This window comes from Oryza sativa, chromosome 1 (genome assembly GCF_034140825.1).
Source record: "Oryza sativa Japonica Group chromosome 1, ASM3414082v1".
Lineage (NCBI taxonomy): Eukaryota > Viridiplantae > Streptophyta > Magnoliopsida > Poales > Poaceae > Oryza > Oryza sativa.
In genome coordinates, this window is record NC_089035.1 from 38,711,174 (window position 1) to 38,848,443 (window position 137,270).

Consider the following 137,270-nt stretch of genomic DNA (forward strand, 5'->3'; position numbering starts at 1 on the left):
TATATTATAGGACGGAGGGAGTATATTATATTATACTAAAGAGTAGTATAGTAGTGAGAAAAAAAAAAGAGTAGTATTGGCTTGGGGTGTTGCCACGTCATCACCTGGTGGCCCAACATAGCATTATCTAACCGGATCTACTACTGTACTGGTGGAATAGTTCAAACCGAGGGGAGGGGCATTCCGGGAATTTCGGCGACACGAGGACACGCCGATTTCCCCGCGGACCCTCTCCTCCGAAAACCAGGGGCCTGAAATGACCATCGTACCCCCAAGCCTTTATTCCCTCCCATTTCTCCCGCTCACTTTCCGGAAAGTACCCCCTCGGCCCGTCGAACCCAACCCAACCCAACCACCCACCCAACAACGCTTAACCCTGGTTAGCGCTCTGCCACGACCCTGACGAGCCCATCCCGCCGCGAGCCACCTACACCCGTTCCACCATACGCCGGAGGCTGACCGGTGGGCCCGGAATTCATTGCAGAGCGCTGGTGTTCAAGGACCCGGCGTACGGGGCCAGGCTTCCCCTCGAAGGAATCGACCCCATCACCTTCCTCCTCTTTATCTCGTAGCCGCCGCCGCCGCAAACCCTAACCCGAGTTCCGATCTGGTTCGACGACGACGACGGCGGCGGCGAGGGAGGAAGGCAGATCTGAGGAGATCCGACGGCGGGGGAGAAGGGGGAGATGGTGGTGAACAGCCGGCCGCTGAAGAGGGCGAGGACGCGGGTGGAGGCCAGGGACTTCGCTGGGTTCCCGCCGGCGGGGGACGGCGGGGCTGCCGGGACGTTCCGGGAGGCGGTGAGGGGGTTCCTCGCGAGGTACGCGCGGCTGCTGCCTCTCCCCTCTATCTTCTCGCCGGCGGCCGCCGCGGCACCGCCGCATCTGTTGACGTGGAGGGTGTCGCTGCGGGTCGGCGAGGAGGGGGACGAGGAGGGCGGCGGCGGCGCCGTGGAGCTCAACGTCGTTGAGGAGGATGTGCTCCGATCGCGATCTGTGTATTGTGACCAGTGCAGAGTCGTGGGTGAGTAGCTTTCCTCTCCTTTTATTTTTCTTTGTCTTTTCTTTTTGGGTTTTCTTGGAAAAACATTTCCCCCGATGGAAAATATTATTTTATTATTTTGCCTTTATTTTTTTGTGTGATGATTGCTGGATAATGTCTTTCTTATAGAGTATTACTTTAGTTTTTTTTAGCGAGTTCGGAATGCAACTTTTCTTCGAAAAATGTTACAGAATAAATGTTGTGAATTTTTTTTTGGGAAATAACGGGGTGAAAGGGGCAAATGACGCCGTGTCTGTTTCCAACAGCAATTTCTCTTGAATCTTCTCGCCCCCTTCTGTGACTGTTAGCCTATGCAAGTATTGTTGGCCTGTTGCTTTTGATGTACAATTTCCACATTTGATTGCTGTCACAATCCTTTTGCAAAAGAGAAGAAAAAAATTCAATCCTACAGAAGCAGTGATGTAATCTTGCGCGATGCCATTTGTTTGGTTGCAGGATGGAGTGGTCACCCGGTCTGTGGGAAGCGGTACCATTTCATCATCGAGAACGACAACAACCAGGTGTGCGGCAAGCGCCACAGCTGCTGCCTCCGCTGCGGGACTCCCACAGTCGCTGGAGAATCAAGGTGGGAAGAACAAGCACCGTTAGTTTCAGAGAAGATAAATATAGTCAACTGTAACACCACGATTGGTTTCGGGCGGAAGGATGATAATGTGCCTAGTTTATTTCATATCGTGGTGTAGTTGTCGAGTTGTTCTTATCGTGCCTAGATGCAAAGATTAAACTTGTGAGAGATTTGGTGATCGAATGATGCTGCCCTATGCTAATTGTGGTTCGTGCTAACTTTGGATGCAATGTTTTCCAGATGCCTCCTATGCAACTTTGATATGGATGGCGAGGAGCTGGAGGAGTGCGGGTACATGCATCTGGACGACAACACCCACCTGCTGCACGCTGTGGTGCATGCAAATGGTTATGGCCACCTTCTGAGGGTAAATGGCCGTGAAGGTGGCTCAAGATGTCTCACGGGCCGTGACATAATGAGTTTCTGGGATCGCTTGTGCAAGGTGCTACATGTGAGGTATAAATTGATCGATATGTTTTGGTTCATGTGTCGTTCCTACAAAAAGAGGGTTATTCAGCATGCCATAACCCTGAAAATTTCACTAACCTCACTGCAGGAAAGTAACTGTCATGGACATATCCAAGAAGCATGGAATGGAATACAGGCTTCTGCATGCCATCACAAGTGGCCATCCTTGGTATGGTGAATGGGGATACAAGTTTGGCGCTGGTAGCTTTGCACTAACCTCAGATACTTACCAAGAGGCAGTGGATACGCTTTCCGGTATACAACTCGCGTTGTACTTCTCACATCGCCAGCCCATTCGGACCCCTCTGCAGAACACGATTGCTCTGTACTGGGCACTCTCTGATCGCCAGCTTGTGACTGTTCGGGACCTCTTCCGGTTCATAATGCACCTGCTTCATCAAGCACGCAAGAAGAACGAGACATCAAAACCCACAACTGATGAACACAAAGAAGTTGCATCTAATGTGCTCTGCAAGTGGACAAAGGAAGATATTGATCGGGCAGAAACTGCAATGCTCAAGGTCCTACGGGTTGTTCAGCCTGGACAGTGGGTATCATGGCGTGCACTTCGGGGAGCTGCATCGAAGGCTGTTGATTCACAGGAGCTACTTGACTATTCTCTTCGAGGACTGGGTGGAAAACTGATGGACGATGGCCATTTCATAGCTGTCCGCTGCAATGCTGAGACGAGTGCAATTGAATACAGGTGAGCCCTATGTTCAGAATGTTGCTCCTATTTGGCTAACTTTGTTATAAACTATCATGACCCTCCTCCTATATCTGCTGACAAGCAGGCTGGAAGATAACTCCAACCAGTCAGTTGATGCGGCTGCGTTTGGGCCTTCTGTTGATCATCTTCTGCACGATCTGAAGTTCCTCTATAACGCTTTGCTGAACCCAGAAACCATGTTGGCTTCACAGCCAGAGGTTATAGGTGCATCATCACACAGTGCAGCAGCAAAGATTCTCGACTGCAAGCAGTTCATCAAACATTACGATCAGCACACCCCACGGGCTCCTTTGAACCCATTCCTACTTTCTGTGAGGTGTTCCATTGAACTTCTTGATCACCCAAAAGACTACACTGCACCACCGGTGGAACTAGTGCTTTTACCAGCAAGTGCTACCCTTGCTGAACTGAAAATACAGGCTACAAGGGCCTTTCAAGAAACATACCTCATGTTCCAAAGCTACCAGGTTGAACAGCTCCCTGACTTCCCAAATTTTAGTGACACAACCCTCGTGAAGCATGTGCTTGGCTCAAGCCAGCTCGTGAGGGTAAGAGGAAGGTGCACTGGGGATAACCGAAGAATTGTGCAATTCAGGATGGAAAGGGGGTTGGAGAACTGGACGGTCGACTGCACCTGTGGAGCCAAGGACGATGATGGCGAGAGGATGCTTGCATGTGATGTTTGTGGAGTTTGGCAACACACCAGGTGTTCAGGGATTAGTGATTTTGATGATGTCCCTGAGAAGTTCATCTGCAGGAAGTGTGCTAGTCCACGCAGAGGAAAGGGTCGTGGTGGTGGAGGTGGCAATGGTGGTAGCAGAATGGATGTGAGCGCTGCAGGGAGGTGCAAGGATGAGATAGGATCATCTGTTGGCGGTGCAGGCAAATTTGGGCGCATGGCAACTGTTGGATGACTGTACATAATGTGTGAAATGTAAATACTGAGGGGAGAGTGGGGAGTAGCACCTGAGGCCTGTGTGAACCTTCATGGAATCTTGTCTTTCTGACCAGTGATATGATGTTAATCTATCCTCCTTGGAAGCAATCCTTTCTCAGAATTGTTCAGCACGCTCAATTCTGCATGCACAATCAAGTATTTTTGCCAAGCTTTTAAGTTAGAAATATAACACAAGTCAACAAAACGTACGTAATGATGGATCAATATGAGAATATATGTCAGTGACAAAACTAGGCTTCTGGGCGTTACATTTCCTCTAGAATATTGCTATCAGGATATATGCAAATGCAGAAATGGCTAACAGTAAGCAGATGAACAAGCAGCATCGCAAAAAAGGGATAGGAATGATCTATTATCACTTGAAGATTATACTAAACGAGTAGAGCTTCCGAACGCACCTGCAATACAAAAATGAGGAAGGCTTAGTAGCACATGTTTGTTAGGGTAGTTTGCTAAAGACTTACTGCAAAATTTTCATAACATGATTGTTAGGCAGTTAACTGGTCAAAACTGGCTTGCAAATTTTCTTTACCCATTCAAGTGCAGCATAAAGAGGGTGGGATGAAAGATGACAATCTTGAAATGAATAATAAGATATCTAACGAACACTCATTAAATTCTTCCAGGCTTCCATGTCGTGGCTTTACACTATGAAAGGCAGCCATATAGTAGAAAGTGGTGTCCTGCAATTTTAACACAGAAGTTCCGTTGATCAGATCAACTAGATGCAGCATAAGGGAGGGCAGGATACATCGAGCATGAAACATTTAATAAGAGTCATGAAAGGTGAACCCTTTTCCAGGTAACAATTGGGATGTTAAATTCGAGAAAACTACTTATGGTGAACAAGAGCAACCTTTAGTAGTTCGAAATTCAACAGAGCCAGTGATGTTAGTCCTAGTTCAAGGCATCCGATGTACACATTTTTTTTGTGTTAGAAATATGGATTCGCAGCACCAGTCTGCAATGTTTGCAAACCTAATGCTGGTTTGTATAACTTATTCCAGTAAGCTGGTAAGTGATGGACATATCTAAAACATATTTCAGTTAGCACTACCGTAATTACCCATGCACCCATGCGTTCGATACTAAAGAATTGCTGAGCTAGTTAGTGGCACGAAAAACAAAGCATGTGATTAGCACATAATTAATCAAGTCTTAACTATCATAACTTGAAAAATAAATTTATCTTGTTTTTTCAAAAATTATATATATATATATATATATATATATATATATATATATATATATATATATATATATATAATTTTTTGCACGAAACAGATAATTTGGCACTTCAGGTAGTGTGCCCATGATAACTGATGAAGTAGCCTAGCCTGTATGCTAGAAAGAACGCAACCTAAAATGTCTAAAAGCATAGGATGTTACAATTCTGCAAGAGTAAGGTGACTTTGTGATTCATTCTTTCTCAGTGTTAGGTCCTTACTGCATAAAACAGTGATATTATGCATATACTACAGCACTTTGCACACTCCTAGTCCTATATCTTAAACATAAAGAAAAGTAGAGCTAACGAGTGTAGGGAGCAGTGTACATAAGAATAGGCCAAAAGGCATTCAGGCCTAAACCCTATTGAACCAAGAATGTGTAATCAATCACACTCAGAATTGTCACCAGCTATTTATCTAAAATTATCACCCAAACATGATAGAATATGTTCACATTGAGTTACGGATAGATCATTGACCGCTAATTTCACCAGTTATCCATTAGGTTGAGCAAGGTAACAGAATAATGGCACAGATGCATAATATGATGTTACAAGGAGTATATGACATTTTATACATGGAACTTTCAAAAGCGACTATCACTTATTTGCAGTTTATGAGGCTTAATAAAAGCAAGGATCTTTGATAACCAGTTAGGATTATAAACTAAGTTGATTAACCTGTATTGGGAATTTGGCATGCCAATTTTCACTTCAGCATTGTCCATCAAATTCCTAGGAAGGATTTATGAACTCTACTTAGCACAACTAGCATTTTAGTTAAACAGAGAGTCAATGGGTTAAATACAGAAGTTTTTCAGTGTTAGGTCTTTATCCCTAGGTATGATCTATGACTCCACTTGTTTACTACCAGACACTTCTATAATTATCATGATCACACAATTGCTCTTCACCCGTTGAGCCATGAATGAAAAACCTTAGACAAGGTTAGATTGCCAAATAAGACCATATTAACTACATCAAGCATTGAGAGATTTTTAAACCAATGAATACCAAACTCAAACCCTGTGAATTAACACTTGATCAAACTACTACCACATTATTCAATAAGATGTGGTCTGACATAGCAATACAAGGATCTCAAAACTACCAAAACAAGCAGGTTCACCAAAAAATGAATACAGATTACCTGAACAGAGCTGCTGCCTGCTGGCCTTACACCTAACAAGTAACGAGAATATGAGGCATCACCTTTCCAGCACCTATCTTAGCACATAAGACACGAAAGTAGAAAGGTTTAGATCCTAAGAAAATATGAACCATGTAAAATAAATGTAATCACGATTTAAGTATACAGACTAGTATAAGAACTTCTAATCCAGCCAAAGTATAAACTGTATAATCATCAATCAAGTATGCAATACCGATCCAACAAGCATCAAATCCCATAGTTTGATCAGAAAAACAAAATTTTGAACTCTAGGCCAAAATGTGCTGCTAAATAACGCTCATTTGATTAATTGAAGCACCATAAATTCAATACGCAGAAATCAGAGGGAACCCAGAGGTAGACTGCCAAACTGAGTGCAGTATAAACAAATTCAGCTCTGACGACTAATCGCAAAATGGACCGAGGTACCAAGCAAAAAATCTAGCCACAACGAAGCACCAGTAACGTAAAAATCACGTAAGCATCAGAGAATTTGAAAGATCAGACGTTCTAGCCACGCCGCCAATCGGAATCCCAGCGAACGGAGCCAGCCAAATGCATGATATCAGCACAAACCAAAACAGAAACAATCGCGCATTGGATCCGAACAAATCATGGAACCCTCGACTTACTTACTATGCCCTAGCCACAGGACGCAAATAGAGAGGGGAAAACATGGGTTACGCTTAAACCAGTTCATGAGGTCAATACATAAGTCGTAGCGCAAATCCAAACCGCGAACAAACCCTAACACGGATCGAAACGAAGCATTAAGCGCGAATAAGATGAATTCCCAATCCGCAGCGCAAAGTCCAATCGCAGCGAACACAGGGGAGACACCCAAATTTCCACAAGCGCACAACCCTATAACAACTAAAAAAAAGCGACAAATCGAAGTCAAATCAAACGCGAATTCGCAACCCCATCACCGAAAAATGCTAGAGGGGGAGGGCGGCTACGCTCAAGCATAGCACGACTCAAATGATCGAACAAACGAAGCGCGCCGAGCAAACCCAAAATTCCGACCCCAATCGAGCATCCCAGCCCAAAAATCCCAAACCCTAAGCAGCACCATCTCCACCGCATCAACAACCAGAAACGCGAAAGCACAGAACCCCTAACCCACCAATCAGAGCACATAATCACCAAACGAACCAAAAACCTAACCACCGACCTGGCCGCAATGTTGCGAGCTCGAAGCAGGCAGCTGAACAAACCAAAAAAAATCCCCCCCACCGCCACGGGCTCCGCATCGCGCGCCCCCCAGCAGCTTCATCGGATCGAGCGAGGCGTGGGAGGCACGCCCCCTCCGCGAGGCGGAAAGCACCCGGGAGGATGGCGTCGCTCATCCGCCTCTCCTCGCGGTGGAGATACCAGCAGCTCGAGGAGGGGGGAAGGAGCGGTGCGAAGAGAGAGGAGAGAAGAGAGGGGGAGAAGGGGGCGAAGGAAAGGGGGTCGCGCGGTCGCGGCGAACCGAACCGCGGTTTGGCGACTCGGATGCAAGCCGCGGGCACGCACACCGGTAGGTATTGTGGTTAGGGTTCTCGCGTGGCGGCCGTGTGGCTGCGCCGTGGGGCCCGCAGGTATCTCTCTCTTCTTCTCTTTTTTTTTTTGCCCTTTTACCGCGCCCTTTTCGGTGCCCTGGACTGGTCAGCGCCGACTCGCGTCAGAGTCCGTCCCGGGTTGCGCAACGCAAAAAGGCCAGGCTTTGTGTGACTCGTCAACGCGAGCGGCTACGATTTCACATTTCGCTAGCTGAAACACGGGGCGTTATCTTCCCACATTTGGGTGGTCGTTACGCATCGTTGTAAAGGAATGGAGTTTTGCCTCTTCCGTAGCCTGCACAGTGCATGTACGCATGGCAAACGCAATGCGTAGTTGCTATAACTTGGTAGCGTGTTTTATTCGTGCATGCATGCGAAGAACGGAACAAGTCAATAATAATGGCTTTCCACCCGGCCGGGGGCAAAGAACTGAATAACCATCTGGTTCGATTCATCGTGTGTACTGTACTGCATCCAAGCGTCAGGAGAGTTCTTCAGCCTTACCGTGAAGTGTAGTAACTCATCTCAATTCTCAACAGCATTACTACTGTACTAGTATCTCTCCACAGATGAGTCCATCTTATCCTGAACTTCTGCAATCTTGGGCTCTTCTGTTCTGCTCTTTGCAAACGACGATTTTTTGCCATGGGGAAGAAGGGAGCGGCCAAGGAGCCGCGCGCACGGGCGTGCTGTTTTCAGGGACCATGGCGCGAGAATGAGGACATGTGCCGGTGGGGAATTCTCCTCACTCTGCAATCTGCATCCACCCTTGCTGAAAAGTGGAAAAAAAAAAGGCATCACCTTTTTGCCGCTTATATATCTCATCAGTGCCCGGTGAATCACAAGCTTGTCATAGAAAATTAGAAATATAGTACAAATTTGCAATTCGTGCTCTCTAGGTCTCGTTAAGCTTGTATAGCACCTAGATCGAGTAACTGAGTAGTAGGTTCTCCAGGTACAGGGAAAGATGGCAAATTGCCTGCTTCGTGATGGTCGCTCTCGACCACGGCGTTCTTTCTCTCTGGTCTCATTTGCAATCTTGTCTACCCAACAAATAGCTTAGATGTGATGTTTACTTTTGCTTTAACTTTTGGAAATGCTGAGTGCATGTATAGTAGCTAGTGCAGTACTTATGATAATGGTGTCTGTTTTGACATGTCGCCACTGTTATTGCTTTCAGAAGCAGTGTCGTTTTCATCACGTGTCAGGTTCAAGAGCGGAGCCCCCACCCACTGGAATCAATTGTGAGCTGATAATTTTCCTTCAGCGACTGTCCTTTGTAGGAGTAAGATCAGAGAACAGCCACCAGCTACTGCAGGGCCTGGGTCACGTTCAAAAGCGCTAGGTGCCAACTAGCTAGCTTAGAACAGGTGACGCGGTGAAGAATCAAAAGTGATGAAGCGGAAACATCACTATAAGCAAGTCAGATCCAAAATTGCTCGGTGCTCACTCATGCAGTATTGCTGTCAATACGATGTTTCTTTGTTTCTTCCTCCTCCTTTCTCTCCTTTCCCTTGCTATGAACACAAGCAATACGTTTTATCTTGAGTTCACCTGCGTTCCAATTTGCACCCCCACACTTGTCTTTCTTGCCTATGCTAACGTGTTGGAATCGTAATGTCATATCTTGCGGAATTATAATACTTCTGTAGAACAAGTGTTGATGAGGCATGGCCTTTAACTGAGTGCATATACATGGTTAGCAAACAGGTCTGATTATTTCATGTTTCGATCTTAATTGTTCAACACAGATGTACTACCTCTGTCCCAAAATAAGTACAGCCATAGATATCCGTGTTTAACGTTTTAACCGTCCATCTTATTTGAAATTTTTATGATTTTTTTTTTAAAAATAGTCACACGTAAAGTAATACTCATGTTTTATCATGGAATAACAATAAAAATACTAATCATAATTTTTTTTAAATAAGACGAACGGTCAAACGTTAGATATGAACCGTGCTAAAACTGTATTTATTTTGGGACTGGTGGAGTACTAAATCACCGTGCCAATCGCGAAACTACCTTTGTTTGTCTGCAAAAGGACATGATATGGGCTTACACGAGTTTACATGCTGTAATTATTTTCCTGTCGAACTGGCGAATTGCAATTTAATAACGAGCATTTAACAGGTCTGGAACCACTGCACATCTCATCAAGAGAGAGCAGAGTGTATATATATATACATGGAACGCAAACCGTCAGTGCCAGCTCTTGCTCTCCTCGTCCTCTTCTCCTTCGCTAGGGGCCTAGGGCTGATCTTGACGCCGACTTGCTGAGCGGCCGACTCCGGCGAGGCAACCCTGCCAAGGTCACCGACACTCGTCCGAGCTTTCATTTCATTTGCCGGTAGGTGACAACCATCACTCTGTTCGGGCCAGAGAGCCTCGCGTTCGACGGCGGCCGCAGTGGGCCCGTACACCCAGCGTCTCCGACGAGTCGTATTATCCTCAAGTGGGGCGGCGTCGTCGCCGGCTGGACCACCTCCGCTTACAGCGGCAACTACCGGTGTACGTGCTTCCGCTCCAATACGTGCGTACGAACAGACAGGTCACAACTCATAAGAGCGTGTCGCCGTGAACTCCGTGCTGGTCCTCCAAGAACCCAGTATGCAACTTGTAACGGAGAGCATGTGCAGGAGGCCTCTGGCCCTTCGGTCCCATTTGAAATCCGGCGACCTCTACATCGCCGATTCGTATGCCGTTCATGCTCGTCAATGGCGTCGTCGACGGTCGACATCGACCAGGTCACTACCGCGATGTCTACTTCACAAACAGCAGCAGCACACGGAGTATCTAATTTGATTTGATTCGTAGGGTTGTATGTCAGTTAGTCGTCGAAAGTAACGCGTACGTGCATTGAACACGAGCGATCACGACGGGGCGGCTACTGAAGTTTCGAATGGGACTTGGAGGCTGTACAGAGCAACGGAGACACGGAGTATGTCTCTTGTTAATTTTATCACTGTAAAATGTGTGGCATGACTAAGGGTGAGTTTGAGGAGGAGGAGATTGAGAAGATACGCAAAACGAGGTGAGCCATTAGCGCATGATTAATTGAGTATTAACTATTTTAAATTTGAAAAATAGATTAATATGAATTTTTAAAGCAACATTCCTATAGAAAATTTTTGCAAAAAATACATCGTTTAGTAGTTTAGGAAGCGTACGCGCGGAAATCGAAACAAACTCACTCACTTTCTTTAGCTGCCGAACGCAGCCTAAATGTTTACATAAGAAAACCTCTCACGCTTGACCTGAGGAATGAAAATGATCATATCATTCCTCGCACCATTTTACTGTGCAGTTAATTCAAGAGTGGAAAACCATGGAAGAGTTAGGCCAATGTTGGCTACTCCAGTTTGAAATTAGTTGACGTTTTAGCTCTTGAAGCATTGTGTGATATTTCTTGACGTTTTAGCTTTTTTGTTGCATCTTGGACCTGCTTGCCCATGCATGCATGCAGCCGGCCATTACTACTCCCATTATTTCCAACGTCATGCATGCTTTGCCTTCTCGTTTCCTGTTCAACCATTGCTCTCCCACGCGCTGAGTAATTTCCTTCTTCTATGCCTGCTTGTTGGCTCTTTGCCTTCTACTCGCCTCCTTGTACTACATTCGCCATTTTCGCCATGGAGCAGGTCATGGCTTCATGTTCAAGTTCATGTTAAACAGATGGAGTATGTAGGGAGTTGGAGCGTCAAACTAGCTAGTATTGCACAGCATAAATAGATGGAGATGGCAAAGGGGATTCTGCTGCAAACCAGCGCCAAAATTTGAGTTATTGGCGGCAAACGCACTTGGCAAAATTTTTGTTAGCAGCGCGCGAGTGAAAAATCTTTCCCGGCGACTGCGCGCATGAACGCCTGAAAAAAAGTGCATGCATGCCAACAGTCACGCGTCCACAGTGCCATGCAAAAAAATGTGGCCACCAAGAATCGAACTCAGGACTGGTAGCTTCACTTTTGCATGAGATGGCCACTCAAACCAAGAGCAGGTTATGATTTGGTATGCCTCAAAACCATATTTATTAGGAGTAAAACAGGAAGTAGGCATACTAATTAATCACTCATTGGTATGTGTAATCCTGTCTAAAACGTCAACAAGTATGGGCTAAATAAGCTTTAGTCACTCCTATCCTTACAAGTGAGGCCTTCTTTGTTTGCCAAGGCCCATCCTAACGGGACAGGAAATTTGGGCTAAAATTGACCCATTTGTAAAGATGGGCCAGGATTTCTGCCTTCAGAAAAAGGAATAAGGTTACCGGAGGTCCCTCAACTTAACAACGAGATTTTTTGAGATCCCTTAACTACAAAATCATAAATGTGTACCCCTAAACTTTCTCAAACCGTTCACCGGAGGTCCCTCGGCAGTATTTTTGCCCGGTTTTGCTGACGTGGCATCCTAGTCAGCAAAAAAAAATTAAAAAATTGCGTGGGGCCCACATGTCAGCTGCACATCTTTTTTTTTTCTCTTTTGTTCTTCTCCTCTTCTCTCTTCTCTCTTCAGCGAGTGCGGCAGTCACAGGCGGAGCGGCGTGATGGGGTTCTCCTCCGTGGAGGTGACGAGCACGGCCGCGGCTGTGACGGCAGGTTCCCAGACCCGGAGCCAGCGCGTTCAGCCGGAGCAGCGGCTGCTACACCGACGCCGCATTCTCCGCCGCGCGCTCCTCGCCACCGCCCAGATGCTGCTGCTGCGCCTGCGTCGTTGTTGGGCTCACCGTCAGCTTCTCCTTGATCGCTCCCGTCAATAAAAATGTGGACATCATTATTGATTGCTAGGAGCACTACGTGCTTGCAGACGGCGAACGACACGACGGCGCCGGCGAAGCCCGCCGGGGCCGGGCCGCAGCTGAAGCTGCTGGTGGACAAGCGCTCGCGTCGCGTGCTTTACGCGAAGGCGCGCAAGGACGCGGTGGACTTTCTCATCGGCCTCCTCCGCGTTCGTCTCGTTCGTCGAGGCCGACGCCGACATCTCGCTGGAGGAGTTCGGTGACTCGCTGTGCCCGCCGATCCCTTGCACCGGCGAACTCTTGACCCTGCCGGATAGCAACTTCGCCGTCGTCACCGACCGGCCACTACTCTACGTGCAGGTACGTACGTCGTCATAAAACTTGAATAAACTTTGCAAATTTTGCACCATTTGTATTGTACGTGATTTACGTGTTCATGATGCCATGCATGTAGGTGACGAGGCTGAGGTGTGGCGGCTTCGTGTTCAGCACCCAGATCTGCCACAACCTCGTCGACGCGGCGGGGATCACGCAATTCTTGCAGGCCGTCGGTGAGCTCGTGGAAGGCGCGGAGCGTCCGGCCGGTGTGAGTGAGGGAGCCCCTCGACACGCGCCACCCACCGTGTCCGGCGTACGACCACCCCGAGTACGAGCCGGTGTCCGATGAGGCCAGCGACAAGCTCCGTCCAGGCGATGAGCTCGTGCACCGCAGGTTCCTCTCCGGCCCCGACGACGTCGCCGCGTTGCGCGACCAGCTCCCCACGCGCCTCAGCCCCGGTGCTCGCGTTTCCTTCTCCTCGAGTCCCTGGGCCCAGACCGCCGCCTACAGCCGCCGACGCCGCCCTTCCGCTTGCTCCGGCCGCGGGCCGCCGCCCGCTGCCGCTCGCCTGCCGCTTGCCACCGCTGCAGTCGCGCTCTCCCACTGACCGCCGCCCCTCCACCTGCTCCAGCCGCGCTCGCCCGCTACTTGCCGCGTCGGCGTCGGCAACCGCTGGCTCCGGGTCTGGGAACCTTCTGTCGCCACTGCGGCCGTGCTCGTCGCCTCCACGGAGGAGAACCCCGTCACGCCGCTCCGTCTGTGGCTGCCACGCTTGCTGAAGAGAGAATCAGAGAAGAGAGTACAGAAGGAGAAGAAAAGAAAAGGGAAAAAAAGTGCAGCTGACATGTGGGCCCCACGTAATTTTTTATTTTTTTTCTGACTAGGATGCCACGTCAGCAAAACCAAGCAAAAATACTGCCAAGAGACCTTCGGTGAATGGTTTGAGAGAGTTTAGGGGGTACACATTTCTGGTTTTCTAGTTAAGGGACCTTAGAAAATCTCGCTGTTCAGTTGAGGGACCTCCGGTGACCCTATTCCTCAGAAAAATGCTTAATTTTGGGGAAACATGTTTTGATCAAGGTTTAGCATCTTAAATAGCCTACCTAAATTAGGCTCTCCAAACATCTCCACCTCTTCGATCTCTGCTATTATAAAAACTAGCATGGTGGCCCGCGCAGATTGCGCGGCTAGCATAATTATATTTTCTCTCATATAATAGCATATATGTTTTCTCATTATATTATTAAAATATATTACAATGACAACATAATTTTAAATTTTGCAATAACTTTACGAAACTACTAATGTGTAATATTCATATTGTATTTTATATACGTGTTAGTTATTAATTATTTTTAATATCAAATTTTAGTTATTTATAAATTATATATATTCCTATATGGACTCTAGACTCGTCTTTTAATATTTCTTTTTTTAATTCTGAACTTTTATTATTTCTAATTGTATTTCTATGTGGACTCTAAACTCATCTTTCAATATTCTTTAATTTTTAATTTCAAATTTCAGTTACTTCTAAATTGTATTCCTATATTGACTTTAAACTCTTCTTTCTTCTTCCTATGTTTTTCTTAATTTCGAATTTTAGTTATTTGTAAATTGTATTTTTATACGGACTCTAAACTCTACTTTTAATTTTATCACGTTTATTCTGAATTTTAGTTAGTTTCAAATTCCTATATGGACTCTATAATCTACTTCTAATATTCATTATTTTTTAATTTCAAATTTCTATTTTTTTCGTAATTGTATTTCTATATGGACTCTACTTCTAATATTTCTTATTTTTAATTCTGAATTTCAACTATTTCTAAATTGTATTTCTATATGGAGTCTAGTCTCATCTTCTAATGTTTCTTATATTTTAATTCCGAATTTCAGCTATTGCTAAATTGTATTTCTATATGTACTCTGCTTTTTTCTTTTTCTCCAATTAATGTGAGAATTTCTTGATCATGAGAGCGAACGCGGAGGCTCCTTTTTATTCCAAATTTTAGTTAGTTTTTAAATTCCTATATGGACTCTATACTCTACTTCTAATATTCCTTATTTTTTTAATTCCGAATTTCTATTTTTTTCTTAATTGTATTTCTATATGGACTCTATACTCTACTTCTAATATTCCCTGTTTTTAATTCCGAATTTCTATTATTTCCTAATTGTATTTCTACATGTACTCTATACTCTACTTCTAATATTCCTTATTTTTAATTCCGAATTTCAGTTATTTCCTAATTGTATTTCTATATGGACTCTAGTCTCCTCTTCTAATATTCCTTATTTTTTAATTGCGAATTCCAGCTATTTCATAATTGTATTTCTATATGGACTCTAGTCTCCTCTTCTAATATTCCTTATTTTTTAATTCCGAATTTCAGATATTTCCTAATTGTATTTCTATATGGACTCTATACTCTACTTCTAATATTCCTTATTTTTAATTACAACTTTAAGTTATTTCCTAATTGTATTTCTATATGGACTCTAGTCTCCTCTTCTAAATTCTTTATTTTTTAATTCCGAATTTTAACTATTTCTAAATTGTATTTCTATATGGACTCTAGTCTCCTCTTCTAATATTCATTATTTTTTAATTCTGAATTTCAGCTATTTCTAAATGTATTTCTATATGGACTCTGCTTTTTCTTTTTCTCCGATTAATGTGAGAATTTCTAGGCCATGAGAGCGAACGTGGAGGCTCCTTTTTCTATTCCTTTAATAATATAATAATAGATTGAAGATGTTTCCGCTAATACTTTGGTATGTTGTTCGTATTTGAGTCTGTTTTTAAGTCCGTTTACTATTGGAAATATATAAAGAGTCGTATACGAAATTATTTTAGAAACTTGCATATTAACTTGGGACGAGAGATGGACTCCTAATTGCTTCAAAATCCATGCCAGACCATAAGAAAACAACGTACAGGGTATGGCCATCATCCCCATAAAAGTTCCAAATTAGATATTGTCGAGGGAAGATCCTCGATAGCGGGGAATCATGAGACCCCCTATCGTGAGTTCGGCCGGGGGCAGAGGCTCGCTTCTTGGAAATCACTCGCTCGTCCCTAAGATTACCGGCAAGCTCGCACGCCGTCGGATTATACAGGTTCGGGCCGTTATGGAGCGTAACACCCTACTCCTGTGTTTGGGATTATGGATGAGTTTTACAGAGGTTTCTTCACTCCAGAGAGCGCACTCGCTTTCTTTCTTCTGGAGTTCAGGTTTTCTGGGAGTCGTCCCCTTATCTCAGTGGGCAGGGTCCTCCTTTTATAGCTCAAGGGGATACCACATGCGCCGCCTCTACCTACCCTCCATAGGAGGGGGATCCCACTCCACTTTTTTCTGGGCTTCAAACTGTGCCTTCTCCCGGAAGCTAAGCAACAACCGGTTCTCGAGTGGAACCCGGTGCCGCCCCCCGCCTGACACGGGGGACAGCCCTGTCATTCCCTCATAAATGAGTGATGACTTGCGACAGCCCTTCCTCGAGTGACGCTCGGATGTGACGGGTCATACCAACCCCCACTTCGCCGGGTACAGGGGCGACGTGAGGACATGATTGCCCTATCCATCGGATGTGACGGTAACAGGCCGGTCACACACTGGTCACATCCGATGGACAGGAGTCAGCTAGGCGCGCTGCACGTCTGCCCTAACCGCATTAAATGCGGTGAGGGACAGTTGGGGCGTCGCACATTTATGGCTGTTCAGCCTGTGCTCCCCTCTCGCTCTCTCCCTCCGCCGCGTGGCAGCCGGGTGAGGGTCTCAGGGCGAAGCCGCGGGAGAGCCCGAGGGGGTGACGCCATGCCCCGTGGCGCCCCCCCCCCCCCCCCCCGCCGCTTTCATGACTCGCGTGACGCGTGAGTGGGGCCAACTTGCAGAGTCACGTGGCCGGAGGGAAGGTAATTCCCCTCTACTTCACATACCCCCGGGCCCATATCTCCGACAGATATCAATACTATCAAAAATAAAATTCCCATATACTTGTTAGACAAAAAATCTAACAATAATATGATTAAAATAGCATTCACCTGTTGCAACGTACAGGTATTTTTTCTAGTTAATATAAAAAGTCACACTGATTGCTTACTCCGACAACCTCTCTATTTAACCTTCTTTAAAATAACAACGGGACCCGTATGTCAGCCCCTGCTCCTCCTCTTATTTCTCTCTTCCTTCCTCTCTGTTGCCCAACAAACGAACATCATGAGGAGCCGATGCGGAGGCAGCACGGGGAGGGGCCGAAGGCGGGACGGCGGTGGAAATAGGCGATGGGAGTCCTCTTGCACAGACTGCAGCACGACAAGCCACTCAATGTCGTGGATGACGTCATTGGGGCGCACTATCGTAGTCGATGAAGGCGGGTGGCACTGGAGAGTGCAAGATAGACGGACAGCACCACAGGTGAAGCGGGAGGCACTGGGGAGGGGCCGATGGGGAAAGTGGATGGGTGGCAGGATCCGCTTAGTTAGCAATGATGGCTCGGGAGGTGGTGTTAGCAACGACGGTGGTGCTAGGTAGAGGCGACAACCGCAGGAGCAGCGGGACAAGGTGTTATAGTGTCATGGTGACGAAAAACAAGCAACGATGATCTTGTCTTTGGATAGTGGCGACACTTACCTCGGACAGACAACAATGCATCGACGGATGGTGGCCTTCCAGACGACGCAGAAATGGTGATGGTGCACAACCATGGGCACCGACGCTTGTGGGGAGTGCATGGATGGGAGAGAGATGGGGGAAACCGGCGCAAGCCCATTTTCGGCAAGCCAACTTGACTGTCAAGTTTGGCGAGCAGACTAGTTTGGTTAGCTGGATGGCTTGGCAAGTCAGTTGGATAGGTTGTTGGATCACAATTTTTTCGCTAGAATTGTGAAATTTTAGCTTGAAGAGTTATTTGGAGTGGCTCTTTGAGTATCTCTAATAGTCCTAATTTTGACTCTTAATAATGTTTGATTGGAGCCATAAAAATTATTAAGCCACATGCATGTTGTAAAGTCCAATGGAACCCATCAAAGATCTAGCTAGCTCACGTGAGGCAAATACACAGGCAACACCGTCCCATGTTCTTGTCAACGAAATCAAGTCTTATTTACTCCAAACGATGAACATGACAAAACAGAAAGACCAAAAAGGGGAAGCAAGAACTACAAGTACAACTTTGATCTCAACGTGTCAATCAGAACCCAAGAAGCTTCTTGCACGCCTTGAAGATCCGCCCTTTCTTCTTCGTGATCTTCTCCTTCTTTCCCGTCGCATGATCCTGCTCTTCCCTCCGTTTTTGCTCCCCATCCTGGAACGCCGCCTGCTCCTGATGCTCGCCAGCCGCGTCGTCGCCGTCCATGTCGTCGTGGATCCTCCAGTACCCATCCGCGAAGCTGGACGGCTGCCTCCTCATGGAGAACGCCCTCCGCACCACGGCCTGCAGGCCACCGCCGTTGCCACCGGCCGTCGACCTGCTCCTCTCCACGGGCCTGAACCTCTGGGAGGCTGACGAGAAGTTCCTCACCAGCGTCGCCGCCCCGACGGCCACGCCTTCCCATTTGGTCTCGGCCTCCACGGCGCCGCTGGCCACCGGAGGCGACGAGGTGAGGTTGCAGTATCCATTCACCATCTCTCCACCCTCCTGTGTACACCAACTCACCAAGTGATGTGTTGCTGTGCGCTAGCTAGCTAGCTAGCTGCTGATATGGGAGGATTTGGGCGTGGTTCGTGGAGTTGTTCGCCGCGGGGGCCGGGGGTGTCACGTTTGGATTTTGCAAGCGTGCTGCGTGTGAGAAGTGGAGTTGATGAGGCTGGATGCGATCGAGATGGTGCGTGCGCGCGCGGTGGCGTCGGGAGCGGCAGTAGTGGAAGACCTGACGCAGGGGAGCGTGGTGAGGCGAGGGAGTAGGAATCAAGCCGATCGATCACCGACTGTTTCTGTCTGCGAGTGGCGGAAAACGGTGGCCGTGACGAGATCACGCGATCAAACCACGGAACGCGAAATCATGAGCCGTTGAGTGGTGGGTGGGTGGGACAGTGGGACAGTGGAATTGAAGCGTCCAGTTTTGACTGCCACGCCGCACGGCAAGCACGGTTTGGCTCCAGGAAAATGTGGGTTGTGGAAATGGATTTGTAGTCACGAGAGAACGGGACGAAATTCCGTGCAGGAAATTATCGGCCCAACACAAATCGCATGGAATGTTTGCATCGGTCCATTTGTCCATGCATATATGTTGGGGAAGCAGCGAAGCCTTCTAGGCCCGTGTACCTGTGGTTGTTCCAAGTACATGTCAAGTTATGTAGCACTACTAACTGGTATAGTATTCGTACTTCTGGCTAATGGCATGTATGTTTAAATCTTGCCCATATTTTATTTCGGAGTTACTAAAAATATGGCGCCACATGCTATAGTCGATTTTTTTAGCCACTTACACAGTAGTTACACCTCATTTACACCCCACTTACATATGTAATTAGTATATAATTTTCGAATTTACATATGTAATTTTAGTACTTACATATGTAATTTTGAGACTTACATTGTAAATACACTAAAATTACATATATAATTTAGGGACTTACAATGTAAATACATGCCGACTATTTTTTGATGAAAAATATAGCGCCATAAATATAGCTATACCCTTTTATTTTGGATTTTCCAGGACTAATCCGGCAATGCTACGTATCAGGCCACAGATGCGCTGAGTAATTCATGTTTCAGTCCATGTATTCAGATGTTTTATTAGTTGAATCGAAATATTGCAATGAATTTTTGGTGGTGTTTCGTTTATTTTCTTCAATGTATTTGGATCTGTTGATGTTTCAATACATTTTGAAACCGATGTTTCATATGTTGTAGTAAAATGTTTCAAGAGTGTTTCGGTTCTGTTTCACCATTTCAATAGTTGAAAACATTCTTTTATTAGGTACTGAAACATTTTGGTAAAACAACACCCTATATGTTAGAAAAATATCATACTCCGATTTGTAGTCGCATAAGGATTAATCCCGTGCTTTGTTTAGAATGTGGGAGTTACCCCTATTGTTTTGGAAATTTAATTATTATTTTCGTAAATTCACTGTTCTTTTAAACAGAAGTGAGCTTTGCTGCTTAACTTTATTCAATTATACTAGCCATACCATTAAAAAAATTTTGGAGCACACATTGTGAATCTCAAGCCTCTTGGACCATGCATCCAGCTTTGATTGACTACAACTCAGTGTTGACATGGGAGGTGACACCGGGCGCAAATTTCTCATCTGAATTCCAGCCATGTCCGACGGGCAGGGCACACCGAACCGTTCTTCCTCCTCTTTGCCGCTGCCAACCGGTAGACAGTTATGGCTTCATCGCTCTCAACCTCAAGTCCTCAACCCCAAGCGGACGAGTCACATGGCGTGCTTGTGATGCAGCGTCTTTCCTTTTCATGGCGGCAGCTTTCGCATGCAGAGAGCGGCAAACTCGAAGGAGGCAGTTGGGCCGTCCCCTCAAAGATCCACTTGATTGTGTACTGCACGAATTCACCGGTGATGAGACCATTGCCTGCTATGGCGATCGAAAAACTACACGATCTCGACACACCTGCGAGTGCCATGCATTGCAAGCATACGACGCGTACGAGCAAGAACCACGGGCATGCAAGGCGAGCTACTACCAGCGACAAACGAGGACAAGACAAGACGCCCATATCTATATCCAACAACTCTTGTCACTCTCCCCTGCGTTTATTATTTACAGCGTCTCCGCTATACAGCAATTCAATCAGCAACAGGATTCGATCCATCGATCGATCGGTCGGTTGGTTGGTTTGACAGCGTGTGTCTCTAACATGTTGTTCCACTGCAACATTGTACGCGAGATCTCGATCATGGCGGCATGTAGGAGTGGTGGACGTCGTGGTCGTGCGGCGGCCAGTGCACCCCTTCCCTCGGGCACGGCGCCGGCGGAAGCGGCGCCGGCTGCGCCAGGTACGTCGGGTACCGTTGCCCCGGCATCAACACCGACAGGTCCGCCGCCTGCAGCACCGTCTCCACCTGCAACAATTTCAGAGCAGCAAACACCTCAACATTGGATCATTTCGCTCTGTGTAAGTGGTTGGCGACGTACTACGTACCATGGGAGGGCTCCGGAGCTTGCCGGCGGGAGAGACGCCGTGGCGGCGGCGCGCGGGGCGGAGCGCCGCGCTGGCGAGGGGCGGGAAGACGTGGGGCTTGATGAGGTGCTCGAAGATGGCCATGAGGAGGAACATGGAGACGAGGATGGCGGTGGCCGCGAACCCGAACGAGATGGCGTCCATCGACGTGCCGAAGTCCCTGAGCGACGTCGACGCCTCGCCGCCCGCGTCCGCCGCTGCGGCGACGACCGGCGGCTGCGGAGGCGCCGGCGACGGGTCCCCTGGCCACGGCCTCGACCTCCCGCTCATTGCTGCCTGCCTCGGCCGCTTCTTGGCCTCTTGCAGGTTGCAACCAGCACGTCTCCTCCCTGCACGCCATGTATATATGCATGTGTTCGTCGTCAAGAAACTGTGTCGAATTCAAGGGCTACAATTCAACGTTGACTTCTTTTGAACTGTAATCTATCTACTTCATGCATGACAGATGGATGACTCATGAGGAATCAAGAATCACATGAGAACAGGTTGGTGAGCTGTGTACTACACTTGCACACCGGTACACACACAGCAACTTTATTTCAGCATCTTCACTAGTAGGAAAGCTGAAAAGCAAATGCAAAAGGGAGGAGAAACAACAGGAGAGGAGGAACAGAAGAAAAACAGTTCCAAAACAGCTCATTTAGAGGCATCGAACATGCACATTGCAGGCAAAAGAGGATACACAACACACCTTCAGAGTTCAGATTAGCACCGGCACCCTGCAAATTGTCCTCCCTGAATTGAATGCAGAAACTAGCAACCGTCTTGATGTGCCTCTCCTGATGGAATCATGGCTTCATGGGACCTATTGCCGAATGCCAAGAACGGGAGAACACACAGGAGGATATCTCAGCTTGGCTGCCTCTACTTAAAGACAGTCCCCGAATCAAAAGTGAGATCTCAGCTGATTTGGTGGTGGCAATGTGGAGAGAGGAGAAGAAAACTACAGGAAAAAGCTTGGAGTAACAAAAAGGAGTGCTGCAAGAAAGGCTGCCACACTTGGCACTCCTATAGAAATAAACTAGGAGATGGATGATGATAGGGGAGTCTTCAACAGTTGATGGGAATGGAAGGCTGCAAGATTGGTACAAAAAATAATCTTGGAATCATGTTTGGGCACATCAAAAGAGTGGCTCCCCACTCCCATGCAAGCACACTCACACAGTAATAGCAGCCCACATGATCCTCCAAAGAGCGTTTAGTGCAGTGCTGTGAAGTGTAGGGAATGATTCAAAGAGGCTATGTTAGCCAAGGCCAAGCCAAAGGGAAAAGCAAAAGAAATGGGCAAATGCAAGGAGGGAAAAAGCAGCGCTCGTGGAAAGGAGGGAAGTTTTGTGTGGCCTTTGTGCAGGGACCAATCAACCTCTGATGGGCATCATGCTGCAATGTCAGTTAACTGGCTGCTCACAAGAAGTTTACTCTTTTCTAGTACAACACCCTCACATGCGATGTGATGTAGTATGTGTGCTTGCTCTCGATTATCAGGATTAGCAATGCAAGCTTAATTACGCTGTTAAGCATGTGTATAAAAGAAAAAGACTGAAACTGCAACTCTCTTTTGCTTGCAAGGGAGTATTCTTCTGTTTGTTGTGACGGGGAAGAAGAAAGATGCTTATGTCATGGCTAAGCGAGTGACTGTAGAGGATGCGAGACCCCTACTGCCGGACGGCTGTGGATCATCTGTGCCCACACGATGTAAGATATTTGTACGAACACGACATGCCGTTGCCTGTCCATATATGCTCGTCTGTCTAAAATATATGTGCTGATCGACAGTGTGGTGATAAAGAGATATAGCGTGAGACAAGCCATTTTGTTCCCTTTTGTACGCTTCATTGTGTACAGATAACTGATTGAGAAATGGTTTGTTTGTTTCAGAAAAAAAAAGGGTGAGCTTCTCTTCACACACTAAAGAAGAAAAAAAAATCATGATTTACAGTCAATTGTAATAATACCCTAGTACTATGGCACAAAGTCATCCTGAAAGTGTTTGTCACGTCGATTCAGTATAAATTCAGTAGCATCGGCTTGTCACAAGTGGCAGAAAAGATTGAGAATCCAATCCAGCAACATGCTAATAACAATGTCTGTGGAGGAAATGAGGAATGATTAACCTACAAAAAATTGTATAGCAGCTGTAGAAAGTACTACTACACTACTACTAGCCATTAAGTTACAGTTCCCATGGTGAACACTAGGACAGTAGGAGTAAGAAATGTAAGATACTGATCCCCAGTTCACATTCCAATGGATTGATTATGCGTGCAGTAAAATCCTTCTTAGGTGCTACTAAGATCCACTTAGGAAACTACAGAGTTAACTAATCTTCCAAAAGTTGCGTGTCAGCGTCAGTATACTGTCTAGTTTTAGCTCTTTTCTTCTTTCTGTTACTGATAGTCTGGAACAGCAAAACTGCATGTGCATTCTTGTTTCTGAATTTCTGACCAGATGATGTTCAGACTTCAGAGACAGAGGACTTAATTTTTTTACTTCGTTAATACTAACATAGTTACTACTAGCAGTAAAAATCAGTTAACTGTTAACTGATGATTACACTAATGAATATATTAACTCCTTTCTCAGGTAGTCCTCAACGCGTCATGTATGGAATATGAATTATCTTTGTCCCTGACTCCATCCCCAAATCATCTTGTCTCCTTGCCTTGAGCAAGCATCAATCTAAGCTAAAGAGAAGGCTATTAAAATCACTAATGCTTGCTTCCAAAGTAAGTGCTTGGTACCTGTGAGTTGGGAGCCAACTAATAAAGTGTCAGGTCCATTACTTAATTCTGAGCATCATCGCAGTGGCTGGCAAGGAGGAGAGCATCAACAAGGGCCATGGATAGTTATTAGCTGCACTTTTTTTTTCATCTCCAGAACATATAATTCTGTGCATTTGACAAACTATAATTCACTTCCATTCTTGGCATGCATAGAACCCACATGAGTGTTAGAGAGGCAAAGACATATTTAGGAATGAGAGAAAGGGAGCCAAATTATGAAAAGGAAATCTTAATTTGAACTTCTTGCTCCTGCTTTAAGTTGCAGCATTGCCCCAACAGAAGCTATCATCCAAAGGAAAACAAAGCGAAAAGGCATGAAGTAGTAGTAGAAAGCACAACACAAGCCGAGAAAACTAATCACCTAGCTATGGGTATTATTCTGGAGTAGAAAAGGCTTAATGATAATGCGAATGAGATGCATGAAAGATTAGTGAGGTGATAGGAAAAGCTTAGACCGGATGAAACCAGCTCAAATAGAGAATGGGGAATACCTTGAAAGGTTAACAAGACTGCGTCAAAGATAATCGTAATGCTGGACGATCCGTACTGCTGTATACTGTTAGATAATTGCATCGCTATTTGGCGAGATCTATCATTGTAAAGCGTACATCGAAGGAGGAGCAGATGATGATAGCTAGGCAACCTAAAAAGGGGAAATGAGGAAAAGGCCTTTTCCCGAGCTGAAGACCACATGCTTGATGCTTGTGGAGGGGCTCACATGTCCTCCTCTTCCTCGGCTCACAGTCACAGAGGAAGAAGAACAAAGGAGATGAAATAGGCTGTGAGCTGGTGTGATCCGGCTCAGATAAGAACATCGGCACCAAGGCCATGTTGGAAATATAAAACGAGATCGGAATCTCAGTAAAGGAAAAGAAAATTTGCAGAGAAATGTAAAGGAGCAACCTCATACTTGTCGATTGCTAGAGCTGAAATCTTGAACCAATGTTTTGAGTATTTAAGCATCAATAATGTGAGTTAAAGTATACGAACTGATCGCATGGAGATAATTTCGTTTGATTTTCTTGCAATTCTTTTCGCAGTATATCTTCTCGTGGTAGAGTATGAAAAGTTACAAAAGAAAAGGCTTACATTTTGTGATGGAGGGAAACAGAAAGTACAAAGGTGGCAGTGACACTGTCCATGGAGAGTAGAGCACTTCTTCCTGGGAGTGGATTCTAATCCCTCGAAAGAATATCCTCTCGTATATCTTTTTCTTTCAAATTCGATGTAAATAGTTGTGAAAAATTCTAAAAAAAATTAGCAATGTAGAGTATAATGATACCTACTAATCCACCAAAATTCAAGTTCAAATTCGATCTACACATCGAGAAACAAAAAAGACAAATTTAGATATAAATAGTACGCTACTATTTATACACTGAATTTGTTTTTTTATATCTCGACTTGTGAGTTGAGTTTGGACTTAAGATTTTGTGGAGTTGTATATATGAGTTGTATGAATGTTGTCAATTTTTTTCAAAATTTTTCATAACCGTTTAGATGATTTTTAAGGAAACGAGGAAACATCTTGAGGGATTAGAATAGTTTCCTTCTTTTTTTAGAAAAAGATCTCTTTCTTTTTCCAGAGAAGTGCAGTTCTTAACTACGGATGCTGAAATAGTAGGATACGCGAGAACATCAGTGTGAACTGGGCCGTCAGTTTGTTATACGGAATATCTGGGCCGTGCGTAATCAAGTATAGGAGATCTCAGCTCGTTTTGAAAAAAGTACACCAAAGGTCCCTCAACTTGTCATCGAGGTACAGAATTATCCCTCAGCCGTAAAACCAGACGTAATATCTCTCAACTTACAAAACCGTTCACTTTTTGACCCCGGTTTTATCCAACGTGGTGGTTGAGTTAGCGTGGAATACACGTAGACCCCATATGCTAGGTGTCCACGTCAGCCCCCCTCTCTCTCACTCATCTTTTCTCCTCTCTGCAAGGCGACGCACGGGTGGGGAGGTCACCGGGGCGAGGCGGGAGAGGAGATCCGGCAGTCGGCGATGCGGCGGTGGCGGCTGCGACACTGGAGAAGGGAGGCAGCTCATGGCGGCGGCCGACGACGATGCGGGAGAAGGGAGAGCGTCACCGCGCGTGCGACCTCGGGGTCGGACCATCAAAGAGGCCCGGGAGGTGGCGGCGGCGGCGACACGGTAGAAGGGGAGGACGTTGCCACACGGGTGAGCTCGAGGACGAAGATCCCAGTCGCAGCGAGGTGAGCGACCTCAACCGCATCGCGCCCGCCGTCGACGACCCACGCAAGCACGCACTCGTCTTAGCAGTCCTCGAGCTTCGCCACCCAGCTGCCGCCCACGACTCCCGCGCACGGTTGCTTCCTGCTCGCGCCGTTCCCACTTTGATGTTGCCTCCCCGGAGGAGCCAAGCCTCAGATGGGGATGGCGATGGCGAGGTGGCTCGAGGGCACCACGACGATGAGCAACGGGGACGGGGAGAGCGAGGACGCTACCGTCGTCGTGTCGCCCGTCGCCATGGGAGGAGGCCCTCTCCTCTCTTCCCCCACCTCATCCCCGCTGCCGCCGGAGGAGCCAGGCCTCGGGATGAGGATGCTGGCGCTGCCACGGCGACGAGCAGCGGGGACGGGGAGTGAGACGGGAGAGCGAGGACGCTATCGTTGCCGCGTCACCCGTCGCCATGGGAGGAGGTCCTCTTGCTCCTGTGTCGTCATCGTCGCCGCTGAGTCGCCCGTTGTCGGTCGCCGGCCGTTGGTAGCCGCCTCGGCTCGCCAAGCCTCCTTCCTACCCACCGGCTAGCCTGCCCCAGATGAGGATAAAATTGGGAGAGGAGGAAAGGAGAGAAGAGGGGAAAGGGAAAGAAGGGGATGACGTGGTCACATTGACATGTGGGGCCCATGTGGGTCCCACGTTGACTCGGATGCCACATCGGATAAAACCGGGGTCAAAACTGCCTGAGGACCCAAAGTGATCCGGTTTCGTAAGTTGAGAAACATATATCTGGTTTTGCGGTTGGGGGATGATTTTGTAATTCGATGCCAAGATGAGGGACCTCTGGTGTACATTTTGCGCTTGTTTTCTAAGGCAGCCCAAAGCACGCCAGCCCATCATGACTCCATCGTCCAAGAGGAGGCCGCAAAGTTCACGGCCCATATACTGACCGGGCGAAGCGGAGGGGGCCTCTGTTACGACTTTAGGCCGGTCTAGCACGCGCACGGTGCACCGTATGCCGCGGCTCCGCTCCGTTCGCCGTGCGCGTGCGCGGTGCCTCTGCCGGTCAAATCTGCCACGGCGCCAACCCACGCGCGCGGCCGAGGCGAAGCGGACGGAAGAACGCAGGCGCAGGCGTGCGTTTCCGCAGGATTTGCTTCCGTCGCGTGATCCATCTTGGCCGCCGTGGCACGCGTGGTGGCGATCGACATGGAGAGGAAAAAACGTACAGCCCCGCGCCGCGCGACAGCGTGATCCAATCGGTGGCCTGCGCCCTGCGCCACCGGTCAACCAAAGGCCAGGCGCGCACCACCGATTCACGTACCGATCCCGACTCGGCGGTACTGTTTTTTCCTGCGCCTTTATGTCAGTCTCAGCGCCTTTGTTTTACGCCAATGCGAAACACGAGCGCCTGACGATGTTACTGTTGACCACTAGGCACTAACCATCATCGTCGTCGTCCTCGTCTATGCTATTCCTGTGAAAGATCAATGCCATAGAAATCAACATCTGTATGTCTCATAAAACATGCTCCTAGGGTTAAAACTGCGTGCCACGAGTGACGGACGAAGAAACCAAACGTGCGAGTACGGACAAGAGAAGTTGCATTAATCTGACTTTGGGAACACGGGAGGATCATGAAAGAAACGTAAGAGGCCAGCCTGCGTGCGACGGGAGAAGTCCACCTCTGTCTACTGGCTAACAGGACAGTAATCTGGTTGGTGTACCGTACTAACAGCTAGCCTGATTTTACGTTTTGTCATGGCGAAGGCCGGATCGATGCAGCCTTCACCGGGCGAAATTTCGCGGGGAGATGGACAGCTCGTTCGGACATTGTCAGCAAAAAGTCCAGTGGATCGCCGAGCGGATTGCTCGATCGATCGCGCGATGCTGCATATCCGTGGTGGACTGGTGGTCTGATGGAGTAGCCGCTGGGACGCCGGCGTTTTCCGTGATTTGCTTTCTTCGCCTCTCTCACCTATCACGCACCGAGGCCCGCATGCACTACGCTCCGGCGGCATGGGCGGCCGATGAGTCGGCGACGTGCACTGCAGAGGCCGGCCCATTATACCTTTTCCGAAGCAGAGACGTTGCTGGCTAACGCACCTTTGTTCTTCGGTAGGTCGTCGGTTTCCACATCCGCGTGTCTCCTGATAATGTGGTAGTGACTGTTGAATTAGACACGTTTTGCTATACATACATGCTCCCTGGCTAAGGCATGGGCTATAACCCTACAACTGTTGTGTACACTGTCCTAAGTGCGCTCGAAGGTTTGGTCAGGCCATCGAACTGATGGCACACTAGTACTGTAGGTGGTGCATGTTGGAGAAGAACAAATCATTTGGTGCCAATAAATCATTCACATGGAATTGTTTTTGGAAAGAATTTGGCATGGAATTTTGGGCCGTCCATCGATGACCACGAGCAATAATTTATGCATTGGGCGGCTTGAGATGGAGATCAGACGTTAACTTGTTTCAATCACGAGTTCGTGATAGCTTGCCGCCCCAAAACACCCGGTTTTGTCTGGAAGCACGCTTGCAGATAAGCGCATATATGGTCTAACCGCAGCTCGTTTTGACCCCCTAATTTATAGTGGTAAACAGCTACAGGTTGCATCATGTTACGGCCATATGTGATAGTAGTATATCAAAGGAAAGTTACTTTACTACTCACGTTTTGTTGTTTTGGTGCAGGTTGTCCGTTGGATTTTGCAGGTTACGTAGGCTTGTAACCAAGCTTCGTAGTAAAGATATTATGCGTCCATAACCCATGGCGTCATGCCTGAATATTACGCATTACTCAAAAAGTGTTATCCGTTACTACTAAAGTGCTCACTGAATCATCTCGAGTATGACCTGTGAAGAAGCACCTCAATGGAACATTGAACATATCCCATACGCTGTTGAGGCGCTGACTACAACTAATCATCCTGCCAGTAACATCCCTGGGCGTCCATCTCACAGATAGAAATGCAGAATCTTGAGTGTTGAGACCTCTACTACACCTAGATACCTAGCCATTCAGGCAATTGTTAACCACGAGTTCTCAATTATCAAGGAAACAGCAACATTGTTCCAGCCCTTCAGCAACTACTCATGCAGTTGCACGATCGTAGTGGCTGCATTGACTAGTGATAGTCCAAACCTACTGGCACCAAAAGACACTGTCTCCTCAAGTTGCAGGCCAAAAGAGGCTAAACGCTAGTATCTTATCATGTCCTTGACAAGAACATGAGACCGAATTCCCTGGTCATTCAAGTGGATCATAAGCCAGAATTGTCACTGCGTGAGTGTAATAATGCAGGACAGGTCCCCAAATGTATGAATAAACGCATTCTGGCCAATCAGAAAGATCAAGAATGAGTGTCCCTTGACAATGTAGCTTCAGGTTATTTGTACTTGGAGATGGACAGATTCCACTGTTCATCAACAGCTTGAATAATTATTAAACAAATAATTCCATTACTGTCTGCCTCACACGGTCACACCAGGGACAGGTCAAAGCTCACATGCAAAAAGCAGCATCTGCTCGAGCAGGGACATCCAGTGCAGCAATAATTAAGGTTTGATCTTAACAACAGATCAGCACTAAATCGTTGCACTATTCCGGGCTAAAGGTGATGTAATGGCAGTTAACTTCAGTGATCCTATGCCTATATTTTTGAACTGTACAATGCAGAGACAAAGCCAACTGGTACTTTTCAATCAGACAGCGCACTTCCCTGCTTGTGCCGTAGTCTGCTCCTGTGACTGGAATTATGCTGCATATCAGTTCACGGGGCTAATGTTGTGCCAAGAAAAAGAAGAACATCTCAATCTAATCAGTCATGTGTGTACAAAACTGTATTATTTCTTCTTGTACAAAAATACTAGTATGCCGACGTGTTCGAGCCACTCCGTAGTTGATAGGAATACTTTACGTGCCACGCGTACATCATGAGGAAGAACACATATGACAAATGAATCGGCGAGAGAGTTGCTCCTGTGGCTGGGAGCCAGGGGCGGAGACCGGCCAGGCAGCTTTCGGTTTTGTGCTCTTGCTATCTGAACTTGTAGCGTTGTCCATGTAGGGCACGGGGGTGAATCAGCAGATCTTTGACCCCAATTTCTGTTTGAATATTTGTCATGCCGCTCTTGTCCCCTTGCATGCATGCCTGTCGAGACGTTATGATTGCTGCGGTGTTTTTTTTTCTGAACCTGAGTTACTTGCGGGCAGCGGTGAACGAAACAGAGACGGAATTCTACCCATCACAGGTTCAGAAAACAGGAGCCTTCTTCTCCTTTCGTTTTACAGGTGAGGATTCCAAACTCTATGCATGGTACACACTGCACAAGAGGCTACTACTCCAGCCCATTTTTCTGAAAAAAGAAAAGAAAAGGAGGCTACTACTCCCAGCAGCTGGTAGTGCATGTACGTTAGCACATTCCACGGCGAGGGGACGCGCGAGAGTTGCGAAATATCTCACCACCGGATCGGCAGATGTACGCGGGCAAAGTATCTCGAATTCTCGATATCTAAAGAAAAGTATAGGAGAAAAAACGGGAGAGGATTGCAGCAACAACGGTAGGCCGGTAGCGGCAGCGGGCGGTAGGCCGGTAGCGGCAGCGGGCGGTATCTCCTCTCGGTGTGTTCTAGTAGAATCAGGACACGCGCGCGCGTGTGATGGTGCGCGCACGCGGGCGCGGGCGCGGGCCGGTCCGCGAGAGAGCAAGCGGGCCGCGCACTCCCGTCGTCCCATTGCGTATTCGCGGCGCGGTCGCTTTCGCCGCGGCGGGCAAGTGGCGTGGCGCGCCGCCCTGCGCGATCCACAGGATGCGAAGATTCCGCCGAGGGGGCTCGCACGCCCGCGTACGTACGTTCGCGCGTGCGGATCCCGAGACGCGACGAATTGGGTCGAGATTGTGCCCGGCGCATCGGACGGCGCGGGAGGTGGGGGCTCCTCGAGGCGGGCGCGCGCGTCAAACAGAACAAGAGGCGCCGGCATCTCGTGCCCGCGTGGCCTCTTCCTCCCTCCGCCTCCCGCCGCACCACTACTTGCCCCCCATATCCATCCATAATAAAAGTACGCACCTCGCGTCCGCGGCCGCGCGGCTATATATCAGTACCGCGCCTACGCACTCCTCTCCTCTCTCTCCTGTGTGCTAGCGGAGGCGGAGCACTACACGGTTAATTCTGCGGTTGCTGCTGCTACCTGCGACCTTCTAGCAGGTGCGTTTCCTCCTCGCTTTGCCTATATATATATCCACTTACATTTCTCGGCTTGATCCATGGATTAGTCTGTCGATCTCTTCCATGCCATCGATCTCGCTGGTTAAGATTGCGCTCTAGTGCTTAGCTTGTTGCAGAGCCTTGACTTTCTTTCTCTGCTAAGAACTGAATAACTTGACTCTGAGTAAGAGCTTGCATATATAGCTCTTAGTATATTCTTCAGATTTTGTCATTGATGTTATGCGACTTGTGCATTTCTTTGACTGATATCATGTAGTAATCACTAAACTTCATGCCTGACTCTAGGTTGTGAGTTGTGAGACAGCGAGAGTTAGTCGGTGTAGTTTCATCAGGAAGGGCCGCTTAGACAGTGAGAACTGAGAACTGAGAAATACAGCAGTAGGAAATAAATACCCGTTCTACTCTGGTGTCAGTCCTAGATATAATTTACCACTGTGTTTCATGCATGATCCGATTCTTAGTTTTCTCGACAAGAGGTGGTAACCACATGTAAATATTGTTGTTTAGCATAGCTCTTGTGATCAAAGAGGATGGAAAATTCCTGGTAGGGTCAGTAAGGGAAGGAATCAGCATTGCGTTCCCATTGTTCATATATCTGACAAATGATAATGATGTCTTGGTGTCCATTGCTACTGGACAAAATAGTACAGGTTAGCTGAGTCAGAAGGGTTCATGCAGAAAGTGTAGAACTTATTGCAGATAAAACCCTTTGCAAATCATGTACAGCAGTAGAGCTTCATACTGTCACCGGCTTACTGCGCAGTCCCCAACGTTTGATCATGTGGTCCATAAGGATCAATCGTTCAAACTGCATCAGAATTCAGAACCTAAGCATGAAGAAATACTACCTCGATCTACCACTAGACAGCCATATATGACATTGACAACGGCAATAAGGACCGTTGCTTTAGACCAAAATAGAATCAGCAGTGCATCCACTTCCTGGATGGGTTAAATGCTGATACGAAGTATGAACAGACATAACCTAATCTTAATTAACTGACAGGCTGAAAAAGGTATCGGGTATATTCAATGAATCTGGTAAAATATCTGGCTGATTTATTGCGTTAGTATCAAGTGATTAGTACTATGAGATTTGGTATTGCTACTCAAGATTCTTTGTTTCTTTTTTCATGAAAGAGGTCTTGAGAAAATTCGTAGTGTAAGCATTTGTTTTGCTGAAGAGAACAACCAAAACCATAAGCCCAGGCAAAAGTGTGTTCATTTAACTCAGTAAACTAGTCTTTCCTGATCCGAAGTTTGGAGCAAACTTTAATTTTTCTAATACACTTTTGTTTTAAAGAGAGAACAAAAAAGCTGATATTTGCTAAAGGAACAAGTATCTAATTACTCTTTTATTACTTGGTCCCCATGATTATTCAGTAACTGGCTTTCAGTATAATGATACAACTTTTGGTCTTTTCACACTTCACTTTCCTTCAATCCTATTCAACTATCACTGCACTGGGAGCTAACTACACATAGACATAGCTTTCATTCTTTTTCTGAAGTTTAAATAATGTTTACTTTTCTGAAAATTTCAACGTATTGATATCATCATCAAATCCAGTATGACATGCCCCAAACTAACGTAAGATTCATACTTTTCAGGTACACAGTGCTAACAAGTAACAACACAATGTTGCCTCAGCAACTTCAGATATATTTGTGCTTCATCCTTCTGTCTCTGAAGTTCGGAATATCTGCATCTCTACCTCTTGAAACAGATGCTCTCTTGGACATAAAGAGTCATCTGGAGGATCCACAAAATTACCTAGGCAATTGGGATGAGTCTCATTCACCATGCCAATTTTATGGCGTTACATGTGACCAAACTTCTGGTGGTGTCATTGGAATATCACTCTCCAACGCCTCACTATCAGGAACTATATCGTCGTCGTTTTCTCTTCTTTCCCAACTACGTACGCTGGAGCTTGGTGCAAACTCCATCTCAGGCACTATTCCTGCTGCACTAGCTAACTGCACAAATCTGCAGGTTCTTAACCTGTCAACAAACAGTTTGACAGGGCAATTACCTGATCTTTCAACATTTATCAATCTACAAGTTCTTGACCTGTCAACAAACAATTTTTCTGGACCATTCCCAGCATGGGTTGGCAAATTATCAGGCCTAACTGAACTAGGTCTAGGAGAGAACAACTTCAATGAAGGTGATGTTCCTGAAAGTATTGGAAAGCTGAAGAACCTGACATGGCTATTCTTGGGGCAATGCAACCTTAGAGGAGAATTACCAGTTTCAATATTTGATCTGGTCTCACTTGGGACCCTAGACTTCTCACGCAATCAGATTATTGGTGTGTTTCCAATAGCAATATCCAACCTGCGTAACCTATGGAAGATCGAGCTCTATCAAAACAATCTGACTGGTGAAATTCCTCCTGAACTTGCACATTTGACATTGTTATCTGAATTTGATGTGTCCCAGAATCAGCTAAGTGGTATTCTGCCCAAAGAGATAGCAAACCTGAAGAAGCTGAAGATCTTTCATATTTACCGAAACAACTTCTCTGGTGTGCTTCCTGAAGGATTAGGGGACTTGGAGTTTCTTGAGTCATTTTCAACCTATGAAAATCAATTCTCAGGAAAGTTCCCTGCAAACCTTGGCCGATTCTCACCACTCAATGCAATTGACATATCTGAGAATTATTTTTCTGGTGAATTTCCAAGGTTCCTGTGCCAAAACAACAAATTGCAGTTCTTGTTGGCTTTGGACAACAACTTCTCAGGTGAATTCCCCAGCTCCTACTCTTCTTGCAAAACACTTCAGAGGTTTAGAATAAGTCAAAATCAGTTCACTGGGAGAATTCACAGTGGCATATGGGGATTGCCTAATGCTGTGATCATCGATGTTGCCAACAATAAATTTGTTGGCGGCATATCCTCTGATATAGGCATTTCGGCTTCTCTGAACCAACTGTATGTTCATAATAACGTCTTCTCTGGTGAACTTCCAATGGAGTTGGGGAAGCTTTCCCTGCTTCAGAAGCTTGTTGCTTTCAACAATAGATTCTCTGGCCAAATCCCTGCACAGATTGGAAGTTTGAAGCAGCTGTCATTCCTGCACCTGGAACAAAATGCTCTGGAAGGATCGATACCACCTGATATTGGTATGTGCAACAGCCTAGTTGATCTGAACCTTGCAGACAATTCTTTGACTGGCACCATTCCAGACACACTAGCATCTCTATTCACTCTGAATTCACTCAACCTATCTCACAACATGATCTCTGGTGAAATCCCTGAAGGATTGCAATATCTGAAGCTTAGTTATGTTGATTTCTCCCACAACAATTTATCTGGACCAGTCCCTCCAGCTCTCCTGATGATAGCTGGAGATGATGCATTCTCTGAAAACGACGGCCTTTGTATTGCTGGAGTTTCAGAAGGTTGGAGGCAAAATGCCACCAATTTAAGATACTGCCCGTGGAACGACAACCATCAGAACTTCTCGCAGAGAAGGCTATTTGTCGTGCTGATAATAGTGACATCTCTGGTGGTTCTCCTATCTGGGTTGGCATGCCTGAGATATGAAAATTACAAGCTTGAGCAGTTCCACAGCAAGGGAGACATCGAGAGCGGCGACGACAGTGACTCAAAGTGGGTTCTTGAGTCCTTCCACCCCCCTGAGCTTGATCCTGAGGAGATTTGCAACTTGGATGTGGACAATCTGATTGGCTGTGGAGGCACTGGCAAAGTTTATAGGCTTGAATTGAGCAAAGGGAGGGGTGTTGTGGCCGTGAAGCAACTATGGAAGCGTGATGATGCAAAGGTCATGAGAACTGAGATCAACACACTTGGGAAAATACGCCACCGGAACATCCTGAAACTCCATGCATTCTTGACCGGTGGGGAATCAAACTTTCTGGTGTATGAGTATGTGGTAAATGGCAATCTCTACGATGCAATCCGCCGTGAGTTCAAGGCTGGGCAGCCGGAGCTGGACTGGGAGAAGCGGTACCGGATTGCGGTTGGAACCGCAAAGGGCATCATGTATCTTCACCATGATTGCTCCCCGGCCATAATCCACCGTGACATAAAATCCACCAATATACTGCTGGATGAGGAGTATGAAGCGAAGCTTGCGGATTTCGGCATCGCCAAATTGGTGGAAGGTTCACCACTCAGCTGCTTCGCTGGTACCCATGGCTACATGGCTCCTGGTAAGATATGAACAATTCTGCTCTTGTATGTTAAATGTTTATGGTAGTAGTTAGTATTGCACATGAATTCCTTAGGAAAAAAAACAAAATGCGTAATACCTCTTCTTCCAGCCCTTACCCATTCCTCTCAACCATCTCGCGGATGAATTCGCCATGCCGCTGCTCTCTTGCTCGGCCGCCGCCGCCGCGGCGCCACCTTGCGAGCAGGTCGACCGCCGTCGGCGGCTGTGACGCGCATCGGCCACTCCACCCCCTTCTTCCCCGACAGGCGCCCCCCCCCTTCTACCACCGCCGCGGTGCTCGAGCTCCCACCTCCCTCCCATTCCCTCCCCGCCTGCCGCCAGCAACCTCCCCTTCAACCACCGCCCGCCGCGGCCGTCGTAGTCGACCGCTACTGGCCGCGCCATCCGCCGCCGCCATCCTCCAGTGCCTCCGATGCGGACGAATTTCTTGGCGATTAGCCGATTACATGCGGTGAATGAGTGGGAGTCCCACCGGGAATGGTCAGGCTCATATGAAGATGGTATCTTTAGAAATAACTGAAAATAATTTATTAATAAACGTTTAACTATATTTTTCATGGTTTTAAACCGATGCTGAAAAATATACTACTGCAACGATAAACAAAAACACTGAAATCAAACTTAAAATTAAGTTTCAGAATTCAATTTTTGGTTGGGCTAATAAACTAACAAGCAACGAGGGTAGAATTGCTACTAGGTATTCTGGAAAAAAAGAGAGAGAAAGAATTGCTACTAGTCATGGACAATGTTATTAAAAAAAATATTCATACATTTTTATATGAAAGCAAATGGCATCCATCATAATTCTTCAAAAGGTGTAATTCTGACATGCATATTATGCGTAGTTCTGTAGATTTGACAATCTAACATCAGCTCGTCTCAAAATGCAGAGCTTGCTTATTCTCTCAAGGTGACAGAGAAGAGTGATGTTTACAGCTTTGGCATTGTGCTGTTAGAGCTGCTTACTGGACGCAGCCCTTCAGACCAACAGTTTGACGGTGAACTGGACATTGTCTCCTGGGTTTCATCCCATTTGGCCAACCAGAATCCTGCAGCTGTTCTTGATCCAAAGGTTAGCAGCCATGCATCAGAGGACATGACAAAGGTCTTGAACATTGCCATCCTTTGCACTGTTCAACTGCCTTCTGAACGGCCAACCATGAGAGAAGTCGTGAAAATGCTCATCGACATCGACTCTATCTCAGCAAACGGGAAGGCAAAGAACAAGAATGATAAGAAGTAAGAACAGATGCCCCGTTTCTTTGTAAGAAACTGCTGCCAGAAAGATCAAAAGGCACCCAGTAGCAACAGTCTGGGTGCTGCCGTGCTGCCAATTAGGACCTTAATTAGAATGCCTGACTAGTGAATAGTAACTAGTAGGCTGGTAATAAACTGAGGTTTTAGCAGCCTCTGAAAAGCTTGCACATATGTACAAGCTACCCTGTACAAATTTCAGTCATGTACTCTGAAGTTTCTGTAAAAATGATATGCGAAGAATTATGATGTACCAGTACCACACTGCAATGCCAGTAGAATATGACCATACCGTTAAAAATGGAAATGTGCTGATTTTTTTTTTAGACAGGAACAGGAAATACTAAAAGGCAAAGGCCGTTGTACAGGTTATTCCAATACTACTACATATTCCAACCTCTTTCTGCTATGTTCCAAGTTCCGACCTGTTTAATCAGATAGGAACAACCTAATGTGTCAATATAGCTGATCCAGCAAAGTTCAGAGTTCCAAATCTTTCAGGAACCGGCCGGATATCCGAGAAAATTGATACACAGAGACACAGAATCAGAGTCCAGAATCCTACATTGTTGTACAACTCGTAGCTGTTTTCTGTTTGTCACTGTTCTACAATATACTGCAGCACTGCTTTTAGCTGACAGTTTTGAAAGGGGTTGCAACCTTCAGGCTATCAACAATGTCAGTGACAGAGCCAATGCCCACTGCCACCGAGATCATCAAGCACACCATGCTCAGGCCTTGCAGGAGATACCACCTCCCTCCCCTGGTGATCTTCTCCTGCGCAATGTGCATGCTGATGGGGAAGTAAACAGTCAGTGGCCAGAAGCTGAAGGCGCCGAGGAGCCCCAGCACCGCGTTGAAGAACGGTATCATCATCGCCACCACCGTCGTCGCGATGACTACGACGGTCCGGAGGACGAGCTTGTACGGCGCCACGGTCACCGATCCTCGCTGGATCAGCGGCACGTTTACGGTGTACTCGCTGTTGATGAACTTGGCCTCCGGCCACCGGGAGGAGATCCATCTCTCCATTGTCGCAAATATGGGCTGTGCATAAACCTGCATTCAGAAATGCACCCGGTTTAAGAATAATTTCACGGTGATCTCTACTAATAATATTTTACTACCGGGGCTCAGTTACGAACTTATGATGTACTGACCTGATATGCTCCGATGAGATGGAGGATGAGGCACATGTTGGCAATGTCGACGAGCCAGAAGGGCCCCATACCGGACGCCGTCAGGATGTTGCCCGGAGCATCTGAACCGAACGCGGCGTACCCGGCGCAGCCAACGGAGATGTAGAAGATGGTGGTGGCTCCAATCCCGTACATCGCTGCCTTCTTCATGGTCTTGTTCTCCGGTGGTGACGGTTTCAGTGTGTCCTACAAAAGCAAAACAGACGGAAAAAAGCGCATTAGCGTTAAGAACGTACTAGTACCACATTGCTACTCGCACTAAAAAAATATTGGCACGAACAAAAAGAAAATCCTGTTCGTGTATGTTGGTTCAGAGGTAGTATCTGAATATTGTGGGTGACGAATCATCATCGATCGTGCATGCAAACCTGGATCTCAATTAGCACTTCTGCAAAGGTGTAGGCGAAGGCGATGTTCCCCAGTGCGAGCAGTACGTTCCAGAGCTTCTTGCTGGAGGACGCCGCGGTGGCGCCCTGGATCCTGCCGCTGAGGTGGCCGCCGTGCGACACCCACTCCGCCACGGACAGGCCGAGGCCGATGAAGGAGTAGGCGAACGACATGACGGCGGCGACGACGGACAGCCAGGTGATGTGCTCCAGGCCCGGGAACTGGGACAGCACCACCTGCACGATGCTGAACGCCAGCATGAGCACCGTCGCCGACGTGTTGTCGCACCGCGCGGCGGCGCCGGCGCCGTTCCGATGGATGCAATCCGACCTCCTGATCGCGCTTCGCAACACAACGGAAAGAAAAAGAAAAACAGACGAAATTTAGTAGCCTGACCGATGGCGAAAAGTTCAGTTCGGAGGGAAGTTGGAGTGATCTGTTCGGTTACTCACACCATGCTTATGGTTGCGGTGATTGTGTAGCCGACCATGGTGCCCCACAGGTTGACGTACTGCGCGATTCCGCACATGAACACCTCTCTAGGACCTGAAAATATTTTTGGCATTGCGTTCAGTTTAACCAACAAGATGGAGATGAGAGAAAAAAAATGTGAGTGTACTTACTGAGGTATGATCTGACGGCGTCCATGTATGTGCGGTTCCTGGTGCCGGTGACGGGGTGCGGCGCGCGGTAGGCGTTGGCGAGCAGAGTGGAGGTGTAGTAGGTGACGCAGGCGAAGCCGGCGAGGGCGAGCGGCCCGGCCACCCAACCCAGCTGCGCCACGCTCCACGCCAGCGCCAGCACGCCGGAGCCGATCACCGCCGTAACAATGTGCGCCGTCGCCGTCCATACCGTCCCTGCAAAAACAAACCCAGTTAACCGGAACCGCCGCCGGCGCAAGCCAACCAAAACAATTCTCAATTCTTAATCCCAGCCCAACTCCCATGGCCTGTTTAGTTGGAGGGAGTTGGCGATGGGGAATGTGAGTTTATGATATATGGGAGTTTAAGTATGTAGTTTGGTTGAAAGATTTGGGAATTTGAGTGGGTTTGGGATAGGGAATTAAAAGGTCGAATTCCCACTAATCTCTTACCTAGGGGAGGCATGTTAATTCGTGAGACTTGAAGAGAATTCGATATGAAACCACAATAGATGAGGACTAAAAATGTAACTCTCATGACCAATCCCACCATCAACTCCCTCTTTAAAACTCCCATTCCTCTTCTCTCGCCAAACAGGCCGCCAAGGTGTCCCAAGAAAACAAATAGTCGATCACCCATGCGGCACGCACGCCCGCACGCACGCCGTACCAGTCAAAGAAAAACCCCAAAAACCGGGGGAAGAAATCACTAAATCAGGAACAAGAACGAACACGCACCTGTCCGCTCGTGCTCGCCGCTCTCGACGTCTTCCGGTGCGGCGTTCTTGTTCATGTTGTCGGCGAGCCCCGCAGGTGTCCCGTGAGGGAGAGTGGGCGAGGAGGGATGCGGCCGAGTCCTGAAACCGTGAACGAATCTGGACGGTATTAGGCCGTATATATAAGGGAGGCAGCTGAAAGTGGGCTTTAATCAGGGCTCCTGATAGGGCCGGCACTTGGACCAGTAGAGAGCGCCGGTTCGGCTCTTCCGGACTCCATTGGGCAGAGTCCGGATGCAATGCGTTTGACGAGCAAGGACCTCATCGTTTGCCCAAAATTTGAATTTGATTTTGATTTTAATGATATCTAAGTTTTACTCACATATCAAATAAGCTGTAAGCAAATTGTTAAAATGAACTTGTGATTGGTATAAATTGATGTGCAATTCGTTTTGATAAAAGAAAAACTGATTTTTTTTAAAAAAAAAAAACTAGGCAGACTTAGCTGGTGTTATATTAAGTAGAGTGAAAAATATTTACATGTTCACTAACGGCGAAACAAACAGAGAAAAATGAAAAAAAGCTGGGCGATGCTATGACAATTAACGTTCTCGTGATATCTTTACTGGCTTGTTTAATTCGTGCACGATTTTGGATGACGGGCTCCCAATACGCTTCATCATGCATAATAAATTTGTACTTGATGCATGCATACTCCCTCCACCAGTTCCATATTAATTGATGTTTTAGATAAAGTCGAGGTCAAATTTTTATAACTTTAACCATCAATAACTTTTAAAAATATTTAGTTTAAAGTAACTAGAACAACATGTATAGATTTATCTTTCAAAGCACTATAAGTAAACATACATTTATTTATTATATATATTATAATAGAAAAATATGGTCAAAGATATATTTTGTAGACCGTATTATTATCCAAAACGTCAATTAAAATGAAACCGGAGGGAGTACTCCATTTTGCTTATTTTCTCTCATGGGGGTTCTGTCAATAAGACCGTGATATTTTCTTTTTAAATTTTTATTTAGACAATCATTTTGTAAGCTCAAATGTTATGGTTACGTATATCCTAAAAGTAGAGGTTGAGGATGCAATCATCTTTTTTTATCTTAAAAAATGTCTGGGTTATAATACCGCTCAGACATGCCCCTGCTACCTGATTCAGCTCGAACCTACAAAGATCCTACTATGGTATAGGAATAAAATGAAAGGAAAAAAATATTTACTCGGGGTTGAGTCCCAATAATCAAGGAATTTAGGAACACATGAATTACTCAATTGAGTTAATTTTACGCCTCATGAGAGAAAATAGTACATGTTTGTTTAGTAATTTTTTTACCACCTTTTCTGTCCGTAGCCCGCGTAGCGACCCAAATCGTTAGCCCCGGTACAAAGTACAAGTGATTGTAAACTTTCATGTTATTAAATAAAAAGATGAATGTTAAAGGACATGTAGTATAGTGATTGCAATGACCTAAGTAGTACTCAAGATTCTGTGTTCAAATCTTTATAGGAACGAATTTTAGATTGGGCTATTTCCATAATGAAACTATACTTCGAAATCAAAAAGGTAAACCATGCATCGATTTCTGCATTATTTTTTTTCGATTACACACCAATACACACGTGCACACCTGCAAATATATTCCTAATACACACTCAAAAGATACGAAGACTAACGGTAAATCTCAAACCTTGTCAATTAAATTCCTACTAAAAACATAACCGTGTATGTAAAGCATTTAGAGTGGATATCATGATTTAAACCCTAACTAATAAGTAAAATCATATAGTAATAACCATGACTTTACCATCATACCACAAATACTTCTTAGGTTTCCACGATCCAAGCATTCCTTGTTATAGTCAATCAAGTACGCAAAATTTATCTCCACGGTTGTTGTCATTGTTAGGTTGTAGTGTTAAATAGGAGGAATTAAGATGTATAATCAATTATCTGGAGTGATGTCCTCTTAGTACTACATGTAGGGTGACGTCCTCAGTACTCCTCTCCGAGAACAAATTAAAAACTACTTTGCTGCCGGTTTTGTCAACCAAGTTGAATAATAATAATCTTCTCAAAACTGAAACCATTGTTATATGAACCCAAATGATTGTTACTTCCTCCGTTTCACAATATAAGTCATTCTAGCATTTCTTACATTTATATAGTTGTTAATGAATCTAGACATATAGTATGTCTAGATTCATTAACAACTATATGTATATGGGAAATGTTAGAATGATTTACATTATGAAACGGATGTAGTATATGAGATCAAATAGCATGTTGTTGACACCAAAAAGTCTTGACCGGCATCCACACACACACAGGGTCATGCAGAACCAGTGAACCACACACACAGAAACCAGATGAGATGAGTGCAGTAGTGTAGCGCAACAGAAAAAGGCAAAGGCAAAGGCAATGCATATACATACGTTTTCGCAGCTGCGTCATCGTCATTCGGTTGGAGAGACGTATCAGAGTAGATGGATGGATCATGGATCCGTCTCATGGACATCCACTCGGACAGCAACTTTGGGTTGGGACCTTGCTTTCTGCTTCGCCGTCATCTGCTACGACTGCCCTCGGCCCTTACATCCAAAACTGACCACGCAAACTTGCAACAAATGCCGCCCGCGATAGCCGATCGATAGGTTTGCCGGACATGTGCGCGTGTGTGGTATCATGGTGCGCGCTCGATCGACGCAGTGCGCAGCTGCGGACACACACGTACCAATTTCCCGGTCAGAATGTCAGCTCGCAGCAGGGTAGTGATAAGTACTGAAGAGACTAAAGGCTGGCGACGTATATATGTCCACGTGGGGAGAATGAGATCGATCGAGATGGCATGCCAGGCTGAGTGCCCGACACCGGGCCGGTGGTTGCCGGCCGAGATGCTAGCTTTTTTCCAGGATTGTGAGGAAAATGCGTCGCGCTGATCAGTTTCGGTTTCTCTGCTTGCTACATTGCAATAGTAGAAAGGCAGTGCGCCAGTGCCGGTCACGGGCCGCTGGTGAATCGTGATGGTTCGCTGGATGGTTTGACATGTAATTCCATATATGTATGCTAAGATGTCAGGTTCTTGAAACTGTTGGTAGGCCTATGTGGATAGAGGGAGGTGAAGCTTGATTGTGATATTTGTTTTTTTACGGACAGAATAAATGAGCACTGCCACATTCCATCTATCTGTCCAGAATAAATCATCATTCCATCTATCTGTCCAGAAAAAGATAGATGCTCCATTATTCAGTTGCACTCTTTGCAATTGCTTTAAAGAGATCAATCAGTTTGAGGTTCTCTCTCCACTAAAATGAATCATTTACCAGTAAATGCCAGTGAGGAAGTTGGTTTGTATAATACAGTTACAATATCATGTTATTCCAAAGAATATCATGATGCTTGTAAAACTTGTGTAGATTCTTGAGCAAGAGAGTATTGTTTTATGCATATAAATTGATCTCTCGAATACCTCTATTTGACTGTGGCATACAGACTTTATCTCAGACAATAAGAGGGTGTGTTTTGCTTCCCATATCGGATCCCACTAAGATGTTCGGTTAATATCCTCATAGGAGAGAGATTAAGGATATTTTTTTTCACACCTATTATGGTGTGGAATTATTCCCCATCAATTCTCTCCAATCCCTTTTAACGCTCTTCAAACCGAATAAAGCCTAAAAGAGAATGTCTTGTGTATTTTTCGATTCGCTGCACCACTCTTACGGTTAGTTTCAAGGGTAGAAAGTTGAGAGTGCAAAAAGTATCGACTTAACCAAATTGAGTCTATTCCCATAAAAAATATGCTTCCTATGTTTCATATTATAAGTCTTTTGATTTTTTCTCTAGTCAAACCTTTTTAAGTTTGGCCAAATTTATGAAAAAAATAGTAATATTTAAAATATCAAATTAGTTTCATTAAATAATATATTTTGATATTGTATTTGTTTTATGTTGAAAATACTACTATATTTTTCTATAAATTTGGTCAAACTTAAAGAAGTTTGACTAGAAAATAATCAAACGATTTATATGTTATAAAAGTTAGTCGATATAGCGGAACGACGACTAGCATTCTCGATCGCTTCAGTCATTGATCACCCATGACACGCCAGATGATGACACATGAATACACAATATTTGTTAACGAAGTTCAGCCGAAGCCTACATCCCCGAGGCTCTAATTATGGGCGTCCCCAACCAACATAACACCTACCCGGTACGAGTCCATGGCCACGCCGCCATCGTCTCCTTGCGTGTCTACGCTATATTGTAGTCGCTATAGTTACATTGTGGCACCTCCTCTCTATTTAAGAGAGTTGTCGATCGGGTTATAGAGTCCGACTCTAACTCCACCTCCATCACCTATTACAACTCCAAATCTAACTGTAACCAAATAGAACTGGTATATTCAACCACTAGTACAGATCCTTCTATGTGTGACGGGCTCTAACATGCCTGGAAATAGCGGGCCGTCACAAGAAAGTCATCTCAATCGGGCTAAAAAAGTGCCCGATTAAGATATGGTCGCACAGACATATTAGATGGACATAAAACTTAAGCCCGTCACAGATGACACCTATCAGTGACGGGCCGTAGTTTAGACCCGATTGAGATAATATTCCATATCTCAAACGGGCTTGAAGTTGGGGCCCGTCACAGATGACCATCATTCGTGACGAGCACCAACTTTAGGCCCGATTGAGATAACATTCCATATCTCAAACGGGCCTTAAGTTAAGGCCCGTCACAAATGACCATCATCCGTGACGTACACTAACTTAAGGCCCGTCACCGATGAGTATTTTTTCTATTTTTCATATGAAATGTTTATATTTGTAAGTTGAACTATAGCAAAATAATTAACTTGCAGTATAATAATTCATTTTACGAGTCAAAATAATTTTACGGGTAGTAAATAATATCAAATGGAAAAGTCATCAACAACAAAATTGTATAACTCATCAAGATCTATAACTTTTATTTTGGTCATTTTTCTATATAACATTTTTTGAACAGTTTGAATTTGAATTTGAAAATATGACAACTTCAAACAACATTTTCAAATACTAAATGATTTCAACTGAAAAAGTTATCAACAACAAAGTTGAAAAACTCATCAAGAACTATAACTTTTATTTTGGTCATTTTTCTATATAACATTTTTTTGAACCGTTTGAATTTGAATTTAAAAATATGATAACTTCAAACAACATTTTCAAATACTAAATGATTTCAACTGAAAAAGTTATCAACAACAAAGTTGAATAACTCATCAAGATCTAAAACTTTTATTTTGTTCATTTCTTCATCTGACAAAATGTTAGTAAAATTGTTCATAAATTTTACATATATGTGTATAGTTTATAAAACCAGATAAGAGATATGTCAATTTTGTGAACAATGTTACTATCACTTTATCAGATGAATAAATGATCAAAATAAAAGTTATAGATCTTGATGAGTTATTCAACTTTGTTGTTGATAACTTTTTCAGTTGAAATCATTTAGTATTTGAAAATGTTGTTTGAAGTTGTCATATTTTTAAATTCAAATTCAAACGGTTAAAAAATTGTTATATAGAAAAATGACCAAAATAAAAGATATAGATCTTGATGAGTTATTCAACTTTGTTATTGATGACTTTTTCAGTTGAAGTCGTTCACTAACAAAAAAATTCTATCTGAATTTCTCAAACTTTGAATTTAAAATATCAAATTGTTTAAATAGAGTTAGATGGAGAAATGACCAAAAGAAAAATTTTGCACCTCGATGAGCTCTACAACTTTGGTTTCGGTGACTTTTCCATCTGAAATCATTTATTAACCCTAATTTTTCTTCGAAGTTGTCAAATTTTGAAAATTCAAAATTTGAATTGTTCAAATAAACTTATTTGTACAAAGGACCGATACAATAGTTGTAGATCTCGATGAGTTATACAATTTTATTCTTTATGATTTTTGATGGTTGTGTATGTGAATGAATGTATATGAATGGGGGATGTTGGGGTGTGACATATCCTGGCCTAGGGCTTAATAGAATTAATAGAATGCTCATACCAACAAGCTACAACTACTCTTCCGGAAGTAGTTCTCCACAAAAAACTTTGATATTAAACGTGCTTGGTCTGGAGCAATTTTAGGATGGGTGACCGATCGGGAAGTAAACTTCGTGCACACGAATAAGGACAAAAAAAAAGGATTGGCCTGAGAGGGGCTGGACAGCATGGCAAGGCTAGCCAAAAATAAAATTTATTTTTTTTAGGATTATACTCATCAGTGACGGGCATTAACTTAGGCCCGATTGAGATGACTCATCTGTGACGGGCTATAGTTTGACATGTCGTCAGGGTCAAAGCTATCAGTGACGGGCTTTAATTAGGGCCCGATTAAGATAGGTTCATCCGTGACGACCGTTTGCCCGATTGAGATAACTTTTCACATTAGTGACTTCTAGCCTGTGACGGATGCCGTACCCGATTGAGATGGGGGTTGCCGCCAGATTGAGATAATGGTATCCGTTCTAGTGAACACATATTCTAACATTATAGTATAAAACATAAGTATCTTTTTTTCTTTATAGGAATAGACTCAATTTGGTTAAGTCGATACTTTTTGCACTCTCAACTTTCTACCCTTGAAACTAACCGTAAGAACGGGTAGATGGTTTATCCATCAGTTCGTAGCTAACAAGGGTCGTTGCAATTTGCAAAAAAATAATATCCTATAATAGTAAAAAATAGTGATAATTAATAGTATTACGTACGACTGTGATAGTTCAATACGATGGACAGGAAGTTAGATTGGGACATGGAAGCAGATCATGCATGACCGTCTCAATCGCGCGCAACAATAATCTACTCTCTTCGTCCTTAAAAAAAAACTAAAGTAATCTAGTCATGAGTTATAATATTTGACTAATTTGTCATATCATGGGCAAGATAAAGCTACTAGCAGATGGGATTGTACGTGATTAAAGGCACAGAAAAATGCTTCATGAGGTGGTAGTGCTGAGCTTTAGCAAGCTTGCGTGCAACGCTCTCTCCTTTGCTCGACGAGCACCAGATGACCCCGGCAAGAGAATTGCATAGCACCTGGTAATCCCACCAACTCTATCGTCCTCCCACTAGTGAATATTTCCTCCATTTTTCTTTCAGTGTGGGTTGGATCAAATCATATTCTCTACACTTTCTTGGATTAATTTCCGCGTAATTTCCAATTAAAAAAACTGCAGCACTCTCAGCTAGCCAGCTTGATGAACACTACTAGTTGTTCCTACAATTTTCATGCAAATCATGTAGTAAATACAGCTCTATAAGAGACAAATAATACCACCGGCAGACAGTAGATCCAACGCATCTAGACGGTTTTTCGCAGCATCAAAGATTTGCTTCCAGGTTTCCTAGTGCCTCTCGAGTAAGCGCACTATATGGACACTTGGACAGTGATGCAGAGCGTGGCTAAAAGGAGATGGTATGATTCTTATATTTCTGCTTTTTGTTGTGCAACACATTAATTTGGTCTTTCCATCTAAATCGCGTCGATGTAACAGACTTTTTATTTTCCACAAAGATGAACTTTCGCTACCCAAGGTTCCGACCAATTTCTATGGCCACAGTATTTAAAAGTTTTCGCTTGGTATTTTATATACATATAAGGAGCATATGTAAAAGTGAGAGAGTTTGCTATCTATGGAAAACAGTAGTTAAATTTACTAGCATTTGCAAGTTGCAATCATGCATGGAAGGATGGAATTGCACATTCCATATATATGAGTAAATTTCACAGAACTACATGTACTTTAAATCAAATTATCGTAAAACTATATATTTAAGGTAATGTGTCACACAACTATAAATTTAAGACCAAGTATAAAAAAACTACAAATTTAATAACAAAATTATCACAAAACTATAGGGTATGTAGTTTACATCCTTACCTCTAATATTATGTTTGAGTTATAATTGTTCAAATTTTGTGATTAAATTGGTGTAAAATCTGTAGTTTTGTGATAACTTTGTTACTAAATATGTAGTTTTGCGATATTCTACCTTAAATATGTAGTTTTATGATAAATTTAGTGTTAAATTTATAGTTTTGTGATATATGTTAAATCTGTAGTTTTGTGATAGTTTGGCTAAAATCCATATAGTTTTATGAAATTTACTCCATATATATTGAATATATTATTGAATGTTGGCTCCTATCGTGCTTTTCTCTTCTGAGGGACTCTTGTAATGTATATATGTCTAGATTTTGGAGTAAGATAAGTTTAAATAACTCTTTCTTTTTCGCCTTGATCAAGACATTGCATCAATTTTGTAAAAAAGAAAGGATATAAGGAATATAATTACATCCCCACGCTATATAGCTATAGGACACATATAACCATAATGTTTGAATAAGGTGAATGAAGCAAATACATTAATGCTTTCCATGAAACACACAAAAAAAACCATGTATTTTTTATCACAATAATTGAACAATTTCTGCACTATTTCTTTAGAAAATCATGCGATCCAACTAGGGCCTACACGCACATTTGCAAACGGTGACATCTATTGCCATGTTTATTCTAAACAAATAACTCTTGTTTATCAAGAATCTATGTAACACCAATATTTTTTTAAGGCAACAAACCAAACATCCACACTTTAACGAAATATAACGGATTATAATGTATCCCCCCTAACCACCTCTCATTTAATTTTTACTCAATATTACCCCTAAAGGCCCTTCCACTCCTCACATACCCCTTCTCTAATAAGTGGCATTATAGTTTTTTCCCTTTAACCTTAATCTCTCTTAGATGAGTACAACATAGTATTTATTAATTCTAAATTTCAAAAATATTAAATAAAAAATATAAGTAAGGCTTCAAGTTGAATAAAACTCTATATCTATTATTATAATTCTAGAAGTTATTTAAAAACTAAATTTAGAGTGCATAATTAGTCGACATGGTATTGTTAATTAATTACTAATTACTATAGTAAAACGCTGGATACCACGAAGGGACATGGTAGCGATCAAGAGAGGAATGAGCGCTCTAGGAGTCGAACATGAGACGTGCCCGCGCTCCACAGCAGCCCCTTTTGCCACCTGCACTAGCACGCAGTCTCACTTCCTAAAGTATCAACTATCAAGTAAATACATTGGAACATTAAAATAATAATTGATAAAGGTACTAGGATGATTCTATATACAATTTAGAATTAGACTACATTTGAGTTTTGTATCTATAAATGCAATTATATTGTTTATTATATATTAAATGGTATTTAAATATAATCCCCAATAAATAAGATAACTGATTAACAACTAATATTGTTGTTAACGCGAAAAACACGCAATGGCCTAAGAGATATGCTTAACTCTAGTGCAGGTCCAAAGAAATTGCCTTCAGGTTCTCAGCGTGCTAGCTGGTTTGATTGTGCAACCAACAAGAAAGAAAAAGGAAAAAGTTAAATCCACCAACGATAGCAGATCGGCTGGATTGCCGATGACGTATCTTCCGGAGCCATGCCGATGTGACTTGCATCGGACCAGCAAGGGAAGATAAAACGTAGAGATTATTAGATCTACTTGATTGGCTGTAGATGTCAATGATACATAGCCTATCCAACGAAACACACTTAGATCGGGTGATTGGGATAGATCGGATGTTATGCCGAGACAGTATAAATCACTCAATATCTAACTGTACCTCAAAGCAGAGGTTACGTAGGTTCATAGCATAGTTGATGGGGCAAACCTAACGTGTATCGGCTAGTACTCCGATACCGCTTTATACTAAGATATCAGCGCAGATAAAATATACAAAACAAAGATCAATATGGCAAGCAGGGTGCATTAACAAATTGATATATAGAAAGCCTAATATGCTTTAAGCGAATGAGATCTTCATATAAAGGGCAGATTTAGACGATCAAGAACCGGGTAGGGAAACAAAACGGCTAAATCAGGTAAGATCGGCTGAAACCCCGATACTATCTCTATTAGTAATCAAAGAAAGAGCTAGATAAGACGTCTCAAGATAGCACTTAACAGATCGAACCTAACCGATGCAACATTAAGCGTGAAAAGAAACATAAGATCTAAGCAAATCAATGAGAACTCATTCAAGATGGTAGATATACTGCACAATCTAGCTTGGTGTCGATATCTAAATTTATCGGCCGTTTTCGATGATAGAGGCTAGCCGATGAAGTTAGATGACGAAATCTATCTAGATTATACAGCATATATGATAACTCGGTGAATCACATAAACAGGATTAGAGTGTCATAAAGATGTAAGCACTAATCCAGAGAACACAAACCGCCATAGCAAGCTTTACCTCTTTGTCGGAGATCGAACCCGATGTAGCCCAACTCGAAAGCAAAAACTCGTCGAAACAATGAGAATAGAAAAGGGTGGCGATGCGCCGAAGTATTATTGAACTGTCGTTCTGTGATTACAAGGTGTCAGGTCATATTTATACCCGAAGTCAGGGCCGGCCCTTGCCCTATGCAGCCAAGGCGACCGCCGGGGGTGGGGGGGCAACACCTAATACTAGTAATCTAGTACCTTATCCGATGTTGAGATCAATGATTTTTATTCAGAATTAAAGGTATTGCAAGTGAGTTTTCTAAATTCTTCGATATGATGTCCGCGCCTGAGATTCTGAAATTTGTTATGAATGCATATTTCTATCCAAATGTTTCAGATGCCTATTGAATTCTCTTAACCGTACCTGTGACGGTAGCTTCAGCTGAGAAGTTTTTCAAAATTGAAGTTGTTGAAGAACTATTTGAGATCAACTATGTCACAAGAAAGGTCAAATGGCTTGGCTATGTGCTCAATTGAGAAGGATATATCGGACACTATTGATCTTAATTCCGTTCTGGATGATTTTGCATCAAGAAATGCCTGAAGAAGTATCTTTACATAGGAAGCAGTGGATACGATGGGGTTCTATTCTTCATTAAGTTAATGAATAATGATATTAGTTCCAAGTTTCAAATATATTGTTATTTTGGTCGACTTTATTTCTTAATAATTACCAGGCATGTTAAATTTAATATATGGATGTATTACAAGAATATGCGGATGGGCCAAAAAAATAAATAGTTTGGGCCAGAAGGAAAAGAAACAGATGTGAGAAAAAGGAATAAGTTCATCTAAGGTCCCTTAACTTTCAACGAATCCGATTTTCGTCCTTCAACCACAAAACCAGATACAACGGGTCCCTCAACTATCAAAACCGGTGCAGATTAGATCCCTCGGCGGTTTTGAAGGCGGTTTTGGCTGACATAGCACCTATGTGGCTAGTTTGACTTGGTCTTGATCTGACGTGGCATTGACGTGGCGCTTACGTGGCAATTCGATCCGGAAAAATAATAAAGCCCGTGGGACCCACATGTCAGTTTCACATAGAAATTAATAAAAAATGGTGGGGCCCACGTGGGCCCCACATGTCATCCTCACCCCTCTTCTTCCTCCTCTCTCCCAATCTCCCCTCTTTCCTCACTGACCGGTGGAGCGGGGCGATGGACGGGGTGGAGCGGGGAGGCCGGCGGAGCGGAGCAGGTTCGCGGGCCTCACTGACCAGTGGAGCGGGCCGATGGACGGGGCGGAGCGGAGCAGGTTCGCGGGCAGAGCGGCGGCGGCGGCATGTCACCCTCACTCCCCTCTTCTTCCACCTCTCAACCTTTTTGTCGGTGGGGAGCCGACGCGGTGACTGGGCATCGGCGGCGCGCCGGAACACAAGGCAACGACGGCGTGGAGGAGGGTGGTGCCGTTGGCGCGGCAAGGGAGGTGCTGGTGACGATGGGGGCGGTGGGAGAGGAGGAGAGCGTCGGCAACGCGGGAAAGGGCGACGAACGGCGCGGCAAGGGAGGAGTTGAGCGGGCGGGTGGCGGGAGAGCGAGAGAGGGCGACGGGCGGCAAGGGAGGAGCTGAGCGGCGGCGCGCAGCGGGAGAGAAGCTGGGCGGCTACCGCCGCCGCCGAGGAGGGCGTCGCAACGGGCGGCAGAGAGATGGGCGGCTGCCGGCTGCCGTCAGGGAGAAGGTGCAGTTCCCCGCTTCTTACCATTGCCGCTCCGGCTACCACCGCTCCGCGTGCCCCGCTCTGCTCCGCCCGCGGCCCGCCGCCGCCGTGCTCCGCTCCAGCCGCCCCACTCCACCGGCCCGCTCCGGCTGCCGCCGCTCCGCCTGCCCCGCTCCGCTCCGCCCGCGGACCTGCTCCGCTCCGGCCGCCCCGTCCTTCGCCCGCTCTAGTCGTCGCCGCCCCGCTCCACCGGTCAGTGAGGAAAGAGAGGGGAGATGGGGAGAGAGGAGGAAGAGGGGTAAGGATGACATGTGGGGCCCACGTGGGGCCACGTAAGCGCCACGTCAATACCACGTCAGATCAAGACCAAGTCAAACTAGCCACGTAGGTGCCACGTCAGCCAAAACCGCCTTCAAAACCACCGAGGGACCTAATCTGCACCGGTTTTAATAGTTGAGGGACCCGTTGTATCTAGTTTTGCGGTTGAAGGACGAAAATCGGATTCGTTGACAAGTTAAGGGACCTTAGATGAACTTATTCCGTGAGAAAAATATTTGGGCCAGGAGACAAGAACATCCGGATGGGCCAAAAATACAGTTTGGGCCAGAAGAAAAGAAACGGATGTCAAAAATATTAAAAACAAATTGGCTTCGCCCGGACTCGAACCGGAGACCTTCAGTGTGTTAGACTGACGTGATAACCAACTACACCACGAAACCGATGTTGTACTTCGTTGAAAAATTTGTTTTTAATATTATTTTAGTACCCCTAACTTTAGTTGCTTTCAGAAATAAGTTCTAAATACAAAAGGTGCTAATACTCATAATTGAATTCTTTCACCCGAAATTCCTATATGCTATGCTTGACGATCCCAACCGGAATAACGTACACAGTTTTGTCCATAGGATAACCATACTCCTCAAGTCCCATTTGCTAAATTCAGAGGTATAAAAACAGAGGGGCTTGTACTAGTAGTAGTAGCTTGTAACACGACAGCCAAATTACACCAGCAACTAGTACGAGTACAGCAACAAAAGTAGTAGGAGTAGTACTACATGCATAATCTCATCGGCTGCATGCGTCCATCCGGGTTCAGAGCTGCGTTTGGAAGATGGTGACGTGGCGCAGGCGCTGCGCCATGTCGGCCACCGAGCCCACCGCCGCGAGCAGCGACACGACGAGCGCGCCGACGTTGAGCGCCTGCAGCGCCACCCACTTCCGGCTGCCTCTCTGCACCTTCGCCTGCGCCATGTACATGGTCACCGGGAAGTACACCGTGAGCGGCCAGAACGCGACGGCGCCGAGCAGCCCGAGCACGGCGTTGAAGAACGGCAGCACCAGCGACACCACCGTCGTCACGGCCACGAACGCCGTGCGCAGCACCAGCTTGCACAGCGTGAACCGCACCGCGCGCCCGCCGCCCAGCGGCACCGCGTACTCCCGGTGGAAGAACGCCGACTCCGGCCAACGGCTCGCCAGCCACTTCTCGTAGCACGCGAACACCGGCTGCGCGTACACCTGGTACGCTCCGACCAGGTGGATGACGACGGCAACGTTGGCGATGTCGACGAGCCAGAACGGCTCGAGGAAGCCGGTGAGGACGTTCCCGGGCGCGGCGTTGCCGAACGCCGCGTACCCGACGCACCCGATCGACACGTAGAAGACGGTCGTGACGCCGATGCCGTACAGGCTCGCCCTCTTCATCGTCACGTTCTCCGACGGCGGCGACTTCACCGTGTCCTGGATCTCGATGAGCAGCATGGAGTAGGTGTACGCGAAGGCGATGTTCCCGAGCGCCTGCAGGAAGTGCCACGCCTTGGTCGACGCGGTGACGCCTCCGGCGCCGACCCTGACGCCGAGGAGGGTGCCGTGCGCCGCGCCGTGCGACGCGACCTTAGCGGCGCTGAGGAAGAGCCCGACGAAGGAGTAGGTGAACGACATGACGGCGGCGACGACGGAGATGAGCGTCACCCCCTCCAGGCTCGGGCACTGGGACAGGACGACCTCCGCGAGGCCGAACAGCACCATGTACATCGTCCCGGACGAGCCGCAGGTCGCGTCCGGCCCCTTGTAGTGGTGGCAGTTCGTGCGCACCACTGACCTGCATTCTCACGGCCCAAATCCTAGTACATGTTACTGAACAAAAATTTGCCAAGATTTTTCAGGGTGGCCAAGAAGCTGGAGCTAAGCTTACATGATGCTCGTAGCGGTCGTGATGGTGTAACCCACCATTGCGCCCCAGAGAATCGCGTACTGCGCAATGCCACACACGACCACGTCTCGAGGCCCTTCACACGATCGATCAAAGCAACAGTCTTGTCAGAAATCGCAGAGATTTTGCAGGAGAAAATGCAGGTAAGTCTCAAAGGTTCTTAGCTACCGAGGCATGAGCGGACGACGTCCATGTAGGTGTAGTTCCGCTTGCCGTGGACGGGGTCCGGCGTGCGGTAGCAGTCGCAGAGGAGGACGGCGGTGTAGTAGGTGATGTAGGCGCAGACGACGAGGGCGATGGGGCCGAGCACCCACCCCATCTGGGCCACGCTCCACGGCAGCGCCAGCACGCCTGACCCGATCACGGCGGTGATGGCGTGCGTCGTCGCCGTCCATACCGTTCCTGTGAAAAGGAAACAAAATTCAGTTTCGTCAGTGCCATTCTTGCGTTCTTGTGAGAAAAAAAAAATCCTGTGAGAATGTCTGACAGGTCACTGTCATTTACATTACGTGTGACATTCTTGCCTTCTTGGTCTCTTGGAACACCTGGCTGATTAAGCATGAACATCAATAAAGATGCAGTGCATTGAAGAGATTGCCATATCAGCGCGGCTAAAAAGAGATCGCCAGATCATAGATCAATTACAGTGGGCATGATGCAACATTGCACAAGTCAACTTCCCAGTAGTGTAAGAAGCCATCATTTTTTCAAAAGGATCTCCAGGATTCCATCATGTGTCATAAACAAAGAATCCGTTTGATCTACTGCCCATGCGCTGGATACCATAACGTAAAGCAGACCAACTAACGAGTACAAATAGAGCAACAGGTTCATATATTACGCATGTGATTTAATCACCATGTCCTAAAGCAGTAACACTTAAAACAACTAAAGAAATATTTGCTGTCTTACTTGTGTTAAACTAACGAATCATCGCAAATGTATAAACAGACTCTTTTGAACAACGTAAGCACGCACATGAATGAAAACACTTATGTAATGCTCTGGTGGCCTATGTGGAGTATGATGTGGTATCCCAACCAACATCAACATGCAAAGGAAGTATGATGTGAAATCAGGCACTTGCTCCCTGATGTAAAGTACTAGCAGGGCTAAAGTACAGTCAAACTTTTGTCCAGTAAAATTCCTTAATTACAATAGACAATTGCCCCGAAATCCTATTATTTGACATGAGTGTACTTATACTTAACTGGTCATTGTCAAGACTGCTTAATGGCCCGCTCTTCATCACAGCCTATGATAGCTAGTCACAACTCACAACAGTACACCCAAGATAACCAGAAAAAGGAAGTAGTAGTACAACAGAATATGCACTATGTTTTACTTTAATACCATGAAAGCTATTTGTCGAATTAGGATGCGTGATGTAAGTGGAGAGAGCACAAGCTGCAGGTTAATTTGCAGCCATTCATCGATACCTAATCCATTGCTCCCTCACGCGAAGAAGAAACGTTCCAATAGGCTATTGCCAACAAATAGTGTTTTCCATTGTTTCTGGGATTCCAATATAACATTAGGATAATGATTGCACATATTGAAATTCTGCCTATAATCCTGGAGTATTAGTACTGCTGTACCGTATAACACTAGTAAAGCCAAGGCCACTTGGACTTGGTAGGGTATATAGTAGAGTAGAGGTAGTGCCTGCCAAGTCATTGGCGATTTGGATCTTGCAAGAGGTTGCGTGCTGTAACTATATGGGAATTAGGACCCAGTTCCTGCATAAATACTATGCCACTAACACTGTTACTATCCTTCACGTTGTCCTAGTAAAAGCAGTGGTAACAGAAGCTTCACGCAATGGATTTCGCATTTTCAGGTGTTGGTTTTATCCAATAATGCTAGCATATACGCAAGATGCCTCTATTAAATCTATCCCGAGTTTCAGGGATGTTGCTGCAATGCTGTGACGAGTGTTGTGTGTAAAACAGAAGAAAGAATATGTGCGTATTCGGGAGTGTAGCATCTCATTAGCTAGACATGCATCCAAGAAACAAGACATGTAAAAGGGGACAACTCTTTTACATGGCATTTCTTTAAGATAAAACACTAAAATAGGCATTGAATTCATTATATGGCAGTGTTTAATAAGAGAAGTGTAAATTCCCTGCCTCTGCATTTGCAGTGTGTATTTGTTTGGTTCTTCCAGTACGGCGCGGCGTAAACAAAATGGAAAAGAAGGGTTTGACTTTCAGTGCCCATGCATGCGTGTATGCTCCATCAGACGGCTTGGACAGCAAAATCATGCATTGACTAATTCCAAATCTTTTTTTTTTTTGCATGTACTTGGAGAAGCAAAACGAGAGAGTCCTACAAGGTTTCGAAAGGATGCAAGACAACCGCATGTTCCATAGCGCGCTGAAGTCTGAAAGCGTCTTTCCACTGGGCACACATCTGGCTAGCTCTCACTTGAAAGAGAGGCACAAGTCAATAACCACCCTCCAACGTACGCCAGCAATGCACGTTTCTGTCCAAATTCAGCAATGACAGAGGCTCGCAGATCTACCACACTCAACGGTATGTGGTGACAATGAACATGCAGCTAAACTACGATGAACAACGGAACAGAGTTTCAGAGGAAACAGCAGCTAAATACTCTGCATGAAGCATGAACTGTTCAGGTGCCTTCCTAGCAGAAGAAAGACAGGCAGGGTAGCCGTAGGATAGTAGTAGGATTTTCGGCGACGACGACGACTGTGCAAACGCGAACTGGAAACAGAGAGGATCCTGAGAATTACCTGTTCTGACGCGGCCATCGTCGTCGACGGCCACCTCCTTCCTCTCCACCTTCTCCACGTCCATACTCTCTCTGTGTACGAGTTTCCCTCTCTCTCAGTCTCCGGCCTCTCTTATCTGAGCGGAAAGGATTTTGAGCGAATTCTGAAGCCTGTGCGCTGCAGCTATATATAGAGCTGGCGAGCTTTTGCACCTGACCTGTTTCCCACTGTAGATTCATTCTTTTAATACGGTCACGAAACCCCACGAATCCTACTAGTACCTCAGAGTCCCCTGTAGAAAATGAAGGTTTTCCACGTCATTTTTTTAGTAGCAATAACTACCACCAGATTATATGCCTGTTACATTTAGTTGAACCTACCAAGGTGTTCACAAAGGTGCAGAAGTTCTGGTGACTTTTATGAATCTGATTAGTCAATTTGGGATGAATCTGGTTGGTACTTGCCTACTACATTCATTCCATAATAATTATATTCTTAAGATTTTATTTTTCCTAAAATAATTACCACGATAGAGTATTAATATCATCAATCACTTATTCAATTTTCCCATATTCTATTTTCAACCATTCTCTCGTTTTTATATGTACACCATTTAATGAAGCGAGCATTATAATCTTTCTTTTCAAATCTTAATACGTAGTACCTGCTAATAAATTATAATTATAATTATTTTGGGACGGAGGTAGTACTTTGTAACCACATGATTGAAAAATCTGAACTAATACCTTCTGCAGTTGAGTTAGTGAGCATGTTATCCGTCTGATTTTGGTAATTTCTAAATATCCCTGAAGAGAAGACAGTGATGCTGATGATCATTCAGGTGGTAGAAAATGAAGTGCTGGACATATCTCAGCCTCTCAGGGGCTCAGGGCTTGACCCAAAAGGAAAGCCATCTTCTGCTTCATCATGCGGCCGCCACGAAGCACACATTGCTACAAAGCTGCATGAATCATGAGATTGCTGCTCTTCTCCTCTCATCTATCATCGTGAGATCATCGTCCATCTCTTGACGCCACCAAAAGAATTTCAGGTTCAGAAACAACAAATTGTTTCTTGCGATTCACTGGAAAATCAAACACGGCTCGTAATTCACGGCCGGAAACCATCAAAGTTTGCTGCGTGGTTCCAAAACCATCAACATTATGTACACCCTGTAATCTGCCTATATATGGATTATATTTATGGATATGTGCTGTGTGCAACTGTGCAACAGCGTGTCTTTGCTAGCTCGTGCCAACGCAGCCAAACAGCCTCACGTGTCGTCATATCCCTACACACAGTAGATTCAGGGCTGGTTTGGTTTGAGGCCTAAATTAGGCCTACCAATATTTGACAATTTCAATAGTGATTAGTGTCTATTTGGTTTGAAGCCAAATTTTGGCATGCCAAAAAAATAGGCCATTTCAATAGTGAACTTAGGCTATTTTGGCTTCAATCCAAACGCAACTTTGCCTTACTAAAATTAGTCATGCCAAAACTTACCAAAATTTGGTACTGACAAAATTTGATAAGGCCTATTTAGGCCACAAACCAAACCAACCCTCAGTGACGAAGCTGAACACCTAAAGCTGGGCTGTATGGGCCAGTTTGGGTCCAAATAAGAACACCAATTAACGCCATAAGGCTGTGCCACGGCCCAGGCCCAGGCCCAGGCCCAACCCAATCTTACAAAAAAAAAAACAAGTAAACAACCCCAAGCCACGGCTCCGAGAAATACAAACACGAACACGGCACACACGTCTACGTGAGCCCACGGGGATTATTGTTCGAGTCAAATATGTTACAAGCAAACACGTGGTTGCATGCGGCGAGCCGGCGTGCATCGCGTCGACCGGTTTTCAGTTCTTGGCGGTGGTGAAGCGGTACGAGGCGTAGGAGAGCGAGGCGTTGCTCCAGCTGCGGTGGATCAGCTCCGCCTTGGCCCCCTCACCGGCGGCGCCGAGCGCGACGTGCAGCGGGAGGAAGTGGTCAGGCGACGGGTGCGCCACCCTGCCGTGCGGCGCCTTCTCCTCGTACCGCTTCACGTCGTCGTGCCTCCCGCCGAGCAGCGCCTCCTGCAGCCACCCGTCGAACTCCGCCGCCCACTGCGGCACCGGCGTGCCCTCGGGCCCCATCCTGCGGAGGTTGTGTGTCGCGCTGCCGGAGCCGAGGACGAGGACGCCGTCGTCGCGGAGCGGCGCCAGCGCCCTGCCGAGCTCGTAGTGGTACGCGCCGTCGCGGCCGCTCTGCAGGGAGAGCTGGCACACCGGCACGTTCGCCTCCGGGTACATGAACATCAGTGGCACCCACGCACCGTGGTCAAGCCCGCGGCTGTGGTTTTCCTTCACCGGCCCGAACCCGGCTTGCTCCAGAAGCTCCTTGGTCTTCATCGCCAGATCAGGAGCGCCCGGCGCAGGGTACTTCAGCTGTTTGCAACAACATTATTCGGTATGGTCAGATACTGATGCGATCATGCAAATGCAACGTCATTATTCAGAAGGGTAGATACTGATGCAATGAAATTATTCAGTACTATGGTCAGAGATACTGATGTAGTGATTACGTTATACGCATATACCTTTTGCTTCCAGGAAATATAACGTTTTCCATGCATGATGCATCCTTTTGAGCGGAATGGATTTAAGTTATAGTATGATTTAGTAATTGTTTGGTTGCATATAAGAAAAGAGTACAAAATCTTTCTATTGAAAAGTTATCATACGCCAACAATGAATCTACCTTCAACCACACGACTACAGGAGCATATATGATGGATAAATAGTACTCCATTCGTCTTAAAATATAATAACTTCTAGCACTTAAGATTTGTCCCAAAATATAAAAACTTCTTCACTAACATTCTTTTCTCAATCAATCACAATTCTTCACCATTCAATTTTCCTACATACCTGCACTTCTCTCTCCCATTTAATTCTGACTACTTTCTTAATACTTGTGTCCAACACTAAAAATTCTTATATTCTGGGACGGAGGAAGTAGCACATACTTATAATAATGCATATATAGTACCTAACTAAATACTTATGAGTAGCAACTTTCCTTCGACGAAAAGGACCAATAAGCTACTAGATGAGTAATCAAATCCTTATGGTGATGCATATATACTACCTAACTAAATATTTTGTACGGCAGCTTTGATGGGTGTGGTTTCTCCGATAACAGGTTCACCCAAATTACCAGAGTACACACCCATTTTTATTCGACTGGCTTAAAAACAATTGCGTAAATATTTACTCTTGGCCATCATAACCTTTACTAGTAATATCCACAACTATCTTATGGTGTATATGCTAGTCCTTCCGTCCCAAAATATAAGCTATTTTGGTGAATGTGACACATACTAGTATTATGAGATAAAATCCCTTATATTTTACAACGGAGGGAGTAACTCAAATGCTGAACAGAGTAATGAAAATGAAACTAAATTTAATTAGCCATTTAGACATAGCTCACAGCAAAATCCTTGCTGACTGATCGACTGAACGATCCGGCAGATGCTAGTGACAAGCGCACTTTACCCACTTGTAGTAGTTTGGTATGCCCATTGCCCACAAATATTCCCTAATTTTGCTCACAGCCTCAAACAAAATACACAATGTCATGTCTGCATCAGATGGGATGCTGGGGTTGGTAAAAGTTCAGATCAGCTAAACTTTTGGGCATCTCTTCCTACTCCCATGTTTAAGTGGTAGGACCTACTCCCATGTTTAATAAGCATATCTAAGATGCAATGGGACATGTACTTCACAAACTAGCATGAAAGATCTAGTATAATACTAGCATGTTTTAGTCTTTGATTGCGCTCCAATCAGTCCCACGTGATATAAAATATACAACACGAGATACCTAAATACTCCATGCATAATAATATATAGTAGTATAACATATATGGAGAAGTAATCTTCACCTTTGACCAGTTTCCCCTACATCAGGCGCGGGGTTATCACACCCCAGCGGTAAGTGAGGTTACCGTGCGATATTTGTGACAAACCATACAAAATTTATCGAAATTTCATTTATTATTTTAATTTATAAGAATTTGTTGGGGTTATTGCAGTATTACCATTACCATATCCGGAGGTAAATGCAATAACCGTGCAATTACGGCCGATTTTGTAAACCTGCCTAAGGCTATGAGCATGCGGAGAAATGGTATCATGCTGCCATGGTGTTGCCTACGAGTAAATTCAGACCAGTTGCCAAACCAGGTTTCAGCAACCATGTAGTGTGGTTTTCCGATAACCAAGGCAGAAAGATCGATTTCTTCCCATATATTCTGCGCGATTTGGAATCAAAACCATCCAAATTTGACGTCTTCCCTATAGCATGTAGGAAATCCGAATACCCAATCCTTGAGGCTGTGTTCCCAACATCTTCAACCTCGTTTTCCGCGCGCTCATTTCCGAAAGTGTAAAATGCCCAAAGTAGAAGATGCTCGAACAAAGAAACGAACGACCAAGGTCCAATTTTGGCGGAATCGCTCCACGTTGTACGGCCATTTCTCAATCAAGAAACAAGGGATTCGATTCGAGGGAAGGAGACGGACGGACGGACGGACCTTGTACATAGCCTTGGGGAAGCCGTAGAAGTCGTGGATGGTGTCGTTGTTGCCGCGGATGACGTTGACCGTCGGCGCGGCCGCCTCCCAGTGGCCCGACACGACGAGGATCGCCCGCGGCAACTCCGCGCCCGCCACCGCCGCCGGCAGCCACGACTTGAAGAATCCCTGCGCCGCGATGGTGTCGTCGATGGACAGCGTGGGCGCGCCGTGCGACAGGAAGAAGGTGTCCATGGCGCCCTCCGCCGCGCGCCTCGTCGTCGTCCTCCTCCTCCCCCTCCTCTCGGCTTCGAGGGCGCTCCCCTGCTGCTCGTCTTCCCCCGGCGTCGGCGTCGGCGTGGTCGTCGCGCGCGCGTGCACCGCGGCCGCCGGGCTGGGCTGCTTGCTTTGCCTCTGACCCATCCTCTTCTCCTCCTTATACGGGGCCGGCGGCCGCGCGCGCGGTGCGGAGGATGACTGTTTATTTTGCGGTGTTTGGTAAGTTTAGTTGGTCGACGACTCGACGGTCTGGACCGCGGACTCGGCCCCTCATTTGGACTTTGGGATGTCGCTGCCGGCGCGCGCACGGGCGTGTAAGCAGTGACGTAAGAAAGCGTACTTCGCTGGAGGCGCGTGACAAGTGGAGAAGCGGATTTCTGGAATCGGCCATGGTCTGGATGTTGTTGGTCATGTGAATCTGTGAGACTGTGATCCTACCAACTTCTCTCTCCTTTTTTAAGGAAGGGTCTCATGACTCTCATCGAATGGATGTTTGGATTGATGCTTTTCAGCCAAAACCCATCGAATTGCTTATTAGGCTGATAACCACCAGCCACAAAAAATCCTTATCAAGTTAAATAAGCCAAATAAGCCAATCAATGGTTTTTCTTTAGCTTAAGGGGAAAAAGCTAACTTTGGCTGATCAGCTAAAGCTCTTGGCTTACTGATGAGGGCCGAAAATATGATTGGCTGTTATATCTTGTTATACTTGTGTCTCGCCCATCCTAGGGGTAACTGTTGCACTGCGAATGATACTACATACCGTGTTGTTACTGTATACTTGTACAATAGTACTTCTTTTTTAACGATTACACTATATATACATACGTGCGCACATATTACTACACATGCAACACCACATTTGCACTTTCACGAACATTTTCTTAAATAAAGAACCAACTGTTTATATCTGATTTTATTGAATTTTTGTTGAAGGTCCAATTGCACCTACTAATCTAGCTTGGATGGCATGATATATGTTACTATTGGCTACAGTGTTTGAGACCTTGCATTGCTTGTGTGTTGGCTTCACTGTCAGCTCGTCCAATGTACCGCAGATTATTATATAGGAGTAGCTACTTCAATGCCAAACAAAGGCAAAAAGGTAGGATTGCCTTGTTTCATTGCTAGAGAAGGTAAAACATCAACCACCCAAAGAAAAGTAAACATCAGAACGCCAGCCCAACAGACAGCACCTTATGAACACCCAAAACTTAACAAAAACAGACTACAGAGTACCTTAAACACCGGACACCAAAGCATACAGCGAACTATTGACATTCAGAAATTCGACAACCATTTCTATAAATTACCATCGACAAACATGTTTTTTTCCTACAAAATATCATTGTACAAGTGTTTTTGTAAATTCCCGTTAGGTTTTCATTTATAGACCTCCGTTAAGTCTTCTAAAAGGTCTATTTTACTCTACGATCCATAGAACACTATGTGAGGGGAAATTATTTTATTTGATCTCTTGAGGGGATGTCCCCTCGTTGTTTGCATGTCACTGAAATGATTATGAAAAAAATTGGGATGATGTATTAACATGTGATATATCACTCCACAAACATGCAAGTTCAAATTCAACTTCTATATCCCACAACGAAAAAACCAAATTAATGTATATTCATAGTCAAATTTGTCTTTTTCGTTACAAGATGTAGAGGTTGAATTTGAACTTGCATGTTTGTGGAGTGATATATCACATGTTAATACATCATCCCAAATTTTTTAAAATTTTTTCATAACCATTTAAGTGACATGTAAACAAAAAGAGGGGACATCCCCTCGAGAAATCAAAATTCACTTCCACTATGTGAGCACTTACTGGATTAGAACTCTTGAGGGGAGATAACATACCATCCAAATGATTATGAAAATAAATAACAAGACAGATTAATATGTGATAGATCACTCCACAGACATATAAGTTAAAATTTAGCTTCTACAAGTTAAAAAATAAATAAACTATGATTAGTTAACTTATATTCATAGTCAACTTTATTTTTTTTTATTGCAGCTATTAGAAGTTGAATTTAACATTACATATTTTTGGAGTGATCTATCACATGTTATTTTTTTTATTTTTTTAATAACCAATTGGATGATAGGCAAATAACGAGGAAATACCCTAGAATAGTTCTCCTCGCAGTCTTTTGCACCCATAGTTAAATAACAACATATTGCCTAATTAGCTGTCAATTTTTTTTGACTGAATTAGCTGTCAAATTTGCACACGCAAATACGGTTCAGTGATGAAGCTGAACGCCCTGTTGCTTCCTACCTTGCTCGGTAGGATGGGCCAGTTCGGGTCCAAATAAACATAGCAGTTATCATAGTGATATCAACGCCATGAGAGGCTGGGCCACAACCCAAACCACCATGCATGCAAGTTTATTGCAACTGAAAACCACAAGACACGGCCGTTAGGAAATACAGGCACGAACGTACGTCTACGTTAATAGGAGTATATTAACGTAGATCCCACGGAGATTATTAATTGTTAAGAGTAAAATGGCGATGATATAAGCAAGACATGTTTCACTCTTTGCATGCGGCAATCGGTTTGTTCTTGGTGGTGGTGGTGAAGCGGTACGACGCGTGGGAGAGCGTCGCGTTGTACCAGCTATGGTGGATCAGCTCCGCCTTGGCATCCTCCCCGGCGGCGCCGAGCGCGACGTGCAGCGGGAGGAAGTGGTCCGGCGACGGGTGCGCCATCTTACCGTTCGGCGCCTTCTCCTCGTACTGCTTCACGTCGTCGTGCCTCCCGCCCGCGAGGAGCGCCTCCTGCAGCCACCCGTCGAACTCCGCCGCCCACTGGGGCACCGGCGTGCCCTCGGCGACGGGCGCCATGCAGCTAAGGTTGTGCGTGGCGTTGCCGGAGCCGAGGATGAGGACGCCGTCGTCCCGGAGAGGCGCCAGCGCTCTGCCGAGATCGTAGTGGTACGCGCCGTCGCGGCCGGTCTGCAGGGAGAGCTGGCACACCGGCACGTTCGCCTCCGGGTACATGAACATCAGTGGCACCCACGCGCCGTGGTCAAGCCCGCGGCCGTGGTCCTCCTTCACCGGCCCAAATCCGGCTTGCTCCAAGAGCTCTTTGGCCTTCTTCGCCACATCAGGGGCGCCCGGCGCCGGGTATTCCAGCTGCATGGGATGCCATGCATGCATTATTCAGTTTTTTTTTTAAATTTTTGAAAGGAGGGAACAAGCTTTGCCTCGTGATCAGATCACAAGGCAACAAACATGATGCATGCATGGTAGGGAAGGACGAAACGCGAACAGTTGGACCTGGAACATGGACTTGGGGAAGCCATAGCCCTCGAAGTCGTGGATGGTGTCATTGTTGCCGCGGACGACGTTGACGGTCGGCGTGGCCGTCTCCCAGTGGCCCGACACGATGAGGATGGCACGCGGAGGCTGCGCGCCCGCCACCGCCGCCGGTAGCCACGACCTGAAGAAGTGCTGCGCCGGCATCGTGTCGTCGATGGAGAGCGTGGGCGTGCCGTGCGATAGGAAGAAGGTGTCCATGGCCCCCGCGCCCCGTAGTCCCGTACGTTGTGTACTCCTCGTCCTCTCGGTTTCGGAGGCCACTCCCTGCTAGCTGCTTATCTTATCTCGCCGGCCGCGTCGGTGTCGGTGTGGTCGCGTCGGCGCGCGCGTCGCGTGTGCTGCCGGCCGGGTTGGGCTTGGCTTTGGCTCTGCCCCCATATCCTTCTATTTATATACGCGCCGCGCGCGCATGGGCGCGTGGTGCGTTGCAACGTCGCCGGCAGCCGATGAGGCGTGCGTTGGTTGCAGATGATTGGGAGTGCGTTAGTTGCAGATGATTGGGTCAGCCGATGAGGCACCATCGTACGTACTGTACGTTTCACAGTTGTGCAGTAGTAGTTGGTCGATATGACTTCCGATCTACTACTCCAGTCTACTAGACCGCACACCTCACCTCAAGTTGCCGGCAGCAAAAGCTGCGCTTGAACAGCCAGCAGCTCTCGCGTTCTAAATGGATGTTAAGCTTTGGATATAGATAGAATATGCATGATGGAGCAAAATTCTCACATGGTTGAATTAAATTAAATATTATAAATTGCTAACAAATAGTATAGAAAAAGTGGTCTAAGCATTCAAGTAGATGTTTAAAGTGGGGCCTCATTCATTCGCTCAAGATCATAACATGAGCTACTTCAATGCCAAACTTAAATGTACGTATAATGCTAGCTCAACAACCTCACTAGTAGAAAAAAGGTCTTCCCTTACTGTCAAAATATGCCTTTCCCGGTGGCTAGACTAACCGCTAGCGTCGAAAGGCTAGTGAAAATCTAAGGTTTTCACAAGCAAAACTTTAACAGCTAGCGATAATCGTTTTCGCTTGCGGTAGTGTTATACCGGCCGCCAGCGATAATCGAATTCCGTTAGTGGCAGAGATAATCGATTTTGGGGAAAGAAAAAGAAAAAACCCATGCAGCTGCCCTCTAACCGCCAGCGAAAATAAATATGCCCACATGTTGCTACCCTGCATTAAAAAATCCATAGCGCCAAATCTCAAATCCCAAATCCACAACAAGCACAACTTCCAAAAAATACCATCACAGATCCTAAATCCACAAATTCACACAAAAATTTCACATCACAACACAAATTCCACATCACAGATCGAGCACAAAAATTTTACATCACAAAGATTAAGAGGTGAGGCATCACAGATCGAGCACAAAAATATTACATCACAAAGATTAAGAGGTGAGGATGGATTCGTTGCTCCCAAGGGAGGGCGTGGATGGCCGGCAGCGGATCCGCTCGCCGGCGCCGGCTCTGCTCCCCACCGCCCCTCCCACGCGCCGGTGCCGCCGAGCGCCGCCACTGGCCCCTCCCCCCGTGCCTCTCCCGAGGACAGGCGGCGGCGGATCCACTCTCCCGAGGCTCGCCGGCGCCAGATCCGCATCTCGTTGTCGAGAACCACCGCCGCTTCCTTCCCCGCGCCACTGCCGCACCTCCTTCCTTGCGCCGCCGCCCCCTTCCCCACTCAGCAATGGAGAGTGAAGGGAGGCTGGCGGCGGTGGAGAAAGAAGGGAGGCTGGCGGCAATGGAGAGAGAAGGGAGGAGGGATAGAGGAGGGAGGCAGAGGGACCGTGCGCTACCGCGCACTTGCCTTCCGTCACCGTCGCCGCCGCGCGCTGCCGCTTGAGAACCGACGTGCGCTCGCGTTTTGTCACCGTCGCCGCCACAAGCCGCTGCTGGAGCCACCGCGCGCCGTCGCCCGAGAACCGTCGTCGGAGCTGCCGCCGCCGCCTGTGGGGAGTGAGTAGGAGGGTGCATCTGGAGGGAGGAAGAGGAACAAGAGGATAAGGACTAGGTGGATAAGGAGTGGTGGGTGGTGATTTTTTAATGGGCGGTGATATTTTTAAGTGTGTGATTTTTTTAAGTGCGGCGTTTAAACGCTGGCGGTAGGTTAAGAAGCAATAGGGTTATTTTTTGAAATGGACTTCTTAACCAACCTCAAGCGAAAACGGATTTTCACTTGTGGTCCTAGACTCACCGTCGGCGAAAATGAATTTTCACTAACGGTTCTAAACCCTCTATTCCTCGTTAGAATTTCACAAGCGGATTTCTTATATGACCGCTAGCTAAAAAAATAGAGTACCGTCATAAAAAATCGTTTCTTAAGCTATGGGGTTGGGAACCCATCTCATCTACACGAAAAACAGAGCGGTCCGTTAGTACGTTATTAATTAAATATTAGCTATTTTTAAAAATAGATTAATTTTATTTTTAAGCAACTTTTGTTTTTTTTTTAAAAACACACCGTTTAGCGGTACATGGTTAGGAAAAGCGAGAGTACATGGTTAGGAAAAGCCTCGAACGAACACAGTCACCTCACGCTCACAGTGACACTGACACAAGTGCATAGCCGTATACACGACGACATCATGCGGAAGTCCAAGCAGAGCAACACCGTCCCCAGGCAGAGCAATCTTAGTATACCTCGTACGCAGCCATAGGGAATTCGTTTTTGGTCACGAGGCTTTACAGTTTACAGAGGAAATGAAGTTTATCTAGATGCATAATTTTGACTAATTGACTTGGACGGAGACCCCGCTGTTGAAGGTCAAGAACGTGCACAGTATCTCGATCCCTCAAATTCCCGTGCGACACGTCTGCTGCTTCCATCGCTTGCTAGTTACATAGTCCATCCTGGTTCAGCTATATAACTTGATCAATTTAGAGATAGTGAGCACCAAGAATCAATCAATCGAGCAGAAATTTGATCTGTACATCTCCAGTCACCATGGCTGCCGCCGGCAGCAGCAAAACCGCGAGCTTGTTGCTATGCCTGGCGATGATCTCCTTCGTGCAGCTGGCACAGTCCTCACCGAGCGGCGACAAAGGCATCAAAGGGTTTCACGGCAAGAAGCTCAGCTTCACCCTGTACCAGCAGGAGACCATCAACAAGACCAGCTACATGGTCGTCGCCGGCGTCGCCGGCGCCGGCGTCAGCGAGACCACCACGCCCTTCGGCACCGTCTACGTCTTCCGCGACGACCTGACGGTGCGCCCCGAGAGGTCGTCCCGGGTGGCCGGCGTGGTGGAGGGGACCTCCGTGACGACCAGCTTCGACGGGCTGAGGAGCCTGTCGCTGGGCAAGATCACGCTCGACCACCGCGGCCGCCGGGGATCCATGTCCGTCCTCGGGGGCACGCACAACACCCGGCCGTCCGACTGCCCGGTGGTCGGCGGCACAGGTGACTTCGCGTACGCCGTCGGCTACGTCCGGACGTCGCCGGTGAACCTGCGGGGATCGTCGGTCACGTTCAAGGTGGAGTTTCACCTGTACTGGCCACCGTATGCTCATTACGCTCCAACTTCAAAGCACTAGACAAGTCGCTGTCTTCCACCTTGATGAGCGCGTCTGCGTGTGTACTCGTTTCTGGCAGTCCGATATTATATCATGCATCTGCCTATTTTTTTTCAGTCTCTCGCTGAGTAGTTAATATAGAGTTTGAATTACCTCTGGGAGGTATTTCCGTATTTGGTGTAATAAAATTCAAGATTGATAATCTGAGGAATTTTCATGAAAAAATTAAACTACTACGGATGATGCGCTTATCGGACGCTTGTTGTTCGGTGATAGTACTACTTAAAAAAGATCCTCGGATAGTCAGACTTTGCAGTATACAATTATGCCAATGAGATATGAATCTTGAGCCAATTATATCACTAACATATGGGTATTGGGTTCTACTTTCGTACGGTTCACATGTCAGAAAGTCAGGAAAGCCTCATCCATACTACTTTCCCAATTCAATGTTTAAGTTGGAGATGGAGAGGTTGTGGATTGGGATCACATGCAGTGGCTATAGCCACTGCAACTTATGCAGTCCTAAGGACATCATTGGAATATAAATTAACGTCCTAGATCTTTCCTTGATACTGTTCACAAATGACCGTACAAAGTTAGTTTCTGTAGCATGTACTGTAGCAATTACTGTTTAAAACAACTGTAGCATTTATTTCAGCCGTTGATTGCCTTGATCCAATGATGAAAAATGGTTCCAACTGCTAAACTTGCAGTCTGTCCTATGACTGCACCGGATCTGGATTCAACTCTAGTCGGGCATGCACAACTGAAACCGACAACAAACTTTGTTCCATTTCTCAAACCAAACGGAAAAGTTATTAGCAATGATTAATTAAGTATTGATTATTACAAATTTTAAAAATTGATATATTTGATTTTCTAAAACTTATATATAGAAAGTTTTACATCAAATACACTATTTAGTCGTTCGGAAAATATATTTAAAAAAACCAAAGAGTAGCTAGCTAAAAAAACTCAGCCTTGGTTTTTTTTAACTATCATGGCACACACCTTTAAAATTGTCGAATGGTGTATTTTGTAGAAAAACTTTTTATATATAAGTTTTTCAAAAATTCAATACATTCATTTTTAAAATTTATAATAGTTAATAGTACTTAATTAATCATTAATCTTTCATTCCATTTTACGTGTGGCCGTTAATCCAGGTCAAAAAGCTAGCGAACACTGAAAGCTCCCGTGCGCCAGAAACACCCGAGAATAGACAACCGCACAGTAACATACACACGGCAGCTTCATCGGTTTTCCATGGGCACTTTCGGTGTTTCACGATTTTGCGCACGGGTTGGCCCAACCCAAACCATACCGTGTGCGATTTTGCTATAGATTTGTCGTGTGATTTTTTCTCTCGGATTTGTCCTTTTTTAGGCTGTTCGATAAGTGCCAAGATTCGTGCACATATAGCGATGGGAATCCGCATAGGATTCAGTCGGACGGGTTAGAGCGCTAATTTCTTTTTTTGCGCTTTAAAAAATTGATATGCACGCTGTTCTCTCTCGTTCTCTCTCAATTGAAACTAAAATAAAAATAAAATACAAAATTACAGTCATATATAACTAAAATTATATTTGTAAATTCAGTTGATATGACATGTAGGTGCATTGTAATTTTGATAAAAGTAATTATGTAACTAAATATGTATTTTTATTTTCTTTTGTAGTCCGTTGGATGTAAATTTAAGGGTAGAAAAAATCTGGGTGATTTTTTCTTAGAAATCACCTGACAAATAAATAGACAATCCCTACCGTGTGTGCTTAAACACACGAGAACCTTCCCGTGCGGATCTAGACTCCCGGTAACATTCTATGTAACGGACTCTTTCAGACGGCACGGTGGCTTACCGTGTGTTCGAACAGCAATAATCAATCAAGCAGCCATCTCCATGGAAAGCTAGTGAGCAGCAATAATCAATCAAAAGGATTATTTAGCAGTTAGCACCACCTAAGCTCAAATTCTTCTTCCGTTTTTCTCTTTCTCTCGGTTTCAATAGGCCAACACGGGAAGCTAGTGAACAGCAATAATCAACCAAGCAGCCATCGCCATGGCAGCTACCAACACGGCCATGAGCTTGGTGCTGTGCCTGCTGGTAATGATCATCTGCTCCACGCACCGGTTGCTGCATCCCCAACCCCAGCTTGCGGCGACGGCGGCGTCGTCGTCGTCGTCGCCGTTCTCGTCACGCAGCAAGATAGGCAAGGACATCATCGACAAGACGGTCAGCTTCACCCTGTACCAGCAGGAGACCATGAACAGGACGGGGTACGTCGTCGTCCCCGGCGTCGACGCGCCCGCGCCCGCGAGGGTCGTCGTCAGCGACGCCGGCGAGCCCTCCGCCGACAGGCAGCCCTTCGGCAGCATGTACGTCTTCCGCGACAACCTGACGGTGCGCGCCGACAGCTCCTCCCGTGTCGCCGGCGTGGCGGAGGGGACCTCCATCTCGACGAGCTTCGACTGCGAGGACGGCCGGAGGAGCGTGTCGGTGGCCAAGATCACGCTCCACCACCGCGGATACCGGGGCTCCGTGTCCATCCTCGGGGGCACGCCCAACATCACCAGGCCGTCCGTGTACCCGGTGGTCGGTGGCACCGGCGACTTCCTGTACGCCGTCGGCTACGTCCGGTCGTCGCCGGTGGACACGCGTGGGCGGACTCGGACGACGTACAAGATGGAGCTTCGCTTGTACTGGCCGCTGCACGCCTATTTCGCTCCAATTCCGTAGTAACACATCGATCAACGTTCTTCCATTCGCGTCTTATTCCAACTATAATTCCATGCAGAAGTTATTTTTGGAGTTAATTTGATACATGAACTAAGAAAGATTTAAATGATTTTATTGCCCTATAAATATTATTGTACATTTCAAATGGTGCATTGATAGATCATTTATTCATGAGGCACAATATTGACTAAGATAATGTAAGGGGAATAAAGGAGGTCATATGTGATGAGGTAATTAATTTGTTTCCACGTCCATTACTCCTGGTTAATATAGTGATACTGAAAGTTGCTCAATCCATTCCAAATAATTGACACCGGCACTATTTAATTTTAAATTTAACCATCTTTTGCACAAAAAAAAAAGAATACATGAAAAATATGGTATACTAGCGAACAATGTGCTGTCAAAAATATTATCATACAAATTTCTTTCATCATAATATAATTATTTAAAAGTATTTATGGTTAAAGTGAACCGACTGTAGTCAATTATTTGAAGAACAGAGGTAGCAAATTCTGAGTTTAAACATGAATATTTTGGTATTTAGATTTTACCATAACATTTACCACGGAAGGTTAAATGGCCTCACACCTCTTTGTGCACTCTTATTATATAGATTCTGTTTCTATTTTATAAATCGGCGGGATGCTCTAGGATTTACTTGGATGGAAGTTCAAATGTGGGGCAGACACACCAAGGGTGCGCTCCACATTATATATGTTTTGTACAAACTTTATCATTTGTTGAGAAGGAGGTGGTATGGACTCACAAGAAGTGTGTGCTTTTATAGGTCTGGTAATAGGCTCCAAACATTGATCGATGAAGGATTTGCACATCCATTCAATCTAAGGACTTAAATCTAGCTAGGCGAAACGAGATGCACATCTTAAGTTATGCTTAGCTCCCCCAATTATTTTTTACATTGAATTGTACATTCAAGCCTGTTTTTCTCGCATGTTTCCGTATTTCAAAAGTACGGTCGAGTTGTTTTGTTTGCACTAAATAAAAGTACTGCTCCCAACGTTCAAATATAAGAATTTCTGCGTGTTTCCCAAATTTTGAAAATCTCACAGAAAACACATATATTTTGGAATGGACATAGTACTCCGTAGTTTCAACCGTACACTTCTCTACAAATTTTCCCAGTAAAAAAAACTCAACTAGCATCAACGGTAGCAATTAGGTCGAAAACTGTGATACGATAAAACCATGTTACATGGATACACAATAAAGATATGGCTAGTATTGGACTAGCGACCTAAGGTACCTTTTTTTTTCTGGATAATCTGTTTGGATGCTCACCTCATTTTGCCACAATTTTGTGCTAAAAGTATATCAAGGTATAAATTGTGCGGCTCCAAAATTAATGGTCATATTTGTGTCAAACTTTGGCTAAGAAAAGAGCCTATGATTTGTGGGACCAAAAGATAAGAAATCATTGCATGCTAAAATTGTAGAAACCAACCAAACACTAGCCATATTTTACCACATTTTGCCATATAATAGTCAAGAGTGGTAAAATACAACACCAATGAAGCATGCTCTAAACACTTGAATGATTTTGTAATTGTTATTTAAGGGTCCAAACAAATCAATTGACTATTAGAAGTTAAAATAGATTTAAAATAGGCTTTTAAAGAAATTTATGTAATCAAATTTTTATGAAAAGTTAAACATGAAGCATGTCATATTAATCCATGATACCCAATGTGATATTTGCCCATTGTAGTGGGGCCTGTCTGTAAATATCATTGTGCTTTAAGCTAGTTTAATAAAGTATATACTTTCTTCGTCTAAACAATATCCAATTATAGAGATATAAAAAGGTGACAATATCATCTGAGGCTTTTGGTCTCAGTTAGTCTTGCAAAAAATATAAAAAAAATGCTTTTGAAGTTTTTCACAAAGTTTACTTTTATATTGTTAAAAACACATATATAAAAAATTTATTTATAAATTATTTTTTATTTATAAATATACCGTTTGTGACTTACCAGAACAAGGAGAGAAGAGTCTGTTCATCGGTCCATCACGGCCGGACAAACCTCGCCGCTTCGCTTCGCTTCACCCTTTTTCGGTTCGCTCTAGCTCCTCATCCCGTTATGCCTTCCCCACCTGCCGCTACCCCACGCCCCCTTCCTCTCCAGGTCTCCCCCCTCCCCTTGTGCGACTTGTGTCGAACACCGCAGCCGCCACCCGTAGACGCGACCTCAGCAACCCCACCCACTTCCTCTCCGTGGGCGCCCGCCGCGCGTCTTGCCCCCAGATCCGGCGCCCACCCCAGGTAAAAGCCCTCGCCCGAGCTCCGTTGCTCCCGATGCGCGCGTGCAGGGAGGGATGGGATCAGGGGAATGGGATTGGGGGTTTGGGGCGGGATGGATCAGTTGAATCGGCTGCGCTAGTTTGGAACTCGAACAGCTTGCAGTAGGATAGGTGGGTTGAATGGTCGCAGGTGTTGCGCTTTTCTGATGCGGTTTCGTTTGCTGCTGCTGCTGTGTGAAGGTAGCCGGTTGTTGCTTGCACGCGTGGATCACTTACAGAACCATGCGGCGGTAGGAACTTGGGCAAGATTCCAGATGGTTCGCTTGTTTGGTGAGCTCTTGTAGCATTGATTGTGCTCCGTTCGATTTCATTTTGGTGCAATCCCTAGCACTCTAATTTTTCTTGCTTGGAATAAATGGTGTAATTATTAGACTTTATTTCAGTTATTAAACTTACAATGATCGATAGTTATAGTTCAGTACTTCGGTTACCCTGTTTCACTGTGCTGTTTTGACTTCTGTTATAGCATGCTGAAAACTGAACTTGCCAAACAGGCAATTGATGGGGACTTTCCTTTTTTGAGCCAGCAATTATAAACTTATAATTATTGATAGCAAAGTTCAGTATTCCAGTTACTCAATTTCATACTGTTCAGAATACTGGCTAAATAAGTCAATTCATGTTGTTCTAGTCTTGTGAGGCTTCCTTTTCTCCTGTTCCAAACTATTGTCACGGTTTTCCTCCCGATGTGCAAACATTGCTTTGTTTTCACTTAAATTTATTTGACTCATCTTGTATGGTTAGTTACATTTTAATATGGCTTAAAACCATAACGGATCATTACTGCAGCTTTCTTATGAGGATTAATAATGGGAGAATGAAGATGAGGAACAAACAACGGAAATCATCTGCTCTCAACTTTGATGCAGGATGCCGATCTTCCTTGTCTTTTATTGTATGGAGCTTGGTGGGAGTTGCCCTCATTGTTTGCTTCTTTTCTGTTGTCCGTCAAGCAGACACTAGGCAGAACCATATTTATTTCAGACATCTATCTGCTACCAGAGAGTTAGAAGAGATTGAGGAGGAACATTTCCGCTTGCCACCTCCTCACAAGGTTAATCCTCGTGCAGTGAAACGGCGGGGGCCTCGCAAGGCTCCAAAGGTTATTGATCAATATCTGGATGAGTCATCAGCAGTGCATGCCTTGTTCTTCCCTGATGAAAGAAGTGCAGTGAACCCAACAAAAGGTGGAAATGACAGTATGTACTTCTATCCTGGTAGGGTGTGGCTGGACACTGATGGACATGCCATTCAAGCCCATGGGGGTGGTATTCTGTATGATCATATCACTGCCAAATACTACTGGTATGGAGAAAACAAAGATGGGCTAACCTACCAAACTCACCCCAAGAGTACATATCGGGTTAGTATAAATTCTAGTATAATATCTTCCTTGTTTTAGTGACTGGTTATCTTAGCAATTTGTTCTGATACCAAAAAAAAAAAGGTACAACAATGGATTTTGAGACAAGTCTGTGGCTGATTGGTCCTTAAGTACGTATGTACTGATAAGTGGTTGTCTTTATAATTTTCCAGGTTGACATTATTGGGGTAAGCTGCTACTCATCAAAGGACCTATGGTCATGGACTAATGAAGGAATTGTGCTTCCTGGAGAACCTACTAATTTCACCCATGACCTTCATAAATCTAAGGTGCTTGAGAGACCTAAGGTGATATATAATGATCATACTGGACAATATGTCATGTGGATGCATATTGATGATGCAAACTACACCAAAGCATCTGTTGGTGTAGCAGTCAGCAACTCTCCCACTGGTCCTTTCACCTACCTCTATAGCTTTCGCCCACATGGATTTGAAAGTAGAGACATGACAATCTTCAAAGATGATGATGGGTCGGCTTACCTCTTCTACTCTTCTCGTGACAATACTGAGCTTCATGTCAGTCCATTGACAAAGGACTATCTTAATATCACGGTAGCAATGAGGAGAATATTAATAAGACGGCATAGGGAAGCTCCGGCTGTCTTCAAGCTTCAAGGAACCTACTACATGATCACCTCTGGTTGCTCGGGTTGGGCTCCTAATAGAGCATTAGCGCATGCTGCAGAATCGATCATGGGCCCATGGGAGACATTGGGCAACCCATGTGTTGGAGGCAACAGGTTTTTCCGGTTGACAACATTCTTATCTCAAAGCACATTTGTGCTTCCCCTCCCTGGCTTGCCTGGTACATTCATCTTCATGGCAGACAGGTGGAATCCTTCAAACTTGAAAGATTCTCGGTATGTTTGGTTACCTCTGTTCATTGGGGGATTGGCAGACGAACCGTTGGATTACAGTTTTGGATTCCCGGCATGGTCGAGGGTGTCCATTTATTGGCACAGGAAATGGCGCCTACCTGAAAGTTGGAAGGGTTATACCTGAATTTTGCCCTACGCACATGAAGTACATACAAAAATTACAGATGATAGATGCAATCATGGAACAGACATAGTTTGAAGAGTTTGGTGATTGTTCCGAATATTTCTTGAGATATCTAGTCAGTGCTTTCGTAGGCCTTTTTGTAACGCAAAAATAGTCTGTCAAGAAAAATTGTATAACAGTGCAGCTCTCAAAACAAATATTTGACTTGCTGTAACATCCTCCAAAAAGAAAGTTGAAATAGCTTGAGCGTGTGTTCATCCCGAGATTATGCTGGTAACAACTAACAGGTAGTAGTGTTTCTAGTTACTGTATCCGTTACATGATTGATCCCAATGAAGCAGAACTACAGTTACGCAGGCACGCTTGAATGTCGAACCTGTGATCACACATCTTGTTTAACATCCATTTTCTTCGAAAACTCAACTGATTGAATGCCTGAATCTGATAAACTAGTCTCGCTGGGGATTGTTTATGTTGACAAGCAGCCAACACACATGAACTAATTCATGAATACTTGAAGCCGATGGAAACAATGTTCCATACTTCATAGTTGCATGTGCTACTTTAGTACTTAAGTCATGTCAAAATATTGTCAACCTCAGAAAGAATTGACATGGAACAACAGATCACAGCATTAACAAAAGAACAACAAATGACTCGGATAAATTCCGTTGGTGATCTACCGCTTAAGAATCTACCAGATTGGGAAAAACAAAAACTGCCTGTTAATTGCTAAAGCAAAATTTTAAGCAGTATATGTTGAGTACCAGTGCCATAATATAACATCATTTCCCCAAAATAGCTAGAGCTGTTTCCTCTTCTTGGTCTTTGACCAACTAGATGCATGTTTCTTCAATTTGTGAAGTATTGTTCTCTCGCTCACCCGCAGCACCAAAGAATGATAGAGATTCCTTTCGTTGACAGAAGAGCATGCTTGCAGTTTTTGCCTGTCATCTTCCAAAGTGTTTGAACCATAGAGGCTCTCCCTCATGTCAACAAGGGATACAAGTGCAGAACAAACGCTCTCATTAAGCAATAGCTTCTTAACATCAGGCAATTTTTCAAGCCCGCTAATATCTGGATGTTGATTGGAGCTTGTTACTCTGACAACCTTAAGCACACTACTAATGCTGTCGACCTCATCATCACCAATCAGATCATGAGCCACGCTGGCCAGCTTGTCATAAGCATCAGACTTCAAGGAGATGATATAAAGCAGGATCAAAAGTTCAAGCTGGGGCTCTCCATCATATGAAATCTCAAAGTAGTCAGCATCTTGGCTGGTGCAACCTGAATAGCCCAGATTATGCCAGAGTGATACCCTTGCTCTTGCATATCGACGGGAGTACTTAGAAGAGCACCACTTAGTAACCAGAGCTAAGTCGATGTTGACGATGTCATATGAGTTGTCCATCTCTGTGAAGCCATATCGATGAAGCAAAGCAGCATTTCCCATGGTACCGTATGTGTTAAAAACCTACAGTGGAACAAGAGGAAACATAAAGTTGCCTCAAAACAGGAACCTAACTGATATCTAACAGTGATACATTAAGCAATACTTTGGACCCAAATAAAAGATGGTAAGCACACAATTACCTCCTCCCCTTCATTGACATCTCTCACAACAATCATTTCCAAATCTTCATCGTCATCTCCTACATAGTATGAACAAAACAACCATAATGAGTGAAGCTCAAAATCAACCAAGTACATGTCTAAATAAGGTCTAATGATGTTACATGCAGATGGTCATGGATGTAACCTGAAGGGATGTCGGCAGAATTTTCTATAGTTGACTGTTCATCAGCAGAAGCATTGTTTGGATCTTCACCATCTTCACTATCTGAGTCCGAGGCTTCTAACACTGAAGTGAAGTGGACATGTTCCCCACCAGTCTTGTGGTTAAAACTGAAACAAATTGGATGGAGGGCATTTCCATATTAACGCTCAGACTTAAGACCAGCACAAATACATCATCACCTAAGTATGTGCACACCTGATGCATTGTTTCCAAATAACCAGGTAAACGAGAAATAATCTAATTACATGAGTAGATTGTAACTTACAGGTCAGCCAGGGGAACCATTCCAGACCCATGATAGCTATCTATTCGGAAGGACCTCGACGAAAGTAGACTCTTAGCAGAGAAATAATTCTCCAGGCTAAAATCATCTGGGTCAACCTCAAGTTCTCCTGACAAAATGAGTGGCTCAATACACTCTTTCCAGTCCTCACATATGAACTGCCTGTCTTGCTTCACTATCTGCCTAGAAATTTTGCCGTTTTTAGAGCCATCTTAGTGATCAGCCAATAACGCAATATGAAACATGAAATGTGTGCAACAGGAAAGTACATCATATGCATAATTAGCTCGCATTATGCTGATTTGAAAAGGAAAAATGGCCATAGTTGTAACTCCAGGGAGCCAAACATTGCAAGATAGATCAATTTCACTGCCTACCATCGAAGCATCAAGGCAGATACAAATCGTGGAAGCATTGCAACTTGTTACTACAATAGAAGGGCTCACCTTATCGAGCTCGGTGCCGGCCAGGAGGCGCTCGGCCTCATCGGCGGGCCAGACGAGCGGCACGGGCTCCCGCTCGGGGATCAGGCGGAGGTAGGCGTCCCACGGCGACTCGGCGCCGCGCGCGCGCTCATACATGACGGCGACGGCGAGCGCGAGGGGCCCGCCGAGCTCCGCGGCCTCGATGGCCTCGGCGGCGCCGGAGGTGCGCGGGGTCAGGCACGCGCCCCGCGGGATGGTGGCCACGAGGTCCCCCTCCCGGAGCGCGGCGAGGGCGCGCACGTAGACGCCGCCGCCACCGTCCTCGGCGGCGTCGAGGCGGAGCGCGTTGCTGCAGACGACGCCGTGGTCCCGCATCCACCGCCTGAAGGCCCGTAGGCGGCTGCGCGGTCGCGGAAGGGTCACGGATCGTAGCGCGGCGGGGGAGCGCATACAGAGAAGAGCAAAGCAGAGGATCTTACCGTGCGGTGGAGGTGGAGGCGGAAGCTTCCATGGCTGGCGGCGGCGGCGGCGTCGCGAACTCGCGACCAGGTTTTCGTTGCGGAAATCGGTGAGGCAGCAACCGCGCTGCAGGCCCAGCAGAGGCCCACCAAGGCCTGCAACGCGTGTATGTTAACAACCCTTTTCTCTTTTTTTTTTTAAACACGTCAATATATTAGAAGGAAGCAGAGTTATACTTGCACGATGTAATCGGCCAGAGGATCATTGCCACGAAAAATAGGAAAAACAAAAGACTGTTAAGAAAAAACGCTACTCTTATATAAAGGGAAAAATAGGAAAAAAAAAACAACCCTCTTCTTCTAAACTATGTAATCTCGAGAACAACGAAATTCGATACAATCTCAAAAGAAAAAAAAAGAAATTGAATGAGAAGAAGTAGAGGAAGTTTTTAAAAGTGAAAGTGAAGAAGAACAAGCGAGAGAGAGAGATAGAGATCGACGAGGTTGAACCAAAGCTGCCACCGCTATGCCTCGTTAGGATTGGTGTATTTGCTTACCAAGGACTTGCTTGAGAAGCTTGATCATGGGCTACATCATGGGCTGGGCTAACCAATCAACAGGAAGCCTAGTGGGTTCTTAACAGTGTAGTTTCCCTTTTGCCTGAACATTAAATCGCAGGTGAGAGATCGGACGGGCAATGATGGCCATAATTCAAGTTTGGCCGCTGATCCCAATTGATTTTTGCCAGCAGCGCTCTGTAATGTGCGTGCACCTGCTGTAACTTTCTGCCTGCAGGCGGCCGCCCACGCCAAAACACAGCACAGGTTGAGGTAGTACTCGTATTTGTTTCGCTGTCTTTCGCTTTGCTGGTTGGTTCGTACTGCAAACTTGAACTCACACCACAGGTGGTGGCTTTAACTAATGCCGTGCATCAGTTGAACAAGCATAGAGTAGTTCGCTTGCTCTTCAGCTTGTCGGCCGCAATTGAAATTTAAATTTTAAATCTTAATTTTAAAATTAGGTTTCGATAGTTTCATCATATTTTTTTCACGAATACGTAAAAAGATTGCAGTCAATATATTAGAAGAAGAATAGCAGAGTTTAGTTATACAACGCAATCGGTTAGAAGGCCGTTGCCAATGGTCAAAGAAAAAAGAATAAATACAGAAAAGATAAGCTCATGTAAAAGGAAAACTACAATCGCAAAGGAGGGTGGGGTAAGGGTCCCACTACACTCCGGCCTATCATAATTTTTTTTCAATCAAGACTTTTAAGTCATCAAAAATACAGATAAAAAGTTATTTACTTACAAATATACAATTAGTTGTACGTGAAAATATAATCGTACCAGCAACAAAAGCATCTTAATGTAGCCCTTTGCATGTTCTACTTTCAGCAGTAGCCAATGCAAGAGTACTACTGCCTTTAGCCATCTGTGAACAAGTTTTCAGATAGCTAAAAAAAACTCAGGGCCCCTTTGAATCACATGAATAAAAAAACGGAGGAATAGAAAAAATATAGAATTCTAACATGAATGTAAGTGTAAAACAGAGAAGCAAAACACAGGAAAAACGTAGGAATGACCGTTTGATTGGACCACAGGAAAAACTGAGGAATTTGAGGAGAGATAAAGACTCAAAGGATTTTTCCATGAGGTTCTACCTCTTGTTAAAATTCCTCCAAAACTTGAAATTCATAGGGTTCATTTCTTTGATTCAAAGGGCTTTGTAGGAAAAATTCCTATAGGAATGAAATCCTCTAAGGGCCCCTTTGAATCAAAGGATTTATGTAGGAATTTCATAAATTCAAATTCTATAGAAAATTTTCCTATTTGGCCCTTTGATTAAAAGGATTAAAGCTTTCCAAATCCTATGAAATTCCTATGGAATGACACATTGCATGTGGATTTTGGAGAAAATTTACTAAGAGCTCTAACCTCTTGGAAAATTTCCTTTGAGTCTATCTCTCTCATCCGATTCCTGCGTTTTTCCTGCGCTCCAATCAAATGACCGTCCCTATGTTTTTCCTGTGTTTTGCAATCCTCTGTTTTACACTTCAATTTCTGTTAGAATCCTGTGTTTTTCCTATTCCTTCGTTTTTTCTACCCTGCTATTTAAAGGGGCTCTAAAATTCCTATAAATTTCCTTTGAATCAAAGCGGCCCTTATACTTTCGCCCGTTTAAACCAGCGCTAGATCTGCCAGGTTGATGCTCGCAATGTGGAAGGTGTAACGCAAACACTGTAAATCAGTAATGATATTACAGTAGCAGTGATTAGGCGAAAGTACAGTGCTACATGCACGAGATTAGGTATGCATGGTTACCGAAGGTACAACCCCTGCTGCCTCCTGCCAGCGAAGTAAAGGAATCAGCAAGAATAAAGGGGGGAGCGCGATTAGTAATCACCAACTTTTGCAATCTGCTGCAGCAAATTTATACACGCTCTGTACATGTAGCTGTGGATCAGCATTAACCATGGCGACAAGAAGACAAGCGCTAGAAAAGAAGAGGAAAGGCTTAGCTGTTGTTGACAATGCGCTAATTAATTGATGGATCTTCAGCAAGGCGAGCTCCAAATGCAATGCAGCCATGTTCTGATGAGATGACGCAGTAGTAGAGATTGAAGGCAAGGTCCCGGATGGTAGATGAAACTGTGGCAGCAGATGTCATATCATTTCTGGATTCACTCAACAACACTGATCAAGCTATAGGTGAGTGAAGCTTGGAATGGATAGCCAAGCCAGCAGCTGCTCGATTTTCATGATCTTCACACTTGCATTGCATGCTGTGATCCATCCACGAAGCGTTATGGCCGAGTGAACACCTGGACATCTAGCTAGCTGTACGTTAGTAGGAGTAGTTCGCCGGCAATCTATGCAATGCATCTACGGTTTCATTACAGCGTCCTGCAGTACTGCTTCTTGCAGCAGCGTAGCTCGATCGAATCGCAGTCCTGCATGCCAGGGATCGGGATGGCTGGCTGGCGTATCAGAAGTCTAGACGCTCGAGTGGCGGGGAACTCGTCGACCGATGCTTAGGCAGAGATTGTCCAGGTCTCCAGGAATAGCTAGCTTCAGACCAGGTTTCTGTGGATGAGCATTTACCGGTTGTGAAATGCTCGGGGCCAGCCGGCTGTGAACTGTATTTGTCTCGTCCTCTATACACCTACAGTAGTATTTCCAGGGGGGTAAATTGACTGCCTGTAGATTTTGGTTATACATCCTTAAAAATAGGAGTATACTCTCTCTCCGTATAAAGAAAACAACCTAGTACTATTAAAATAAGACATAACTTAGTACCACAAATATAAAAAAAGTTTGTCTAGATTCGCTGCTGTATTAGGTTATATCCAATCTAATAATAGCTTTTTTTAAGAGAGAATCTCTTATATGCCACTGAAAATTGGTCATATCCCTTATATACCATTGAAAATTGGCTCTTTTTTACGGCATTGTTTAGTTCCAAACTTTTTCTTCAAACTTCTAACTTTTACATCACATCAAAATTTTCCTACACACATAAACTTTCAATTTTTCCATCACATCGTTCCAATTTCAACCAAGCTTCCAATTTTGGCATGAACTAAACACACCCGTATACGTCCAAAAAAAATTGGCTCTTTTCGTGTATGCAATTAGTCCAAATTTACGCACCCTCTCATATCACTTTTGTCTGTTGACCGTTAACTCTCAAATAAAAAAGATGTATTTGCTCTTATGAGTATACGACATGCCTAACAACTCAGAATGGCAAATACGTCTTTTTACCTTTGGAGTTAACGGTCAACAAACGAAAGTGGCATGAGACATGGGAAGAGCCAGTTTTTCCTGGCATATAAGGATTCTTTTTTTTTTAATGGAGGGTGCATGACGAAAGCAATTTGGCATACAAGCAGAAGAATACTCGTAAAAGACATTTGATATAAAAGGTTCTCTCTCTGTACCATAATATAAGGGATTTTGAGTTTTTGCTTACAATGTTTGACCACTCGTCTTATTTAAAAAATTTTGAAATTATTATTTATTTTATTTGTGACTTACTTTATTATCTACGGTATTTTAAGCACAACTTTTCGTTTTTTATATTTGTAAAAAAAATTAATTAAGACGAGTGTTCAAACGTTACAATCAAAGAATCAAAATCCACGGAGGGAGTAGGATTTGCCTCTGAATATTCCCAGTCAATCCAATCCCCAATGCTTACACCAACAATAGCTGTAGCTATGCTTTATCACTGCTTTCACTGTCCACACATCTCATCTCTGTCCAGTTCAACTCACAAGTCTGTCTCCATCACTATGACATCTCCCATAAATTGCAGCAAAATTTTCTCCCCTCTCCTTTCATCACTAGCGCTATTAATTTCCACAGAAAAGAGGTCATGCAGCTCCAAGTCACATTTATATGTGCATGGCAGCAGCAGCAGTACCACCTATCCCAGCCACTAGATAAATGCGAAAGCCTCCATGGCTGCATTGCTCATTGATCATCTGCCCACCATTAGAGACATCAAGAACACTCTGCACTAGCTCACTCAGGTTGCATCCAAAGATCACAAGATCTGAAGATCACATTGATATAACCATGAGCAGTTCTGAAGAAAGGATGTTCGAGATGGATGCTGACCCAACTTCATCACCAGAAGCCAGCCCCAAGCACCATCACAGTACATGCCACATACTAGAGGTTGATCAATCTGTCACTCTGGGCTTTCTTGTGCCATTGTTCATGTAAATGCCTTGTTAGCCTTTGTTTCTTGCTTACTGTGTCTGCAAAACACACGTAGCAGGGTCTCCTCGGGAGGTGCACGCAGGTGGAGATGGAGATACAAGAGAGGGCCATGAAGCATGTCATGGAGATTGGAGAGGAGAGGAAGAGAAGCAGCTTGAAGAGGAGGCTGATGATGAGGCTGAGGAAAGATGGCTACGATGCTTCTCTCTGCAGGTCTTCTTGGGTTGCCACCGCTGAGCATCCAGGAGGTGAAGTGTTTGTTTTTTTTTTCTTTACTTTTGTTTAAGATATTTTTTTTCTTCTTTACTTATCTTGTTGACACAAAATTTTTAATGCTATTTTGTCCTTGTTCTCTGATTTCTCTGTTACCATTTCTGTGGGTGTATGGTTCATCTGTAAATATCTAAAACTGGACTAGTTGGTCTGCAGAAAATGCTGTCGGAACAGCATGTTTCTTGTTTTGGTAAGGAAATATGAATCACAGAATTTCCATCTTCTGCGTGAACTTCCATGGTGATTTGCTCCTAGTAACTGGAGTAACTGATATATCTTTCACCGGCTTTTTAATTATACTCTTTCCATTCTATATATTTTAGTTTTGTCCTAAGTAAAATTTCTATAAACTTAGTTTACAATAACATATGCAGCATCAAATTTGTTTTGTTAAATCTATCACTATATCTTGATGGTGTACTTATTTATTATTATAAATGTTAATATTTTTCTACAAATTTAGTCAATGTTAATAGAATTTAACATAATTAAACTAAAATGACTTTACTCCGTAGTATGGAACGGAGGGAGTACCATTTCACAACCCCAGTAGCAGTAAAACTTTCAGAATCTTGGTACTCCTACGGTGACATACAGGTAATGAAGCATTGACATTAATTATTGACTTAGATCAGTGTACCGTGCATATAATCACTAGTACCATTACTACCCAATCATCGTTAATATGCTGACATTGGCCACAGGGTCAGCGAGTGATCACCGTTAGCTTCCTTTAATTTAAGTGGCCGAAACAGTGAGCTGAAAGGTTGCAGATGCTTTTGTCTCGCAGGTGATTACGAGTACATCGACGTGCTCGTGGCAGTAGGCCATGGTGCTGACACGTCGTCCACGTCCAGGCTGATCGTTGACGTGGATTTCCGGTCCCAGTTCCAGCTGGCGAGGCCGGCCCCATGGTACGCCCACCTGTCGAGCCGGCTGCCGCCGGTGTTCGTGGGCCCGCCGGAGAAGCTGCGGCAGGCGGTGGCGCTGCTGTGCATGGCGGCGCAGCGGTCGCTCCGGGAGAGCGGCCTGCACGTCCCGCCGTGGAGGCGGCCCAGCTACGTGCAGGCCAAGTGGCTCCCCTGCCGCGGCGTGCAGGCATCAGCGCTGCCACCGGGCGGCGAGTCCGCCGCGGCGGCGAACGGCGGCGATGGCCCGCGGGCGGTGGTCCAGTGGTCGGTGGGGAAGGAGAGGAGACGCCGTGGTGGTGGGCACCGGAGGTCAGGCCTCTCGGTGGAGCTATCCGACTCCGGCGCCGGTGAGGTGAGCTGAGCTGAGCTGTGGTGTGCAGTGTGCCACGATGGTGGTTCGCTGGTTTCATTGATCTTTTTTAGCTCCCACGGTAAAAACTGTGGGATCGAGGTGTAGAAGGTACATGTACTGCAGACTCCACTGTACTCCAGTAGTTTAGACCAGGTTAGATTGGTTGCCAACCAGTCGGGTGCAGTCAGTGACTGTTCTGGTAGGGCCAACGTGGTATCCAGTTTTGCAGTTTTGCTTTCGCATCAACCGTTGTTTAGCTGCGTTGATGTTGGCATGCATGCCGCCTGTGGCATCCGGCGCCGTGTTTTGCGTTGGACATTTTGGAGGCTTAACGCCAAGCGAATAGCTAGTGTGGTGATCAAAGAACACACAATCCAAAGTCATCTATTTCAAAGTTTACAAGCATATTGTACGTACTACAACAACTATAGTGCAATTACTGTGATCTGTGGGTGCTGGAGGTGGAGTATGCCTGGTCCTGTGGAATGACAGTGCGGAGAGAGGGGCTAGCTTGTGGGTTCTTATCGTTTTACTGGTGGTAGTAAATGGACGCTGTACGCCGTATATATGCGCGCCGGTGTTGCCACCGTCGGCGTCGTATCCGGCACACGGGGCTCCATGCAGGAGGTGGGGGGGGGGGGGGGGGTTGAACGGGAGGGAGTGGAGCTGTGTAACCAGCCGCAGCTTTGTCAGGCTTGGGTGTGACCGGCATGTCATCACCATTTCACCTCGCCTGTACGAGTGTACGCCAGTATTGTGTGGCTGATGGAAATGCTCTTCGTGGCGCGAGATGATTGACCTCTCTACTCCATTGCTCCCCATACTGTGCAGTCCTCTACTATACTATCCCCATGGCCCATTGCAGCTTTTGCAAGGAGGAAGGAGAAAAAGGAAGGTAAAAGAGGGGAATCCTACGCGGAGAAGATAGAGATATACGTACAGTGATCTGGCTACCAATAACTGAACAACGTGAACACACGTAGTACAAGTACAACCAGGTGTTGTGTTTTCCACGCATATTTTGCCTAACCCCAACAAACGGTTGATCTACTCCTCCGTTTTACAGTTGCAAAACATAGTAGGAGCCTCAACTGGGCCTCTATGGCTGGAAGAAGGAAACGCTATATCTGGCCGAAAGCTCAACTGGGCCTCTATGGATAATGAGCCCTAAAAGTTAGGAATAAGTTCACTTTGTGACCCTCAAAAGTGACAGAAATTTAATTCGTAACCCTAAACCACAAAACCGGATATCTCAACCCCTAAACTCTTAAAAACGGTGCAATTTGACTCCCTCGACGGTTTTGCAGAGCGGTTTCGCTGACGTGGCGCCTACGTGGTGATATTGACCGAGTCTTTGTTCCACGTGGCGGTGACGTGGCACTTACGTGGCATTAGAATTAAAAAATATGTGTGGGACCGTTTGTCATTCACACAAAAAGAAATATGCACCCACTGACATGTAGGGCCCACATGTCAGTCATCCTTCCTTATTGGAAAAAGTCCACTTTGACTCCCTTAATTATCAGCAGAATCTAATCCGTAACCCTCAACCGCAAAACCGGATAAGATGACTCCCCGAACTATTGAAACCGGTACAATTTGACTCCCTCAGCGGTTTTGGAGGGCGGTTTTGCTGATGTGGCGCTGACGTGTTGATGTTGACCTAGTCTCCGTCTCACGTGGCGCTTACGTGGCATTCAAATTAAGAAAATTTATGTGGGACCCATCTGTCATTCACACAAAGAAATATATTATGGGACCCACTGACATGTGGAGCCCACATGTCATCCTCTCTCTCTCTTCTTTTCACCGGTCTGCAAGGGCGAGAGCTGGACAAGCGGCGGCGGCCGGCGGCAGGCAAGCGACACTAGGGGTCTAGGGCAGCGGCAGAGGCGGTCGAGGGAGTGGTCGGCAGCGGCGGCGGTGGGACCAGATCTTCCTCCTCCTTCTCTCTCGCTCATCTCTTTCTCCCCTCTTTGTGTGGTCGGCAGGAGTGGTCGGCGGCGGCGGGATAACGACGGGACGGCCGGCGGCTGTGTAACGCCCCGACATTCATTAGCCATTAACACAGCTAACTCACACCGGGGTGTTATGCATTACCTGTGATATAGTACCAGTCCAAGGATACACTAGCTGGTACACACAGAATAAATATGGAATCAAAGTAAATTACTTTATTACATCACTGGGTAGTAGTCCTTACATAAGATGCCATCATGGATAGGCCCATAGATGAGCAACACAACATTACAGAAAACCATAAAAGCGACGGCGTAGAAGCGAACAACGCGGAGCACTAAGCGACTAAGCAACTATGCACTAGGCGAAGAACCTAGGCATCTATCTTATTCCACAGGCGAGGCTTGGGGCTAGGCACGAAACATCTAGAAATCTTCATACTCGGCTTGCTCCTACAGATACTCCTCGGCGGTCGGGTCGACGTCTTCATCTTCATACTCTATATATTATTATAAGGGCAAGGGTGATTACTTAACGTACTCAACAAGCCAGGGGAAAGAATGACATGTTTGGTTTAAACAATAAGGCTAAGGTTTTATTTGCGAAAGCTGCCTTTCTGGCAAAGTGATTTATTTCACAAAACTCCTAGTGAGTGAGTCAAGTTTTAGGTGTCGGGAGGAGGCTCACGCCTCGACCCATTCCACAAGTTGCTTTGCAACAACTTGTCACGATTAACAACAACAATTAATTTGTTTCCTCTATTAGTTTCTTCTCACAACAATACATAGTCCACACAGTTATCTCAGCACAACAACGCCATCATCATGGCCCTAACAACATCTCGGTGTCGGACGACACCCCAGGTCACACAGACCCGTTCCTAACCACCCAGGTTAGCCGTCTGCCACACAGGCGGACTCTGGTAACGTTACCCTTCCCAGTAACCACTTCTTCACAGACATTTGTCAAACAAATCTACGCTATGAGAAACACCTTATACTCGCCCTTGACCGTGGGCACGGCTGTTCGAACAGTTCATTAATCTCTGCAGAGGTTGCACGCTTTACCCACACGACACGAAACTGACATTGTTTACCCGTCAGCAACGAAAGTTCGTGATAAGGCCTTTCCAAAGCTAACCCATGAAAATCGCATGCCACCTAGTTGGGCTAAAATCCATAGCCGAGTATCAGGCAATGACAACCGTCATCCACTCAGGAAATACCGAGGATGCCACCTACTCCTACCGGTACCACGCCACAATAGAGGCAAAAAGACACCCATGATGGGCAAAAATGTGTAACACTCCGTCTCCTCATCCTCGGCATTCCACAACCATTGGCACACCAACTCCCATGTGAAAACAATTTACTTAGCCAGAGGCATCCCATAAATATCCGTGTGGTCGCACTGTAACGTGTTTGGATGGATTTCCCAAAGGAATCGGTCCTTAACGATAATACGTAGCCAAACCACAATGACTCCGCATCATCACCACTTTTCACAACACATTTTATTTTAAACATGTATTTGGAATAACCCAAGTTTCCCATACGGCAAAACATCGTAAGCATGGCTAAGCGAAACTACCTCGGTAATCATATAACGATACCGGTGCAAATATTTGTGGAGTTATCAAAGGTATGGAAACATCAACCTATGTAATATAAATGCGACTATTAGGTTGGTCCGTCGGTCGTATAAACGATCCGAGGCCTAAACATGTTTTTCGTGTATACTAAGCAATGCATTTTTCAAACAACATATCATTGCAAATATAGGGGCAATGTGATCAAAGAGGCTTGCCTTGCACAGGGCGCGGGTCTTCTCCCTCGAAAACAACGTCCGGAGCTTCCTCGAACTCGGGCTCTAAACGCGAAAAACAAAACTAAATAAGAAAAGGCAATAAAACTAGTTCAAAACAGAGAAACAATGGTTCCACTGTGTAGATCTCAATTTTAGAAAAATTTAGGAACTTGAACGGGTCAATCGGAGTTACGGTTGATTTTCTACGGATTTTCAAACGATCAAAGCATTTTCTGGAAATTTATTTATTGGACGACAAGGGAATATTCTGTTGGAATATTCCGCTAAGCTAACAGCAAAAAGGGGAGGCCCACCTGTCAGCGGTTGTTGGAGGAAAAGAGACGCGGGCCCGGCTGTCAGTGGCTTGGAGGGAGTAAAGGAGCACGGGGCCGGGCTGTCAGCGGCTCAGCTCGGCCTCTCTTCTTCTTCCTCTCGCTACTGCTCGGCTCGGTCTGGGACGACGACGCACCGCGGCGGCGAGTCCCGGCACGGCTACCGGCGGCGGAGAACTCCGGTGAGGCACCGCCGGCGACGGCGGCGCTAGGAGGCGCGGCGCAGCGGCTCTAGGCGGCGGCTCAGAGAGTGATATCGTGAGAAAGAGAGAGTAGAGAGAAATGGAGATGGTGATGGTGTGGGGAGGAGGAGCTTGGGTTGCTTCCCCTTTTATAGGCGAGCGACGCGGTGGCGAGCTGGCGAACTAGGCGCGGCATTCCGGGGGTAGACGGCTAGCAGCTAGGGCGGGATTCCGGGGCGGACGAGATGGCGACGCGATGGCTTGGCGTCATGCACCGGTGGCGACTCGACGGCGAAAACAACGGCGACGCGACACGAAGTGACGCGCGGAGAGCGGGAACGGCGGCGAGACGGGGGTGACGCACGGCCGACGACGGCTATGGCCGGGATTTGGGGCGGTAGGGCTAGAGAGGGGTGACGCGAGCGACGGTGGCGACTCGACGCGAGAGAGAGGGAGAGACGCGGCTCGGCGGTTTCCCGGGAGGAGATAGACGACAAGACGACGAGGCGACAGCGAAGGGACGCGCGTCCGCGAGAGCTCGGGATGGGACGGCGCGGCGTCAGCGGTGGTGGCGACGCGACATGGCGATGGAACGGGGATGACGAGGGGTGGCGTTGCGGCCGTTATCCGTTGGCGTCGACGCGACGGCGACGGGATGGAGACTCGATGGATGGAGTGGACGGCGACGGGACGGGGGTGACGCGGGGCGACGTGGCTCCGTGTCTCCCGGAGAGGGCGCGACGGTTTTTTTCGTGGAGTTTGGCGCGATGCGGCTTTGGCGCGGCGTGCGGGGCGGCGCTACGTGGCCCTGGCACGTTGCGGGGCGCACGGGAGGGTGGTATGGTGCAACGCGGCACGGGAACGAGGGCGGAACGGTGCGGCACTTGGGCGAGACATTTTGTCGAACACCTGGCGTGCATGCTTGTGGCTGGTCTGGGGAAGAAGACGATGAGCAGTGAGGGGCTGGGCTGGGCTGGCGCAGGAAGAAGGCTGTGGGCCGGCCTGCTTAGGGGGAGCTGAAGAGAGGAGGGATGGAGGGGAGTTGGGCCTGGGAGAGAAAAGAGAGAAGGAGGCCCAATTCGAACAGTGAGCTTTCACAATTTTCAAGAGATTTGTAGAGTTTGAATTTTGAGGAGATTTCAATGGATTTGAATTTGAATTTGACCTAGGGTATCACAGGTATTTGAAGGAAATTTCTAGGAGAGGATTTGAGATCCATTTGGCACAAAATCAACTAAGAACCAAATTAACTCCAATTTTTAAATGACAAACTTTTTAAATAAAAGCACATAAAATACGGATGCTACAGGCTGACGCCTCCACCCTGCCGCACAGCAGCCGACCAGCCTCGTCGCGGCGCACCGGAAAGAAAGCCCTCGCCACGCACATCGACGACGCCGCAGGTGCCCATCTTGAGGTACATGATGGGCCCGTACTTGCGCGCTAGCGACGCCAGGTCGGCGTGCGGGGCTGGGCCGACGAGCGGGAGCGCGCCGAGGACGGGGACGCCCGGGGGTCCCAAGGGGAGGCGGCGGCCGCCGCCAGGGGAGGGCGGGCGGTAGGAGCAGAGGGAGAGGTTGAGGAGGAGGCAAAGGAAGGCGGCGGAGAGCACGACGGGGTCGGTGCAGAGCGCGGCGAGCTCCATGCATCTGGAGCGACGAGGCAGGGCGTCAACGACGCCGTGGGGAGGGATGGGCGAGGACGTCGACGACTCGCGGGGGGAGAGAAAGAGAGGCGGCGAGGGGGACTCCGCTCCAGGTTGGGTGAACTCTGGCCGGGATGGGGTTGGAGGAGGCGCCAGCCACCGCCACTCCGGCCCCCGTCCGCCGCCGTCGCCGACGATCTAGCCCCCGTCCGCCGCCGCCGACGATGACGATCTGGCCCTTGCTCTGGCCTTCGCCCGCCCGCCCTCCCGCCGCCGCTAGCCCCCATCCTACGCTCGCGAACAGAAAGAGAGAGAAAGAGAGGGGGAGGTTGAAGAAGGTAGATAAGAGAGGATGACACGTGGGCCCCAAATGTCAGTGGGTCCCACATATATTTTTTTAATTCGAATGCCACGTAAGCGCCACGTGAGATGAAGACTAGGTCAACATCGACACGTCAGCAAAACCGCCCTCCAAAACCACTGAGTGAGTCAAATTGCACCGGTTTCAATAGTTCGGGGAGTCGTCTTATCCGGTTTCGCGATTTGAGGATCACGAATTAGATTCTGTCGATAATTAAGGGAGTCAAAGTGGACTTTTTCCTTCCTTCTTCCTCCTCCGTCTCTCCCTTCTCTTTCGTTCTCTCCCCTTCTTCCCCTTCGGCCGGCGGCGGGGCATGGGCCGCGGTGTGGTGGCGGCTGGCGGGAGCTGAACCGGCGGCGGCAGCGGGAGCTGACGCGGGAGCTATGTTAGAATCTCTCCTCTCTGAATGTTTAAGTACTAATCACTAGCACTAACATAAACACTTGTATTTACTCGGTGGACACAAACACACAAGAACTGAACAAAACACACAGGCTTTTGGTTGATGTGGCTAATCACAACTCACACCATTTTCTTCATTACATAGACTTAAGTACATGCAAAAGATAAGGATCAGCCAACTAATTTGGCCTTGACTCACGCCTTACTCCAACATGCAGATGCCATGCAACAAGGTAACTAGCTAGACCTATTCTTCCGCCACAAAATCACTTCGTGGCCTTCCAGCTTGAGCTGCAGCTCTGCATGCATCTTAACACATCCAACTAAATGCTTGCATGCAGCCGCTAATCACTAGTTCTACATGCTAATGCAACAGCCTTTACACATCGTAGATATCGGCACGTTCGTCCGGCCGCATCGCACAGCTCACAGCAAGCACGTTTCACACGTACTGGCTCGGATCCTTTGCTGCCACACACTACTACCTTGTGCAAAACCTATACAAACCAAATGCATACACTCTAAAGACAAGATTATTGCTAACATTTACCCCCCTAATCTTGGCATGCTTCATTCAGAGAAGAGTTGGCTCCTCATCACTTGACGCTGCGGCAAGGAGCGCTATCTCCTTCTTCTTCTTTTTCTCAGGGCACTCATACGCAAAGTGTCCAAGTTCTTGACAGTAGTAGCACATTGTCTTGGACCTGTCCGGCTTCTTGACGCGGCTGCGGCCACCGCTTGTGTCGCCGGACGTGAAAAGTAGATGCTCGCCATTCTTGTCATCACGCTTGCGTATCCTTTCCTCGTATGCCTTGAGGCGACCAATTGCCTCATCAAATGGCATGCTGTCCAAGTCAGAGAACTGCTCAATTGCAGCGATGACATGCAGAAACTTATCTGGCACAGAATCGAGTAGTTTCTTGACTTGCTCATCATCGTCCATGGTTACACCAAGATCGCTCAACTTGTTTGCCAGGCCACTGATTTTGCCGGCAAACTCGTCGATTGACTCGGTGTCCTTCATGTGCAATGCCTTGAAATCGCTCTTCAAGGTTTGCACTCGCGCCTTCTTCACACGCTCAACGCCAAGGAACCTCGTCTTGAGGCTTTCCCAGACCTCCTTGGCAGTCTTCTTCTTCGCGATCTGCTGCAACACGTCTTCGGGGACGGCCCCGAAGAGACACGCACGTGCCTGCTTGTCCTTCTTAATGTCCACGGCCTCATCGGCCGCGGGCTCGATGGCATCCCAGATGCCTTGCGCCTCCATGTTAGCCTCCATCTTGATCGCCCAGGTGGAGTAGTTGGTGGAGGTGAGCACTGGATATGGGAGCGACACGATGCCCTCCCTCATCGATCGCGATGCGGAGTGCTCGACGATGGCCATCTTGTTGAAGCGCAGGATCTTGGGCATAAATTGGCTCTGATACCAATTGTTAGAATCTCTCCTCTCTGAATGTTTAAGTACTAATCACTAGCACTAACATAAACACTTGTATTTACTCGGTGGACACAAACACACAAGAACTGAACAAAACACACAGGCTTTTGGTTGATGTGGCTAATCACAACTCACACCATTTTCTTCATTACATAGACTTAAGTACATGCAAAAGATAAGGATCAGCCAACTAATTTGGCCTTGACTCACGCCTTACTCCAACATGCAGATGCCATGCAACAAGGTAACTAGCTAGACCTATTCTTCCGCCACAAAATCACTTCGTGGCCTTCCAGCTTGAGCTGCAGCTCTGCATGCATCTTAACACATCCAACTAAATGCTTGCATGCAGCCGCTAATCACTAGTTCTACATGCTAATGCAACAGCCTTTACACATCGTAGATATCGGCACGTTCGTCCGGCCGCATCGCACAGCTCACAGCAAGCACGTTTCACACGTACTGGCTCGGATCCTTTGCTGCCACACACTACTACCTTGTGCAAAACCTATACAAACCAAATGCATACACTCTAAAGACAAGATTATTGCTAACAAGCTAGCTGGAGCGGCGGCGGCGGCGGTGGGCTGGAGGTGATATGGGTTCTGGAGCGGCAGCACCGCCGGTGTGGTGGACGGAGTTGGTGCAGGGAGCTCGTCCACCCGGTCGATGGCGACGGTGATGATGGAGACAAGGGAGCGGATGAGGCTGGGCAGTCGGTGCTGCGACGGGGCTGAGGCTGAGGCTGCGGGGGGAGCTCGTCCTTCGAGGCGATGGCCGTGGACCTCGGCGTGATGAAGAGGTGGTCGCCACCCCTCCTCCGGCGGTGGCGGCAGTCCCCGGAGTGGAGGAGTCGACGATAGTGAGGCCAGCGCTCGGCGAGATGGGACCTGCGTGCTGGACATCAGGCTGGCCAACGCCGACATGCACGCTGGCAACATCCTCACCTGCAGAGACGAACAAGGCCATGGCCTCTCCCTGGTTACAATCGACAATGGATACTGTCTTCCTGAGAGTGTAAGCACTGACGCTGATAGATTTTCTTCTAGCTAATTGATTTCCATTTTGTTCGTTGGTGATCATGCATCGATCACGCATGTGCAGTTTGAGGATTGCACATTCGAGTGGCTCTGCTGGCCGCAGTGTAGGCAGCCATTCAGCGAGGAGATGGTGGAGTACATAAGGTCACTGGACGCCGAGGAGGACATCGCCATTCTGAGGTTCCATGGCTGGGACATGTCAGGCAAGTGTGAGCGCATCCTGTGCGTCACCACCATGCTACTCAAGAAAGGCGTGGACACGGGCCTCGCCGCGTTCCACATGAGGAGCATCTTGTGCAGGGATGGGGCCAGACGGTCCCCGGAGTGAGGAGTCGACGATGGCGAGGCCAGCGCTTGGCAAGATGGGGTCGGCATCGTGGAGGAAGTCGACCGGCGGGGGTTGTCCTTAGCGTCATCGACGGCCGACGATGGAGGCTGAGGTCGAAGGCGGCGGCCCACACACTGGCCTCGCTCGTCGGCCGACACAGAGGCGCCAATGCTGACCTTGTTCGCCGCCGCCGCCGCCGCTCCGGATTCAGCTTGGGTGACTTTGTGTTGGCATGTCACAACGTGACATTGTGAGGATCTCTGCCATCAAAAACACATCCAACAGCTCGTTTGGTTGGGCCCGTCTGCAGGTCGGAAATTTAGCCGCCGATCCATCCGTCCCGCGGGAGTCGGCGCCCGCCGATCCAACCCATCCCGTTTCGCCTCGCCCGGGTCCGGCCGTCGCCGCGAGCCAGCGAGTTGTTCTGAAGAACAAATCAAAAGCAAACTCCAGTCAGGATGCAACAAACAGAAGCTGTTTGATGTCCATAGGCTGATGCTTGTGCAGGGGCAGTGCGGCCGGCAAGGGCAGTGCGGCCTCCAGGACGTCCCCTCCTCCACGCGCTGAGCTGCAGATCACAGAAGAAAAATGAGGCCGGTCCGCCACGGCTGCAGATCACCACGACTGCCTGGACTGGCTCGGCAGCCTCCATCCGCAGCCGCCACCGCACGAGGGTAGGCCTGGTGGCCGGCCGCTGCTCGCCTCTACTCGTGCCGGCAGGGCCACTGCGGCCATCTCGACACGCGCGCGCGGCGGCCCACGGCGGCGGCCCCACTGGAGTCCCGCGACGACAGCCCCCTTCCGAGCGGCGGCACCGGCCCCCTTCCAAGCGGCGGCGGTGGTGGTTCTGGGGGATTCGCGAGCAGCACGCTCGGGCAGGAAACGGAGCAATGCGGGGTGAAAAACTGAGGCCTGCAGGTGGGCCGGCGCAGAGGACCCTTGGATTTATTTTCAACGCCCCAGATTGCTCTAATGTCACACCGTGCCATACCATGGCAATGTCACAGAATCTGAGTCCCGCCGCTCCAGCCCTCGCCGCGTGGAAGAGGGGGAAGAAGAAAGAGGGAGGAGTCAGTGGGCCCCACAAATTTTTATGTGTGTGAATGACAAACGAGTCCCACATATATTTTTTAATTCTAATGCTATGTAAGTGCCACGTCAACGCCACGTGGAACAAAGACCCATTAATATCGCCACGTAGGCACGTCAGTGAAAACGCCCTCCAAAACCACTGAGGGAGTCAATCACTTTTGAGGATCACAAGGGGAACTTATTCCTAAAAGTTACTACTAGTTTGAGGGACAAATGATGAACTTTTTCCCGTTTGGCTCAAGCCCACGCGACCATCCAAATCCAGTTGGAACGTTATCGCGAGTAACGTGCGGTGCGGCCCATCTGTGTGGGCCGTGGAGCGAGTAGATTGGGCGCGGATTACGTGCAGGCCGTGCGGCCTGCTAATGCGTGGGCTATCGCCAATCCGGAGAGCTTCGTGCCATCGTAGGATGGCCCCGGAGTGATTACCTGCGCTGGCCCGCGCGGTGCGGAGAGGATCGGAGTAGGATATGGCGTCAAACGCCGTCGTGCGTCGCGGACTCGCGGTCGGCAGGCGGCTGGCGCGTGTTCCGTGTGGGAGGCCTGCCTGCGTGCCAACCAGCGCAACGTGTCAGCACAGCCCCTAACTTTAAATGAGCTCCACCGACGACGACCACCAGTGTGTTGCACCTGTGCGTCACCTCCCTGTTGATGTCAGTAACAGTCTCTTGCGTGGTAGGCCCCCGAGAAGTACTTGCCTCCAGAGCATTGCATCATCAGTTCATCACCGGAATCTCTTCACCATGCAGGCCTGCGGGCTGCGGCACAGAGTCACCAGGTTGTCTGAGGTTACACTACGTTTCACGCGTACTACGAGTGATTGAGAAAACTTATACTGCTTCCCACGTAGACGTACACCGTATAATCCCGCACATCAGATTTCAGAAAACTTGTACAGTACATCGGCCCAAGTTAAAAGTCGTCTTACCGGCCCAAGCTAGTCGTATGTCCCCAGGTCCAAATCACTACAACCGCTGTCGCGTTCCACGTAACAACAAGCGAGCCAGGCCACAAACACAAAGCGTTCATATGTTCTCTACTCTCTAGTCGAGCGGCCGCATGCAGCACGCGCGCCGGGGTGACAAGTCCAAAGCTTCAAACCATTTCCCCCCACCCTCGCGTCGCAGCCTTCTCGTTCTTCGCCCCCACAAAAGTCCGCGCTCGCCTCTGCCTTTCGCACGAAAGTGGGGATTCTGCGATTTTACTAGTAGTATCTCATTGGTTGTAAACCAACGCGAGACGCCGGCGGTGAGTTGGAGTTGGTCTACGAGAAGGAACCATCGGCTGCTCGCATGTGGCGGCCTCGAAGAACAATCCTTTTCCGGCTCTCGGGGACTTGTTAATTCGCCGCGATGTCCGTCGCTTTCGCGGCAGCGAGGCCCCCTCGGCGGAGCGAAAAAGAAAAAAGAACGAAAAGCGACCTACCTGGAATGGCCTGTCAATTGTGTATCCGTACACCAGAGTCCCAACCAAAAGCTGGCTAGGAACGGGAGAGGCACTGTACATAGCACCGACGTGGTGATGAGACGTGAAGAGCCACACACACTGTAAAAGTAATGAAGTGTACAGCACTTTATGTTCAACAGTGAATAACCCTATTCTGCCAAACGTGGTACTCCAAACATTATGTGGGAATTTATTCGACCGTCGAAACGTATTGCTGCGTACAACTTCTCGATATAACCAAGCATGTACTGTTACACTTGGACAACGTTTTGGTCCATCGCCCCTGCATGCAGGGAAGAGCAGCAATACCAATAGGCTTTATTAAAGTGTAAACGGCTACAGGACGCCTCTTCTGTACTTCTGTTTCACGGAGTAAAAGTGTAAAACCTCCATGTTCCATTGCACAATGTACTAATCTTCTGTACGGAGTATATTAACTTGACCTTTGCTAGGTCAACAGCAGATTGGCTGATCACCGATAGAAACCTACCACAGTACTATGCCGTATACACGCATGTTCAGCTAGAATAAAGTGCACCTAGCATGGTGATGATCGAAATTACTACGTAAGCCGAGTCAGACAGAGTACTAGTAGCCCCTAGTAGCGGATAGGATAAACTCGCCAAGTCTCATACTCCAAGGCCTTCAAGTTGCCCAGAACTTTTAGTTGAAGACCAGATGGAGGGTTATAGCTACTCGTACTTAATTAGTATTAAGCTCATGTCTTCATGTTCCTAGTTGAGTTATACTACTGTACGATGACAAACTTTTGACCTATACGAATCTGCATGCGTCCCGACTCCAGAACCCAATCCACGAGGGTTTGAAGTTTGAAACGGTCACGGCTATTGTATTCTATTCCGTTAGGTCTCTCAGATGTCACTAGTACCTAAACTAACTAATTTTTGTCACGATGCCCAGCTCTAATTAAAGTTTCGGTCCTTATTTTTGGTTTGCAATGTTAGGCTGGCCTGACCATAAGCACGCACGAGTGTACGTTGCGTAATATTCGTACTTCATATAGCTCGGCATCAATTTGCCATTGACTAGTGGTATGATTGTATACCTTCCATAACGTATGGCAGGGTTCAAAAGTTCGGTCCCCTGCCGTGCGGAGAATGCTATGCATAATACAGCCTGCACGACTAAATCAAAAGTTCAAAAGGAAAGCTAAATTTAACGGTCTTGTTTCACATTCCGCAAATCTCGGGCTTTCACTTGTTTGACAAGAGTACTGGCATTCAACTAACTTTAGGTTTACACGTACCGAATCTCGAATTGATGTGTTCAGTTTAAACCTCAATTTTCAAGTAGTAATATACTCCTATAAGACTTTTAGCCCACAGCCCCACACCTCGTGTGAGCTCTGCCGCTATAAACAAAGAACGGGATGGCTTATAAACAATGCGCACGATTTTAGATCTTTGTACATGCAAATTTTCCACGTATTAGGAGTACTGGGGCGTTCTCCAACTCACAAACGTCCACCATTAGCAGCGTAAACGTTCGCAGGACAGAACATTCCAAATTTGCTACTAGCCAGGTGGCCGGCGCGGTCCACATGATCGGTGGCTAGTGACTATCACTTTGCGGGAAGAGACCACACTCTTCCAAGTACCGGTGATTGAAAGGCCCGAGACGTCTTCCCCGGCCCAACGAGACGACGGCGACGCGTTTGTCTCGGGGGCTTTAGCCAGCTAATCGGCGCCACCGCGCACCGCTCGGCGGCGGCGGCGTGGCCACCGTCTTGCGTGCACATGTTCGCGTGCAAACGGCCAGGCTAAACAAATCAATAAATCAACATATATTGCAAACTATACATGTAGTAAAACATTAAAATTATTGTTAGGTCTAACCATAAACGCATGATATTTAACCATGTCAGCAAGTAAAATTTTTATTTGTGGTTAAATCCAAGAGTAATATATTTTTTGTAACATGATCAACTCTCATACGTTTATTTTAACTCTACTAGATCCATTAAAAAGATGACTCTAATTGCAGCTAGTGTTGTATATTGGTCAATTTGGCGTTGTTATAATGTTAAAGTTTTTAATGGTAAACAATTATCTAACCATATGTAAGTTATTTTTATGTCTCTTATTGGCTTCAATTTTAGTTTACGATATTACCACAGGAGGAGCAAGATACTATGTGCAATAGTGCTACACTACCAGAATCGGAAGCCAAGGGTCTCTTGTTCCTCTACTGTTAGCTAAAAATCTATATGGTTTAACGCTAGTCAATAATAAAGGGGAGTTGTGGATTTGTTCCATCACTTTATTCTTCATTTTAATTTAATTTTATCTTTACTTTTTTTTATTAAACTTATGACAGTGTGTCTATGATAGAAGTTGAAGATGTAATATATTTTTATTATCTAAAATGTGATTTGCACTAAGTGTTTTCCCAACAAATCTCGGCCTGCACACTACGGGCCAAATGGGCAGCCGGCTTAGCTGGCGGGCTGGCTGGACGCGTGAAACGCAGAGAGCGATACGGGGCATACGGCCAGCTGCCCGGGAGAGCATCCAAGTGTATCCAGAGGGTAATACTAGTTGTAGTATCAGTAGTACATGTCGATCGTACTGATGAGCAAAATCACACAGGCTGGCGGTCGCGGTGGTGACCTAGCATTGTTTGTCTGTGCGTCACAGATGGAATCTACGGGATGGGAAGCCCATGGATGGGAGTAAATCAGATCGGGATGCTGCTCTTCATGCCCCCCACCACAGCCACACTAGTTTAATCAAACCGCAAAACGACGCTCCGGTCTGCTTATTCATTGATCGGGGGGAGCAGAGATACGAATATTACGATCGATCGGCACAGTGTACTATCACCTCTCGTGATCAACCATATGGCCTCTCGGTCGACACGATACTGATGCCACCGTACACAAACTCCCCCAAATGGTTTTTGTTCAGCATCAATCTCGTACCTCGAAATATTGTGACCTGAACACAGGAGAGACTGATACTCCAGTAGTAGGAGTAAAGTATTGTCAGTTATCACATGGCATCGCCATCCGAGCCGTCAATCTTTTGATTCTCGGTCAAATATCTGTTAGTAATCCGGATGATGGATTGATCATTAACTTCTATTAAAGAGAATAGGGTTTTTGTACTGAAACCGTTCGATCAAACAGCATCTGCCCCAGCATGTTCTGTGCAGATGGAATAAGATGGATGCATGGTCCTGACCGGTGCGAGCAAATGATACTATTAGGCTAAACAGAACAAAACCAATCATAGCTTAGCACTATATACGAACCTGTACATTTTTGTGCAAAATGATTAATCTTGTCAGATAACGAGACAGGCAGATCTGAATATCTGATACGTGGGGAGCCCTCACAGGCAATTATGCCTGGACAGCAAACACATACATGGCTAGAATCTAGGCCTATGAGAGAAGTTTAAACCGGATCAGATTCCTGGCAAGTTGCGTGCAATGTGACAACGAATTGAAGGGGGAGGGACGAGCCAAGCGCTCAAATCGCTCTTATCGGAAACACATGGAGCCTGATTCGTACCTGGGAAAGTGATTTGGCACCACCCTGGTTTTCTTCATTTAAAACTCACTGCGATCTGCAGTATCAAAATTAACAATACGGTTTTAAAGTACTTGTCGCAAGTCATAGGGACCAAGTTTAATACATCCTTATCGTATTTATTCAGCTGCGTTTTTTTTTTTGGCTGACTCAACACGTGATCGCAGGAGCAGCAAGTACATGGTTTGGCAAAAGTTCCGTAGAGAAACATGGGTATTCGGGGCGAACAGAACATGCTCAAAAGGTATAGAGAAAAGAACTGGCAGCTGGCTAGATCTTAACTTACACTAGGAGTCCGGGTTCAAGTATGAACTTGTATTCTTGGAGGAGCACTTCTGTGTGGCAGCAGAGGTGCTTCATACGATTGTGTTTGCCTTACAATCACAAAACGAACAAAAATAAATCCCGTGTCAACTTAGGACAGAGACAGTGGAGACCCTATCGCTTTCCTAATTTCCTTGTTCCGTGCCGAATTCTAGACTAGACTTGCTGTGCCACGCAAGGTCTTGACGGGCCCGGACTCCTGACGACGCGGATTAATTTTCACCTGCTCGATTCGTTCCGATAATTTTATTGTCTGAACGAACGTGACTACGTTGATCAGCCTCTGGTTACTTGCGTGCTAAGAGTACACGCATGCACCCGGACTGTTGGTGCTGGGTCAATCTGGGATCGCGTTCCGATTCAGGCCGCGCGGTTCACGATCACCCTTCCGCGAAAGGCAACGCACGCGGCGCTGCGGAGCCGGAAGTCCGGGAGCCGAGCGCGTTTTGGAGGGTCATTTTTTTATCCCCGATTCCCATGCCGCCGCGCGCCACGCACGTACGGATGCACCGCCCCGCGTGTGCCCGTCTTCGTGTGCCCCCCCCCCGCCCCCGCGCGACGATGGGCGGCAGCCGGCAGGACGCGATCAGATCGCCATCTCACACCGACGGCACGCGGCATGATGAGGACGGAATGGTCTCTCGCTCCTCGCGCGCGTTTGGTGCGGCGTTGCCGTCGGCGCTGTGCCGCTGGCCCGTCCGTCGGTGAATCGTGTGGTCGACCGGTTTCCGGTTGCCTCCGACGGCCGATGGGGTACAGTACGGCCGATCCTATGTGAGTCCGGTGAAATCGATCGATGTCAGGCTTTCGTCGTGTGGCGGCGGTAGATGTTACTGCCGTACGGTGGCACAGCGGAGGCGGTGTCGTGTTTGGAGAAATTGAGAATGCCACGTCTTGTCCGAATGGAACGGGGTTGCACATTACGCCGAAAAGCGAGCCAACGGATCAGATCGAGCTCGGAAGAGTGCGGCAAGTTGCCGCCGTGTTGGTCAGCCGTCGGGCTCGTGCATTGCCAGGTGGCGCTGCCGTGCGCTCCTGCTTGCCGAAAATGACGAACAACGACGGTGATTGTGCTGCGTTAGCCGTTAGTCACTGAAGGACTTGTTCATTTTGCTACTATTTTCAATCTTAATAAGTTTTGACATTGTCAAATTTTGATAAGGTTGTTAAAATTTTAGTAAGGTTATTAAATTTTGGAGATTTTATATGTGCTTACTAAAATTTAGCAACAAACCATATAGCCACTTTTTTAAAACTTTGAAAAAAAAAGTATTTTTGAAAATGGTAGCAAAGTAAACAAGTCCTATTTTTTTTTATTTTACCAGAATTTTGAATTCGGTCTTTCAACCTAATTTGTTGGGTGAACCGAAGGAACTACGACTCCGGATTTTCTTTTGAGCTTGCCGTACGTTTTTGGTTACGTGTGTGTAACAAATGTGATATGCCTGTCGCATATGGTTCTCAGCCAGAGGCCATATTTATTTTTCTGCGCGGATAGCTCAGATCAACCTAACTGTAAGCGACTTGAACCAGAACTTAGAAGTTCAAACTTCAACAACGCGCCTAATTACGATAGTTCCAACCTGCTGCCCCGTGTTTGATTTGTGAACATGCGTACACTCCTACCTGCTGGGACTGCCTGCCCGTCCAGCAACACACACACGCTGTTGTCTCTGCTACCCTGCGTCGTGACAGCCTAACAGGTTGACTGAAAATCCGTATAGAAAATGCTTTTTATCCGTGCTGAAAAAAAGAGAGAAAATCCATTTGCTTCAAAGACATGTGCTACGTTTATGCAAGCCAAACCATCTCTTACGATAATGTTCCCCCCTAATTTTCTCCAGTAATCAGAAGATAGGTTGACCGGTTCATCTACTTCCCTCTTGCAATAGCATAAGCTCTTTAATGGTAGTGAAGGGCAGCTCTTTGTAGAATCGAAGATGATGCAACCATTCATGGATATGAATTAAATATTAATTATTATGAAATTAACAAAAAGTTTTTTTTAAAAAAAGCTATCTATCTATGCCTTTTTTCCCCGACAAATCGTATTTTTAAAAATGTGGCACGAATAAACCGATGATAACATGTCCATGTTAGCTTATTTAAGCGTTTGTACTGTATTTCTCAAAAAAACATATTATTAGTTTGACCAGTAGTTGACACTTTTCTTTCCGAGGAAACTTTAGTACGATCAACTAGGATATACATATTCAAGATTTTTCAGTTATCTTGAGAAGAGTCTTACGCTTAGTTGTTAAGTAAAATTATGTAATCCTCTGAGTACATATCTTACCTAAACTGAACTAAACTCATTCCTTAATCCAAGTGGCCGCCAAACGCTCGTCTTGATCAGGCTGACCTCAACGGTTTCGTCAGCATATGGTTGGATCATTGACAAGGTAGCTAAGCATTGGCATTGATCTTACCGAGCCTAAACACAGCTTGATCGCTTGCTCCAAAACAAAAGTCCACAGAGTTCGTCAGATTGGGTGTCCTTTCTTGTAGGGCGCCAAACTTTAGGCGTGCTTGCGTCCTGGTTCCTGGGTAATTAAATGCCAACGTGCCAATTGTGTGATATGAACATTTACTGTCTTTTTGTTGTTTCCTAGTGAATCGTCGTCATGTTACGGACGTACGTGGTACGGTCGGTGAGCGATGCGACTCGACAAAGTTGCCGCAATGCCGCCCTATAGGCTATAGCTAAGTAATTAAGGTCGGTTGATCAGTTGGAATTCTCTTCCTCCGTCTCGCGGTCGCCATCGCCGTCGATCGATAGATGGGCGGGTGGTTCGGCTCGTTGTACGTGGCTACGAGCAGCTACATATGCAAACAAGATGCACCAACCCCTGCTGATCTACTGCTCAGCATGAGCACTGCAAAACTACGAGAGCAGCAACAAAGCGAGACGACAGATCTGAAGAACTGTCACAGTGACCGATTCCAACTCGTGGAATGTGATGGAAACTTCAGCCAGTGCTCGATGATCTGATGACAACTCGCAGCAATCCGGTTTGCTAGCCTGCTAGGAAGAATCATTTTGCATGCTATAGAATGGATTAAAAAATAGCATCACACGGCCGGAGAGTCGCTCCGCCATTGCTTTCCGTTCCGATTCGCATCCTTGTCTGTCTCGCATTGCATTCATTAATCTGCGCGCACGTTGCAGCTACTCGCTAACTCCTGTGAAGTAAGGGACTGTTTGGTTGGTGCTCTCAAGGATATTTGCCTGACCAGATGTAAGCCTGAGATTAGCCGGGACCTTGTTTGGTTGGTGCCCTGACCTTAGTTTCTCCTTCCCTGCCCTGAGCTCTTTTGGAGCCTCATTAGCCTAAGTCAGGCGACCGTTTTCTCCAGGACGGCGCAGCTACGCTCATTAATCCTAATTACCGCTTATAATAATGTAGTATAGGTACTGTAGATTGTAAAAGCAGCCGACCATATAAATATATTTTATTTGTACTTTCAAGGAGGGATATAGCCTATCCAAATATTTTATTTTTTTTGCTAACACTTTATAACAACCGTAATAATTAAAAGCTTAATCACGTTTAGTTTTCACAGGCGCGGAAGAACAACCAAACAGACAAGTGTTCAGGCTGCCTGAGCAGGTAAAATTTATCATCCTATCAGATAGCTCTCAGGCACCTAAATTTTTCAGGCATGTTAGTGAGGGCATCAACCAAACAGGCCCTAAAAACGTATCAGCGGCAAGCGTTTCATTTCATTTCAATTACGTATAGCACAGTGTCCAAGCTCGCGAAAGGTAACCTTGCGCGAGCGGGCGGCTTGTTGGCTCGGCTCGCGGCGGATGGTTGGAGCGAAGGCCACTAGGGGCATGCAATGCAAGATAGAGACGTTTCTCTTTCTCTTTTTACCTTTTTAATTTTAAAAATAAACATTTCGACTATTTAATTTTTAAGATATGAAACTTTTGGCTAGTCTAAATAGACCGTCGTAGTAAAATAACAAGGTCACGCCCGTCTAAATAACGTGATAACATTATTTGATCACATCGATCTGACTGTAACAACGTTGTAACAGCGTAGTACTGTCATGCCACTGTAGCATAACAAAATTATCACGTCCGCTGTGGGTGGGGTAACAATGTTATTTTACCATATTAGGTGGGGCTCGTGTGACCAGAAATTTTGGAACTTTGAATTGTGAAAATAAGTTTTACTGGTGTTTATTTTTAAAATAAATTATTTAAAAAAAATAAAAGGGGATAAAATTCGCCGTGTCGTGCGCTTCTGTTTGGAGAAAGATTTCTACTCCAATTATTTGTGGAGCGTAGCTGAGAGCATAGTGGACGTATTTTAGCGTGTCATCACCAGTTATCCTTAGCCACTCCTTTGTAGAGATTATATAGAATCGCTTAGTTCTAAAGAAGGTTGTAGTTTTGAATTGTTCAGATTTCATGCTTACACACGAAATAATCAGTGCATGAATAATTTAACAACATTGTATTATTGTTAGTTGGTAGTATTTCAGATCGCAGATAATATGTTTTTCTAGGGCCGCCCTTTTCACTTTTTAGGATACTACTAGACACACTTTATTTTCTTATTAAAAATGATTGTTTCCTTCTACAAAATTAGAGTACATTATTATGAGTTGGTACATATATAGCTAGATTCTACCTACGAAGATGAAGCTAGTTATGCCTTATCACATCGTGCCCACGCCATTTTCTGCTTTCGAAGATGCAAACATATCTTCTACACACCTACACAGCTATGCACGCAAATGACTGAAACGGAGAAAAGATGTAAGGCGCGTATATAATACTCCCTCCGTTTCACGATGTAAATCATTCTAACATTTTCCATATTTATATTGATGTTAATGAATCTCTAATGAATATCTATCTAGATTCATTAACATCAATATAAATGTAGAAAATGCTAGAATGACTTACATTGTGAAACGAATGAAGTAGAATACACGAGACAATGCAACATTTCCCATATTCATATTGATATATCTATCTAGATTCATATGAATCTAGATATATATATATCTATCTAAATTCATTAACATCAATATAAATATAGAAAATGATAGAATGACTTACATGGTTTCAATTCAGTTTGGTGGCTGTTAGAGGATATCATCATAAAGACCAATTGAGGGGAGTATTGTTTTTCTTCCCCTCAATTTCGAGGCATGAAAGCTATCGGTATTAACATCATCTGCAGTTCTGCACATCAGTTTGACTCAACGTGTACGTTTATCTGAAGAAGGGATGGCCCCGAAATATTGCCCCGTATTTGTAATAAATAGTCCAAAATAATAAGGGATATATTCTCTCCGTTTTATATTATAAGTCATTTTAATTTTTCTCTAGTTACTTTTTAAAAGTTTGATCAAGTTAATAGAAAAACATAATAATATTTTTTAACACAAAACAAATATATTATCAAAATATATATTAAATGTTTGATTTAATAAAATAAATTTGGTATTTTAGATGTTGTTAATTTTTTTATGTAAACTTGGTCGAACTTAAAAAAATTTAAAAGAAAAGGATAAAACAACTTATAATCTGAAAATGACATATCTTTTGAGAGAGGCGTTGTCATGAGAAAAAACAATGTAGCAGCACCATTTGGGTACTCATGGGTATGCTAAGGCTGTGTTCTTCCCACACCTTTTTCAAGTCACATCCCTCGTATTCGGCACACGCGTTTTTCAAACTATTAAACTTTTCAAAAGATTTATATACGAAAATTGCTTTAAAAAATCATATTAATCATAAGAAAATGTGTCGCTCTGTTTTACTTGCGCGGGAGATGAGTTTCCAGCCTAATTTTGTCTTGTGTTTAATCGCAAGAAATTTGGTATTAAATAATTCTATCACATTTGATTTTATTATATTTTTCTCACACTAAGATTTACGTTGGATCATTAGTATGAGAAATAGATAATACGGTCATTTTAGAATAAATATTGCCAGTTAACTGACGAAATATGTATACAAGATGGATATAAGCATATAGATAAGACCAAAACAAAACCTCAGGGCATGTAGGGGTGAGGTAAAATTCAGGGCCTGGAAAGGATTGAGGTAAAATTCAGGGCATGCAATGAATTTTCTCGGGTTCTTTTTTTCTGTTTAGAGAATTTGAATTCTGTGGATATGTGTATTTTCAAATGGTGTTAGCCAAACTTCATAGAGAAGTCATCTCGAACTTGATTCTACTCCATAATTTCCACATCTTTGCCAGGGATTAGATTCTTACAAAAAAAAAAGAAGGCGTGGTAACGTTGCAAAGCAAATCAGAAATGTAGCTTTGCTAAGCATTTAATTCATATTTCATAGACGAGCGCACAAAACATGTGTTTTTTTTAAAAAAGAATCAATGTGTTGAAGCAGTTGGTGCGATATTCCATCAGTGTGGTGATGCTTTCGCAAGGACTAGAGAATAGTGCTTGATATTCTGCCGTTCCATTTTAGCCATGCGATTTCTGCCGACACAAAGAAGCTGTAACAGAACATCATCTCTCTCTTACTAAAGGAGGGCATCCATCTGCCTATAATTTGCTGAGGAGTAACTGTTACAGAGATGGTGGGCTAACATTAATCGCTAATGGTTGTTTCATGACCAGATTCAACAGTAGAATATAGTAAATGGATGTTAAAATTAACGTTCTGGGGACATCGCAGCATCCTGCCAACTTTCAGCTCCACTGATTAGTTGGCGGTTACTGGCGAGAATCTAATTAAGTTTGGTGTACAATCCAATCAGTGAGCGGAGCTCTCTGCTCCAATGTTTTGGCATTTGGCCAACAATTAATTCATGCAGCGAGCAATCCATTTCAGCTCGACAAATGCCAACACAGAGATAGGCACGTCCATGCTCGTCACATGTGGACTTCGTTTGTCAAAATGGCGTGTTGCCAAGAGTGTACGTATCAGTGCACTCCGTTGCTTGTAAACAACTAGGAGAAAATACTGGTCCATCCAAAAAGCAGAAGAAAAGGAAGAAACGAGATAAGGTTCATGATATATACAAGGATACTGTTGGTGGTGCATGATTTGCATATACCTGTACAATAACAGTACAGTACAGTGGGAGGAGAGGGCTAGTCTGTAAAGCGACGCCCACGCAGAAATGCAGAATACAAAACGAAATACGTAGAGGAAAGGGCATTGCCGCATCAACATCACGGGAAGAATTTTGTTACGGCCCTTTCAATCACGGTACACACCAATTAATGAGATCTGGTTCGAACCAATAGGCTGGACAAGGACAGCACCCCGACCACTTCGCTTTCAGGGGATCCCTGCGTTAAGTTCTTTTTTTTTTCTTTGGCCCTTTTGGTAGGCTACACGCTTCCATGTGTCTCAGAACCGTGAGCTGTGACTGGCTCTCTCCGGTTTCCCTTTTTCTTTCCCACCCAGACACCCAGTCCCGTTTTTTCCCTTCCTTCCAGTACTTATCCCTGCGAGTTTTGTCCCATGAGGCCACATGGACACGCACCGCATGGACGCATGGTCCCCCAACCCCGACCGCGTCCGATCGTTCGGCGTCCCTTCGCACACGACCTGGCTACGGTTCTCCGTTGCTTGGTTGCTTGCCTCCTAGCGCGCGCGCGCCCCGTCACCGTCACGCCGCGCACCACCTGCCAAAAAGGCGTCCCACCACGTCGTCCTCCTCCTCGTAATAGCCGGCCGTTGCTGCGCGCGCCTGCGCGCCGGTGCGTCTCTCGTGTGGAGAGGGGCCGCGGCCGCTGCGACGTGCGGCACGGGCGGCTTTTTCTCCGCAACGGGTGGGCGTGGACGGGGTTGGGTTGATGATGATGATGAGTGGTTTCTCCGCGCGCCGGTGCGGACGCATTGAAGGCGAGCGTGAGACGCGAGCCGGCGCGCGCGGTGGCGGAGGCAGCCAACCACCCCACCCAGCGCCCGGTGTAAATGTGGTCGAATCGCGATAGTCAGAGCTGCGTTCCTGTGACCACCACCGCCACGTCCCACCCAGTGCAGTGCATGAGCCCAGCCCATCGCACTTTTGCACAGATGGATGGATGGATGGATGGTGAGGCCACACAGCCATATCCCGTTCGGGGTCAGACGCACACATGCCTCCATTCAAAGTGCCAAACTGACCAGGCAGCTCGTGATGGACGCGATACACGCCACGAATAAATACCAGATGAGATGAGATATTGAGATGGCAGTTAAACTAAACTACTGCTACTGCTGCTACACGCACTGGCCCAGCTTCTTCACTCCACGTGGGGCAGGGGAAAACAGAGCATGGTACTACAGTAGGAGTAGTACGCTTTGTACATCTCGCAGTGTATAAAGGACGTACGGTTAGTGGGCACGGGGCACGAATCTAGAAGAATTCAATGGGCCAATGGGGAGTGTTACCATCTGAATGTGATTACTGTTGCCGGAGACTTTAAACTAAATGATCTCAAGGCATCGTCCAGCCACGGCTGCTGAGGCAAGGGTATCTTGAGATGCATCACGCATATGGTGGCATGATGGATTTGAGCTAGAGATCATATGGGGGGTGTCACTAGTTTAATCCGTGGGCTCTGCGAGCAACTGAATTGTTTTTCTAGCGCCCAGTGATGACTGATGACTACTGGTCTTAACCGAAAGCATGTAGTTGGTACTAACACCGGGACTTTTTTTACAGTAGCTTTGCAACTGTGTTTGTTAATTCCACATGAGCTTATCAGGCTATGTTATTAAATTGTGATGGTATAAGAGGAGCCTAGCAATCCACGATGCCTTTTTTTTTTGCCTTATCTAAAGCTCACATCCACTGGTCTTGTGCGATAGTTTAACAAAAGCCAGCCTTCTCTGCCAACCACTGCCCACAATGGAGGACAATTATACCACCCTTTATTTGCTCAGCACCACAAGTATATTTGCGAGTTAATCACAAGCAACAGGCTTCGTGTATTTTCGTGTAATGATGTTGTAGGCTACTTGTGGTGCCCACATAACCAATCATTACACTCGCCTGGTTTTTCACTTCTGGAAATTGGAGGGCAAAGAGAGCAACGGTGCTACTAACATGAGTAATCTAATGTTATTTCTTCCACGATCTCCTTTCCACCCGTTTTGGAGATCACAGGTGTCCATGGTAAGAAAAGGGGAGAACATAAAAGGTGAGATCAAAATAGTCGGTAGGTAGCATTGCAAATTTTGACAGAAAACAACGGTTTCGTAACGAAGCGTGTGATGCCAAAAGAGTCTCTCAAACCTTAAAGGTGGACATTCGGTCTGACCAAAAATTTCTGTCTTGGCCTTCGGTCTTTCGGTCATTTCAGTATTTGAAGAGTGAAGACCGAATTCCAACACAAAAATATCAGGACCGATAAATTCAGTCTCGGTCTCAGTCCTGACCGAAATTCAGCAACATTTTCATATATGTAAAGAAATAATAGAAATTTTCAACACAAAAATCACAAAAAAAATTCATAAGCAAGTATGAATAAAGACTCTTATTAGGTTGCATGCCTATAAGAGTAGGGATGTGAAAATTAGAGTTTAATCCTATTGAACTTAGTGGGTTGTAGGTTGCATTTAGACCTTTTTTTTTTAATTTGGTCTTTTCGGTTTATTCGTTTAACCGAGGAGACTAACAGAATTGACTGAACAAAATTTGGTCTTTCACTGCCCAGGACCAAATTGATGACCAGTTTTCTCGGTCTCGGTCTCGGTCTTGTCGGTTCGGTCTTTTTCTGCCCATCCCTACTTAAACCAACGCCCTCTTTTTTGAGTGATAATTAAGGATGGTAAGCGTTGCGGGGCCGGGTTGGGCTGGAACGGCCCCGCCCCCGACCCCCCGACTTCACCACCCGGCCCCGGCCCCGACCATGGATGCGGGTGAAAAATCCCACCCGCCTCCGACCCCTGCGGGGCCCCGCAACCCGACCGGGGACCCGCAGCAAGTAGCATCTTCATCCAATCAACATAGAAAATTCAAGACAATTATCAACTCAGTGCATCACATGGATTATCTCCTAAGAGACCAACTCACCAACCCATGCATTTGGGCACACTTTCATTCACAAGGCACAGTTGGAGACTTGGAGTATTGGAGATGGAGCAATACCTCGCATGTGAATCGCCTAGAGTATTTGGGAGTATTGGAGACGTGAATCGCCGGCCGCCGCCACGCCTGTGCGCTGCAACCTCGCCGGCTGCGCCCGTCGCCTCGCCACGCCCTTGCATGTCTCGCCGGCCGCCGCAACCTCGCCGCGTGCCCTTGCCTGTCTCGCCTCCCCACTGCGCCCTGCCGCCCTATGCGCTGCCGCCGCGCCCTGTGTGTCGCCGCCGCCCTGAGCTGGAGCCGTGGAGGGGATGGGAGACGTGAGGCCGGACGCCGGAGGGGAGATTGGAGAGGAGGGGAGGGGAGATGGTGGCTGGCGAGTGGCGACGCCGAGATGTGGCCGGCGAGTGAAATGTTCCCCCCGTCCCCTCCCCGGCCAAATGCGGGGCCCCGACCCCAGCGCACCCGCGGGTGAAAAATCCCACCCGCCCCTGCCTCCGTAGGGGCGGGTCCCCGCAGAGGACCCGGCCCCGCGGGGGAAATTGCCATCCCTAGTGATAATACCCAATAGTGTTTACATGAAACAGGTGATTAACGACCTATCGCCTATGAATGGGAGGACGCCAGAAGAGGACAGTTTCCTAATTAAGCCCACAATCGAGTTAAGACGATGTGATAGAATTTAGTTAGTTTCGAGGTGTAATGCATTCATGGCCTGAGCGGCACAAGCTAGCTACCTTCCGTTTTTATTCCCCTCCTTTTCTTCCTTTCCATGGTGTCATGGCGACGCTTAGCAGCATCGTCTTGGAGAGGAAAACCTGTAATGGCCTCCATGACTCATGAGACGAGATGAGCTAGCTTGTGAACAGGTCTCAAGCAGCCAATCAATGTGTTGGCGCCGGCCGGCAAAGTGGCTTTTTTGCGTCTCCGACATGTGAAAGCGCCCGTTGGCCCCCGTCAATCCAGGCTTGACAGCCGTTTCCTTTGATGGTGTCATGGATTCGGCCTGGAACAGCATCACTAGCGTTTGTCTGACGAGAAGGGAAGAAAAAAACGGACGTAAAAGTTCAGGAATAATGCAGTTTCCTAATCCTACCGTAACATCGATCCATTAATTTCAACATGGAAATTTTGGTTTTTCAAATGTTTAATTTGACCCTATACCTGTGACATGGAAATTTCTTTTTAACCGTTTACCATGGAATTTTCTGCAGATTGTTTGATCTCTGAATGGGTTCATGCACGCATGGCGTTGAATTAGGTTTGAGAGAACACGCATTGGTCACAACTTTGCATATATAGGTAGAGTAGCAAAGGACAAAAAGAGAGGATGGTTCAACTACATAGCGATCAAAGACGGCTGAACTGATTAGAAGTTAATAGTGACAAAAGCTTATGTAAAGTAATCTTGGGTAGGATGAGAACTCTATGGCGGGGAAGTTTCCTAATGACCACTGGGTTAAGCTTTTCCAACCTAGAGAGAGTAGAGTGTTGTTTAGCTCTGTCTTTAGGCGTGGATTCACGCAGAGAGACGCTTTGCCCCAATCTAATGCCTAAGCGCGTCAAGCTGATCTCATCTACCCGTCAACGTGGGTCAAACCAGACGACTTGGATGCCATTTTACACAAGGTTATGTGAACGCCCAGATTCTACTCCGTAGCAGTAGCACCATGCTGGCATGCTTCATGTAAACTTGACTACATATAAGCTGATTAGCATGATGGCCTTGGCTAGGAAACCAAATACCAAAAGACTTGAGGACAGATCCGTAACTGCAGGGTTTTTTTACTCGTTTTAGAACATAACCTTGTTATAAACTCATGGAAACTCGTACAGGAAGCTCTCTGTGGACTTTAGGCACTAGTATTTGAGAAGGCAGCTAATGCCAAGCTAGCCGGTGAGCAGGGTTTACCATTCCGACGAAATCCGGTCGGATTTCGCAAAATTTCGACGTTTCGACGAGTCTCGAAAGTAGAAATCATCTAAGATTTCGAGAAGTTTCATCCAAATTTAAATTTGAATTGATAAAAAAAAGAAAAAATCAAATAAAATCTTATAAATACTATGATATTCATAGAACCTATTGGGATATAAATTTTCGAAAAAAATGATATATTATGTGTATTTAAACTTACATCAGAGAAGAAAAGAATAAAAAAATAAAAAAAGGAAAACACTTACATGGGCCGGATTACCGATCGAAATTTCGATGATTTCGATCGGAATTTCGCCTAAACCGACCGGTTTTCAAGAATTTATCGGCAAACTCAGAGAATTTGTATTCAAATTTTGGTTTGTGAAATTTATTCGGAATTTACCGGTTTTCCACCGGATTTCACGAAATTCTGAATTCCGCCAGTGCCCAAAATGGAAGTGCATGTCGGAATCGTAAACCCTGCCGTGAGTGTTTAAGAAAAGTTATTAAGAACCCAATTTCCAGTTTCTAATTTATTTATTTTAATTCTATCAATATGAGGATTTTTTTAATTATTTTTTAGAATTTTATTTTTTTAAAATTTTATTAATAGACATTTCTGAAAATTATTTCTAAATCTGAACCTTTTGTCATGGCGTGGCCAAATCACTTTGTCACGCCACGCGTAGCTGGCGTGGCAGTGTTGTCTTGCCACACCACCGTGGCAGGCGTGGCAAAACAACGCTGCCACGCCAAATATTTTTTGGAAATTAATAAAACTTTTTAAAAATAAAAAAAATCCACTATGAGTTCTAAGAATTTGCCCGAGGAAATTGTTTGGAAGCAATAGATTTTGAAAGATAATACAACAGTTAGAAGTTTCACAATCACAAACAAGGCCTAAGGTACACATGCAGTTTGATATTGATAGAGACATGGTTCGCTTTTCTTTTCAACTCATTGAAAACTTGCATGCAACTTTTGAAGATTATTCGTTGAATTAATGTAATGAATTATCTACATAATTTCTAAAATAAACTTTCAGAAATAACTTAGAATAAGTTATCAAAATTAAGGTTCTAGGAAACACATTTTTAGAAGCGTATAACAAATAATCTACGAATATTTTAGTGAAATAAACTGTAAAGAAAGTACTCTAACGGGAATTTCCAAGCACACCTTAGATTGTGAGCCAATGATTTTTTTTAAGATTTATCAACGATTTTTGTGCTACGAATGTTTTTTGCAATGCAATTCCTCCGTCTCAAAATATAAAAAATTTTAGAGTTAAACACGTTACTAGAAGTGAATGGTGGAGGGTTGTGATTGGATGATTAGTGGAGAGGTAGGTGGAAAAAGTGAATGATGGAGGGTTATGATTGGTGAGGAAGAGAATGTTGGTGGAGAAATTATTATATTTAGAATAAATCCTGATGGCTAAAGTTGTTATATTTTGGGACGGAGGAAGTACATCTTACCTCTACGAGTATTTGAAGGTTGATTAAGCATATCAGAACCATTTCACTATTGACGGGTATATTGCTAATAGTGAAAAATAATTAATGTAAATACAAGTCCCATGTTAAGTTTATAATTTAAACTCGAGTGTGGCCATGTTTTACTACCACGGACATAACTAGCCGAGCTAAGCTCAGTTCGTACTTCGAAGTGCTACAAACACTCTGGCAAAAGTAGGAGATTTATTCTACTGTATAGTCTGTTATACTATCATATTGGAAGCCATTAAATTTGCACCGGTTTATTTTAGGGAAAGTTGCTTATTTGACCCTCTTTCGAAGCCTAATTATCAATATGACCCTACTTTTTTTTAGTTTGCTTATTTGATCCTACTTTTTAAAAACGAATACTCCGTTTGACCCTGTTTCTTTAGCACCGTTAAGATTTCATTTAAAAAAATAAAAGAAATAAATTTATTTTCCATAATGACCAAAATGCCCTCCAAGCCTATGCACATCTAACCCTATCCTGTGTGCTTGGGCAGCGACGCACGGAGGGGTAGCGGCGGCGGGCCTCTGAGGGAGGGAATCCGCGCCGGCGCCGGCTCGCGGAGGGAGGACGGCGACGCCGGCTGCGGGTGGAGGTAGCGTCTGTGGGTGGGCCGCGGCGATGCGTTGAGGAGGAGGGGCCGCTGCGACGGCTCGACGAGGAGCGGCGGCTCATGGAGGGCGGCGGCGGGCCTCCGAGGGAGGGAATCCGCGCTGGCGCCAGCTCGCGGAGGGAGGATGGCGACACCAGCTGCGGGTGGAGGTAGCGGCGGTGGGTGGGCCGCAGCGGCGCGTCGAGGAGGGGCCGCTGCCGTGGCTCGACGAGGGGCGGCGGCGGCGGGCCACGAAGGGAGGGAGGGAGGACGGCTGCGTCGAGGCGTGAAGGGATTTGCCGTGGTGGCGGTTGCGGGTGGAGGGCCGCGGCGGTGCGACGAAGAGCGGCGTCGGACAAGGGCCTAGAGGACGACGACTGTGGCGTTGCTCCTCCTCGATCTGAACAGGACGAGCGGTGGCGCTGCTCCTCCTTGACTAGAACAGGGAGGACGGCGGCGACGGGCGATTAGCGGTAGTGCACAGGGGAAGGGACCGCCGGCGGTGGTGGTGCGGAGAGGAGGGAGCACCGACGGTGGCAGCGCACCATGTGACATGTTTTTCTTTTTCGGTGGACACAAATTTGCACGAGAAACTGGGTTAAATTGACAAGGGTATAATTGGAATTTTTGTCTTGAGTTAACACCGTCACGTTGCCTTCACGGAATAGGGCCAAACCTCATCTTCGTTTAAAAAAAAGAAGGTTAAATGAGTAAAGTCGAAAAAACAGAGTTAGTCTTAAAATTAGGGTAAAAAAACAATTGTCCCTTTATTTTAATAAAGCCCAGTTTGATTTGGTTACAAACTAGGACGAATATACGCCAATTTTGGCATGCATAATTCTCCATTAACTTCTTCTATTCCAGTCCATTATCTTCTTTGCCACCATTGATATATGCCTAACAATTCTCACCGACTACGCTAATCACCGTGAGCCCATCCCCAAATCTGGGCCCTTGACGTACACGAGATTGGCCCCGCGGGGCGGCAAAAATGGGCAAAAATCGGTGAAGAACTTCGCTTCCACTCCGGTCTCCCCCGTCTCTCCCCGTTTGTTTCCTGTATATAACGCGCTCCTGCTGCCTCACACCCCCTTGGCCGCGAGCTCTGCACAGCGAGAGAGAGAGAGAGAGAGTAGAGAGAGAGGAGTGAGAGAGCCGGTGGCACCCAGCTAACCCACTCGGCCGCCACCAACTGCGGCCATTTCCGACGACGCCGACGCCGGGGCGCGCCCGTCGGTGCTCCCAAGTCCGCCTTCTCTGCGGGTGCGTGTGCTGCTGCATCCAGCATCCTCCTCCCCTTCTTCCTCACCGTGTGGCATCTGCGTGCCTCCTGTTCTTGTGTTGCTCCTGGGCTCTTCTTGATCTGGTTTGCGTTTGATGCGTTGCCGGTGGGAGTTGCTCGATCCGGGCTTGGTGCTTCTGGGTTTTTTTTTTCCGATGGCGATGTGGCGCCACCATTTGCTCGATTCGGTGTCCGGGTTCTCTCTTTTTTTGCGCGGCAGCAGCTAGCAGATTTATTTTTCTGTTGCCTTGCTCCTAGCCAGTGGCGATGTTGGATTTTGCAGCTCCCTTCTACTTCGCATTTTTATCAATTATTTACTCTTTTTTTTGGTGTGTGTGTGTAGTTGTTCTCCTGGGCTTTGCTCTCACTATGATGCTGTTCTTCTCGGGAAAATTTCAGTTCTTTGCCTGCTACTCTCTCTCTCTCTTCCTTCGTCCTCTGTGGCCGCATTGGATTGTTTTCTTTTGCCTCGGTGAACTCCATGCTCACACGAATCCTCCCTTGTTTCTTGCTCCGATTTCAGATGAGAAGCTGCTCCACCGCGGCGGCGACAGTGTGGTCGGCCACCGCCTGAGACCGGAGAGCCATAGCTGACGGCTCGGGGGAAGATTCAGGTGGGCTCGCAGAGAACGAAAGAGAGTCCCCATGGGTTCTTTGGAGACGACGAACACGCGGTACCGGCCGGCCGGAGCAGCGTAAGATCTCCCTACCACCACGCTGTCCCGATCTGAAGAAAGGCTCCACCTTTGCGTGCCTCTCTTCCACTGTTCTTCTCTCTCTCTCTCTCTCTCTCTCTCTCTCTCTCTCTCTCTCTCTTTAGCTGGTTTACATGCTTTGATGTATGTGCTCGCTTGCTAACCCGGCTACTGTGGTGCGTTGCTTTGCCATGTGCTATCATGTGTTGCATGTCGAGTTCGATTGACTCAAAAACTAATTACTTCTACTTCTTGGTCGATGCGTGGCGCCCGGCGCCGGCCATATCGTCGTGGTATTCTTGCAGGAGGTGGTAGTGGTGATGGTGTACTGGTTTTTAGTACGCTGTACAAGATGCCGTTGTTCTCCTTTTGGTCTCCGTTCATCATGCTCTCCTCCTTAACTTCCCTCATATTGTAGGTGGTGTGGTGGGTGGTAGTTGTGCAGCTTTTATGGCATCCATCCTTCCATTTTTTTCCATCCTCCCCCTTGTTGATGCTGCTGCTGATTACAGCTAAGAGAGAATCAGAGAACAGCAGAAACGTGCTATCTCTGCATGTTTTACTCTCTCTTTTCTAGTGTGCTGCTGCTCCTGATGCGAGTTGGTTTGATGCTGATGTGTGGAGAAAATGGATGTCTGTTTTTGCGGATTTTCCTTTATCTCCAGACGGAAAGTTGGTTTTACTTTTGTGGCCATCTGATCCCCTTTTTAGCGGCTGCAATTTGGTTAAATTGGATGTGCTGTGATGTGGAGCCAGGCGTCGGTGGTCATGTGTTTTCACTGCCAATTTGACCCCAATGACTGCACCTTGCATCGCCGGTGCCATTAAAATTGCTACACACATTAGTTCCATGTGCAGTCCTCAGTGGTCACCAGTCTTTAGGCACGTTGAAGCGTAAGCTACAGTTGTTTTGTGCCTGTGTGGCCCATCAGCGCCAAATGGGCGAGCTTAGCGTGTGTATAGAATGCTGGGTTTTGGCTAGTTGGATGCTTCGATGCACGCTAGTCTAGTGGGTTCAGTAGTCAGGGGCCGGCTCCGTTGTTTTGAATCAAACTTCTTGACAAAGCTTTGGTGTTCACAGCTGGGATTACCCATGAGTGCAGCTTTTCGTTTCATGTTTAACGTTATTTAAATCGCTAAGCGCACTTTTAAATTTGAGACCAATAACATGGGGTTAGGTACTGGAGTATCTTTGTGATTAGTGATGCTTTTCTTTCCTAAAAGATGTGGTGTGACTAATAAAGGAAGAATGGAGGAAAATGAATTGGCACCACTTCTTTTTGCTAATCTTTTTCTTTAATTCTCAGTGCGGAGAACCTTGCTATTTTGTTCTCTTTAGCCTTTTTTCTTTGATAGCTAATCAACTTTACTATGATCGCTTTTCCATACTACCGTATGAGAGATTAAGTACTCCTTTGAAAAGATGTGCTATATTTTTTTTATAGATTTAGTGTTACTAGGGCTGTTTGTCCATATAGGCCAGCCAGATCAAATACACACAAGACTAGTGCAAACTTCTAGGAAAACAAAACATGATCACCAAGAAAAATGTTTTCTAAGCTATCTTTTTGGGATTAACTAATGGGAACAATGGGGCCTTACAATTGATATGGACCTTGGCTAGCAATTTTTATTACTTCCATGTGCTTTCGATAAAACAGTACAACAATGTAAGCTGTTTTTTGGGGAAAATATATCATACTTATTTATTCAGTAGTTCTTTCATATACAATTTCTTCTTCAGACAGAATTCCCCCTTGTGTCTTCATACCTGGTGCAAATTCCAAAGTTTTGTTTCATCTTGCTGACTATCCTACATTCAGGGGTTGCTTTCTGAATTGTTCTTTACCAATTATTATTTGATGCCCAAATAATTACTGTAAGAAGTCGCTGTCTGACTGTTTCTTCTATACCTTCTTTCAGGGATGACACAGCTAAGAGAAGGACCCAGAAAAGCAAAAGTTTCAAAGAGGTCGAAAAATTTGATGTCTTTGTCCTAGAGAAAAGCTCTGGTTGCAAGTTCCGGTCCTTACAACTTCTGCTCTTCGCGATCATGTCTGCTGCATTTCTGACACTATTGTACACTCCATCTGTGTACGACCATCAAATGCAGTCTAGTTCTCGGTGAGTAGACCTATCAAAAGGAAACTTATTACAATATTCTGTCAGCAGTAGAATATCCAGTGGAAACTAGAACACCAATTCCTGCTCGCATCACAGTGGTTATGTTGGAGTTATATATAATAAGAAATTGCGCATTACCCTTTTTGACCATACCTTTCATATGCTTTACAGGTTTGTCAGTGGGTGGATATGGGACAAGACCATTCCTGATCCACGATATGTATCTTCGCTTGGTGTTCAGTGGGAGGATGTATATAAAACCGTCGAAAATCTGAATGATGGTGAACGGAAGCTCAAAGTTGGACTATTAAATTTTAACAGCACTGAAATTGGCTCATGGACACAATTGCTCCCGGATAGTGATTTTTCGATCATTAGGCTAGAGCATGCCAAGGAAAGCATCACCTGGCAGACTCTTTACCCTGAATGGATTGATGAGGAGGAAGAAACAGAGATACCATCGTGTCCATCGCTTCCAGATCCTATTTTTCCAAGAGGGACACACTTTGATGTTGTTGCTGTGAAACTTCCCTGTACCCGAGCTGGTGGATGGTCAAGAGACGTTGCACGTCTGCATTTGCAACTATCTGCTGCAAAAGTGGCAGTGACTGCTTCAAGAGGCAATCGTGGTATCCATGTGCTGTTTGTGACGGATTGCTTCCCTATTCCAAATCTCTTCTCTTGCAAGAACCTTGTGAAACATGAAGGCAATGCTTGGATGTACAAGCCTGACTTGAAGGCACTAAGGGAGAAGCTCAGACTTCCAGTTGGATCCTGTGAACTTGCTGTTCCACTCAAAGCAAAAGGTATGTCTTACTGCCTTCATTTTTAAATGGCTTCCCATTTCATGCCACTTAATCCCTATGATATATAACAAGAGAGCCAAATATGAAGTAGTTAAAATATCGATGTTGCTGTAAGTAAGCTTTTAGAATCTACCATTGCATTTCTTTTTCGGGAATGAGCAAGAGTGGTTGCTTTATCGCAGATGTATCAGTAATGTTTTGGTGATTTTGTCCGGAAATGTTAGAACATACTTTTGCACCTTCTAGTTTTATTTTCCTGCGTGGCATTGAAATTTCCACTAGATAACATCTTTCATCTCCTTTACAGCACGACTTTACTCGGTAGACAGACGGAGGGAAGCATATGCTACTATTCTGCATTCAGCAAGTGAATATGTCTGTGGTGCAATCACAGCTGCCCAAAGCATTCGCCAAGCCGGATCAACTAGGGATTTTGTTATTCTTGTTGACGAGACCATAAGTAACCACCACCGGAAGGGCTTGGAAGCTGCTGGGTGGAAGGTTAGAATAATCCAAAGGATCCGGAATCCGAAAGCTGAGCGTGATGCATATAATGAGTGGAACTACAGCAAATTCCGTCTATGGCAGCTCACAGATTACGACAAGATTATATTTATTGATGCTGATCTCCTCATTCTGAGAAATGTCGATTTTCTGTTCGCAATGCCAGAAATCACTGCAACCGGCAACAATGCGACACTGTTCAACTCTGGAGTAATGGTTATTGAGCCTTCAAACTGCACATTCCAGTTGTTGATGGACCACATCAATGAGATAACATCCTACAATGGTGGTGACCAAGGATACCTGAATGAGATATTCACATGGTGGCATCGAATTCCGAAGCACATGAACTTCTTAAAACATTTCTGGGAGGGGGATGAAGAGGAAGTGAAAGTGAAGAAGACTCGGTTGTTTGGTGCTGACCCACCAATCCTCTATGTCCTTCACTATTTGGGTCTCAAACCATGGCTGTGCTTCCGGGATTACGACTGTAACTGGAATAACCCGATACTGCGGGAGTTTGCCAGTGATGTTGCACATGCCCGTTGGTGGAAGGTACATGACAAGATGCCAAAGAAACTTCAGCACTATTGTCTTTTGAGATCAAGGCAAAAGGCTGGGTTGGAGTGGGATCGGAGGCAGGCTGAGAAAGCAAACTTCACCGATGGACATTGGCGGAGGAACATAACTGATCCTAGGCTGAAAACTTGCTTTGAGAAGTTCTGCTTCTGGGAGAGCATGTTATGGCACTGGGGTGAATCCAAGAACTCAACGAAGGAAAACCCTGTGCCGGCCACACCTACCGCGAGCCTCACAAGTTCATGAGATGTGTAGATAGCCCTATACCAGATACAAACTTCTAAGCTCCATACATACATAGCAACAGCTTGTAAAGGTAGCTATGCTTAGGTTTCTCGACAAAACTATACCTTGTGTTTGCTATCATGGCTTCGGCTCCACTCTGGCTGCTTTGATAGCTCACAATTTTTTTGGTTTTTTGGCCAATAATTCATCAGTATAGGTAAATTTTCTGTTCATGAATTGTTTGGTCAGTCTGGGGTTGGTTGTTGCTCGGCTGCAATAGCCTAGTTCGATGTATGGTGGTTGAACTGTTTCGGTGATAAAATCTGGAGTGACGCAACATGAGATTGCTGACCAGCAAACACTGCCTCATTTTGACATGAAATACAGTATTGTTTTAAAATTGAGTTGGATTAATACGGTCACGGCTGACATCCACAGATGGTTGGACGTTGGAGCAGCTGGGGCCATTTTGCACTGGAAGTCCCTGAAGCACACGAGGTTGTATGTATGCTTTGCTTATATTTGGCATACTTAGTTAAGGCTTAAGAGATGGGAATCTTTGTTTTTCTCATAGCAATTAATTGCGGGACTTGCAATCAAACATGCATTCAAAACTCAAGTGATGAGCCCCATTCGTGGGGCACTGATGCACAGCTGCACAGGCAGAGAGGCAGTGCCAACCTAACAATGCAGCATTGAAACGCACTGCTGCTCACTGCAGGTGTGGAACATGGGCACAACCAGATTTCTGAAGAGATCTGGTGGCAATGCCATGCTGCCAAAGAAGAACAACATCATAATTTCCCAGTATCAATTATTTAGCCATGCTTCCGTTCCTTCGAGATGCAGCCTTTCGGGGGTAGCTCATGCTGCTGCCCTTTTCCAACGGCAACGCACCGACTAAAGCAGAAGTGTTAGGCTGTACAATTTCTAGCAGCGTCGTTCGCCAAAGATACTCCTAATCTCTCTTTCTAGTAGTACTTCCCTTGTCCTTCAAGATGGGAGTAGTTGGAGGATTGCATCACAAGTGATTGACTAGTTTACTTCTCAAGAACTAGTAGTGGTATAATGCATTTATGCATCTACTGGTACTTTACTACATACTGGTACTGTTCATCCACGAGCTTGGCATTGGGGGCAGTACACAGCTAACGGAGTACATGAGCAAATTTTGTGAGAGAAGTAACTTGCAAATGCAGTGAGCCAGAAGCTGAAACATGAGGAAAATGTGAATTGCGTGAGCATCCCTAGCTAAATCTACAGGAGTCGTAGTAAACGAAACGGGTCAGCTACTAAGGTTTCATCAAGCTGTTGTTTATGAGGTTGCTGGACTTGTTACGACTTAGCACGAACATAAACAAATTCCCAGTGGGCTGCGAGACATTTCACGCGAATATCGTGGAAATCCTACCAACCCAGCCGTCCAGAGAGAGAGAGAGAGAGAGAGAGAGAGAGAGAGAGAGGCGTACGGGGTAGGAGTACACACGTGGTGGTGTTGGAGTCCGGGTGTCCCTTGTCCGGGCGAGCACGAGAGTGTGGCGCGGCCACCGAGTGTAGTATGTCATCTTCCGCGGCCCTGCGCCACAGGCAGCACCCACCAGCGTTGTCAGGCAAAGCGAGCGGTCGTCGCGCATGGTAGGGCATGGACCGACTCCACTCCAGTGCCCACTGCCCTAGGCAGGGAGGGACCCTTCCCGCGACACGCGTCCTCTCGTCGTACCTGGTGCCAGGCCAGACGCCAGCTTTCGTGCTTTGACCGGCTAAAGAAAACGGGAGGGCGAAGGGATTACCCTACTACAGTCTTGTGCAAGCCGTCGCCGTCGACGCGGAGGAGGGCCGGCCGGTCCTCACGCTGGGACGTACCGCGTACGTGACGGCGTGTGCGGGGATGCCATCTGCCATGCCGGTGGCAGCGGCAGCGGATCGGGGGCGGCTAGTCAGATTGGCATGGGGACTTCGCCGAGTTCGGCTGCGGGGGCTTCGAATCGGAGAAGTTTTCGCTCAGAAATAGCGGATCGGGGCAGCTCCCGGCCGGTGCACCCGGTGGGGTTGGCGTGCTGCTCGGTAGCCGGATGGTCGATGGGTTGGCACGGATGCCACGGGCCGGACGTATTGGACTATTCGGTTGGTTTCTTGCTCGTGTTTTGCGTAGTGGATATGGTGGCCCTCGTAAAGGTTCTCGTGTTCGTGTTCGAGTAGTGGATATGGTGGGCCTCGTGAGGGCTCAGTAGTGGGCATGTGGTCATCCGGTACAGAAGGAAAGAAGCCCACAAGGAGAACGTGTACAAAGGATGAACCGAACTCAAAGGAAAAAGTTCAATCAGAGTTCCTAAAAAATATAGATCGGATATTATTCGTACAACCATAAAACCAGTTAAGAACGACTCCCTCTACTATTAATACAGGTTCAAATTTACCTCCACATGTGATTTGGACAATGGTTTTTGTCTTATGTGCCGGCACACTAACCTAGTCTTTATCCTACGTGGCACATCTATCTATTATATATATTATTAAAGGAATAGAAAAATGAGTCTTTACGTTTGCTCTCATGGTCTAGAAATTTTCACATTAATCGGAGAAAAAGAAAAAACAGAGTTCATATAGAAATACAATTTAGAAATAGCTGAAATTCGGAATTAAAAAAAAGGAATATTAGAATAGGAGACTAGAGTCCATATAGAAATACAATTAGAAAATAACTGAAATTCGAAATTAAAAATAAGGAATATTAGAAGTAAAGTATAAAGTCCATATAGAAATACAATTAGAAAATAATAGAAATTCGAAATTAAAAATAAGAAATATTAGAAGTAGAGTATAGAGTCTATATAGAAATACAATTTAAGAAAAAAATAGAAATTCGGAATTAAAAAATAAGGAATATTAGAAGTAGAGTACAGAGTCTATATAGAAATACAATTAAGAAAAAAATAGAAATTCGGAATTAAAATAATAAGGAATATTAGAAGAAGAGTATAGAGTGAATTTAAAACTAACTAAAATTCAGAACAAACATAATAAAATTAAAAGTAGTGTTTAGAGTCCGTATAAAAATACAATTTACAAATAACTAAAATTTGAGATTAAGAAAAATATGGGAAGAAGAGTTTAAAGTCAATATAGGAATGCAATTTAGAAGTAACTGAAATTCGAAATTAAAAATTAAAGAATACTGAAAGATGAGTTTAGAGTACACATAGAAATACAATTAAAAATAATAAAAATGCAGAAATAAAAAAATAATATTATAATAAGAGCATAGAGTCTATATAGAAATACAATTTACAGAAAATTCGGAATTAAAAAAATAAATATTAAAAGACGAGTCTAGAGCCCATATACGAATATATATATATATATAATTTACAAATAATTAAAATTTGATATTAAAAATAATTAATAACTAACACGTATATAAAATACAATATGAATATTACCCATTAGTAGTTTCGTAAAGTTATTGCAAAATTTAAAATTATATCATTTTAATATATTTGAATAATATATTGAGAAAACATATATATTATTATTATATGAGAGAAAATATAATGATACTAGCCGCGCAAGCTGCGCAGGCCACCATACTAGTTTTTTTTAAATAGTGGACCCACATGTAAGTCCATGTCTCATATTCTTCATCACGTCTCCCTCTCTCTCTTTCCTCTTCCTTCTCTTCACTCTTCCTCCCATCACACTTCCAACAAACAGTAGAGACAGAGAGCCCGAGAGGGGTGGAGGTGGCGATGAACCGGAGCCAGGAGGGCACCGGTGACTATTCCCCTCTTCCTTTCGTCCTCTCTCCTAGGATTGGGGTGCCATGGTCGTCAGAAGCAGGAAGGGCGTGGAAGGCGGTGGTGGTTCCAGCAGCTCCCTACGAGTTGATTGACTTATTATTTTTTAATCATTTACATGTGGGATATATATATATATATATATATATATATATATATATATATATATATATATATATATATATATATATATATATATATATATATATATATATATATATATATATATATATATGTTTTAAATTTCTTTGATGATTGGGCTATCACATGAATGTCACATTAGTAAAAACGACCATCAACATTGTCAAGGAGTTTTTTTGCACGGGTTTAGTGGTTGCTAAATAAGATCGGACCTATATTGGGGACCTTTTCAAAATTCTAATCTGCTTCTATCTAAAATGATAAGTTGGTTAAGTTGGGCTTGAAGGTCGAACTCAAGGGTCCAAAGAAGGCCTCTCTGAACAAGTTGGGCTGGGCCCGTAAATTCTGTGTCGCATTTGATAATCTCATTCAAAAGGCAGTCAACACCCTTTGTCCATGTTCCTTACTACAATCCTACAGTCGAATAGATGGTCGTTTGCCAGGTTCGAAGTGGATTAGCATCGACGATCCACAAACATCTTGGCGCTTCTGTTTACTTGACATTGACTGGTGCGTCACGGCGCATTCGTTGTCCAGTGCACTTCCGAAGTGGGTAGGCGGAGGCGCAGAGCACAACTCCGAAGTTGGTTGGTCTTGGTTCAGTACTTCTGCTCGTTGGGTCGTAGGGCCGGTTGCGCACATCTGCATATGGGGCGGTGAAGAGGGCGGTGGTCGGTGGACGCTACGGCGGAAAAAAGGTTGCTGCGAGTGATGGCCTGATGGACCACCACTACGAGTGAGGCGAGATGATAATGTTCTGGCGACGCCTCAGTCATGCTAATTGCGGATAGCGCACGCGGCACGCCGAACCTATCTGCTTGTCTGCATCCGCACTCGGCCGACTCAAAATTGGAAATTTCAGCTGTTTCTTTTCATAGATTTAGCCTTCACGTTCACGGTCGGCTAGCACTAGATCATACATCCTCATTGATCAAGGAAAAGGCTTTGGCCACCCTTTCATTAAACATTATGCACGGCACAATGCGTTTGCACAGTTAAATGGCTATACGCCGTTGGCAGTTTGGCACCATCTCATTCGAGGGGATCACACAATGGACCACCATTTACTTCTTTTTATGCTGCTCTAACTAATGTATTTTGGGTATCCACTTGTCACCCTGTATGAAGCTGGCGACGCTGTACACGTCGACGTGGTCCCTGGGCACCTGGCTGCTCCACCCGATCCTGCTCCCGCTGGCGCCGTCGCCGCCGGGGCCGGCGCTCTCGTACTCGCCGTAGTAGAGCGTCTTGAGCGCGAAGTCGCCGTTCCACGCCATCCACCCGCGCGGCTGCACGATCTCGGAGAGCGTGCAGCCGACGTACACCGTGCGCGAGTACTCCTTCCAGGGCCGGCCCAGGTAGACGTGGTGCACGTCGGGCTTCTCCCTGTACAGCGCCATGTAGTCGTCGCTGCCGTTGACGACGCAGCCGCGGAGCACGATCCCCGTGGGCTGCGCCGGGTCGGTGCGCCCCTGCGCGGTGACGGCGTCGTTCTCGCCCTTCTCCGGGCGGAGCTGCCTCGGGAGGACGATGAGGGCGGTGTCGCGGAGGACGGTGGCCGAGTTGCCGAAGACGAAGTCGACGGTGCCAGAGACGCGGCACCGGGTGTAGAACTGCCGCATGGCGTGCGCGTACAGCGTGTCCTGGTGGCCCAGGAGCTCCACCGTGTCCAGCACCGTGCGGTCGCCCGTCGACCGGAACGCCACCGCCTGGTGCGCGTCGGGCCCGGCCGTGTTGGAGATCGTCAGGTCGCGCGCCATGAAGCCGTCCGCGAGCACGCCTGGAAACAGATAAGAGATTAAGATCACCAAACACATTACAGCCGGATTAGGATTACTGTGAGCACGAGTACGATCACGTCTCGTGACAGATAGTACATCTCAGGGTAAAGTTAAAACTGAGAGTTGTGACTAGCCGAACGAACCATGCCAGGTCTAGTCGGCAGTCCACGCCTAGTTTGGCTATCTGTTTGGCAGGGACCAACAAAAGGGAAAGGCACGAAAAGGTACAATCTTTTACTTTGCCTATGAGTAGAGAGGCTCGTGATGCTGGGACGCATTGTCGCTTCCGGCCACACTAATTGGATGGCCTAAGAACGAATAAAAAAGAACGAATGTTTCATTGCGCGATAAGCCGATTGATTAATCATTTGCAAGGGGGAAAACACAACAAGTATTTATCACATCCCACTATCCCAGATGGTTTGTACTCTCTTTCTCCTCCAAAGGTCTGGAGACAGAGCCTAATTCTGAAGAAAAAGATTGTTTTAGTTCAGTGCCAAATCTTGCCCTTCTAAATTTTGTAGTCTAAATAGTACTACCTGTGTGGTGTTTGGGGTTAAATGTAATACTTGCTACATCAATAGAATTCTCTATCAAAATATTGGTAGGGCCAAAACTTACCTAAAATTTAGGGCTACCAGGAAATTGGTGGGCCATGTACCTAAAGATTTGGAATCATCTTTGTAGTGTATAGAAATTTCATATCTGTCCAATTGTCCAATGAATTACTCTAGCACTTCAATGGCAATTAGCAGCCATTAACTGCATGCGGTACTACCACAAGTTTTTTTTTTTATAAAAAAAATATCAACACCAACTAAACACAGCATAACCAGGGTTTCCAAACCGTTGGGGCCGGGACTACCGCGCCTCGGCGGTAAGCACGGTTACCACGCAGTAACCGTGAAAAAACCCGTACGAAACCATGCAAAATTTATCAAAAATTTAAATTATTTTTTAAATTTATTTGAATTTAAGGAGGTTACCGCGGTTTTTCTATTACCGTACCCTGCGGTAACCGCGTGGTTACCGACGGTAATGTAAACCCTGAACATAACCAGACATGCACACAAATATATTTGTACATCAAAATTTGAACTAACGTAGGTAGAGTCATATATACACGACTCACCATCACACAAATGGCGTTCCCCTACTAAACAGATGTCCTAAAAGCGTGAAGTCAAACCTTGAAACCTTACATGCTTAATTAATTAAAAAATATTTAGATTTCACACAAAACCATATTGATAGATTTTCATGAAAAACACTGCAAGAAACTTATATTTTAATATATGGTATTTTTTTTACAAATATACATAGTTAGATAAATAGCGATAAAAAATGCATCAGGGATTGCGTTGATCTCCATGTAAGACTAGGGTAGGGTAGTGTCTGACTAATTATCATGGACAGTGGAAAAGAGATATTGGGGGTACAATTTTCACATTCTCATGGTTAAATAACTTCCTAATATAGACGTAGTCAAGTAGGGTTCACATCATCTATTATAATGACATTCTTGTTACAGACATTGACACGTAGAACGATAGAAGGGTGAGATCCATATATCAGGCCATCCACAATGGGTGTCCCTGGGTCGTCTCCCTAGGAACGGCCGTCTGCCCTCCGTTAGCTTTTCAGTCGGACCTTCTCCACTGCCAGGCGCGCGGCTCCTCGCTAGGGGTCGCATTCCTTAGCAACTTTTAGCTGAGACACCGAGCCGGGAGACGCATTGCAGAGGGCGTGGCTAGGTGAGTGTCCCATGGACACCGCTACCACCCCACATTTTACCGTTCCACCCCTCGCCCTCGTCGTTGGGAGTAGGTGACGACCGGCGACGACCCCGCGAAGGCGACGGGCGGAGGAAAAGGGGTGGCGGCGCGGCACACGGCCTCCGGCCGACCCCGTGACGCGCGAGAGAGAGAGAGAGAGAGAGAGAGAGAGAAATGGATCCGACGGCGCAGCACGCGACCTCCGGCGGCGACGAGGGATCCACGCGCCACTCGCCACCACCGGCGCCGTGCCTGCCACCGCCGGCGCCTCCCAAATCTGGCCGCGGGGGGCCCAGATCCGCCCACTACGGCGCCGGATCTGGCGCCCCCAACCGGCGACGGCGCGAGGCGGAGGATGCCGGGGAAGACAACGACGAGCGGCGACGGGAGAGAGGGAGAGAGAGGGGCGGCGGTGGATGCCGGCGACAGGAGAGGCGGCCCTCCTCATCGTCCTCGTGGCCGCCAGCGAAGGGAGAGGGGAGCGGCGGCGGCGGCGAAAAAAGAGGAGGGGGCGGTGGCGACACTGGCGAGAGAGAGAGGGCGGCGAAAAAAAGAGGGGGCGGGAGAGAGATTAGGGGTAGGGTAGTAAAAATAAACATGGGACTTTGTGGGCTGGGATACCCATTGTGGGTTGGAGTGTCTCTATTAAGTTTCTTCAGATTTTGAGGAGCACATCCAGGGGTGTCCTCTATTGCAAGCTAAGTTTCCTTATGAGTGTTTTTAGTTAGTGAAGATACTCTATGAGTGTCTCACAAGCTAAGTTTCCTTATGAGTGTCTTTAGTTAGTGAAGATACTCTATGAGTGTCTCACATCTAGGAGTGTCTCACATCGTGGATGCTCTCAATAACTGTAATGGTAGTATGTCAGAGGATCCTCACGCATGCCGAACGCAATGTTCACAAAAGCCAACAATTAATGGCCGACGTCACAAATTCACAGAAAGGCATTTTAGGTGCAGACAAAGTGCTAAATTGGCTGGTCACGAGCAGCAGCTAATGACACCGCATTGATTCATGCACGTACCACGTGTACCACCGTAGAGAAAAAACGTACGCTGTGCCAGCTACCGTATACGTACAAAGACAAGATAGCGTTGAAAGAAGGGGAAAAAATTACGGGTATACGCACCTACGGTGGCCGTGTTGAACGTGGAGACGCCCGGCGTGTCGGCGTTGAGGTCGCCGGTGATGACCGTCTTCCCCATGCCGTCCCCGACGACCACCACGTTCGTCTTCTCCAACGGCACGTTCACCGTCTCCTTGTACACCCCCTCCTTCACGTGCACCACGAACATCTCGTCGCCGTAGTCCGGCGCCGCCGCCACCGCCTCCCCCACCGTCTTGTAGTGGCACCCCGCGCCGCACACCGTCACGTTGGGGGGGAGCCCCTTGGGCACGCCGAGCGCGTCCTCGTCGGCGGCGGACCCCGCCGCCGCGGGCGGCCAGTAGCCGTCGCGCTCGGTCTGCGGCGGGGCCCACCGGAAGGTGTCGTCGCCGTAGCGCTGCAGCGCGGCGAGCATGGAGATGTAGTTGCTGTTGACGGCGATGGTGTCGTCGAGGTAGGCCATGGCGTCGGAGATGGTGCGGGAGAAGTTGACGTACTTGTAGGCGGACCAGCAGTCGTAGAGGTGGAGGAGCGCGGTGGAGGCGGAGAGGAGCGACGGCGACGACGTCGAGGGCGGCGGCGAGAGGCGGTGGGTGGAGAAGGAGAGGAACGTGAGGCAGTTGGTGGCGGCGTTGGTGAGGTTGACGTTGGAGGAGGCGGCGAGGACGGACCGCGCCGTGGAGACGGCCGGCGGGATGCGGGCCCTGAGCGCGGAGAGCGTGGCGGCGAGGAGGTCCGGAGTGGACGCGTCGGCGGAGGCGTTGGAGAGCGTGGAGACGCAGGCGGGCTGGAACCGCGTGGCGTTGCAAGCGAGGAGGACGGCGAGCGGCGCCGCGTAGGAGGCCGGCGCCGGCTTGGACGGCGACGGGGCGTGGTGGTGGTGGCGCGAGGAGAGGGAGGAGGGGAGGTGGAGCAGGAGGAGGAAGAGGAGGAGGCGAAGCGGCGGCGGCGACATTGGAGACAATGTCTGGATGGAGTCGAGTGGGAAATGGAGTGGAGTGTGTAGTGGTGGTTAGACTGGTTGGTTATATCGGCGACGGTATTAGGCGGGGGCAGCTGAGGCTTGGTTGGGCAAATGGGCAAGGGAGGAAAGAAATGAAGAGGATGGATTTTGATGGGTGCAGCAGTAATGGAAAGTACTCCCCATTGCAGATAAGGCATTGATGTGTGTAAATTTGCTGGTAACAGTTGAAATTCTGCTGTTGGTTTTGCTAACCATTTATGTTGTTGGATTGTGTGTTCCATTTCTAAGCATTGCACCCCCAAGATGGAACGGAATCAGATCTCACCTGCGGAAGTTCCGCTAGTGCAAGACCGGTGATACAATGTCTCTCCGCAAACCACAGTCTTCGTTTTTACTGGCAGAAAGTAATATAATGCAGATAATTTCATTCCACTGCATTCCCTTCCCCACGAAACACTGTCATGATCATCGCACGATTTGGAGTTTGATAGCATTCCTCACCTCTACATGCTCTGCCCTGGTTTGCCTCGTGAAGCCGACATGATAGACATCTTTTGAAGCTACGCTAAGGATACTTGAAATTGCCCAACCGTGCACGGCAGACACTTCCCTCTTGGGTTGCATCCCCGTCCGGGTGAATCTAAAGAGTTCGTTTAGCCATGCCATCTGCCGGTCCCAGCGAACACGAAGCCATCAGTCCATCACGATGCCGGGCAAACATGCACAGTTTTTGTACATCAGCATACGTTAATCATGGAAAACTAAACAACCTGTTGTCAGTTTGTCACATATTCACAATGTAGCCATGTGACATTGTCGTTCTGTGATTTTGTCACCACAGCTCGCTCCCCACAGGATGATGTCGCGGCCGTCGAATAGAGATGGGTGGTTTTTTCACATCCTCTTCCACGTAGCCTACTGGTTCCCTGGACATGATCACGGGAATCACAGTGCACACAGGTGACAGGTCGGCATCTGGCGGATCAGTGTCCACTTAGACTGTAGAGTGTACAGTACTCGCCAGTTAGGCACAGCCGCATAGATGCAAATCCGGAAATGCTGCGATATCCTTCACAATAGATTTAGCATGAATTCAATACCACTGCAGCACAAAAATAAATAGAGCAAACAGATTATCTTATGGAAAACTGTTGATTGCATTCTATGTACGACTAGCACAAAAGAAAAAAATAGACCAAACAGATTTCATGCATGAGAAATGACTTTCCAAAACTTGCAAATGAATTGGTGTTTACATACAGGTTGCCGATTGTGATGTTCTGTCTAAAACGCAAAATAGACAATGATACAAAATCTGTAACCCCGGAGGCGTGTATAAGGAGCACTTGAGGAAAAGGAAAAACCAAGATGAAGACATGCTGCTGTAGTGCTGTCTAAGAAAAAAAAATCATGGTCCGCTACTTGATAGCAGACGAAGCAGAAGCAGCAGAAAAACAAAAAAGAAAAAGAAAAAGAAAAACAAAGTATAATGTCAGCAGTCAGTCAGCCAGCCAAATTTCGCCAACCTGCAAAATTGCACGTGAGGAAAGATCAGATCAATATATCACCATTTATCTCCATCAATTCAAAGACAGCAGCGCATGCAGTGGAAATCATCGTCAACAGATTGAATTCTGCATATACTAGCTAAATGCCCATGCGTTGCAACGAAATTAAAAATAAATTATGTCATTACTTTTCCCAATGTTAATTGAAAAAAAAATCATATTTTCTTTGAAATTCGATGTGAATGGATTATGCTGGTTCATATGGCTCACCTTTTGATGTAGAGTGGTAGATGATGGATTCACTGATTTGAATTTCAAGCACAACCGTGGTTACACTGACAGCATGAACCCACATAAGTGCATAGGTATGGTGGCAGATTCACCACCACCACCATTGAGGTCTTTTAAAGGAGTATAGATACTATTTTTTCTATCACATTCAAAGTATATTCGGGATAAGATTACCATAAATTATTTGACAAGTGGAGTATAGGTAAGTTGGAAGTATTCCTGTGTTCAGGTAAGTTCTCTCCCACCCAATTTCAACATTGAGCAATCATCATGTTTAGTCCTTGGTTTTACACAAAGCTAGTACAAAGTTCAGTTTTTTAATTATGAACCGAACAATCTTACCAGGTTTTGATGTCAAAGAAAAAATAACAAGGGGGGACAATAGGTACCAAGTAATACATGGCATATTTTGCACTATATATAAAAAAACTGGAGGGTTCCAGGTTAGCTTGCAACAAAAAATAACTTAAGAGAAGAAAATTTTTGTGGGATTATTACTACACAATACTTTACAGGAATAGTGTTATAAATAATAGAGTAAAGTGCATTGGCGATCCTTAAACTTGTAGGGTTGTGTCATATAGGTCCGTAAACTATCAAAACGCATATCCAGGTCCTAGAACTTGTCAAAGTGTATCATTTAAGTCCCAAATCGACACATCCCCTCTAGGATCCTACGTGGCGCTGATGTGGCATGCCACATAGACGTGACGTGTCATTTTCTTTTTTTCTTCTTTTATTTTTCTTTTTCATTTTCTTCTCATTCTTCTTTTTTTTTTCTGCTCGGGTCACATAGAAAGGAGACGAAACGGGAAAAAAAGAGAAGAAAAAAGGAAAAGGAAAAAAATTAAATGGGTTCCATTTGTCAGTCAAAATGATGCCACATCATGTCCATGTGGCATGCCACATCAACGCCACGTAGGATGCTGAAGGGGTTATGGCGATTTGGGACCTAGATGACACACTATGACAAGTTCTAGGACTTGAATATGCATTTTGAGAGTTTAGAGACCTAGATGACACACCCCTATAAGTTTAAGGGCCATCAGTACACTTTACTCTAAATAATATGTTAAAAGAATGATAATGTAAAGGATCTCACCATTTGTCAAAAGGTGGGAAATTACTAGTTCATTCCAAGCATCTGGGACTCCAGGAAGGCACCAATGACTGCAATCAAGTATGGTTGAAGGATGACTCCATATACCGATATGAGCATCACTTCTGAAGGCCCCCATCAAAGTCACATTCAAGATAGTTGCAGGAACGCTCATGTTCACCACAACCCCAGCGAGTATATCTCCAAATTCACTTCTGTCATCTCCTTTGGCCTCAGCTGTAGGAAATTCTGTTACTTCACATACCTTTTGATTTGAACCACTGTAAGTATGCAAAAAGGGAAAAAAATACAAATGAGTGTATGTCTTTCGCAAATCATTTACACTTTCTTCAAACCACAACAGTAGCAGTCTTGTTTTCATTAGGTGCCTTTATAACACAATACAAGAAGAACAATACACTGGAAAAGATCCGATGTATGTGAGAAAACACACCTCCAATGAGATGGCTCATACGTGCGGAAAAAGACATGTGTTCGTTTTAAATCCACCTTTTCCTTCACCCATGAAGCCCATGTTTCAAGTGCCATTTTGAAAGCAGAATTAATGGATGTACCTAGTTTAAGCAAACCTCCAGCCTCAAAATAGCAGCCCCTGTTAAAAACACAAAACAATAATTACCCATTAGTGAAACAGGGAAATGACAATTTAGTAGATTGTTCGTAAATTGTAACAATTTGCAATAATAGGAATCCACATTAGTAGAAACACTTCTGAGGAATATGCACAAACATAACTTAATAGCATAATTGAAACACAATGCAATTATCGACAGTGTATATTTCCTAACTACGACTATTCTGGTGAAGGACGGAATGCACCAACATCAGCCATCAGGCAATTTTGACAGGAGAAACAAAAACACTGGTACTTGTGTTGCTTTGACCTCAAGTAACTTCACTAAGATTGCAAGGCAACCCATCACTTGTTTTTGTCAATTTGTTACTATCAATACTTTTGATCAGTCCACTTCATGATTCCTGAACAGGATAAATTGTGTTGAGCTCTTAAAAAAAATACTGTCTAGCACCCCTTTGATCTAGGGGTTGCTTAGAAGTCACATACTAAATAACAGATATCTTTCAAAGCGACACTGTGCTACCTATATGCCAAACCATTGGCATGCACAGAACATCTATCCAAGGATTTTTCGCAAAAACAAATGTATTGGAGCAAACATATATTAGGTTCATGATTTTTAAGTTAACTGCAGTAGATATGACAACAATTCTAAGAACAAATTGGTGTTGCTAAGTACAAGTACAATAAGAAAACTCACATATCAAATAATTTGCTGGGAGTCCACCAATGCCCTGAGTTGAAAATAAGCACATCAGCATTCTCCCATTTCCGGCTGATATTATCCATCTTATCAAGCTTGAGAATTGCTCGGACCCTTTTTGGGCTACTGCGAGGTGCAGGGCTCTGTTGTACAAGAAACACCGACCGGAAGAACTCTACATTCAGGTTGAATGACGCAAATCTCACTCCTAAAAACCGGATAGTCTTTGAGATCTGATTGCCATTAACCTCATAAACAGTCTTGGGATTCTCCACCCCTGCCATGAGCATGCAGATGAAAGATTCCCACTGTGTCCGGCTCATGGAGTCCCCCACAAACACAACCCTCTTCCCCCTCAGCCGTTCCAACACATCCCTGGCACTGAACCGCGGCAAGTCGCATCCCCTTGGCTTCCACCGCCATTTCAGGTAGCCGGTGTCCTTCCTCCCATTTGCCAGGCAATTGAATCCCCTCTCCACAAACGGGCAATCGGAGCTATTGTACAAAGGGTACCTCCTGTCCGGCACCCAGCTTCCGTCGAACACGTCGCAGGACTCTAGGTTGTCGCCGGCGAACTCGGCGACCGCATGGCCGCGGCCCTGGTACCGGAAGAGATACAGATACAGCGCGCAGGCGAGCACGAGCGCGACGGAGGAAAGGAAGAAGGCCAAGGCAGCGCACTCGAACGACGGCCCCGAGGGCGCCCACCACCACCACTTGCGGTGCGCGGCCGCCGCCGCCGACACCCGCGGGCTCCCGACGCCGCCCCTCGCTGTGAGCCGCGCCGACGTGCTCCTGCTAAAGCTCCCGGTCACCATCTCGCCGCCGCATCCGCCGCCGCCTGATCTCCCATCACACAAACCCCCAGCAGCCAAATCTGCTCGAACAAATCCACCGGCGCGGCTTCCTATCCCAATACGCCGCGTTCGAATCCCTCCGCCAAATCGGGCCGGATCGAACCTTGGGGGGGCCACCTAACCCCAGTCCCGCGCACAGCTCTCCAGATCACGGAGCACCAAAATCTCTTGCTGCCCACCACGGAAGAGGAAGGAAGGATTTCCACGACGACCGGGATCAGGGCCGGCTACTCACCAGATTCCAACCACCCTTCTTCTCCGGCGATCGCCGGAGCGGCCGCACCCAGCCCCCTGAGCAGGCTCCGGAACTGCTCGATATCTTAGTGGGCGCGTCGCCCGGCGACCTACGGCTACGTCAGCGCTGGCGCGGCGCGAGGAGGAGGAGGAGGGCCAAGTCCGAGGAGTAGAGGAGGAAGACGACGGCTCCGCGCAGAGGAGGAGGGCGGTGGCTGAGGAACGCGTGCGATTTAAATACCAGAGCTTCCAGATACCAGGAGGAAGGAGGTTTCTAGGCTCACTGACCTGTGGGGCCAGTATATGACCTGGCCCACCTGGCATTGAGTTGCAGCCGCTCTGCGCTACGTGACGTGACGCTTTGCTTTTTGACTTTGGCGGTGTCGAGAGGAGGGTGGTGGTTCTCTGGTCGTGCGCGGTGGTGAGGTGAGGTGAAACGAGTGGTCTAAGAAAAAATTTAAAATTTGTTATATCGTGGGACCGAGGGAGTATCACCCTACCGGTAACATCAACGGCCATACGGAGGGTCAAGTGTTCATCGGTACGACCGTACTCGCCCATGATCTGTCCACATCACGAAGGTTAGGGGAGGTCTGCAACTTTTCTGCCATTCTCAGCTCAGAGTTAAATGTGAGGAGAACCGGAGATGGGCTGATGGATTGGGAGGCCTTCTAAACGAACACAACGCCGGATCTAGGCCAGCTTTCATGTGCGGCGCGTTAGTGTTCCATGGCCTGATCTAAGAGGCCGAAACCTTCGGGCAATCCTTTATAGGCCCAACTACAACAGCCCACACGTCCGTGGGGATCCCGTTAGGCCGTTTCCGACCCAACAGCTACGGACCGCACGTTCTCAAAGTCCGGCCTGGGCACATCTGTTGCACGTAGGAAAGGAATAAGTTTACTTTGTGACCCTCAAAAGTGATCGAAATCTAATCCGTAACCCTAAACCACAAAACCGGATACCTCGACCCCTCAACTCTTAAAACAAGTGCAATTCGGTGGTTTTGGAGGACGGTTTCGCTGACGTGGTGCCTACGTGGCATTCTAGTCATCAAATAAATTAAAAAAATAAAGTGGGGCCCACCTGTCAGTGAGTCCTCTCCTACGTTCTCTCTTTCTTCATTGCCAGCAGCGGCGGGAGGACGGGGTGAGCGGCGGCGGCTGGCGGCATCGGGGCGCAGCGCAGTCGGCGGCTAGGACGGCGGCGGCTCGGCCGCGGAGGCTCGCGATAGTGGGAGGACGAGGGGAACGGCGGCGGCGGCGGCCCAATATGCTGCTCGTCATCCTCGCCCTTGCGGTTACCGGCGCGGTCTCCGACGGCTCGCGAGTCGCTGGACCACATCTCCATCAACTGCA

The 137,270-nt window shown here is 46.2% G+C and overlaps 19 protein-coding genes, 1 long non-coding RNA gene and 1 other non-coding gene across 38 annotated transcripts; 9 read left to right on the plus strand and 12 right to left on the minus strand.

Annotated features, from left to right (window-relative positions):
- Nucleotides 1–592: 592 nt before the first annotated feature.
- Nucleotides 593–3,870, plus strand: LOC4325087 (PHD finger protein At1g33420). The gene is made up of 5 exons (XM_015795249.3): nt 593–1,023; nt 1,498–1,627; nt 1,868–2,083; nt 2,184–2,801; nt 2,890–3,870. Exons 1-5 carry the CDS (start codon nt 687–689, stop codon nt 3,737–3,739), a joined length of 2,151 nt encoding a protein of 716 aa, XP_015650735.1. The 5' UTR covers nt 593–686; the 3' UTR covers nt 3,740–3,870.
- On the minus strand, nt 1,296–7,588 carry LOC4325088 (uncharacterized). 8 transcript variants are annotated; one of them, XR_010738451.1, is made up of 8 exons: nt 7,357–7,588; nt 6,162–6,234; nt 4,316–4,466; nt 3,792–4,181; nt 3,460–3,659; nt 2,174–2,484; nt 1,512–1,614; nt 1,296–1,416 (listed from the first exon to the last, which is right to left on the minus strand). It is a non-coding gene; the product is annotated as an uncharacterized lncRNA (long non-coding RNA). The 8 variants fall into 8 exon arrangements; XR_010738443.1 differs by having other exon boundaries at nt 2,326–2,484; nt 3,272–3,659; XR_010738441.1 differs by lacking the exon at nt 3,460–3,659.
- Nucleotides 7,589–10,443: 2,855 nt separating this feature from the next.
- Nucleotides 10,444–13,384, plus strand: LOC107278062 (benzyl alcohol O-benzoyltransferase-like). Its single transcript, XM_066308175.1, is given in 5 exon segments — nt 10,444–10,473; nt 10,717–10,760; nt 12,626–12,818; nt 12,913–13,031; nt 13,033–13,384. Coding segments are annotated over 5 exon segments (738 nt in total).
- Nucleotides 13,385–17,855: 4,471 nt separating this feature from the next.
- Nucleotides 17,856–18,453, minus strand: LOC4325089 (uncharacterized). The gene has a single exon (XM_015779045.3). The coding sequence runs from the start codon at nt 18,403–18,405 to the stop codon at nt 17,971–17,973; it is 435 nt and encodes a 144-aa protein (XP_015634531.1). The 5' UTR covers nt 18,406–18,453; the 3' UTR covers nt 17,856–17,970.
- A 2,017-nt stretch (nt 18,454–20,470) lies between these two features.
- On the minus strand, nt 20,471–24,451 carry LOC4325090 (uncharacterized). Of its 2 annotated transcripts, none has more exons than XM_066306957.1 (3): nt 24,207–24,451; nt 20,894–21,261; nt 20,471–20,813 (listed from the first exon to the last, which is right to left on the minus strand). In XM_066306957.1, exons 1-3 carry the CDS (start codon nt 24,406–24,408, stop codon nt 20,646–20,648), a joined length of 738 nt encoding a protein of 245 aa, XP_066163054.1. In that variant the 5' UTR covers nt 24,409–24,451; the 3' UTR covers nt 20,471–20,645. The 2 variants fall into 2 exon arrangements, with proteins under 2 accessions (XP_066163054.1, XP_015627834.1); XM_015772348.3 differs by lacking the exon at nt 24,207–24,451 and adding an exon at nt 21,624–22,485.
- A 6,588-nt stretch (nt 24,452–31,039) lies between these two features.
- On the plus strand, nt 31,040–36,891 carry LOC4325091 (receptor protein-tyrosine kinase CEPR2). Its single transcript, XM_015761376.3, has 3 exons — nt 31,040–31,111; nt 32,744–35,313; nt 36,227–36,891. Exons 2-3 carry the CDS (start codon nt 32,772–32,774, stop codon nt 36,577–36,579), a joined length of 2,895 nt encoding a protein of 964 aa, XP_015616862.1. The 5' UTR covers nt 31,040–31,111; nt 32,744–32,771; the 3' UTR covers nt 36,580–36,891.
- LOC4325092 (amino acid permease 8) lies at nt 36,880–39,683 on the minus strand. The gene is made up of 6 exons (XM_015761387.3): nt 39,555–39,683; nt 38,800–39,033; nt 38,629–38,722; nt 38,158–38,518; nt 37,751–37,975; nt 36,880–37,649 (listed from the first exon to the last, which is right to left on the minus strand). Exons 1-6 carry the CDS (start codon nt 39,607–39,609, stop codon nt 37,221–37,223), a joined length of 1,398 nt encoding a protein of 465 aa, XP_015616873.1. The 5' UTR covers nt 39,610–39,683; the 3' UTR covers nt 36,880–37,220.
- A 12,547-nt stretch (nt 39,684–52,230) lies between these two features.
- TRNAV-AAC (transfer RNA valine (anticodon AAC)) lies at nt 52,231–52,304 on the minus strand. The gene has a single exon. It is a non-coding gene; the product is annotated as a tRNA-Val (tRNA).
- A 183-nt stretch (nt 52,305–52,487) lies between these two features.
- LOC4325094 (amino acid permease 5) lies at nt 52,488–56,693 on the minus strand. Of its 3 annotated transcripts, none has more exons than XM_015765846.3 (5): nt 56,557–56,693; nt 54,307–54,342; nt 53,966–54,199; nt 53,780–53,873; nt 52,488–53,686 (listed from the first exon to the last, which is right to left on the minus strand). In XM_015765846.3, exons 1-5 carry the CDS (start codon nt 56,618–56,620, stop codon nt 52,678–52,680), a joined length of 1,437 nt encoding a protein of 478 aa, XP_015621332.1. In that variant the 5' UTR covers nt 56,621–56,693; the 3' UTR covers nt 52,488–52,677. The 3 variants fall into 3 exon arrangements, with proteins under 3 accessions (XP_015621332.1, XP_066162424.1, XP_015621340.1); XM_066306327.1 differs by having other exon boundaries at nt 54,302–54,342; XM_015765854.3 differs by lacking the exon at nt 54,307–54,342.
- Nucleotides 56,694–58,125: 1,432 nt separating this feature from the next.
- Nucleotides 58,126–61,618, minus strand: LOC4325095 (extradiol ring-cleavage dioxygenase). Its single transcript, XM_015766566.3, has 2 exons — nt 61,115–61,618; nt 58,126–58,961 (listed from the first exon to the last, which is right to left on the minus strand). Exons 1-2 carry the CDS (start codon nt 61,514–61,516, stop codon nt 58,395–58,397), a joined length of 969 nt encoding a protein of 322 aa, XP_015622052.1. The 5' UTR covers nt 61,517–61,618; the 3' UTR covers nt 58,126–58,394.
- Nucleotides 61,619–63,714: 2,096 nt separating this feature from the next.
- LOC4324833 (extradiol ring-cleavage dioxygenase) lies at nt 63,715–65,149 on the minus strand. Its single transcript, XM_015779270.3, has 2 exons — nt 64,664–65,149; nt 63,715–64,519 (listed from the first exon to the last, which is right to left on the minus strand). The coding sequence occupies exons 1-2, from the start codon at nt 64,901–64,903 to the stop codon at nt 63,917–63,919; spliced, it is 843 nt and encodes a 280-aa protein (XP_015634756.1). The 5' UTR covers nt 64,904–65,149; the 3' UTR covers nt 63,715–63,916.
- A 2,457-nt stretch (nt 65,150–67,606) lies between these two features.
- LOC4324836 (pterocarpan synthase 1) lies at nt 67,607–68,398 on the plus strand. Its single transcript, XM_015778724.3, has one exon. It carries the CDS (start codon nt 67,659–67,661, stop codon nt 68,244–68,246), a length of 588 nt encoding a protein of 195 aa, XP_015634210.1. The 5' UTR covers nt 67,607–67,658; the 3' UTR covers nt 68,247–68,398.
- A 1,682-nt stretch (nt 68,399–70,080) lies between these two features.
- On the plus strand, nt 70,081–71,199 carry LOC107275679 (pterocarpan synthase 1). The gene has a single exon (XM_015784429.3). It carries the CDS (start codon nt 70,288–70,290, stop codon nt 70,963–70,965), a length of 678 nt encoding a protein of 225 aa, XP_015639915.1. The 5' UTR covers nt 70,081–70,287; the 3' UTR covers nt 70,966–71,199.
- Nucleotides 71,200–72,975: 1,776 nt separating this feature from the next.
- LOC4324837 (uncharacterized) lies at nt 72,976–75,938 on the plus strand. Of its 8 annotated transcripts, none has more exons than XM_026022382.2 (4): nt 73,111–73,249; nt 73,468–73,557; nt 74,077–74,650; nt 74,824–75,938. In XM_026022382.2, the coding sequence occupies exons 3-4, from the start codon at nt 74,084–74,086 to the stop codon at nt 75,673–75,675; spliced, it is 1,419 nt and encodes a 472-aa protein (XP_025878167.1). In that variant the 5' UTR covers nt 73,111–73,249; nt 73,468–73,557; nt 74,077–74,083; the 3' UTR covers nt 75,676–75,938. The 8 variants fall into 8 exon arrangements, with proteins under 8 accessions (XP_025878165.1, XP_025878167.1, XP_025878168.1 ...); XM_026022383.2 differs by having other exon boundaries at nt 74,157–74,650; XM_066306344.1 differs by having other exon boundaries at nt 74,358–74,650.
- A 202-nt stretch (nt 75,939–76,140) lies between these two features.
- LOC4324838 (ribosomal lysine N-methyltransferase 3) lies at nt 76,141–78,782 on the minus strand. Its single transcript, XM_015765605.3, has 6 exons — nt 78,664–78,782; nt 78,206–78,584; nt 77,742–77,938; nt 77,438–77,583; nt 77,272–77,330; nt 76,141–77,152 (listed from the first exon to the last, which is right to left on the minus strand). Exons 1-6 carry the CDS (start codon nt 78,693–78,695, stop codon nt 76,478–76,480), a joined length of 1,488 nt encoding a protein of 495 aa, XP_015621091.1. The 5' UTR covers nt 78,696–78,782; the 3' UTR covers nt 76,141–76,477.
- Nucleotides 78,783–82,910: 4,128 nt separating this feature from the next.
- On the plus strand, nt 82,911–85,312 carry LOC107276050 (uncharacterized). The gene is made up of 3 exons (XM_066306308.1): nt 82,911–83,326; nt 83,430–83,619; nt 84,435–85,312. Exons 1-3 carry the CDS (start codon nt 83,093–83,095, stop codon nt 84,914–84,916), a joined length of 906 nt encoding a protein of 301 aa, XP_066162405.1. The 5' UTR covers nt 82,911–83,092; the 3' UTR covers nt 84,917–85,312.
- Nucleotides 85,313–93,956: 8,644 nt separating this feature from the next.
- On the plus strand, nt 93,957–94,400 carry LOC107277035 (phosphatidylinositol 4-kinase gamma 4). Its single transcript, XM_026025383.1, has 2 exons — nt 93,957–94,049; nt 94,137–94,400. Exons 1-2 carry the CDS (start codon nt 93,957–93,959, stop codon nt 94,398–94,400), a joined length of 357 nt encoding a protein of 118 aa, XP_025881168.1.
- A 16,356-nt stretch (nt 94,401–110,756) lies between these two features.
- LOC9267054 (uncharacterized) lies at nt 110,757–111,532 on the minus strand. The gene has a single exon (XM_015790632.3). It carries the CDS (start codon nt 111,381–111,383, stop codon nt 110,847–110,849), a length of 537 nt encoding a protein of 178 aa, XP_015646118.1. The 5' UTR covers nt 111,384–111,532; the 3' UTR covers nt 110,757–110,846.
- A 4,409-nt stretch (nt 111,533–115,941) lies between these two features.
- LOC4324841 (UDP-glucuronate:xylan alpha-glucuronosyltransferase 1) lies at nt 115,942–121,462 on the plus strand. Its single transcript, XM_015765446.3, has 5 exons — nt 115,942–116,110; nt 116,653–116,824; nt 118,748–118,948; nt 119,120–119,754; nt 120,062–121,462. Exons 2-5 carry the CDS (start codon nt 116,775–116,777, stop codon nt 121,081–121,083), a joined length of 1,908 nt encoding a protein of 635 aa, XP_015620932.1. The 5' UTR covers nt 115,942–116,110; nt 116,653–116,774; the 3' UTR covers nt 121,084–121,462.
- Nucleotides 121,463–125,924: 4,462 nt separating this feature from the next.
- On the minus strand, nt 125,925–130,658 carry LOC4324842 (probable pectinesterase/pectinesterase inhibitor 51). The gene is made up of 2 exons (XM_015765545.3): nt 129,683–130,658; nt 125,925–126,777 (listed from the first exon to the last, which is right to left on the minus strand). Exons 1-2 carry the CDS (start codon nt 130,611–130,613, stop codon nt 126,086–126,088), a joined length of 1,623 nt encoding a protein of 540 aa, XP_015621031.1. The 5' UTR covers nt 130,614–130,658; the 3' UTR covers nt 125,925–126,085.
- Nucleotides 130,659–131,826: 1,168 nt separating this feature from the next.
- LOC4324843 (protein trichome berefringence-like 7) lies at nt 131,827–136,130 on the minus strand. The gene is made up of 4 exons (XM_015765546.3): nt 134,819–136,130; nt 133,975–134,133; nt 133,524–133,801; nt 131,827–132,148 (listed from the first exon to the last, which is right to left on the minus strand). Exons 1-4 carry the CDS (start codon nt 135,637–135,639, stop codon nt 132,126–132,128), a joined length of 1,281 nt encoding a protein of 426 aa, XP_015621032.1. The 5' UTR covers nt 135,640–136,130; the 3' UTR covers nt 131,827–132,125.
- Between the last annotated feature and the right edge of the window lie 1,140 nt (nt 136,131–137,270).

Coding starts and splice junctions, on each gene's coding strand:
- LOC4325087 (XM_015795249.3), top strand. CDS start 687: ATGGTGGTGAACAGCCGGCCGCTGAAGAGGGCGAGGACGCGGGTGGAG. Junction 1,628..1,867: donor ACAGTCGCTGGAGAATCAAG/GTGGGAAGAACA, acceptor AATGTTTTCCAG/ATGCCTCCTATGCAACTTTG. Junction 2,084..2,183: donor TGCAAGGTGCTACATGTGAG/GTATAAATTGAT, acceptor ACCTCACTGCAG/GAAAGTAACTGTCATGGACA.
- LOC4325089 (XM_015779045.3), bottom strand. CDS start 18,405: ATGGTGAATGGATACTGCAACCTCACCTCGTCGCCTCCGGTGGCCAGC.
- LOC4325090 (XM_066306957.1), bottom strand. CDS start 24,408: ATGTGGTCTTCAGCTCGGGAAAAGGCCTTTTCCTCATTTCCCCTTTTT. Junction 21,262..24,206: donor AGTCTTGTTAACCTTTCAAG/GTATTCCCCATT, acceptor CATGGCGTGCAG/GGAGGAGACGTGCTGGTTGC. Junction 20,814..20,893: donor AGCTCCGGAGCCCTCCCATG/GTACGTAGTACG, acceptor AAATTGTTGCAG/GTGGAGACGGTGCTGCAGGC.
- LOC4325091 (XM_015761376.3), top strand. CDS start 32,772: ATGTTGCCTCAGCAACTTCAGATATATTTGTGCTTCATCCTTCTGTCT. Junction 35,314..36,226: donor CCATGGCTACATGGCTCCTG/GTAAGATATGAA, acceptor CTCAAAATGCAG/AGCTTGCTTATTCTCTCAAG.
- LOC4325092 (XM_015761387.3), bottom strand. CDS start 39,609: ATGAACAAGAACGCCGCACCGGAAGACGTCGAGAGCGGCGAGCACGAG. Junction 38,519..38,628: donor ACCGCAACCATAAGCATGGT/GTGAGTAACCGA, acceptor TGTGTTGCGAAG/CGCGATCAGGAGGTCGGATT. Junction 37,650..37,750: donor ATCTCATCGGAGCATATCAG/GTCAGTACATCA, acceptor TTCTGAATGCAG/GTTTATGCACAGCCCATATT.
- LOC4325094 (XM_015765846.3), bottom strand. CDS start 56,620: ATGGACGTGGAGAAGGTGGAGAGGAAGGAGGTGGCCGTCGACGACGAT. Junction 54,343..56,556: donor CGATGGCCGCGTCAGAACAG/GTAATTCTCAGG, acceptor TTAATCAGCCAG/GTGTTCCAAGAGACCAAGAA. Junction 53,874..53,965: donor CGTCGTCCGCTCATGCCTCG/GTAGCTAAGAAC, acceptor GATCGTGTGAAG/GGCCTCGAGACGTGGTCGTG.
- LOC4325095 (XM_015766566.3), bottom strand. CDS start 61,516: ATGGGTCAGAGGCAAAGCAAGCAGCCCAGCCCGGCGGCCGCGGTGCAC. Junction 58,962..61,114: donor TCCCCAAGGCTATGTACAAG/GTCCGTCCGTCC, acceptor TGTTGCAAACAG/CTGAAGTACCCTGCGCCGGG.
- LOC4324833 (XM_015779270.3), bottom strand. CDS start 64,903: ATGGACACCTTCTTCCTATCGCACGGCACGCCCACGCTCTCCATCGAC. Junction 64,520..64,663: donor TCCCCAAGTCCATGTTCCAG/GTCCAACTGTTC, acceptor CATCCCATGCAG/CTGGAATACCCGGCGCCGGG.
- LOC4324836 (XM_015778724.3), top strand. CDS start 67,659: ATGGCTGCCGCCGGCAGCAGCAAAACCGCGAGCTTGTTGCTATGCCTG.
- LOC107275679 (XM_015784429.3), top strand. CDS start 70,288: ATGGCAGCTACCAACACGGCCATGAGCTTGGTGCTGTGCCTGCTGGTA.
- LOC4324837 (XM_026022380.2), top strand. CDS start 73,068: ATGCCTTCCCCACCTGCCGCTACCCCACGCCCCCTTCCTCTCCAGGTC. Junction 73,250..74,076: donor AGATCCGGCGCCCACCCCAG/GTAAAAGCCCTC, acceptor TCATTACTGCAG/CTTTCTTATGAGGATTAATA. Junction 74,651..74,823: donor ACCCCAAGAGTACATATCGG/GTTAGTATAAAT, acceptor ATAATTTTCCAG/GTTGACATTATTGGGGTAAG.
- LOC4324838 (XM_015765605.3), bottom strand. CDS start 78,695: ATGGAAGCTTCCGCCTCCACCTCCACCGCACG. Junction 77,584..77,741: donor ATGGTTCCCCTGGCTGACCT/GTAAGTTACAAT, acceptor AATTTGTTTCAG/TTTTAACCACAAGACTGGTG. Junction 77,153..77,271: donor ATGTCAATGAAGGGGAGGAG/GTAATTGTGTGC, acceptor GTTCCACTGTAG/GTTTTTAACACATACGGTAC.
- LOC107276050 (XM_066306308.1), top strand. CDS start 83,093: ATGCGAAAGCCTCCATGGCTGCATTGCTCATTGATCATCTGCCCACCA. Junction 83,327..83,429: donor GTACATGCCACATACTAGAG/GTTGATCAATCT, acceptor CACACGTAGCAG/GGTCTCCTCGGGAGGTGCAC. Junction 83,620..84,434: donor CACCGCTGAGCATCCAGGAG/GTGAAGTGTTTG, acceptor TTTGTCTCGCAG/GTGATTACGAGTACATCGAC.
- LOC107277035 (XM_026025383.1), top strand. CDS start 93,957: ATGCACGCTGGCAACATCCTCACCTGCAGAGACGAACAAGGCCATGGC. Junction 94,050..94,136: donor GATACTGTCTTCCTGAGAGT/GTAAGCACTGAC, acceptor ACGCATGTGCAG/TTTGAGGATTGCACATTCGA.
- LOC9267054 (XM_015790632.3), bottom strand. CDS start 111,383: ATGGCAATTTCCCCCGCGGGGCCGGGTCCTCTGCGGGGACCCGCCCCT.
- LOC4324841 (XM_015765446.3), top strand. CDS start 116,775: ATGGGTTCTTTGGAGACGACGAACACGCGGTACCGGCCGGCCGGAGCA. Junction 118,949..119,119: donor CAAATGCAGTCTAGTTCTCG/GTGAGTAGACCT, acceptor TATGCTTTACAG/GTTTGTCAGTGGGTGGATAT. Junction 119,755..120,061: donor TGTTCCACTCAAAGCAAAAG/GTATGTCTTACT, acceptor TCTCCTTTACAG/CACGACTTTACTCGGTAGAC.
- LOC4324842 (XM_015765545.3), bottom strand. CDS start 130,613: ATGTCGCCGCCGCCGCTTCGCCTCCTCCTCTTCCTCCTCCTGCTCCAC. Junction 126,778..129,682: donor GTTCAACACGGCCACCGTAG/GTGCGTATACCC, acceptor ATCTGTTTCCAG/GCGTGCTCGCGGACGGCTTC.
- LOC4324843 (XM_015765546.3), bottom strand. CDS start 135,639: ATGGTGACCGGGAGCTTTAGCAGGAGCACGTCGGCGCGGCTCACAGCG. Junction 134,134..134,818: donor CCCAGCAAATTATTTGATAT/GTGAGTTTTCTT, acceptor TGTTTTTAACAG/GGGCTGCTATTTTGAGGCTG. Junction 133,802..133,974: donor TATGAGCCATCTCATTGGAG/GTGTGTTTTCTC, acceptor GCATACTTACAG/TGGTTCAAATCAAAAGGTAT.